The sequence below is a fragment of the Papilio machaon genome, chromosome 5 (genome assembly GCF_912999745.1).
Source record: "Papilio machaon chromosome 5, ilPapMach1.1, whole genome shotgun sequence".
NCBI classification, from domain to species: Eukaryota; Metazoa; Arthropoda; class Insecta; order Lepidoptera; family Papilionidae; genus Papilio; species Papilio machaon.
This window is the reverse complement of record NC_059990.1, coordinates 2,860,573-3,004,751: the sequence shown is the minus strand read 5'-3', so window position 1 is coordinate 3,004,751 and position 144,179 is coordinate 2,860,573. Positions and strand designations below refer to the sequence as shown.

The 144,179-nt window shown below is 33.2% G+C and overlaps 6 protein-coding genes across 10 annotated transcripts in view; 5 read left to right on the top strand and 1 right to left on the bottom strand.

Moving 5' to 3' along the window:
- LOC106707776 (sorting nexin-25) overlaps positions 1 to 12,778 on the bottom strand; it is a 15,319-nt gene extending 2,541 nt beyond the window's left edge. The window contains exons 1-16 of the mRNA XM_045677877.1: positions 12,333 to 12,778; positions 11,942 to 12,249; positions 11,540 to 11,712; positions 11,158 to 11,344; positions 10,628 to 10,874; positions 9,806 to 10,015; positions 8,497 to 8,671; positions 8,012 to 8,172; positions 7,381 to 7,554; positions 6,899 to 7,033; positions 6,602 to 6,742; positions 6,396 to 6,526; positions 4,599 to 4,747; positions 3,124 to 3,274; positions 2,781 to 2,914; positions 1,950 to 2,098 (exon numbers count right to left, since the gene is read on the bottom strand). Of these exons, the coding sequence (XP_045533833.1) occupies positions 1,950 to 2,098; positions 2,781 to 2,914; positions 3,124 to 3,274; positions 4,599 to 4,747; positions 6,396 to 6,526; positions 6,602 to 6,742; positions 6,899 to 7,033; positions 7,381 to 7,554; positions 8,012 to 8,172; positions 8,497 to 8,671; positions 9,806 to 10,015; positions 10,628 to 10,874; positions 11,158 to 11,344; positions 11,540 to 11,712; positions 11,942 to 12,249; positions 12,333 to 12,584 (2,877 nt within the window). The 5' untranslated portion in view covers positions 12,585 to 12,778. The remainder of the gene's footprint in view (positions 1 to 1,949; positions 2,099 to 2,780; positions 2,915 to 3,123; positions 3,275 to 4,598; positions 4,748 to 6,395; positions 6,527 to 6,601; positions 6,743 to 6,898; positions 7,034 to 7,380; positions 7,555 to 8,011; positions 8,173 to 8,496; positions 8,672 to 9,805; positions 10,016 to 10,627; positions 10,875 to 11,157; positions 11,345 to 11,539; positions 11,713 to 11,941; positions 12,250 to 12,332) is intronic.
- Positions 12,779 to 13,075: 297 nt separating this feature from the next.
- LOC106721324 (pyridine nucleotide-disulfide oxidoreductase domain-containing protein 1) lies at positions 13,076 to 14,693 on the top strand. The gene has a single exon (XM_014516246.2). It carries the CDS (start codon positions 13,205 to 13,207, stop codon positions 14,624 to 14,626), a length of 1,422 nt encoding a protein of 473 aa, XP_014371732.2. The 5' UTR covers positions 13,076 to 13,204; the 3' UTR covers positions 14,627 to 14,693.
- A 559-nt stretch (positions 14,694 to 15,252) lies between these two features.
- Positions 15,253 to 21,059, top strand: LOC106721170 (vesicle-associated membrane protein 7). The gene is made up of 4 exons (XM_045677959.1): positions 15,253 to 15,759; positions 15,846 to 16,074; positions 18,650 to 18,717; positions 19,813 to 21,059. Exons 1-4 carry the CDS (start codon positions 15,556 to 15,558, stop codon positions 19,969 to 19,971), a joined length of 660 nt encoding a protein of 219 aa, XP_045533915.1. The 5' UTR covers positions 15,253 to 15,555; the 3' UTR covers positions 19,972 to 21,059.
- A 1,858-nt stretch (positions 21,060 to 22,917) lies between these two features.
- LOC106721252 (proton channel OtopLc) lies at positions 22,918 to 60,965 on the top strand. Of its 2 annotated transcripts, none has more exons than XM_014516161.2 (9): positions 22,918 to 23,238; positions 44,701 to 44,955; positions 46,711 to 46,860; positions 52,619 to 52,736; positions 52,938 to 53,046; positions 54,850 to 55,023; positions 56,556 to 56,716; positions 56,988 to 57,150; positions 59,792 to 60,965. In XM_014516161.2, the coding sequence occupies exons 1-9, from the start codon at positions 23,021 to 23,023 to the stop codon at positions 60,796 to 60,798; spliced, it is 2,355 nt and encodes a 784-aa protein (XP_014371647.2). In that variant the 5' UTR covers positions 22,918 to 23,020; the 3' UTR covers positions 60,799 to 60,965. The 2 variants fall into 2 exon arrangements, with proteins under 2 accessions (XP_014371647.2, XP_014371655.2); XM_014516169.2 differs by lacking the exon at positions 22,918 to 23,238 and adding an exon at positions 37,290 to 37,435.
- An 8,638-nt stretch (positions 60,966 to 69,603) lies between these two features.
- On the top strand, positions 69,604 to 107,492 carry LOC106721669 (proton channel OtopLc). Of its 4 annotated transcripts, XM_045678185.1 has the most exons (16): positions 69,604 to 69,876; positions 94,373 to 94,573; positions 95,467 to 95,630; positions 100,669 to 100,853; positions 101,097 to 101,323; positions 101,609 to 101,692; positions 102,053 to 102,167; positions 102,272 to 102,432; positions 102,513 to 102,678; positions 102,755 to 102,925; positions 103,078 to 103,449; positions 103,676 to 103,889; positions 104,125 to 104,409; positions 104,962 to 105,196; positions 105,554 to 105,721; positions 105,863 to 107,492. In XM_045678185.1, exons 2-16 carry the CDS (start codon positions 94,400 to 94,402, stop codon positions 106,001 to 106,003), a joined length of 2,862 nt encoding a protein of 953 aa, XP_045534141.1. In that variant the 5' UTR covers positions 69,604 to 69,876; positions 94,373 to 94,399; the 3' UTR covers positions 106,004 to 107,492. The 4 variants fall into 4 exon arrangements, with proteins under 4 accessions (XP_045534141.1, XP_045534140.1, XP_045534138.1 ...); XM_045678184.1 differs by lacking the exons at positions 104,962 to 105,196; positions 105,554 to 105,721; positions 105,863 to 107,492 and having other exon boundaries at positions 94,373 to 94,555; positions 104,125 to 104,466; XM_045678182.1 differs by lacking the exons at positions 69,604 to 69,876; positions 104,962 to 105,196; positions 105,554 to 105,721; positions 105,863 to 107,492 and adding an exon at positions 77,661 to 77,839 and having other exon boundaries at positions 104,125 to 104,463.
- A 2,781-nt stretch (positions 107,493 to 110,273) lies between these two features.
- On the top strand, positions 110,274 to 112,071 carry LOC106721398. Its single transcript, XM_014516327.2, has 3 exons — positions 110,274 to 110,780; positions 110,958 to 111,159; positions 111,612 to 112,071. The coding sequence occupies exons 1-3, from the start codon at positions 110,453 to 110,455 to the stop codon at positions 111,955 to 111,957; spliced, it is 876 nt and encodes a 291-aa protein (XP_014371813.2). The 5' UTR covers positions 110,274 to 110,452; the 3' UTR covers positions 111,958 to 112,071.
- The last annotated feature ends 32,108 nt before the right edge of the window (positions 112,072 to 144,179 follow it).

Genomic DNA, 144,179 nt, shown 5'->3' with positions numbered 1-144,179 from the left:
TTTTACATTCATTTAAAATAAAATATTGTTGCAAATAAGTTGTAATATCACGACGGCAACTACAAACCGCGTCGCCTGACATGAACGTGAAAGTATACAAGTGCATAGAGGACATCTTCCTAGAAACGAGTATTTTCTAATTTTTTCTAGTTATAACCGGATCAAAGCAGTAAAAGGTGATTCCAGAGAAAACGTGTTTCTATGTCAATTCAATCTAATATCGAAATTAAATAAACAGAGCAGCGTCTAATTCTATGGTAGTCATTATATTATTTCACTAATTTAATTATCTCATGAAAATTGTGAGATAAAGTGAAGTGACATTGTGACCAAAGAACAGTGGGTCTAGCACGAATATTTGTGAAAATCGCCATCGTATCGTCATCGTCCTGCGTTAAGTACACGAAAAATCTTATACTAATTTTGACATAATTAACGACACCGATACGAAGAAGATTGTCACAAATATTCCTGCTAGGCCTACACCAATTGTTTAGATACATTAGATGTGAGATGAGATTATTGCATATATTCACAGGTGGGCACAGTTAATCGAAAAGTTAACTTCGTTAATCGTTAATTCGTTAATTAAAAAATTAACTTCGTTAATCGTTAAAGCGTTAGATTTTCGAAAATTTAACGCAAGTTAAAGTTAATCGTTAACAGTTAACCATACCAAAATTATACATACTAATTTCACACTTATTGTGGCGACACTTGTTTAAAATAGTAATTTGACTATACATTCTATAACAAATAAGTATTGGAGACAAGTATGAATGCATTATAGTATATTTCATTACGAGTGCGGAAAGCCTGTCATTGCAGAGTTCCGACAAATGTCTACCCGAGCCGAGGCGCAGCCGAAGGTGAGGGTTGACAGTTGGAAACTGTTGTAATGACAGTTCCGCACGTGTACTAAACAACTATTTAAATACAGTTGCGAAAAAATGAAGCAATTTAATAGAATAATAAAAACACAACAAACTCAACTAACTAAAATGTTTGAAAAATGGCGCCAACTGTAAAACAATACTAACAGAGATTATTTTTGTTTTCTTCACCCATTCTGGGTAGGCAAAGGGAACTATGCTCTAACGGCCAAGTCTTCAGTAGATTATTTTTATTGATATGAAATGAAAATGAAATTTAATGAGATGAAATAAAATGAAACCTAACCTAATTCATTGAATCAAATCATTAAATCCGATATTGTAACAAATTAGGAACTTCTTTTTAGAAATATTTGCATGAATCATAAAAACTTCAATGATTTTTTTTGTAAAAACTTCGTGGTTGGTTTTTTTCTTTTTAATAGACATTATTTTGACAGTTGGGAAAGTGAACGCACGAGTTTGGAAAAGCTAAAGAAAAAGCACGAGTAAAAAATTGTTTTGATACAGTTGCTCAAAAAGGGATTGGAGGGTATTGCAGGGACGAAGAGCGTTCGGAATGTGGGCTATTACATACTCTTGTTTTATATACTCGTAATGAAATATACTATTTCGAACCTTCTTTAGATTTTGTCCTGTTGGTCACGTCTTTCCCGGACGCTCTGATGCATCACACTTGCACGCAAACTTCACATATATCAATTATCAACTCGTTCGTTCACCATTCGAGTCGCCGACAGTCGCCCAACATAGTTGAACTTACGAGCGTGGCGTGGCACGTAATTTAAACAAAATGACAGCACGTCTCCAAGTTTCTAATTTAACGATTAACGGACTTTTTTTAACGGAAGTTGAATTTAACGGAAGTTAACAATAGCGTTAACACTTTTTGAAGTTAACTTAAAAGTTAATCCGTTAAGCAAAATGTTAACTTCGTTAATTAACGATTAACGGATTAACGAGTTAATGCCCAGCTCTGCATATATTTAATAATGTATGGCAATGTATAGGAGTGTAGGAATGTATAATAGTGTGTTGTAAGTATACAATACTTACATAGAAGAGTTGTTTGTTGTGCGTAGTGTTCTGCAGCGTGTGGAAGAGTTTGTGCGCGCCGCGTGCTGCAGTGTGCGCGCCCAGCAGCGAGCCCAGCGCGCTCGTCACACTCTCCGACAGCTGCTGCAGCGCCAGCGTGCGCGTGTGCTCTGATACAATACAAAGCTACATCGCACTCTTATAGCACTTTCCGCTAAAACGCTGAATCTTAATCATACGACAGAAACAAATACAAATATACTTTATTGTGCACTATCATGGAGTTACAATAAAAGAAAACTAAACGGCGATCTCTGCAAGACAACCTTTGGGTAGAAATTAAGTTAAGTAAACTAAATCGGTAGGGTGCACACGAACAGTGAAAAGAAATAAAAATAATAATAAAAATAGAATAAAATAATACAATATTTAAACAATTCTACTATACCTATATATACAAGGAATAAGAAAGACAAACCATAAGAAAAAAAAATGTGAGCCGTCATGGGACGCCTGGCAGATGTGAAACATCGTGTGTGTACAAGTAATTTGCATAAAATATTAAATATTATAAATAAATAAATAAATAAATAATAATAATAATAAATATTATTATATGTGTATACCTCAGTATAGCGTGGCGACGGGTCGCCACGCCAACTATTCGGTTTACAAGTGATCCTATAGATGTTTCACATCAAAAATACTCGATTAAGAAACGTTCCTTTTCTCAAATCTTTTCAAACAATTGTGATATTCATCTAGAAAGGTGAGTGGGTTAAAATGGAAAGAGAGATTGAAGGAGCGAGGGAGAATGAGAGATAGAGAGTAAGAAAAAAAATGAACAGTCACCCTTATCCCTGAGGTTTCTGTTGTTGGTGGTCTCGCTGAGCACGCCGCCCGGCCACCACGACTTGAGCACGACACCCGTGTAATAGTGCAGCATGTGCTCGCAGAACAACCAAGATATCGTCTCCTTTATTTGTCTATGAAAATCATACCTTAACTTTAAATTTTTGTTAATTATAAGACTTCAATGCCTCTTTTTTATGTTCTACTTGCTAAAAATATTATCCTTATTTTAACACGTTACAAAATACGTCTAGTTGTATGTGACTTCTTATATCCCAAAACAAATTTAAAATAGAAAATGTAATTTGATTTAATTCTTACGAAAGTATCGTAGAAGGGATACCTATTGATGGTCCTTCCGTAAGTGATCTGCACGAAGGTGACCAATGTCTTTCGCAGCCAGCGGAAGACGCCGCGCATATCGAACACCTCACTGAGCAACGCGTACAGCGGCTCCGCTATACTGTCCCGCTCCTCCGCCATACCAACCGCGCCTGATATATACAACCGTAAAGGTCATCGCTCACATACGTCGCACCAACTTGATACAGTTGACAGATCAGATATACAGATCGACCTTTAATTGACGTTTTCGACGATATTCTATTACACAAGATCGTGGAAACTATAGTTGTGTGCAATGGAAACGGGTAATAATACAAACAATATGTCTGACAATGTCCTTTATTGTCTATTTAATTAGACTGTCCTATTTATCGCTCTAAATTGTGAAATTGTCAACATTTTGTGGAAGCTGATTTACTTGCGCGATGAGCGAGATCGATTAATACAGAGAACTAATGTATAATTATCGTTAAATTCAATTTATTTGCAACAGGCGTTTCAAATTAATTAAAAGTAAATTTAGAACTAAGGAATTTTTCTAATTAGATACGCCAATCACATTCTATGTCTACCTCACTTCTCATTACTCGGTCAGTCGCAGTGTCACTATAAATATTACAGGCTAGTGCCAAAATATATTTACTTGAACCATCGCTGGTTTCGTGGGTGTATTTTATGACACCTTTAAACATACAAATGTCATCTCGTGTAAAAATAAAAAATGAATTTTATATCATGTCCCTATCATTACGGAGATAAGTTTCAACTGTCATAAAACTAGTATTAAATGATATTACTGTCTTTGTTACTTCTAAAAGAATGAAAAGGATAACAATATTTTATGAAAACAAGTTTCAACAATGGAAACTAACTGTTAGTAAAAAATATAAACTGTCACACTAGAGTCGTTCAATGGTCACTAACAAATCAAAGGGTACCTTTTAACTCATATTTAATATAAAAAATCGAAACTACGGGTTTATTAATCAATTAAATCACTAACACATTTGTGACACCAAAAGCTCTGTATAAAACTTTGACTTGGACAAAAAAGAGATAAAGTGTTTTAGATTTCAGAAACCCACAGTTAATAGGGTATTTCCCGTTCCCCTACCAATCGTTCCAACGGCAAACACCAAGTAAATCACCTTTATTGTCTATTTAGTATGAGAAATAACTAGGGTTGCCAGGTACCCAAACCTACCAGCCGGACAGACCAGTCAGTTTGGCCGGACATTTGGGTAGAAAGGTAGGACATCCTGAATTATTCAGGATTTTGTCTCAGTATTAATAGGTACACTCTCGTTTGGGAAATGTAAAAAGCCTAACAAAAGCCAGAAAATCGTTTATTTTGGCCGGACACGCAATCAAAAAGCCTAACTATGTCCGGCTTTATCCGGGCGCCTGGCAACGCTAGAAATAACTAAGGCATGGTTTAACTGACCAAGCAGTAATATACAAGATATAATTAACCTCTGGTGGTGTTATTGAGATGTCTGGCTGTGTCTGCGCCGTTGCCGTCCAGATAGAGGGACATCTCGTCATCATCTGCCGCCAGCCCGCAGCCCTCACCCCCGCGCTCACCCCCCGCACCACACACACCCCCAGACTCACTGCTCGTGCTAACATCAATAAAATAAAAAATAAAATAAGTTTTATTGATCCACAAAAATTTTTACAACTCAATAGGACTCTGCCTCCTGTGATAGGTGGGGACCTGTGTTACAGGAGGTATAGTCCGGTCGCGGAGCAGGAAGAATTTCGTACAATGACCTCTTTATCTACTGACAGAGGTTCCAAACGTTTTTGTATTAAGTGCGGTTTACATGAATTATTTGAAAGTGAAAGAAAATTTACCAACTTATAAAATATAGTTATTACTATATAAATCATTTATTTAGATTTAATAATACAAGTAAAAATAAAAATCTAGACAAGTATCTAATAATAAAAAATCAAAAAACAGAATCCGATTCCTCTGTTTCGGAGTAACTGTTACTTTGCTCTATTGTTCAATTTCGAGAAGTGAAGAATTCATTTGCATAATATTTTAAAACCAAAAATTAATTATCGGAAAGCCGGCAATAAAATAGATGAATGCCTGCACTTCCGTCTTTCAAATATTCGTTTCGATTTCATTTCGAACTAACCAATAATTAACCTTTTCGGTAATCCTTCTAACGGAGCCCATAAAATTTTTATTATGCAAACAAACAAACTAAAGGTTTAGAATCCCTGAGGACGGCGGCCTTTGTTTCTGTGCGAGCGAGACTCATTGTATTTACGCGGGAGCGACAGAGACAGGTAATGCGAGTTCAATGTACGAAATTCTTCCTGCTCCGCGACCGGACTATAGTGCCTTCTCTAAATCTATGTCTTAAATAGGTACTTATCTATACAATATGCTTGTATGTGTGCGCGAGCGCGCACGTGTGTGTATGTGTGTGTTTGTATTTGTGCTTGCGTCTATGTGTGTGTACGTGTATGTGTTTTTATTATTATTGTTTGTTTTATTTTTAAATTATTAGGAGATTTCCTCTTTGTTCATAGTTAAGTTTTAACAGCCATTGTGTCACATATTTCTTAAATTTCAATCAGTACTAACAAACTTTTACTTTTCTAAAGGGGGTTTTGCAAGTGGTAATAATAAAAATTTATTTTTAGAAATTATTGAAGCAGTTTAATCTTGAATTTTCACTGCCGAATCGCTCTGTACAAAAATATATTGTCATCTTTCTTGGTTTAAAGGTTAACGCGCATTAGTAAAGCTTCTAGTCCAATTGGCACTGTCGCGACTTACACTCGCCGTCGTTGATTTGTTAACAACAAAGGTTTTACTAATGCGCGATAATCTTAAGAGGGCAAACGAGTAGACGGCCATTTTATATAACAATATTTTTTGTATGGATGTTAAAGTAAGTAAAAATAATTGTGAGCGAGAATTTATTGCATTATATACTGATCATCCATAATTCTTAGTAATATTACAAATGTTAATGTTTAGATGGATGTATGGATGGATGTTTGTTAGAAGGTATCTCAAGAACGGATGTATGGATCTCGCTGAAATTTGGCAAAGATGTAGAACATAGTCTGGAAGAACACATAGACTACTAACAAAGTTTTATTTTTACAATTCTGCGCGGACGAATTCGCGGGCTACAACTAGTAACAATATAAAAGATATCACTGAATGTATTTTTCTAATAATTTATCATTTATCACAATATTTTATTGTAGCAAAAAATAATGTATCTTTATTGGACTTACCTTTTAAAAAATGTAGAAAATGAAAACTTATTTTTCTTTGGTAGATCTCCCTGTTTTAAATATTCTGAACTAGGATTAAGAAATGTATATAAAGCTTCGCTTTGGTTTAACCTTTCGTCTTCTAATACAAACTGAAACAAAGATTTTTATTAAATATACGAACCAATAAAAATAATCCAAAAACTGAAAAAATAAGTTACACTTACTTCTAGATACTTCTGTATCAATGTTTTCGCTTTTTCTAAAGATTGTCTGTCATTCTTTCCAAATAAAAACTTGAACGAATTTGACGGTAGTTCTAAATTTTTCAGCTCAGAACACATGGGCCTTAATTTTCTATGCAATTCCTAAAAGCAAAAAGAAGAAAACATAATACAAAGCAAACAAATCCTTCGATGTTAGTTACTAATGTATGCAGATTAAATGTGAGTCTAAACTTTCATTTAACCAATTATCATTGATACATTAAACAGATGTACTTCTAAATTCTTGTCACATCTTACTTGAAACTCATTAAGTGTCCGGAGCAGCACCCATCCGGTGGATATCTGCTCTGGACGCTCATCATCAGCCGTTGGTTCCTGCTCCGCCATGTGCACCACTATCACGAACTGAGGTGGCTTCGACTCGTCTATTACCTGCGTAAAACCGAAACCTAAAACTAGTATTTTTTAGGGGAGCAACGGATCGAATAATATTGATCCGAGGCCCATAGACATCACAGAAGAGGAACCGCAGATGCGTTGCCGGACTTTAAAGAAATTTTATGCTTTTTAGTTATTACTTCAGCGACTTGCCGCGTATATTCTTTTATAAAAGCTATTCAACACGAGGATAAATTTAGTTAACACTTTCAATGCCACCATCGCGACCTGCAAATTTACTTTGGTAGCACTAAACGTATATATTGATTGCATTGTTTTACCTAAGATATAAATAATAAAATTATTTAACAACCATCAGAAACCGATTAACTATAGTGTACCTCGGCGCTATGTACCGAAGCCCGCCACCTGCCGAGATGCTCCGCCCACGTGTCTGTTCTCGCGAGATGAGCCTCCAGACGCATCTGTTCTCCGGCCAGCCTCTCAACTTCGTTGGCCAACATCGCTAGTGCTGGAGACTCAGGCTTCAATGACGCCCGTAATGCTGCTAAAGCCTGTTATAAACATAGGTCACTGATCTATCGTTTGTCGGCATGTCTGTGTGTTTGTGCTCGCTTATCTCTGTAACGCCAAAACCAATTTAAATGCGATTTTCGTTTATGCATTTTGGTAAGTTTAATTTGACATTTAGTGATGTTCGTTTTAATCAGAGCATAAATAAAAATTATAGAAACATTCTAAACAATTTTGATTTCCAGCGTAACTTGACCTCAGATTTGTTTGATTAATCATCTAAAATTTTGGTCAGGTTGATCGCTTTCATCGATACCTAACTTTTAAATACACACCTGTAAAAGTAATAACACGCTAATTTTTATTTCGAACTTATTTGAAATGAACATTTATTTATTTTTTAACCATACATTTAAAACGGGAATAAGGATAGAAATATTGTTGTTACACAGACATTACGACAGTGAAAACTTACCTTTGTACTTGAACCATGATTACCTGTGTCTTATTATTGTGTCTCTCCTGCAGCTGGTCGAGCTTGCGGCGCGCGTACGTGGAGTGGTCCGCGAGATGCACAGTGCCGCCCGCGCTCTCCGCTGATGACGCAGACTCCGCGGACATCTGACGGTCCTCTACTGGTGATCTATCTGAACTTAAATCTAGAACATATTTAGTAATGAAATAATTATATGTTTGCTTAAGCCCGAGACAAATTATATCACTAATTTTATTAATATTATAAATGCGAATGTTTAGATGAAATTTGACATAGATATAGATAATATAGTCTAAACGAAGACATAGGTTACTAAGTTTTTTTTAATTTATAAACCGAAATCTCGCTCTTGTTTCCGATGGAAGTATCAACTCACATACTGTATATTTTCGGAGTATTTTTTTTGGTACAATATTGAAATTTAATTACGCGACGCCAAAACCAGTCTATTATGTTATGTTATTAATACGCATTAGTTATTCTTTACCTTTGTTAGCTTCTTCTTTGGCAAGTTCAACAACTAAAGCTTTGTACTGATCACTCAATAGGAATGAAGAATAATACTTTTCTTGAATCGTATCTACTACAGTTTCCTGCACCTCATAGAATACTTCTGGGCCTTTATCACCTAATAGGAAAGCCTCCATTCTTTTTCTTGTATCCTAAAAACAATAACTTTTTTATATCTATATATATAAAAGAAAGTCGTAGTAGTTCTATTTATAACTCAAGAACGGTCGAACTGATTTAGCTGAAAATTGATGGGGAGGTAGCTTAGAACTAGGAGACGGACATAGGAACTTTTTTATCTTGTGTGCATTTTTTTTATTCCGCGCGGACGGAGTCGCGGGTAAAAGCTAGTCTTTTATATTTAAAAGAAAGTCGTGTTACTATCAATATTTATAATTCAAGAATAACTGAACCAATTTGGCTGATAATTGGTGGGGAGATAGTTTAGACCCAGGAGACGTACATAGGATACTTTTTTTTATAAAATAACAAAAAATTAAAATACTTTATTTAAGGTTACACCCATATGATTTTTTTTTTCTTTTTTTCCGATTTTCATTTTTTTTGCGCGGACGGAGTCTCGGGCGAAAACTAGTTTCTTATAAAATATGATTAGACATTTTAGACAAACAATTTTATTTTTAATCTTTCGCTATATTATTAAGTATAGACGAGTATTTGTAATAGGAATGTGATGCAAAAACTGGCTGTATTTGCATTAAAAGAGGATTTATGAAATGTTATCCGCTGATATCTTAATATGGAAATATTATGGAGATTGTTTTGTAAAAACTTGTCAAGTTTTATAGCCGCGAAATTACAGTTGTTGAAATCAAAGTCAAGGTCAAGATCAAGACTATTTCAAAGTACAGTCAGATACATAAATATGTTTATATTTACAAAACTTTAGGCGTTCGGTTTGTTACACAATTATTGGTGATCACATATTCATGGTTAGAAGCATACGGACGAATATAGTTTTGGAACCAAAGAGATACAAGTTTATGAATACTTTGTAATATGATACATCTTTATGCAGCTGACTGTACAGTGGTGTGCGCATGCTCTATTTTACTTGCAGAAATAATGCATAATTCCTAATAAATAGCCGTAAAACTTGTTTAAATCAGTTACAAATCTATAACAATGTATATGTTTTGACCGAATATAAACATTGTAATGTATTTATCCCTTAATAAAGTACATAATGTTCAAAAGATTATCACTTCAAAGTTGGTATATCACTAGCAAAGGCTACTGTACCACGAAAACGTAAAAATTCTTACCTTATCAACTTTAATTTCCGCACTAGGTGACCTAATATATGTGTAAAATATCTCAGCTCCTAACTGATGCCAGCTGCTTCTCGGACTGTGACGTAACTCCTCAACCGCCGTCCAGAATCCAACCAAACCTTGCGAACACATCGTCTCTAAGAACATGGAGAGGTATCTACGGCCTGTCACACTCTCCAAAACCTTGTGTAATGGAATGGTCTGGAAGATGCAAACAAATTATGAATTTCAAACGTCTGCAATTTCATAATAGTATAAATGCGAATTTTTAGATGGATGGATATATGTTTGAAGGTATATGCAGAGCGGCTGCATGGATCTTCATGAAATTTGACATAGATGTAGAACATATTCTAGGAGAAAACATAAGCTACTAATTAAGTTTTTTTTAATTCCGCGCAGGTGTCGCGGGCAATAGCTAGTACACTAAATGCAAAGTGAAAGAAATCTTAAAAAAATATCTGAATAATCACATGATTCCAGTAGAATTTAGTATGCAGTTTTACATAATTACGATAAGTATGTTGATAAGTATGTTACATCGTTTAAAATCTAATTTTATTTTGGTTAGTATGTGACAGAATAATGTACTGTTTATAAGACTAAATAATGTAAAGATGTGATAAGTGAGTAATGACCTAATTTCATTATTTAAAACAACAATAATAACCCGCACTGGGCCAGCATGGTTGACTATGACTTAGTCAGAGACGTATAGCGAGCTGATAACCTATAAATGTAGGTAGATTACAGACTTCATTTGGGAGCAGTCATAACACAACCCAATCAACTTATTATTTTATTTTGACATACCTTACTATCTGATTCCACAGCAGGAAATGCGCCGTCCCAGCCAAGTTTTTTTAAAGCTTTTTCACATTCAACCTTAGCTATAGTCAGCTGGTTGATGTATCTCTTGAGTTTCTTAGCATCGGCCAGTTGTTGACGGCTGATGTTATGCTGTGTGCTACTCTTCTCAATTATATCCACATCAATACCTTTCGCCCTTTTCATGTTTTGTAATGTAGTAGCTTGCATTATTTGTGTGACAATATCATAACTGTAACGAAACGAAATAAATCACACAGATTTAATTTATTGATAATCACTTTATGATCATTTAGAACGCAAAAATTGCAGTGTTTTATGTACATTTATGTCTTTATTATGTTTGAAATTTATATAAATCTTAACTTAATTTTTCGATTTGTTTCTTGTTTTTTTAGCTATCCTTTTTATGTAGCAAAGAGGTACTTTTCCTTGCTTTAATTTCATACCACAAATCCAATAAATAGTGAAAGTACAGTATACATATACGTGTAAAGTACATAATGCTTACGTACCGTAACCGTTTCAGTGTGTCAACATTATTGCAATTGTTTATAAGTCTTATATAATCTTCAAATGTTTTTGCATACTCGTGTGTCCTCACATGCATAGCGTCTACTTCTTTTTGAGCCTCCAAATACTGAATTATCTTCTGATTTATATAATCTGGTTCTGTGACTAGATTAATAGCTGGTTGCAAAACTAAAATAAAAACAATTTAATCTGATATTTTAATAAATTAAAAAAAAAACCACTTGCACTCTTCAAAGAAAACTTAATGTGGAAGGCATTGGGGAAGGCCTATGTTCAGCAGTATACAAACACAGGCTGATATTGAGGAAAACATTTTCCTCACAGAGCTGAAATTCATCATTAAATATAAAATAATATACATACTTTTGCAAGCCAATATTTCTCTTAGAAGGTGGGATACTGGTGTTAAGGAGTAGCATCGAGGCATTAGGAACATTATGAGCAATTCACTAATCTGACGCAGGTAATGTAGTTCTGTCTCACAGGAAGTCAAGTGTGGTGCCAGGGCAAATACAGGAGGTTGGTTCAGTTCTAAACTGCAATTAATAATTACATAAATTAATTTTACAATCAGTGTTTCCAAATATTAACTATTATTGATACTAATATAAATATCCTTATGATATCCACTGGTCCTCTGTTCAATTTTGTTTATTAATTTTACAACAAAAGCTGTTTTAAATCTGGTGTTCTAGGATTTCAGTTTTGAAGATTTTACAGGTAAAATAAAATTATTTTTAGTATCAAGATTAATGCAATACTCACGCACAACTTCTAGCAATCCTTATTCTTTCAAAGTGCTGTGTTATTTTGGTTACCATATCATTAGCTAATAACTTCTCAGCATCTATTCTCAATAACCTTTCATAAAGTGTTTGCACGGCGCCCCACATATGCTCCTTGAATTTATCAATAACAGGCTCAGGCTTGTGTGATAACTCCTTCAGCCAACGAGCAACAAAGTCTCTTATCAAATAGTCTATTAAAAGTTGCAATTGACTATCAACAGTGCGTCCGAAAATAACAGCCAAGTGAGATTTTCTTCTTACATACACCCAGGAGTTTTGATCTTCCTGTATAAAAATCAATAAGTAGAGAACAGACACATACAGATATTTAAGAGATATTTAACAATTAAAAGGTATCAAGTACAAACCCTGATTGTCTCTTCCAAAAACCTTGATTCTTTTTCTGCTTTGTCCAATAATAACAGGGAAGCCTGATGAGGGGATGATAACGCAATATGGCCCCAAAATGTTAACATAAAGATACCAATTCCAATAAATACACTAAGTAACATCAAATATGTTATACTCCATAAAACAGGAAAATACCAAAATATTGAAATAGAAATAGGTACAGTGGAGAATAAAATCCATTTCAACATTGTTAAAATATGAAATTGCATGTATATTTTTGATAGCTATGATACTTATTTTGACGATTAACAGCTACATAAAATGTTATCGTCCATATTTTTTTACTTAAGATGTTTTTTATGTCTACAAAACACTAAGTTACATTGTTATTATAACTTTATTTTGTTATTTTATTTGGGCTGGAGTACATTTATAGTAGTTTAGCAGTACTGATGTTTCGTTTTAGTTTTACTGACTGACTGATTTCTGTCTGGTCTGAGTGTCACTGTGTCACATTGACGTTGACAATTTGAAAAATTCAATGCTGAATCTTTCAACTTGTCTTGAATTAAAAAGGATTTAGAAATGATCCAATTAGTGTTTTTAGTTACATAGATATGAAAACGACATTATTTTATTTTTGTACAAATAATAAAAAATACAATCACAAATTATTACCGGAAATCCAAGCTAACATTTTATTTACTTCCGATGTAATTTGACGTTGTCATTGTCACTCAATTTGTTAGTGTGAAGTTGTCAAAAACACGACACAACAATAGGTAACTTACTTTGTAAAAGTTGCGACTTGTTTACTAACTAATAACTACACTACATGCTAATGAAATATCCATCTTTCGATCTGTAGGTGTTTCATGTATTCTTGATTATGGCTAAATTAAAAGTTTCGTATTTAGTTGTTGGTGGCGGAATAGCCGGAGTGACATGTGTGGAAACTTTAGCTATCTTGCATCCCGAAGAGAGTCTTGCAATTATTACTGCCTCCTCGTTAGTTAAAAATGTAAGCAATGTTAGTTTCTATGCTAAAACTATTGTAAAGTTTGATGTTTCTGAAACAGAAGCTAGGTCATTACTAAGAATTCATCCCAACCTTAATATTATTTATGACTCACTAAAAACTTTAAACACACAAGATAAATTAGCAACTACAGATAGCGGTATCACCATTGAATACAAAGTAATCTGTATTTGTACTGGAGGTATACCTCGTTTAATATCAGACTCTAATAAATGTGATAGAATCATAGGGATAAGAGACACAGATTCTGTAAATGACTTTAAAGAAAAGCTTAAAAATGGACGAAGAATGGTAATAGTCGGAAATGGAGGCATTGCATCAGAAATAGTTCATGCTACAAAAGGAATACAGAAAGTATGGGTGATTAGAGATGATTATATTTCAAAAACCTTTATTGACCCTGGAGCTGCAGAATTTTTTCAAAACACAATGAAGACTAAATCATCTAAAGTGCCACAGGCACCATCGATACTAAGAAGACACATATTTACAGAGGATGATAAATTGATATCCATTAATAAGAATTTAAAGTCAGCAGCGCTAGGACCTGATTGGTACCGTAAACTTGAAACCCTTACTGGAGATAGTATAGAACAAGAACTGGAAATCATTTACAATGTTGAAGTTGATTCATTTCAGGAAGTAAACAATAAAGAATATCCATTAGAAGTAAAGCTTACTAATGGAAAGCTAATTCAATGTGACTTTGTTATATCTGCAACTGGGGTTGAACCAGCTGTTAATTTTTCTTGGGACCATGAACCAAAAAGAGGACAAGATGGTGGATTAGCAGTAAATGAATATCAGGAGACTTCTATTGCAGATGTGTTTGCTGCTGGTGATGTCGCTACAGCTGCCTGGGAATATGCTCCACATTGGTTTCAGTTAAGGCTTTGGACCCAGGCTAGACAGATGGCTGGAATGGCTGCTAAGGCTATGCATGCCAAGATGACTAATGAAAATGTTCTACAAGATTTTTGCTTTGAACTTTTCACCCATTGCACAACACTTTTTGGGTACAGAGTAATATTGTTAGGAAAATACAATGGTCAAGGCTTGGGAAATGATTATGAAATATTGCTCCGTACAACTCCTGACCTTGAGTATATAAAATTTGTCCTCAAAAATGGGAGGTTACAAGGTGCTATATTAATTGGAGAGACTGATTTAGAAGAAATGGTAGAAAATCTTATATTAGATCAAATAGACTTGACACCATTTGGTGATGATATATTGAATCCTGATATTGACATAGATGACTATTTTGATTAAATAATTTGTTAACAACGTTACTTTCCTCCAACTTGCATTCTGCAAAAAACAAATAATTGTGAAATTGCCAAAGATAATAAATAAACCTTTAGTAAAACATATGTTTTGTTGAAAATTATATTTATATATTAACTTGTTGTAAGTATTTAAAATTAAACTAGTTTGAAACTAATAACTATTAAGGTATTATTTTGAACCTTTCAACTCATTATAAGTATTAAAAATATATGATTTAAAAACTATATATTTATTTGTAATTTTCTTTTCCCCAGGGCTTAAGGTTAGTCTGTGATAAGTGTCAAAACAATCTTAAAGTGTATTCTCTTATATTACATTCTCATGAAATGTGCAGAATTAAGAAAATTGGTCATAATTTTTTTCTATGTCATGTTATAGCAGTGCAAATGCTCGGTGGGCACTGATGGAGGCATATAGATACCTGGGTTATGCATATTTTAATATGCTATATTAAGATTACATAAGTACCATATATACTTCTACGATGGATATTTATGAATTGAAGACAAAAGTTAAAGTGAACCTGGCTACTAAAACTTTGATTTTAATAACTACCAAATTTTTTTAAAGACATCCAACTAGCAACACTCACAAGTGACAAGTGTCCTCTTTTTGCGCTCATGCTCATGTCATATGAAATTATAATTTTGTGCTTCAGCAATCAGCAAGTGTTGAAATAACCAGCTTTTGTGTACATTAATAACGAATTTCAGTTTTACTAATTGTGATCGTGACCGTGACCAGTATAAATATCCTTCATAAATAAATTCTTGTAGTTTTAAAGCAGAATAAATACGCAAAAAGTTAAAATTATTTGTGATAATACATTACATAGTGACTAATAAATTGTTTTGTTTGTCTTTATACTCTCAATACCATAATATCGAAATTATTCGAAGTATATAAACAAAATGCCGATTCTATTTAGCGTTGTTGCCCGGGGCACAGTTGTCTTGGCTAAGTATGCAACTTGCGCTGGAAATTTTACAGAAGTCACTGAACAAATACTAACAAAGATTCCACCCCGCGATGACAAGCTTACCTACTCTCACGGAAATTACCTATTTCACTATATTGCCGAAAACAAACTGGTATACTTCTGCATTACTGACGATGTAAGTATTTTATTAATTGAAATTGAATTGTGCTTTTATTAATTGAAATCACCGAAAATAATTAAATATTGTTGGTAAACTTCTAGAAATTTCAACGTTCGAGAGCATTTCTCTTTCTAAATGAAATCAAGAGAAGATTTACGTCAGCATTTGGGGATACTGCACAGACAGCCATCCCCTATGCTATGAATGGAGAGTTTTCAAGAGTTCTGGCCACTGAGATGACACATTACAGCGAGTCAAAAGACTTGGACACTATATCCCGAGTGCACGGTGAACTTGATGAACTGAAAAACATCATGGTTAAAAATATTGGTAAGATTTTTTATGTAGTACATCCAAATTCATGTACAACTGTAAACATTGTCATTTATACAATGCATGTTACATATTACCATTCCAAAAAAAATCATTTATAAAGTATCATGATTTGGACATAATGGAAAGTTAACTTATTTTTTTTGGGTCAATGTTACCTACCAAAAATTCACTGATGACACTGAAGTTTTGTGTTAAAAAAACATGTAAATAAATGTTTTTTTAATAGCATTAATACACAGTGATATCTTAAGGATTATTTGATAGTGAAGTTAATGTTAACTAAATTTAGCTATTGTGTATACTATCAGTTAGTGACTTATGCTTGCAGATTGTTTTGATATACAGTGGGATCAAAGTTTCTCTGTTATCCAGTTCTTGCTTATTCAGGTTCAATTGTACTTCAATAATCTTGAGGATCAAATTGTCCCATTTCAAATGTTTATTTTGTAGCATAAACTGGCAAGACTAGTTTATGTTTCCTATTAATAATACAAATATTTTCATGATTCACCTTACCTGCTAAAAGCAAAGTTCAAAGAATAATAATTTTATTATATAAAGTTACTTGATAAATTCTCAATAGATTAAATCCAGAGTAGACAAAAGTGCTTTATATTGTATATCAGTGTATGTTTGTATTCATTTGCCTTTGTTCTGTTTGCAATACTTTTATTTGCATGTGTTTGTTATCAAACTCTTATCATTAAATTGTTTGGGTCATGTTGTGAGTAAACACTGCATTTGTATGTCAATAGCCACTATGATTAATGATTCACAGATTATGGTCAGCCTAGTTGTTCTTGTTTCCTTGTTTTTTTTTTGCTGATTTGATATGTAATGAAATCTTATATATAAGGTGTAATTATGATCACTTTGGAGTGGAGTATTTTTCATCAATCATTGTATAATTTATCCATTTATTTGTAACTAGCTTTTACCCGCGACTCCGTCCGCGCGGAATAAAAAAAAGAAAACAGGGTAAAAATTATCCTATGTCCGTTTCCTGGTTCTAAGCTACCTGCCCACCAATTTTCAGTCAAATCGATTCAGCCGTTCTTGAGTTATAAATAGTGTAACTAACACGACTTTCTTTTATATATGTAGATGTGCAAAAAAGATTAAATTTCTACTCTAAATAGTTGAATAGTCTGTAACATATTTTAATGTGCTACTATTATAATGTTTCTATGGAATTTAAGTTACTAAACTTGTTTTTACTTAATGATCTTATATTTATTAGAAGAGTGGCTGATTTGTGATGATATACGAAAAATGCAAATAAATGTTTAAATAATTAAAATTTGCATAAGAAAGATTATACATTTTACATAATAGCCTGCTAAGAGAAACTATGATTATAGTTAAGACCTTGAAGAAACATCCTCTGTTATACCTCATTATGATACATTCTCATGGCCGTTTAATCAATATGTATTATGATAATGTGGTATTAAGTGAAAAAATCGTATCTATAAACTTAATCGGATTAAAAAAAACAAGTTTGTCTTTTTTAAATAATTTTTTTTAATGTGAAAATATACTTATTACATAATATTGTTTCGAAGTAAAAAAATTGTTAATTCAACATAAATTCAATTTAGATTTTATCATTTTTTTTTCTGTTGTTTCATTAATTCTTGATTTTGTAATATTTTATTCATTAATTCTGTTGAATGATAATTACATTAGTATATTATGACTAGCTGTCGCCCGAGACTCCGTCCGCGCGCAGTTAAAAAAAACTTAATAGGGGTATGAAAAATAGATGTTGGGTGTTGGCCTATTCTCAGACCTACCTAATATGCTCACAAAATTTCATGCGAATCGGTCAAGCCTTTTAGGAGGAGTTTAACTACAAACACCGCGACACGAGAATTTTATATTTAAGAATATGGTATATATTTTAAAAATATAACAAACTTTTTTTAGTAACAGGTATTAGTTTTGGACTTGTTAGATTTTTATCAAAACATTATTACAATTTTTGTGACAAAGAATATCCCATACTTTTACCTTTTTTCTGTTGTTTCATATCAGTAGAATTTTTTTGATATATAATTTACACATGATAAGAAATTCAATACTCCTCAGGTTTTTGACTTACAATATTATTTGTTGTGTCTTTTTAAATTTCAATAGGTTGCAATATTCTTGTATGTTTGTTACAATATTTTGTACTAACTTAAATCTAATGAATTTTGGTTGTATATTAAAATTTTGGAAAGTGTAATGAGCGGATACTAGTTTTAATTTTAAAAATTAAAGTTCATATATTAGGTTCATATTTATAAAGACATACATCTGGATATTGTCAATCCTTTGGTATGACTTTAATTTATTTAAATTCAGTTATCTATGATTTTCCATTTTTTTACCGACTATTTTCATAATGTACTTTGTAATAGTCAGAGAATTACTCTCTTAGTACAAAGGTACATCATGAAGTTAATTTTGTTGTGAAATCTACCCATTAATACATTTATTATTTAAACTAAAAATAATTATTAAAAAATAAATTGAAAATTATGTATATGAGTACCTAACAGTATAAATGCCTTCTATGTTACAGACAACATGGCGATGCGTGGCGAAAAACTAGAATTACTGGTTAATAAAGCTGATAATCTGGCGACACATGTAAGTATTAAGCACACAAGTTGATATAATATATTTCTCCAAACGAATTAAATTAAAGAATATACATAAGTTTTTATATGAAACAAAAAAAATGACAAAAAACCTGCGGCACTAGATAGCACATGCCATTTGAAGCTAATAATATTTAATAATGCATATTCAAAGAGAGAATTGTATAAGAAATTATCTTTCGACATATTTACGTTAAGTCAAGGCTGAAGTAGTCGGGCGCCAATTTATTTAGAAGCTGTCACACGCGACTCTGTCCGCGCGGAATTAAAAAAAACTTAATAAGTAGCCTATGTGTTCTTCCAGACTATGTTCTACATCTGTGCCGAATTTCATCAAGACCTGTTGAGCCGTTCCGGAGATACCTTTAAACAAACATCCATCCATCAAAATTTTTGCAATTTATAATATTAGTACGATGGTTAAAGTTACCAGTTAAGTTTAAATTTATGAAAGAAATAGGAAACCGACAGTTTAAATTCTATCTACACCAATAGGTTTTGTGACCTGTTACTAGGAAAAGTATTTCCAGTTATTACATTAATGCAAATGTAACTAATAACATTTAAAAAAAAAAACCGATAATATAATGTTTTTTTCTTTGTGGTCTTCTTGTTTCGTAATGGATTCGTACGGATTTTGTATGACTTCCATGATCTTATTCATACCAATGACATTGAAGAGCATAACTTACCTATCTTAACGTAGAGTAAGGAAGCAAAAATATTATCCCTTTTATGTCACCATTCTTTAGAACAGGGATTTCCAAAGGGGTCGATATTGAACTTAAAGCATTGCTAATTCTCACTCTGTGTTCTTCTATTGACCGAAGTCAGAATGAATAATAATAATAATAACAATAATTGATCTTAAAAGTAGATAATTTGGCCATGGGGGTCTGTGGAAACGGTTCATTTTGGAAAAGGGGGTCACTTGTCCAAAATAGTTTGGGGATCCCTGCTTTATATCGTTATCAATATATCTGAGACTTATTTTTTTAAAACATTTTTACAAATTTTGAACCTTATTAACTCGGATAATATATTTGTTGATATGTTTAAGTAATTCGTAATCTCTACCTTTCAGTCGGTCTCATATCGTGCGTCAGCTAGGACCCTCCAGCGTTCCTTGTTCTGGAAGAATATCAAGATGTACGTGATATTGATTCTCATCGTTGCTTTAGCGATATATCTGATAGGAGCTATGGCTTGTGGTGGACTTGCGTGGAGGTCTTGTGTTGGTTAATTACATTTAATAATCATCATGTTATCATAAACGATAATTGTATAAATTATAGAAAGATGTATACCACGAAATATTGTGTTAGGCATTCAAGAAATATCCTATTGATTCAGGTGTAACAGTCGTACTCAGTTTCTAATTGGTCGTTAAAGAAGTGCTTTAGTTTAGTTTTAGAATGAAATCTACATTAAAGCACTATTTAAGTGACCATTAATAAACTCTGCGTGCGGCTGTTAGTGTATATTATTGAAACCCTTTGAAATGCTTTTTAAAATTTATATTGTATTTTATTCACTATTTGATATTAGCACTATGAGTTGTAGTTTACTCGATGCAATCTAGTTATAGAAAGTTACAAAATATAAAAAAGAATGCGACAAGTTTTTTTTTATTTTTGAAATTTGACGGTTATGAAATATTCCAGTTTACGCAATATATTATTATAACATGCAACAGATTGTGGTTTTAAAAAGTATTAAATGCATAGAAATATTTTTACTGACAATGTATGATTTTTTTTAGATTATATTTGTATGTATTAGTGTGGGCTTTGACTGCAATTACACTTGAAATGACATATATTTTTGTCTCTGTTCTTTAAAAGACAAAGTGAAGGATGACAACATGTGTCATTACAAGGGTTATTTCACGCCTTTACGTCTTTTGTGTGGTCATGGTATTTTACTGGTCGGGTTGGCCCATAGTCTACTACTGTTATTAGGTGTTCCCTATAAAATCGATGGGAAAAAAATCTAATTTTGCCGATTGATTGGATATCCGAAACATACATAATGATTTTCAATATTATTTCACTTGACCATCTTAAAGACGAGGATTTTAGCTTGTGATGAAGCAAATTAACGTGGGTTTTGTACAACTTGTTGTGACCTCTCATTTACACTGAAAAATCTGAGATGTATGATTTGTGTAGAATTTCTCCAGTGAATAATCACCTTTAGAAATTTTAATTGAACTTTGTAAATTCCAATTCTCGCATAACCTACAAAAATTAAGTAGTAAGAAATAAAAACAAAAGACATGAATTCGCGTATTTTAAAACTCTTTGAATGCCAAATATGTATTTGTCAATAATTACACATCTAATTTTTTTTTGTATTGTTGTAGTATTGCCATAATATGTATGTTATTAAAATTTAGGTAAAGCATTTGTTTTTCTTTCATTTTTTTAAATTTGTAATGTTGTCAATAATGTTTATCAAAATGTTTAATTTTTAAATCGTTCTTGAATAATTATATGTCTATAATATTTTATAATAATTATGATGAAGTGAGATTGTTGGCAATAAAATAATTTTTAATACTTTGACCAGAGCACTTTTTTTTTTCACATTTATACATATATCTTTGCTTTATTTTTATCTATATTTTTAAAAATTCAATTATATTAAGACTTTTAAAAGTATTGTGATATCATTATATATTATAAGTATAATAATAGTTTGTTTATTATATGAAAACTATGTTATTATAATGTGTAAGATTACAGATTGTTTTATTTCTTAATCCTTTTGCCTAAAACTCGGGAAAATTTTAGACACTAGAAAGAACAATGAGCGTTAGTAGGAAAAATAAGATGTTACTTGTAAATAATGAAAAGCTATGAAAATAGGTTCGAATTGATAGTTTACTAGCGTAATAAACATATTTAAATTATTCTTTCTACATAATCACTAATTGTATTAAAACTTTCCTAAAAGTATTCGGAAATTACATCAAACAGTATGGATAGCACTATACAAAATTGAACAATCAAAAAACAGCAAAAAACAAGTAAACAGAGACTATTGCTCAAGCTATATGTCGCATTCAACCTTCATATATACGATTGTATAGTGAGGATAGTCAGGACTCTGATTGTAACAAACTCAATGTTACTTTAGAGGTTTAAAAATAAGGATATCATATGGAAGTAAACTGTTATTGCTTCTTTTAAAAAGTCGTAAAGTGAACTAATGTAATGAGAAAGACATTACTAGAACTAGGAAGTGAATTTGTAGAGTAAAACCTTACAATGTCAATGCCACCCTATTCAAATATCGGTGGTCCAATACGGGGTATACGAGTGATTGATCCCGGGCCGGGAGGGTTGTTCCCCTCCCCCCGGTCTCCCGGCCTCCCGGAATACGGAGTGCTGGCACTCGCGCGCCAACCACCGCCGCGAGAGGGCGCCGCGTCGTGCTCGCGTCCCTCCGAACACGTGCTCTACGGTGCATACGTCGTTGTGTGAGTGACTCGCTCGTGTCTATAGTACTACGAAGCGGTACGCGTGTTGCATAGGAATCGCTCCGGATCGCCTAGTGCGTATTATTATGTTTGTTGCGGTACACTGCTGTTGTTCCCTTGGGATCGCCGGCGATTGATATCATGTTTGCGGATGTGGTTTACGCTAATCTAACTGCTAATCCTATTTAAATATACATAATTAAAAAATAGTAGAAAGTAAGCAGGAATTCATATTCAGTCAATACTGATATGTAATTTTTTTTAAAAGCTGATTGTAGTTGTACTTCATATGACACAAATTGTGACTATAGTAAGTCCGACCTCGAAGGACCAAAATAGTTGTCGGACTACTTTGACTATTGTTGCTAAGATAGGTTACGATTAATTCAGGCCTTACAGAGCGGTATTAACTTTGACTTGACCGTAACAGATAGACGAGCATCGTTTAACAAATTGATTCCTTTTATTGTGTATATTTGTCTTTGTATTCGTGAGCTCGATCCGTGGCTTAATGTAACAGGAAACGTTGTTGCTTTAGGAAACGTTACGAATCGTTTTCGGGGGTCATTGTTCTTTTTACATCGTTACGTTTTTAACTTTTTAAGACAAACGATTTCTTTAATTCCTTTAGATCTATGTACATTTTTGTTTTTAGATTGTACCTTCTTTAGTCGTTTTGTAACTTAAAAGGTGCAGTGGCCTCAAAATGGGTTAGCACCAAAAATAATGATGAAATAAACAAGAGAAATATAAAAGTGAGATAATGAAGTAGCATTTTCTTGTGCCGATACGTGTGAGTGCCAGAAAAATGGATGACAGTTCTCCTGACCTGTCGCTAAAGTTGCGACGGGGCTCGAGCGATTCGAGGGAGTCCTTTTACATGGACTTCGCGCAAGGGATCGACTCGGACATTGAAGAGGTGACGACGATCGAGCGGATAATTCCTGAGCACCCTTCCGGGCGGGATGGCGACGCGGATACCCTCGCGACACCTTCCGGACTTGACGACAAAGATCTCGCGCAATAGTAAGTACCTACTGTTTTATCTAATACATAGTACTTATATTAGATCTGCTTGGTACTAGGATTTGATTAGATAAAATCCATGACTTATGTTAATTAGCTATGTATTTTAACGTAGATAATTTACAGATTTCTTTATACTGGATATAAGGTACTATATCTGAGGTATTTTGCTACACATTATAAAATTATGACCGCCTTAAATGTTTCGGCGGAAGAGCACCGCTAGTACAGCAGTAAACATGACCTCACGTTGTTGTGATGTCATTCGAGTTAACCTCAAATAAATTTGTGTACGTTCTTTTTCCCACCAAACAAGGTTGTATAACTAAGACTGCCTAAATGCGTCCAGTGGCACCGGCGCCTGTGTTTACAAATAACAGTAGCAGTGTTGGTGTAGTTTCGTACTACATCAGACTCGGCTTGATCTCTTATAAATTGTTACTGCTACTAAAATTGGTACAAGTCGTTGAATCTCTAATTGTAACCATCAAAATGTTTCCTTTTACAACACCAGATAGTAAAGCAAGTATAATCAACTCTCATGTTTTTTTAAATATTAATTTTCACTTGAAATGGAGATCAGGATAATAGTAATCAGGTTTTAATTATTTATAACATTGTAATGTGTATTTTAAACTAGGGCTAGGTCGATTCATATATCAATATAATATTTCTTGTGGTTGTAACAATACGAATATATTACGATATTTCCGTATAGTCTACATCCATAGTATATGAATTAATTACAGACATTGATTTGATTAATAGGAAAAACTTAATCAACGTAGAGCTTAGATAAGTATACCAGACCATCTTACACGGCTCTATACAGCAATTAAACTATTTTGGTCACAGTTTTTCTGGATACATGTTAACTTCTTATGATTAAAACTTAAAAGATATTATAATATAAAATCACTTGAGTTATTTTTTCACATTTCTATTTAGCATAATATATTTGCGATTGATATTCATCTATCGCCATCAATGCTAATTAAATATTCCTCCCTAATTATTATGTTGGCAACAAAAATCATTTATTGGTCTAAAATTAAACCTCAGCAGCGCGATCGGATGCAGCGGGAAAATAATTGGCGCTCAATTAAATTAAGCAATCACAATCAAAATAACTTTTCAATTATTTCCATAATTTTATTGGATATTTCGAAATTGGCGTTTATTTATATTTATAACGGGAATTTTAACAATTAGTTTTAGTATTGACATATTTTCACGGTATAACTTAAGTACTTCTATCCACTATCCATAAATTAGTTCTATCTACAAACAAAAGAATGTATCTTTGGGTTGGTAGATAGAAGTACTTAAGTTAGTTTAACTGTAGTAGTTCATGTTAAGTGGTTATTGATGCCTAAAGTTTTGACGTTATCTTTTACGTAAAATAAATAAACTAGAATATTTTTGCTGACTCCTTAGGCCATATGGAGATTCATCACCAAGTGCTAATTTACATTCTAATGTGTTAACGTTATTTTATAAAAAAACGGTTGCAGTTTTATACGTTAGTATTTATTTATTTATATAATAAAACATCGTTGAAACGGGTTTATCTGACCGCTTGACATATGGTCTCAGTTATCTGACCCTAGGGTCTGTGGAGAAAGCCATCTAGATCCGATACGACCTGTCTGACGGGTATCAATGGCACACATTCAAGCAGCACTAACGCTGATCTCATTGTGTTCTATGGTTATATCGGGCGAGATAATTGTATCGGATTTGTTAACGTTTAAAGTATGCTAATACAAAATAAAATTGTGTTACTTTTATATACAAAAATATAAGCCGATTTTCAACATTATTTACTCAAGTGTCCTTTGTTATTTTGCGACCGCCAAATACATTTCTAACAGATTTTTTTTATATAAGTAGCATGATTATTATTTATTCTGTGGAGTGTTGACGGAACGTGATTCGGTTCTTAAAAATAAATGTTTATTTTTACGGCATCCTTTTTAGATTTTTTAAATAATATCTATGGTCTTTAATTTTTCAGTATGATTTCATACCAGATTTATGTTGAAAAAAATAAATAAATCTACTTTAGTACGGAAATTGAACATGATAATAATGTATTTATGTATCTGTGTCTATTCTATACCATCTTTTATATAAAGCGTCTTCGTATTCAGTGCACTTCATTCTTCAGGTGCGGTTTTTAGGATTAGAAAAAGGAAAATCCTTATTCTCATGACCTGGTTTTGTTCCTTCAAAATGCTGCAGATTGTAGGCATCGTAAAACAAAAGCGCTTCTCCCCGTCTAATTTCAAGTAGTTTTACTTCCTAAACTATGTACATATATTTTTTAAAACATCTGATGAAATAAGAATTTTTACAAATGAGTAACCGTGGGTTTCTGAGACCCAAATATCCGTTTAAAACATATTGCTATCTCTGTTTTGTCTAAGATAATGACGGGGATGACGATATGTTTTATAGATATATTTTGACCTCAAAAACCCACGGTTATATGTTTATTAAATGACGTTTTATGTCATTAGAAATTAATTAAACCGAGAAAAACCGCGCACATATTAACGATGATATTGATGATAAGCTGAATTCTTTATTGAGCAACTATAATTTAAGATATTTAATACTTCAAAAGATTTGGAATCTAACTTAACTGATTGTTAGATACACTTAACAAAATGTCAAAGTGCAATTTGCTAAGTTAGATTTAAGGGATAAAGTATTACCTTTTAGTAATCAAACATTTTGCTGCGAACTTTCAAAAACTCTTCACTGTAATGTAGCATCATTACATTTTAAAACCCTAGATAAGAATTATACTTCAAAGGATAATTCTATAAACGGTATGGATATTAGATTTGTACTTCATCCTCCCTTGTACTTTATATTATGTCTCTGACTATCTACATAAATAAAAGTGAGATGCATATTTTCTATAGTGTATAGTGTGTGTGTTTAGATGCATAGTTAAAATGTTAATTTCCTTTTTCAAATGACGAAGACCACCATTGAAGGCGTTAGCACTGTCGGCGTGAATAAGATTTACGGTTTTCTTTTAATGATTCTTTTAACGACCCTTCAATTCCAAAGAATTAATTCGTAGTTACTCACCAATAAGGCACAGATTTTATTACATTTAACTATTATTTATTGTTACTTCAATCGCTTCAGCTGACTCATTTTTGATCATACAAATTAACGTTATTTACGTTTACGTCAGAAAAGTCAATCAAAGTGATAACAACTAAGCTGCAAAAATAAATACTATACTCTACTCAAAATGTCTATTTGAATTAACGGCCACCTACGTACACATCTTCCAATCCAAAGCCTAAAAGTTTTCACCATAGACAAGCGGCACATTTTATTTGCTTAGGATTATGATGTACATTTTATTTACGAGTACTTAAATTAGCGTTAAGAAAAAATGTACCGTAAACTCTTGGATAATTTAAGTCTTTAGTTTTCCCAGTGATACACAAAACTGTAAAATTTTTGTTCAATATCGTCGTCCGAGGCATTTCGAAATCAGACCGACTTAGGGTGCTTCAAGTAAAAGAGGTACTCCTTCCTTAAAAGCCTGCACCCAGTCGCCGTCTTTCCTGCTGTTGAATTTTGGAAAGACTGCGTACGGTTTTGTAAAAAGACTATGTATATATTAGTAAAATTGAATCTTACTATTAATTGTATATTTAGCATAATGCCATTTTATAGATTAAAAAAAGTTTCACCTCTTTTCATCTAAATAAAATTACATCTTAGCTCTTGTAAATGTTCATGAGCATGTTGGTTTGATCTTCTTTATTCTAATTATACATGCATGCATATAAACGTACATATATGTTAATATTAGGGGATACGATCCTTTGGAACCTTTTACGACCCCCATAAATTACCACACGATGAAATGCAAAAAGAAAATTGTTTCACCATTTTGTGGTTATTTTAATTTTCACGTAAATTTTCTACTAAGCGCCGAGATCACCGCTTGTTTGGATTAATATAAGTTATGGCGAAAATTATGCTTATGAGATTTTGTTTACCTCTACCGTCAGGTTTTTAATTATTAATTAGAAAAATTTCTCAAACATAGTTTTTTTTCTCATAGTGATTAGTCGGTTAATTTCTTAAATTTTTTAGTGTTTTTATTTAAGTATAGCTAAAATATATTAAGGTATTATTACCAAGCCTAATATTATGCAAGTTAATATACCTTTGACTTCCACTACCCTTTAAACAGACACATATTTTTGCAAATAATTCTTGTTCCTGTCGTTTTATTAATCTAGAATTAGATTTGCACGAACAAGCATTAGTAACGCCAAGTTAACTTGTTGCGGATACAGTCGCAAACTATTTGCGGCTCGTTCACTTCCATTACCTGGCCAGACTAATGATTTACTTTGATCATAAATCATAACAGATGATGAATAGTTTAATAGAATAACTTTTTAAGGTGATTTTATAAATGCTCGAGTTGGTAAGACGTAAGTTGAATTAGGACTTAGTACAAGTACTACACTTTTGATTTAGTTCTCTATGGAGACGACGCGGATTCCCTTTAATTTCCGAAACGAGACAAAACATGGTTCATCTTAATCAAGGGTGTAATATCAATTTTCTTTATACATTTTTTGTTCTTTTTCTATGGATTCTAAGATTTTTAAATAAATAAATTACGTATTTATTTGGTTAAGAAGTACTAGAGAGTAATATGTTTCCAAGGAATTGTATATTTACTATACCGATTATGGTGCAAATTAGTGACAGGGCACAGAACGTGTAATTTTATGCTCCTGTTGCGCGGCCTAACGAGTCAACACTCGTATTACAAGCTCCGAGGAAGCTAATCAATCGGTTTATTGTTGACTCGACTCTCTAAGCTACTTTGTCAAACGTTTATAGTAAAATAAATAAATACATTAAATTAGCGCAGTAAATATTAACTTTCTTACATCTATATGCAGACTAAAATATTTAAGTATTAAGTCACTACTATTTCAAAAAAGTTCCTCAACTTGAAACTTTGCGACAATCCAATGGAAGATGCTTTCGGTTATTAGGATGCGAGCCACGACATCCCAATATTATGTACGTGTTTGATTTTGTACAATAGAACCGTAATTTTTAGAGTGTTCAAAATTTACGTAAACATTTGTTTTATTTGATGTAAACATTATGTATCTTAATCTTACAGTAGTGTTACACACTAATAAGATTAGACATTTGTACGCGACGGTATAAAAAATATGACATATTGGACGTTTAATAAATATATTATTTGATGTTAGTGGATGTTGGCATCAGTGTGGACAGGAGTGGGCGTACAAGCCAACACTTGACGCGACACGCCGCGCTAATTTCACGCCGGTCTGCGTCCAAGAGTAGATGAGAGCGACCTCTAAATTACACCGCAAGGAACGGACTAGTGCGTTTGACGAACGGCGAGCACATTGCTTAATTAAAAGGAAAATAAGTCTCGCGATGAAAATTTTCATATGCGTTTTAATGTTACGTATCATGCGATCCTGATTAGTCCAGCTCAAGGGACCAAAATGAAGTTATGAGAATTACATTTGATTTAACATGCGCAGTAAACAAAAAGTTAAAAAAATGTTTTTTTCTATAGGGTCGGACAAGCTAGACTAGCTAGACATAGCTATGGTATCATTAGTTATATAGGAAGCCGAACAAATTCCCCCATCGTACGTCGTTAGTATGTGTAATTCTTAAGACGTGTATCTTCGTAGCATCTTAAAGTGATCACAAACGCAAAGAAGACTTGTATTCATGTTTCATAGGGTCGTGATACTGAAAGCTTTATTTTGTTGAGTTTGATGTTTAACAATGAAATAGGTTTCTTTTTACACAAAGGTGGAATACACTTATGGATATTTATGAACTTTACTACGAATTATAATTGGATCGTTCGTAAAAATTGTTAAAGTGCAAATGGTATAGTTGTAATTTACCAACTATAAGTTTGGTTAGCAAGTTCTCGTGAATTCCTTTATCAATTTCTGCTCATTTTTCACAAAGATTTCTTCATGGAGTAAATTTATTACTGCAATTATTCATTGTATATCAGCAAAGACGTGCAATCAGTCACTGAACTAAACTAGAGATAACTTACTAGAAAATAACAAAAAGATATTTCTGCGAGAAATAAAAGCATAATTTATCAATTAAAAGATTATAAGTAAGAAAATGTATATACTGATTGACCACATCAAGGATAAACATAACCTCAAACGTATTTGTAATAAAAGGGAGTTATTTTACATACAAGCAATTTTATTATTACAAGTTGCGTCAGTAACAGATGCGCACATGTTAGAAAGGGTAATAGTGATATATCGCATCACATCTGAACCTTCGGGAGGGAGGGATGTTCTTCCTGTTTCGGTGTTTTATTTTACGGCAGCGGCTTGTGAATTTACGAACAAGATTTTATTTACGGGGATGTAGAACTGAATGCCGTTTTGTAATACTGATCTTCAACTGTACGTGTACTTTTACGCCGCGTTATTACTTCCGATTCACTTCTGTTGAGTATAAAAGTTTTTTTTTATTTTATACAAGGATATTATTGTATTTATTGCAATTGCTTTTACATATCGCCTCAATGTAATATTTATCATTGAGGCTAAGTTCCTTTGACGTTAAATCAAAAAACACATTTTTTGTGGATAATTCTGATCTGATTCTTATTTATCATAGGAATAGTCGTAGGAATACACTTGTTAATGCTTTTTGTTTACATAATATCAAAACAAAGGATATTTTTAATAATAAGTCTTGGAGACTTCCGCTAACCGTAAAATAATTCAATACAAGTAAAATAGATAGCAATAAAATATTTCAAAATTCGATTAGATTTGTAAATGAAATTTTGACTCAAACAATGGAAAATCACTAACCTATGAAAGGTTAGTGATTTCTGATCAATAGTCATTCAAATTCATAAGGAGCTTTTATGATGAAGGAACAAGGTCTAATTAATATTTTGTGATATTAAAGCTGTGTATACCACAATCATTACCGATATCTTCTGTTGAATGTATTTAAAAAAATCTGTACCTAATCGATGTCATTAACACTTTGTTACCTCATCATAAGTTAAAACAGTATCTGACGCGGCCGAACATCTTCCCCTAAACCTTGTCTGCTCCGTCCGCTAAGCAATATATTACTTAACAGGCCATCACGCCTCATAAATCAAACATTACGGTGTCAGGTTCCATAAAGTGGGGAAGTCGCCTATTTATAGAGTATGATTCGGCAGAACTCCGATAAGATCCTTTGTTACCTTCACGCTTTAAGATATTCCGATGATTTGGTGGGTTGGTTGTACTTTTCAATGCCCGTCGCCTGTTGGAGTTGGTAAAAGTTATTGACTTTCAATCATGTCATAACATTTTGTTATGATTCTTTGTACTTAACAAGCAGTCTTCATTGTTCTAAGTATTTTGCTTACATTATACTTCAAACTCTATTGAATAGTAGAGATAAAATGTAATGCTAATTCTTGAAATATTCATGCCCACAATATGGATCTGTATAAATAGCTGAAGTTTTGGTGCTTACCAAATTAGTTTTATAATCTGCATAGAGGCGGAAAATTTGCAAGACACGAGCATAATACTAATGTTTAGATTTTAAAATTCTAAACAGGCGTTGAATCCATTTGGCGGCTTAATATAAGGTACGATACGACGGCACAAAGCCGCGCCTCTCACTCAGTTTTGCTTATTAATATTTACGAGGACTGCCGCCAGGAAGACAGACAAAGTTTGTTTTATGCTAATAACCGATTCTAGTTCTCTCTTCTAATGCTAGCTTCACACAAGGGCAGAATATTGAGGCAGAGCAATAGACTGTGCAGTACTTTTTCCGGCGTGTGCTTTCAAATTTAGTAGCAATGTCCTATTCTTTGCTCTCGTGGGAAACTAGCATAAGTCTTGAATCTCAGCGCTTGGACTGTGCTATGCCGCCTTTGTTCACGGAGCTTTATAGCTTAAACTGCACGGAAGTGGTACACTTGAATGTAGTAGTGTGTTTTGAAATTTGTGATGTCATTGTTCAGATTATCTATGGTTGTCTCAAGCAATAGATTTATGTTGCCAAGTATTCTTATTGTTGCCATCGATAATCCAATGGCCTGCTTCTAAATCTTAAATCTTTATAGAAGTATGAATTCCTTTTACCGCAGAATTACACTGTTGAAAAACTGGACAAAAACATTGAGTAACCCTTTTTATTCTTTAAAAAAATACACGGTTTTTTTTACCAAACTATGTTCGATCATGTGTTATTGTGTTGGTTATAAAAGTGGGGTTAGACTATAGATAATTAAAAATCTTTTGATCCATGAGAAAAACCAAACTGATTTGATGCTACAAATAGCATACGTATTGTTATCGTAGACACTTTGTGAAATAAAGAATTGATTTAAATAAAAAAAACTAATTTCGTTTCTGCTTTTATTCGGTTAAAATATTTATAGTTTATATGGAATTTAATTGCAGTTATTTAAGTTTTATGTGAGTTTGGATAGTTACGTATAAAGCTCGCGAGTAACAGTGAATTCCCGCGTCCTGCCGGAAACGTTTGCCTCAAGCCCACCGCCATTGTTTTGATACAAAAATACTTTCACGACTTTCTATTTTCGGGTCACCATAACGGAGACATTTACTGTTTAAAAGTAATCAATACTTTCCTTATTGAGAGAAAAATTATATAAATTGATGTAGTGGATTTTTTATATTTTACGAATTTGCATATTTTTTTGAGTATTTAAGAAGCAGACAAAGCTAATGTATACATAGATCTGATGTTATATTTAATATCTCTACTTATCAATAACAGTAAGATGATCAATTTCTTAGAAGTAGTAAATACCAGACCGAAAACCGTGTGTTCCTTTTCCTCGAATACTGTGTGCGGGATTACACCAGTTCTATTTGTAAACAGTTCATCCGAAGAAGGCACGGTCTTAAGAAATAAGAGTACTTTCTTCGCTGTACTTTTTCCTTATACGAACACAAGCTGTCGCTCGCGACTACGTCCGCGCGGCATTAAGAAAACTAAATAAGTAGCCTCTTTGTTCTTCCAGATTGTGTTCTACATCTGTGCCAAATTTCAACATGATACGTTGAGCTGTTCCGGAGATACCTTCAAGCAAACATCCATTCATCTGTACATTCACATTTATAATATTAGTAAGATAGTATTTCCACTACCGAAACACCTATATATAAACACATGGCAATGGGTTAATATACATACTTATCGCCAGTAGAAACAGCTAGTTATGTTACCTCAGATTTGTTACAAATCCATCAGTTCATACAACTACGTTCAAATAAAGAAAAATAAAAGATACGTACGAATGTAATTACTATTCTCGACATTTTGTCGCCGAAATTACGAAGTGACAGTTGCCCACAGACAATTGCAATGCATTGCCTTTAATCTACAAAGGACGCACATACTCGTAGAGCGGAACTCACTTTAAAGCTGTTTTTTTTTAGTTCCATTGAATCAATTTCGACGCTTAAATCATTAAAATAGACTATAAATAAAAACAAAGCTCAACCAAATGTTTCGTAATTAAAAATAAATGAATTAAAAGTGTAAACATTCCGTAACTGTGTAAACATTGTCTTTATTCCTTATCCTAGTTTTCCACGTGGAATGAATCAATTTAGCCTGTTCTTTTATTTGTGAGCTCCTCGCTTATTGTTTCGCGTCACTCGTCTCGATCAAATAAAGCTTTTTTGTACTCTGAAAGATATATTAGTCCCGAAACGTCTGCCTTTGTTGAATCGTTATGATGTATTATCAAAGGTTCCACTCAATTATTTAATGTTGACGTGAAAAATTGCTAGACTGAGTTGTCAAGATTTTTTTTGTGTTTGAATATAAATATTTTCTAGTCTGTTTATTTTTGGAAAGAAACTCAAACTCGTATGAAATAAAGTTTTCACATTATTATTTTATGTATGTACTCAAATTTAACAATTTTAGTAGATATTTGGCTTTTCACTTTACAGTTTATTCCAGTCCAGTTCACCGTGGTTTATATTTTAGGGCTACTCTTACCTTAGGGTTAAGTACGGTCCTACGAGCATTAATTCATACATAATTCCTACGTATCATGCTCAAGTAAATTCATATCTAACTGTATAAAATATTATGGTTTTAACATAAGATTAAGAAACTTTTATACGTTGTAATAAAATATATAAATGAAAAAACGAGAAAACATAACTTCATATCTTACCATACGAAAGTAAAATGCGTGAGAAATATTTCGTTAATTAGTCGAAATCATTATTTTTTTAATTTTACAATCATATAAATTAGTACGCTACATTGTTTTTCTAATTGAATATTTTAATTAGATTAGATTTCAAACGCGGCGCTTTGACTTGTCGCTTTAGTTCGGTCATACGGGCTATTTGATAAAATCTCACAACGCCAATTGCCTTTCGTGTTTGATTAATTAACCACAGATGCTGAACTAACGCTGATCACGTGAGAAAATAGGGTAGAGAGCTTTGCGCGAGGGTGATAAAGATAGATATATTGGGTAACTATTTTCGGATGTTTCCTTACCCGTTAAAAATAACACATTATAAACTTCCTCGGCACTTGAGAAATATTTATTGTTCGTCGTGTTCATAATTTTAAACATCCAGTAAGTTTTGGTTACGCTCATACTTTAAGCAACTTGGCTGGAACACTCATGTGGTGTAAACTTTGCTATCTACTTCCATTAGGTTTTCGTAAACATTTTGTATACTATTTTAATAAGGTGTCTCACTTTGCAGTGTCTTTACTTCTAAGTAAATAGGTTACATACATAAGAATCGTCATATACTCACAATCATTTTATGATTACTTAAGCTTACACTAAGGGCCTTTCTTAGCGACCAGAACATGCGACACTACTGTCAATGTTAGATGCAACGATATTAAAGAGAAAACTATTTATATTATTCATGCAAATGGGAAACGGAAACGAAACAGACAAGAATAAAGTCTATACATTTTCATATTTCGTACAATGTAACATGAAAATATTTTTCATTTGGAATTCGTATTTTCACGACTAATAAAATAACTTAGCGATATCCGCCGGAGACTAATTGCATTTTGTGTCGGCGTTTTATCGTCGTTAATACGTTATTGCTTTTCGATTCTTATGAAGTTAGGAATTCGTTTAAGGAAAATGGTCCTTTTTAATGAACTTTGTTTTCAATTAAGCGACATTCTTTTGTTACGGGACGACGTTATTCATCCTTATCCCAGAACCAGATGTTGGCTAAAATTTAATATTTTAGGTTAATGATTTTTATACAATCATATCGTTTATTAAGTCCAGTACCAGCTTCCTTGGTTACTTTCCACGCTCACTGTTGGGACCAAATTATACTCGAGTAATTATTGTAGACATTCAAATCGGCTTTTTAATTACTAGTATATCTACTATTCTACTTATAAAACCAACCTACAATTATAATTGAACTTTATGTCAAGATTAGGCAGGTTTGTACTCTTTAATAAATTTCTAACACTGTTTATGAATTTCTTTTAATATAATTAGCCGTTGCTCGTAACAGATAGCGTAGTGAAGGGCGCTCGTAGGTACGCAGACCTTCGCTGTAGTGCTATTGTGTGAGGTCTGGAGATGTCTCCGTTCTCAGTCGCCTCTCCAGTGCCACGTGTCGTTAGCGCCCGGCCGCCGAGTGCTTTACATGTCACAAGGAAACGCCTCGTTATCTGCGTATTCAATGTTATTCTTTTCAAATTCAGTTAAATATATACAATTATAAACCTTGCAAAAGGTATTTTTCGACTTAAAACTGCCAGTGGTGGTAAAGAAATCCGTAGTCATTTCAAAGAGTAAAGAAGTTGGTTTTTTATAAAGTGGAGGATTTTGTTCATTGCAGATTTCTATTCTTCTGATCAGATGTGGCAGTAAGTGCGGAATGTAGTTACCATTAGGTGTAGACAAGGCTTTCTTTTTTTTTTATCACTCTTTTCACAAAAGTTGTACCTGCACCTCAGAAAAATAAGTAATATCTTCATAAACAAATAATATTTGGATTGATTCTAAGAAAGGAACTCTAAACAACAGACAAACTAGGTAATTGTCAAATATTAGTCAAATAGCTTTAACTCCATAATGTATCCGTTTATTGCAGCCGTGGTTAAATGAAACGGTTGCTGTGAAACTAACGTGCTTTACGAAATCAACCTTTATGCTCGTGAAGATTTGGTTTATTTCAGGTTATCTTTGTTGTGTTTATTATGAGACTGTTCGACTCGGACTTCGGGTCGTTTGGTCAGCAACTTGTAGTGATAAATAGATGTTAAATATTGTTATTGCTTGTGGGTGAATGTTATAACCGGTTATTATAAGTTATGAAGTTATTCAATAAACTGAAAGCTCGATATTTTTACGACGAACAACTTCTTCGGAAAATATCATACAATTTTTTGTTCACTAGCTCAAACAATTCTCACAGTACTATACATTGCAGTCTTTGGATCGCCGCAAACGGACAACTACATATAGGCGGCAGCGGTAGCTTTTAACATGCGACTCTTAGTATCAGTCCGTGTATGTCGGCACTTAGAAGAAATTTAGAGGATATTGCGCATTGTTTAGTATAACGATGTCTTGATACAATGATTGTCGCAGTCCCCGGTGCAAATCAGTACGGCCACGTGACCGTTTTGCCCCCGCTTTGGCCTGCCCCCGCCCCGGGTCCGGTCATAAATTTAAATTGACATTAATGGCCCCCTGCATAGGTGCGCGCATTTACCGGCACAAGGGAGACGAATATACATACCTATACGTATATGAATGGCGTATATAATAGTAATATAAATAGAGGCAACCATGAATATGTTTGTGACTAATCATTATAAAACAACCCTGTAGTGTAGCGGATAGAATGTCTGTACGGTTGGGTATTAGGTTCAATGATAAGTAGAGGTTACATTTATAAAAGTGGTGTCTTAAATGAGATCTTTGAATACTGGAGAATAATTCCTATGATTGTCTGATATTGTATTTGTCCTATATTTTTGTTTAAATACCGCGATATCCAAGTTTAGTACAAATATTATAGATGGGTCTACTAACCATGTGAGTTTTTGTATTGCAATGTTATAATGAATACGCACCCTTAAGTTGATTAAATTTCTTAACAGTAAATTATACTCCACTTTACTCTTTCGGATCTGTGCAACTGAGATTACAGCGCTGAAGAGCTACAGAGATGGATTAACTTACACGCTACAGCGCGGCCTGGAAAATGTTAATTAAAACAGTAGCAAGCTTTTATATGACTTCTACTTCAGAGTAATTATTATAAGCTTCATTTCTAAATATAGTGGATATAATTTGAATTTCATACGAAAAACTGGTAAATGTTTTTTATGATTTTCTTTATTAATAGGTTAAATGCATTAGCTTAAGTTGAAAATAATTAATACTAAATGGTCATTACGAACGTATAATTTAATAAATAAATCAGTTGCCATAAAATGATTCGTAAAAATATTACTTTTCAATTTAATTCAGTTTTTTTTTATTGTACAAAATGTTTTTTTGTCACATGGTTCAGTAGTATTGTAACATTTACTTTATCTGTGACTGCGAAATTGACAATTTCCTTCGCTGGCAATTTCCATTCGAGCCCCTCTGCCCGGGCGCAGGACTGTTCTTTTTGCGGATGCGTTTCGAGCGATTATATTTATTGAACGTCCCCTGCATGTATATAAGCTTTGTAATAGATATATTGAAAAGCATATGAAATCTTCCCATGTGATTCGAACCATACAACTGTTGTATGTGGCAGTATGAAGCTTCTTTCGGTGCTATTATTCTATCAATTTCGCTTCGAGAGGCAGCGTCCTGTCCCGCCCCCGTGCTTGCAATAATAGAGTGGTACGAAATTGCAGCAATATGTGTATCATTGAATTAGAGCGAGCAAAGCCGAGCTGGGTCTGAAGTTAACTCAGTGTCGCCGGCACGTTCGTTTCGCTGCCCGTTTTATTTGCCTTTCTAAATAGTTAATACCAAATGATGGTTAAATTTTATAACATAAATTAGTGAGATAAATATTGTACAAATGAAGATAACGGAGTCTTTAGTGAATGGAAATGAAACAGCTCCGGAGGAAAGGTATTTACAATTTTAATTTTCGGTTTAGTGTAAAGTTGATGAATTTTCGTAGAGTTTTAAGATGACGAGAAGCTTTTTATTATTATGTTTTTCCGGGATTTTTTTTAATAAGATTATTTTATTAGTATAACGTGTTTTTATAATACAACTTTTTAATTTGTACCTAAAATTTACTGTGTATTCTTAAAAATTTCTAACTATATACATAAAATCGATTAGCTACAATGTTATTAATGTAAAAATAAATTGTAAAATATTTACAGAAAGTTAAATATAATTATGATGCAAAATAGGTTAACGCAAGTTCCAGGTTACAGAAAGCTTAATTTGATCGTTATTCGATCTACCTCTATACGGTATTAAAAATATGAGGCTATTTTTATGAATTTTTATTATCAATTTAAGAGGCGTGCCTATTTTACTTAACATTGGAAATGTGTCAACAAAATTGGACGATGTTTTGTACATCGATGAAGTAACAACATTAAACGAAAATGTATTTTCTTATTTATGTTTGCGAAAGGGTTATGTTTGATTAGATTAACGAAGCGTTAATACGTGTTTGTTGACGCGTCTATCAATGTAAATTGACGTAAACAATAGGACGAGGCGTAGAGTATAGGTTGGCTGAGCAGAGACTAGCGTCGGTACCGTGCCCCTCGCCCTACTTCCTGTTGTGTTTGCTCCTTCGGCGTTATAAACATGAGGTCGTCCCAAATTCACCGCCGGGTCAACGACCGCTCAATGCCCGAGAACTTTGACAGGGGTTGATGGCGATTAATTTTAAAATGCAACAAAATGTTTATGACGCACGCGATATAAGGTACTTGTGAAGTGTCCAAACTTCTGGTGTTCAGACGCATTAATAATAAATAATGAAAATGCATTCATATCGTCTTTAATTTTCTACCAACTCGCAATTCTTACATTTATAGAGGAACCAAGTAGTCTGTGTTTTGAATGGATTAACCATGATTTTGCTAAATAGATACAAATCAATAATAATTATTAATTATTATTGATAATAATAATTATAATTATTATGTATTAAACTCAAATTAACAGTCAATAAAAAAAAAAAATCCATAACTTAAAGCATGGCTAAGCAAAATGCTACTCACAGTTAAGTTTTTAATAGTGATAGACACCAACAACAATGACATTTGTTGCACGAATGAGTCGACTCGCTCGGTGCATTACCACGACTACATAGAAGACAAGAAGTAGAAGCAATTCCGCGTTTCGTCTGATGAGTGTGTTGTCGGAGGCCTGAATTTAGTCCTCTTCCCCTTCCCACCTATTTCTTATAAAGGAAAGGATGAGAAGGATGGAGCACAGAAAGTGGATATTTCCCTTCTTATACGCCCCCTCCCCCATTATATACACTTATCCTTCCCGTATTTTCCTTGTACGAAAAGAGTGGAAAGGGGAAAGGAATAAAATTAGGCCTCCGTATAACGATGTCCTCGATCCTGCCTATCCCTTGTATTTATAATATTGCAGTGGAGACAATGGTGGGATCTTTTGAAAACGATAATGAACACTTAGTTGCGTCGCTAAGACAAACAAAGCTTTGGTACAAGCACAAAACTTCCAGATGAGGTTCTTATTATCTTTGTATTTCCTTTTTTTTAATACAGACAGCATTTTTTATTGTGTCAATTCAAAATAAAATACAACGATAAACTAACAATTTAATTGTATATTTAAATGTTAAGATTGATAAACAAAGACACAGAATTTGATGACCGTGCATAAGTATCAGTATTAAGTGTAGTTTGACCAAAAATGTATACATAGTTTAAAAAGTTATAATTTAACGTAAGAAATGCTAGTTTTTTTTGAATAACTTCAACATTTTTTATTGAAATTGTGTATTTTTTTTTTACTAAAATATCTTACTTTATTCTTGTCTGCTTTATTTTTAAATCATGACATGATAATTGTTTTTAAATATGCACTGCGTAATTCTACTGTCGGTCGGTAGTAAATGAGTTAAATGCTTCGGTCTCGCGATGAAAGCTTCATCGAATATTCATAAATTCGATCTGAACCAGGAAGTTTGGAGAGGAACGCGATTTGATCGATCCTATTTTAATGAATAACTTAAAACAATATTCGCGTATAGTTTTCGGTGTGCGAATGAAAAGTGGCTATAAATATGAAATTTAGTTTTATTATACTTCAGAGTACTGTAGTTAAATATATAGTTTTAAAAAACGAGATTAAAAATCAATTTTAATAAAATATTGTCACTATTAAATTTCTTTACTTCCTAATTGTTATCCATCTTTTCTTAAGCTCGTATAAGAATGTTACAGTAAACAATACGGCTTTAATAGCTTATGTTTGTCTTTGCCGTATTTCCGCCTTGTCTAGGTTGAGGGCGCGAGGGTATATTTACTTTCTGTTGTTTGGAAAAAATTACAGTTAAAATTTTCCCCCTTTCATTGGCACTCGAGGGCTGCGCTTTAAGCTACGTTTTGCTGAAAAATCGCTGAAGTACAAAAAACTACGTTCAGCGTAAAAGAAAGTCTGTAGTACAGACGTCCATTGATCACGGGGCGGCGCGGCGCCAGCGAAAGCGAATTCTACGTAACAGCTTAAGCCAAAAGGGCGTAAAGACTTCACACAGTTAGGCGAAACTCGAATTGAGTGCACACAAAATTGTACAGCATTTTATGGTTGAATGTTCATGTTGTATTTCTTTTATATTCTATTCGTGTAATTTCGCTGTTATAGCGATGTTTGTAATTATTTGTTACTACGAAATCTCAAAGATTAAATAGTTTATAGGGTTCTGTTTTTAACACCTTTGAGTTTGCAGGAAAGTCAATAATCATAGTTAAGGACTTTGTTTCAAATATAAGAAATCCCTTTAAATAATTTTATTTTTATTTTACTTTAATGTGTATTTTGCTTTTTATACAACAATTTACGATAGTGATGTACATGTATTGAAGGTGATGATAACATATTTGCCGTAACATAGAATTTTGTATCGTAGAACAAAAGCTCGCAGTTACAATTGTTTTTACCGCCGCGTCTGTGTCGTGTCGTTCCGTCGAGGCTCCAACTCAAGCATTTTCTGTGTTTTAATTGTGAGAGTAACTATTTGTAAAGCTTTGTAATGTTATTTGTCTTTTATTTATTTTTCATTGTCTCGTTTGTTATTTTTTGAATAATATCAACAGTTTTATTGACTGCTAATTAGTTTTACGTAAAGTTACATTAAGTATTAGCGTAATGATTTATGAGAGTACGATGTACTGTTATATTGTTATACAGTATACTGTATAATTTTGACTGGGAGAATTATTTTATAAATATTGTGTTTGTAGCATTACGAACAATACGGTTATTGAAATTAATTTATGCCTGATTGGGACGTAATTAAAAATGAATAATTAAATTTTTGATAGCAACATGCTTTATAAAATATTGGAACTGGTGATCGAGATAGGATTACAGGTAATACCTGCCTGGGTGCAGGTTTCGAGTCCTGGGTTGATTAAAATAAACGTTGCATGTAATCCGACGTAAACCGTTTACGCGGGAAACGGGAGCGGAAATCAAACGCCGCCATATTGGATGCGGAAATGGCGCGCTTGGCGACGGCGACCGTTATTCGATTTCGTCGCTCTTGAAAATAAATTATAGTATACATTTTTCAGGCTCTTGAGGAATTTGCTGTTGCCAGCAAACGTTAATTAACGCGGCGCTTATGAAATAATTTAACGTTGAAAGCTGTGTTGTTGCAGCTAAAATATTTTCTGATAATGACGTCTAGAACAATAGTAAAGTAAGTAGGAGAAGCTAATAAAATGGTAGACCACCACTGTTATTTAAAAAATAATACTAAATGTTATAGTGCAAGCAAAAAGCTCCAGTGAACATGATAAACAATTTTTTAACCTTTTAGGTTTATTCAGGCAAACATTGTCAGACGACCTAGAAATACTCCACCAAAGGTTCATCAAAATTTGTCTTGTGTTTTAAAAACGCTAAGAGAATAAATATACAAACATTTATTTTCATTTACATTAAAAATTGATGCATTTTGCGTAATAACTACAGTACCTACTTACGAATTGATAAAAATATCATCAGCTCACTATACGTCCCCACTGAGGGGCTTGGAGTCTACCTTAAGTTAGGGGTAACTAGGCCATAGGCAACTGTCTGACTGATGTCACACATATCTTTGAATTTCTTCTCAGATATGTGCAGGTTGAGTCACGATCCTTTTCCTTCATTGTAAGAACGTCCGAATAATAATATGGTGATACTCGTACTTAATTTGATATTGCAAAAACCTTATGGCGAACGCTATATGCAGTGTTTCAATTTTTCACCCACGACCCGGTTTACTGCAATTCTCGGTACGGCTAATTATAAAATACTAACGGGTTCAACGTTTCCTAGTTATTTTTAATTACACTTTAATGCCTTTTTTACGTTGCTATGCAGTGTTGGTATGGCGGTCAGGTCAAACTAGTGCATAATATCGTAAGTTACAAATTACAGTAAATAGGATAAGAGCAAAACAAACTGTGCCTCTTTCATTGTAACATAATTTTTCTTGCACTTAAATTGTCTATAAGTTAATAGCGAAATTATTATTATTAGATCTAGTTGAAATTCAATTCTAACATCACTATTTCGCTTCTTCTGTCCTGTATTGCACGTAGTCGGTCACAGCACTCTGATTTCTGCAACGACAAAATGTTTATCTGGTTGTTGCCTACTGATATAACTTTATTGGTAAAATAAATATACATTTGAGATATACGCATGTACAAAAGCTTAACAACTAATTGACAGAAACGTGTACACACAGGTAACAAGGAAATCAGAAGTACGATCACGTGCGCCTCGGGCTGTGCTTGTTACGTATTCCTGAATCGCTGCTATTATCGTGACGGTTTTTTGAAACAAAATCACTCTCGTACACCCCACCTGCTTTGTGTAAGATTGTATGACATGAAAACATGTGTACGGGGTACAGGTTTATGATAATGTAATGAATATCATATTATTATTGAATACATTTTTTTTAAATATGCCTATTTTCGATAATTGAATATTATTGTAGCTTAGTCAAATTTTTGAATTATTGTCGTAACATGGACGTAAAAGAGAAGGTCTTACTCACACATGACATATGTTTTCACTGTTTTTTTTATTCACTTTTGTTAAAAGCTTTAAAATAGCTTATTTGTAAAGTTACACAAAAAAGGCACAAATTAAGACACTAATAAGTCATTCAAAAAGTAGCAACCTAATTTTCTTTGGAGAATACCCAAAAAAAAAAAAGAACTTGCGGACAGACAGATTAACGAATCAGAAAAAAACTTTAAAATTCGTTTTTCGCTATAAACAATGCAAATACATCATGTTCGCGATATACGATTTTTTATATTGCATACAGACGCTCCAATTTTTTTAATTGTATAGATATAGTTGATGTAGTAAGTTATTGTTTTTTGTACTTATTACTAGTAAGTAACTCAAGTACAGCTAGTAAGCTGTCGCCCGCGACTCCGTCCACGCGGAATTAAAAAAAAACTTAATAAGTAGCCTAGGTGTTCTTCCGGACTATGCTCTACATCTGTGCTAAATTTCATTATGATCCGTTGAGCTGTTACGGATATACCATACATCCGTCCATCTAAACTTTCGCATTTATAATATTAGTAAGATAATTATTTATTTCTATTTTAAAGGTCAATATTCAGAAGTATATTTCCTTGGACTGATTGATGGAGGAGCACAAAAATTATAATAGAATTCTTAAGAGGAAGCAATCAATATCTCTCGAGTTCGCATCAACTTCGTATTAAGGGTTCTGTTGAAATTCTCCGTAGCGTAATGATGTGGATGAGGGATTTGAAAGGCGTATTCGATTTAGCGAACGTCAAAGCTTCGGCAGAAATTTATCTTGCTTGCATACAATTTAATTCCCTGAGATACTTGGAGGATTGATTGCCTTTAAAACTCTGTTTTTCTCTGCCTACGGAATAGATTCAATAATTGATTTTATAGACTTTATCTCTTCCTAAATATAACACGGGTAAACAGATACATAAATATTATTTTGTGATTTCGCGGTGATGTCAAAATTTAACTGCACTAGTATCTTGACACCTACTCATGCGTATTCTAATCTAAACTATAAGGGCTTTCTTATGGAATCAGTAGTAGTATTATAAATGCGAATGTTTCCATGTATGTATGGTTGTTCATTAGAAGGTATCTCCAGAACAGCTGCATGGATCTTGCTGAAATTTGGCATACATGTAGAACATAGTCTGGAAGTACACATAGGCTAATTAAGTTTTTTTTTTATATCCAAGGAAAAAAGGAACATTTTCTTAAAATGTAATATCTTACTTAACATGCAGTAAATACTTTTTACCTACATATTTATTTTCTAGAAATTATTTAAAAAACTGCGCCTCTGCTTGTAGAATTTAAATAGGCAAGGCTTATAAAGTTGATAAAAAATTTCAATTTCTCACTGTCGATCAATTTAGTACCATCGCATTCACAATAACAAAAGATTTCTGTTTTGTGTTCTTAAAATATTTTGTTATTGTGAAAGCAAATTGACTCTTCCCCATTTTGCAAAATTGCTACATATTTTATTTCAACCCTTTGTAAGAAGATACACCTTTTAATATGATATCAATAGCGGGTTTAGTGTAACATAACGTCGGCAGACGCGGTAATGGCCGCGGTCGTTACGCCAAATCGCAGGTCCTGTAGAACATTCCCTTCTACTGAAAATTATATTGTGTAAAGTTATTCTATTGTTTACTTTATTTTATACTCAGTTTTCACGGTAATAAGGGTCGGTAGAGGAACTTACCTTCTTTTTACTATGCTGGAGAATATGGCCAGTATGTTTTCTATCGATATAAGAAATGTGAGCAGAAAATATCTTATGGCTTTTGGAACGAAGTTCCTTATCGCGCGTTGTGAAAGGGGGCTAGACGGAAAAAATTCTTACGAAAAGTTGTCACGACACTTTTTGCTATAGACGAATGAGCGCTACTTCACCATGGCAACGACGTGACAATATATAACGAAAATTCATAGAAATAAAATGTACTTCTTGTGAAGACTTAAGTTTTTTATTCATAGAATAAACATTGGTTCCTTCACTAATTAATTGAAAGGAACTTCGTTCCATCCGGGTGTCCCTTGACACCTCTCAAGATTTTTTGTTTTATAACCTTACTTATTCTATATTTTCTTTCCAGTTGCTATTCTATACCGGCGAACAACATGTCTGGTGGCTCGCATGTTTCAAGAGGGACGTTTGGAGGGGCGGAGTCGGAAATATCTGGTGGTAGCGCACCCCCTTTACCCAGCCCGGCGTCGGCTGGTGCTGCGCTGGTTTCTCCGGAGACGCTCAGCCGGCACAGCAGTCCCCCTCCGCTCCCCGCGCACCCGTCGCACCAGCAACCAGCACCATCTTGCTCGTCGCATCGAGTTCATCTAGAGTCGCCGTTAAGGTAATATATATTTATAAATTTATTTTTAACAAAAGTTATATTCGACAGAAATGCTTTTTACATTTACTATAAACACTATTGTTAAATAGCTACAGTACAGCCAACTTAATCTTCTTTGTCTTGAAACGGTATAGGCATGGGATTAGTATAAGCTGGTATCCGATTCCTGAACTATCCAGACAATAATAACTTTAAAATTTAAGTCGTACACTTATACATTTATATTACCTGGCTGCAAACGTATTCAAAAAACAATTACTATTACCTGATTTAAAAAAATTAAAGTAAAAAAAAAACCTATAATCTCTAGAGCTATATATGCTGTTAATTCATTATTTACATACATTAAATAGTAATTTACACTTTACTACACTAAGGAGAAAGATAGAATTTTAAGTCTATTTTATGAAATACTAATAGACGCCCGCGACTGCGTCCGCGAGCGCGCGCGAACTCATAGACCTATGTGTTCTTCCAGACTACGTTCTACAACTGTGCCAAATTTCATAAAGATCCGTTGAGCCGTTGGGGAGATACCTTTAAACAAACATCCATCCATCCATCAAAACATTCACATTTATAATATTTGTATGGCATGCCTTTAGTAAATTCACACGAAAATCAATAGATTCGCTTAAACTTAATAAAATATAAGAGAAATATTTCAGCTTTAATTTAATTTGTAAGAAGAAAAAATAAGAAAATGAACATTCGTTCCAATTTTACTTCAACATAATTAACTTGTAAATAAATGAAAAAAACTCTATAAAACTCGTAATGAAAATGAAGTCAAGTACATCAAAGATGGCCGACGTTCTGGAGCACGATTGCGCTGTTGATTCGTAATTAAAGCCAATCATTGCGTTTGACTGCTTTTTAAAATTGGATATTTACTTTTTACATTTCCAGTGAATACAATGTGAAAAGTTTTTGTGGAAATCAGGGGCTAAGGGAGTGAGATTTAGGTGTTCTTCCGCTATTTGTATGAATGAATTTCGAGTTTATTCAAGCAAGTATTTAGATTCCTTAAGTCACTAATATAATAATTCCGAAAAGTTAAAATGTTGAGAATTAATTGAACATTTATACTTATGTACTTGTGTTGTAGATAATGTACCTATAATAAAATATTCAGCATTCATAAATATTTATTTATATCGAAAGTTCACTTGCGACGAATTACCAGTACGAATCTATACCACCTGCCGTCTAAGACTATTGAATTTATGTGCGCGAAGTAAAATAAAAATCGTATTTCGAAGCTTTAAATCTCAATTTGGTAAATTGGAAAAACATACAAGTGAAACGGGATGTACTTTCCTTTTCGGTAAGTGCTAACTGAAATGGAACGCTCCGTACGTGAGATTTATGTGTTCCCGCCTGTATCAATGTCGGATTTAAAGTGAAATTCCCGGAAGGAATAGTAGTCGTCTTTATTTTATAAGACAATTTATTTATCTAATTTAACATTATTTCTTTTATTACTTTATTAAGACAAGTTCATATAGTTACAATACGAGCTAAAACGCGCTTAAATCTATTTAGATAATCTCAAATTAAATTCCATAAAACTAAATATTAATATTTACGTGTGAGTTACAAAAGGCTTTGTAAAAAAATATTTTCTTTTCACTTTTAGAATATAATATTTTATTTCAACTACGAGATGTGTCTTGACATAATTTATCACCCGTAGATAAGCGCCCAGACACAATATAAATGGTCATTTACTTCAAGCATGTAACGTTTCCCCAGGTTGTCAAGTCAGCCGTCGATGTCTCTGGGCGGGTCGCTATCGCTGCAGCCGGTGCTGTTTGGGCCGGGCGCGCCACAGCCTCCCCTGCCTCCCGCACGTCACCCTTCAAGACCTTCCGCATCTATACAGAACATGCATATTATAAGCGCGTGCGTATTTAGAACTAAAGTTTGCAAATAGGTTAAATAATTAAGAATTAAACAAATTTAAATATTTTATGAAAAAGTTAAAGTAGTGTTCGATGCGGGTGTTTTTTTTATAATTCTTTTGATCTTTCGTCAACAAAGTTGTAATTTCACTGAGATTTTTAAAAGAGTCTTTGAACGTATATTTATTAATTTCTTTGGTAAAGTATAACGATGTACTTCTTAATTTTATTTCCTAATAATTCTTAAAGATTAATAACAAAAAACTTTAGAGAGTAATGCGTAGGAACTGTGTCAGAATTAATTTGCACTTGAACTATAAACGTGATCTTTTATCTTGTAGCATTAAATGAAACTGATAAATTATATGAACTCAAGAAATAACTGCTATATATTCGTATAACAATTTAAATTAGATTTGTAACTTTGCTTCCAATTAACCATTTATAACACTGAGGGGATAATATTATACATAAAACATAATGCAAATGACCCGTGTAGTGGCTCCACTCTCAGATACATTTGGCAGTTTGCCAGCCAAGGAGCAGACGTCATAAATACGCCAACGTTATTCCCTTGGCAATTTTCTTTATATTAACTTTACTACGAAAGAAGTGAAAAGGCGAAACTTATCCGAAAACATGAACATTTTTGTACATTACATTTTCTGAAGTGGCTACGGTAACGAACATATATTTGGAAGTAACCAATCAAATGTTGCTGTCATAAAAATTTATGTATAATAAAATTTCCATTAACGTATTGCTTGATATAAAATTACCAATAATAAAATTCACATATCTCCATATGATATCTTTCATATTTCGGTACCAAAAAATATGTTTTAGGACTGTAAAATAAGCGCTATAAAACATTAATGGTTTTTTAATTTAACCATTTAACTAAAATGAAAGCCACAAAAGTGATTCTTTTACATCACAGCATTCATTTTTTAAATATGAATTACATTCAATATTGAATTTGTCGGTAATAATAAACTTTTTTAGCCGCAGCGATATCGATGAAAGGTTTTGGTAATTGCATTACACTGCACCCCGTATCAATAGGCTCGGAAATTGGAGTGCTCACGGATATCGCGAGCCGTATCATTGGGTGGGTGGATGAAACTGTCAGAGTGAAAAATGCGACAGCTCAACGTACGGACGGAGGTGCGATAAATTTCAGAATGTTGAAGCTTAGGAGTCGCAAAGCGCCCCTCACAAACTTGCGGTAGGGACGCACGACCGACTTACATGTTTGCTTTTGCAGGCTTCGACCACGTTCTACTTTCTCAAGTTAGTCCTACTTTTAAATTATTCAGTATTTATCACAATCATGTAAAGGAAGAATAATAAATGAGTCCTGATTTTTAGTTATGCGATGACCTATTATACTGACTGACTTTGAGTTCTAGGATTACCATGTTGAATAATAAATACATTTTCAAATTTCAGAGAGACAAATACAATTGATCATTATATAAAAGGTTTGCGTTTAATAATATTTTTAACAAACCAGAAACCATTCCAGCTTTTTTTCAATGACTTTTCTAACTAACTTCTTTCACTCCAATATCAATTGAAGCTCACGAAAGGAATTGTACTCGTATTTTGCTGGTGAATACGAGCTTTTATGAAAAGCTCTTATGGTGACACAGTATAGACTATATCGTGTCAGTACTTAAATTAACAACACACACTCTTGGATGCCTGTAGTAAATGGTGAGAACAAAAACATTGCACCGACGTGATTCTTCACATCACCTCTGTGCAATAAAATACACTGCATAACAAAGAATTATGTGGGTATTCGCAAATTAATTGCAACAGAGCAGGCTAATAGAAAATGCTCCAGTTTTCCAGCGCTTGCATTTTTATACTCTACCACAATGGAGATCTCCATTTGTTATTTGGGTTAACTGAAGAGTGTAGGATTGTGAATTGTTTTGTTCGCTTGCCCCACCGCGGAGATTTCTGAATTGGACCTTCACAAAGGGTAGATACATCGGTACGAAGTTTCACAGATTACTGTCGTCTTGGCAGACATTTCGAGACAAAACCACGGCTCCAAGTACGATGTAGTCTGGAGAGAATTAATTTACGCCGAACGTGGATGTTCCTTAACTAAAATGTACCGTAATTTAAATGTCTTCATTTGGTACTGGGTGGATTTATTTTAGTGCTCTATACTACTTGGTTTATATTTAAGTTCCATGTGCTTTATATAGAGACTTTAACGTCATACTTTGTGAGATATTATATCAGAAATTGCGCTAGAATAAAAAATGTCCAATTGTTATACGTTAAAATAATTTGAAATGGAACTAGTTTTGTAATATTAGGTCCTTACATATGAAATTGGCGTTTTTCGTACTGGCCACTTTAATCACGAATTTCTCCTCTTTGGTAAGGAATTCCAAATTCAAATTTGTACAGCTATAGACTCATGTATTTGTGGTTCGATGACCGTCATTCATTTGTTTTTTTTTCTTCTGTTTTTTTCTGTTTGCGTCACTCATTTTACAAAATGGAAAACTTAAAATATCGCATTATTTACGAGTACGAGTTCCGCCGTGGCACTAGTGCTGCGGAAACGACTCGAAGGGTGAATGATGTGTATGGCGGTCGTGTTGCAAAAGAAAACACAGTTCGTTTTTGGTTCCAACGTTTTCGTTCTGGAAATTTCGATCTGCAGAACAAGCCCCGTGGACGGCCTGAGACTCAAGTTGATAATGAAGAGTTGAAGGCTATTGTGGAAGCGGATCCATCGCAAACCACGTCCGAGTTAGCTGCAGGCTGCGATGTTAGTGATAAAACTGTTTTAATTCACTTGAAGCAAATTGGGAAGATTAAAAAGCTTGAAAGGTGGGTACCTCATTGACTGAAGCAAACCGGCAAACGCGCGTCGACTGTTGCGTTACATTACTAAACCGGCACAATAATGAAGGTATTTTAAACCGAATCATTACCTGTGATGAAAAATGGGTTCTTTACGATAATCGGAAGCGCTCAGCGCAATGGTTGGATCCTGGCCAGCCAGCCAAATCTTGCCCCAAGCTAAAATTAACCCCAAAAAAGTTACTTGTAAGCGTTTGGTGGACTAGTGCCGGTATTGTTCATTACAGTTTTCTCAAATCTGGCCAGACTATTACGGCTGATGTCTATTGTCAGCAATTGCAAACCATGATGGAAAAGCTAGCGGCTAAACAACCTAGGCTGGTCAATCGCTCCACGCCACTGCTGCTTCACGACAACGCTAGACCACACACTGCGCAACAGACGGCTACTAAATTAGAAGAGCTTCAATTGGAAAGTCTAAGACATCCTTCGTACTCCCCGGACCTTGCTCCAACAGATTACCATTTTTTTCGAAATTTGGATAACTTCTTGCAAGGGAAAAAATTCAACTCCGATGGGGCAGTCCAAATCGCCTTCAAAGATTTTATTGATTCCCGTCCGACTGGTTTTTTTAGTAAAGGGATCAATGAACTACCTATGAGATGGCAAAAGTGCATAGAAAATAATGGTTCATACTTTGATTAATTAAATATATTATATTAAAAAATATTCGACTTTTTGTTCCTCCCATACAAAACGCCAATTTCATATGTAAGGACCTAATATATCAAATTGCTAACTAATAAACGACGAACATTTCGTTAGTTTAAAAGACAGGTCGATGTTAATGTTAAATGTTGCCCATGGCAGTGTTCAACTAAATGGTGACCGCAAATCCTTGAAATGCGGGCTGGACGGCAAAGTTTAGCAATTATTGTGTCCCCGCTTTTAGTTTCTATTAATTACTTTTAAGTAAGTTTCTAATTTTCGGCAGTGATTGCTTCATTTCGATTTAATTTCTGTGTTATTTATTTATATGTTAGGATTATCTCGCTGTTAATTTTATAAAAAAACTAGCTATCGCCCGTGACTTTTTTGCGCCGAAATAAAATAAATTCTAATAATAGATGTACCCTCTGTTACTCAGTGATATGTAGCTTTCTAATTGCAAAATATTTTTTAATACGTATTTAGTTTTTGAATTTATTTGTACATACATACAAAAATACAAATCTTGCTTCTTTATAATATTAAGTAATAATAACAAAAATATATTCAGTTATTATTTCTTAAATTAATTTGTCAAAGAACCTCGTTGACAAAAATAAACAAGTCGTACTTTGTATTCAGTGTAAAAACGAAGGTAAAACTTTACCGTAACAAAAGCTCGTTATTTGAATTCGTTTGTTTCAAGTGACGTCACAACGAACGATGTATAGGACAGTGGCATATTATCATTGTCGAAACCCCGGTCCCAACTTGAGTAGATATATAGAAGTATCCCCACAAAAGCTGCGGGGAGCCAATAACACGTCGTTGCTATAGCAACTCAGCGACTACGAGAAGGGGCCTTTTCCCCAGAGGGAGTGCTAAGAGCTTTTAGAAACCAGCCTATTGTGGAACGCTTTACGTTGAACATGTCCGAACTGCTTAGTGAAAGTAGTATGAATTTGGTAACGATAAAGGGATCTTTGTTTTTGGTCGTGTTATATTATTTGTCTTTGACGAAGTCAGCGTTATGATGTTCCGAATGGCTTGAGATCTGTCAGCTACGTACGATACTCAACTTGATCGATTTCAACGTTTGGAGTTTTGAAGTTGTAAAGTTAAAACCACATTATTCTATCATGGCAACGCATTACAATCCATTTAGTCCAAATATAGTGAAATCATGAGTGTAATAATTCTTTAACTAGAGTAAAAGCGATTACTTTTAAAGTGTTTTGAAGTTAATCAGAGTAGAAGAGGCTCGAGCACGTTTCCTCACCTACTCGCGAAAATAATTTCATGCAAAATGGAGAGACATCTCAGGACTAAGTAGGTAAATATCTCGTTTACGAAAGCATTTCGCGTAACGTCGTCGGTGAAAACTGAGTTTAGATAAACAAAGAAACAAAATATCACATTTAAAAACAAAACCAAAAATCCCCTTTTATGTTACCGTCATACCTCATATTTTTTAAATCCGTAATTTTCAAATGAATCTGAACTTATCAAATGTAGCATTGAAGTAAATTCTAGGAACAAGCAGTTAAAAAAAAAAATTGTAAAACTTTAAAGTTATAGTAAAAATGTATTTTCTGTCTGTTCCCTTCATTAAAATTACTCTTTTAAAGTGTATACAAAAATTTTGGAAAAAAAATTCGAAACTACTACGAGAAAAGCGTTTTATACGGATGCAAGGGTAATAAACAAAGGAAGAATGGAATCTCTGGGTGCATCTTGTCAACCGATGATGAAAAGGGAGCCGGGAAGTAAGGCGTGTAATTTTTACGTGCACTCCCGAGTGCAACAATATGCTTTTATCGCCATTCAAGCCTCTGTAAATAATTTTATACAATGGAAAATTTACTGTAAATGCTTTAATTGAGCGGTTAGCTGAAGCCAGTCAAGTTGTGACTCTTAAACTGAGGCAAATCGTCGGATTGCCTGAATCTGATATTTCTTCCACGTTTTTCCATCTTAAGAAGTTTGACGCGTTTTTTCTATTTTATATTTGTAAATGTAGCTCTATCAATATTTTTTTTAATTTATTAAAATATACATTCAAATATTCCATTCAATAATTAATCTAAATATTTGTTCAATTATCCTCTTACATTTTTACAAAACTTTGAACGAATTTTCGGAACAAAATTAACTCATTTAATATTTGAGGACAGCGCCATCTACTGTATAATTCAACGCAAACAATGTTTAACTAGGAGCGACGCGCTGGCGACGACTCTCTCGGCGTTGTATGGCAAGCTGCTGGTTGTGATGGGAGTGGCCTTTCCCATGGCTGAAGTCATCTCCACTTACATACCACCATCTTTCTACGAGGTGAGGCCGATTATTTCATAGTCATTCTTAGAAAATTATACAAAATCTAATATTATAAAATAGTGGAATAATACATACATGAAAATTTATTCAAATTAATTTTCTAAAAGCGAATATCAACGTTTATTAGATTTGATATTATTTTTGATGATATTTCTACAATCTTGTGTATGATGTAATCTTCTTTCTGTTGTTTACCAGGGTTTTTACCTGTACCTGTACATCGGTAGCATGGTATTTCTTCTCTACATGTACGCGGCGCTTGTACGAGACAGGTCGCGATCGGCCGCTGACTCCAAAGTCGTGACCAGTAAGTATTCTACGACGTTACCTTCTTTTGGCATCGGGGCTAATCATCAGAAGAAATCCTGCATTCTGAGAGGAAAACAGGATTATGTGAGTCCTCTTAAAAATCCCATCGGTGATCATTCTCAGACTTGAGAATGATTTGGGAAAGATTCTTATGCCTATACCTAACCTAAAATTATATTATAACCTGACATATGTTGTTATATAGAAGCTTTCTAGCTTTATTTGTAGTTGGACATGAAAGCTAATTAAAATGTCTTGGTTGAGTACCTAATTTGTCCGTTTTCTCTTTGGAAAAGACAACCCTTCATTTAAACGTCTTTAGATTTATTGATATGGTTCAATTAGTTTTTTTGTTAATTAAAAAAAAAGTAGAATGGATATTTGGTTTAAATAATTATTTCTACTAAATAGTAAGTTCTGATTGAATCATTGACTAATTATTTTATCAGAAGTTTTGTGGTCTGATAATTTATAATTTAATTGACTTGACATCTCAAAAGTATTTTATGGAAAGATAAAGTAATACAGGGTGTGTAAGTTTAATAAAACTAATGCTTTTATATAAAGCAAAAAAAGTTGCTTAATTGCAACTTACTGTTACTTGATAAGAAAAGAAATCAAATCTTTTACTTAATTAAATAAGGGTCAGGATGACATAATGAGGACTTATCACGAAGGTACAAGGCAAACTACTTAACCTTAGTACAGGTTAAGTAGTTTTCCTTCTTTTGATTAATAGATTAGAGTTAATGTTTCAAGTTCTTTGGTTTTCTTTTGAATATCTACTTTGAATCTGATTGCTCCTAATTTATTGATAGTTCGAAAACTTTATTTTAATCACAACTTAACAATTTCTTAAATATTTAAGTCAATGCAAAGTACTACATATAAATGAAGTAATTGCTATCAGTTCAAGTCCAATTATTTTTGTCGTTTGTTTGATTCTTTTGCCAATTTTTAAGAAAACCGTGTCTCATAATTAAGTTTGCAGCGCTATAAGTTCGCTAAAAGAACACGCTTTAAGAAACTTAAGAGCTTTTTACGAAAGTCCAAGTCAAAGTAATTAAAATCGTCTTTTAACTTTACTGAAATTGGGGAGTAAAATTGAGTTTGAATGGTGTTTTCTTATTAGAGAAGCCACAGTCAAAATTCATAAAAATATTATTTTGGTACTTTCTTCACCTTCTTATGAATACAAATTACAGTTAGAGTCTGAGAAACATATGTACATATATGTACGCAAAATATCAATATTTTCATGATTTCTATCGAACCTCTGGAGCCATAAATATAGTAGAGAGTGATTTTTCATATTCAACTCTCACACGTTTTGTTATTCAAATGAGGTGAAAAGCCCGTCGGCGGCAATCTGATTGATAAAGGGCGGGTTCAACTTGTGTTATATCGTAGGGCTTGTCGGGAGATAATTTTAGGTCTAGTGATTTATAATTAGTTTGACATTTCGTAAACATTGATCCGTGTCCTATTATTTACGGTCGGTAGACGCGAGGCCCAAGTTTTGTATTTACATACAAATCAGATTTGAAAATATTTCACCTTACAAAAAATACAATACATTTTTTATATAATGGGTGTATAAATAGGAAATCGCCTCATGATTTTTAATCATCTTGAGTACTAAGCTGACCTTAAAAGAGTTTTTTTTATTAAAATTGGTCAATGACATTTTTTTTTTCTATCCTCATTTATTATTGTCTATTGTCCCTTCATGGGACGAACTTGTCACACTATCCTGTCGCCTTTAAATGATCACCAAATTATGTCTTTACTTCAATGATAGAGTCAGATTCAAGTTCATCACCGTCGGAGTCTGAGTCGTGTTCATCGCGCACGGAGCGCAGCACAGCAACGGCAGTGCCACCACATCTGGCTGCCAAGCGATTGTCACTGGGGTTCGCACTCGCCGCCCGCACCCACCACTACGGCAGCTTTTACCTCAGGATGGGCGCAGTCGGTAAGTTTCTTCATAATCGCTTTGTTATTACATAAACAAAATTGAAATCAGCCAAAAGATATCCACTGTTGAAAGTTGGCTTCTAAACCTGATGTCATTATTAGACAGACTTTTTATCTTAATATGTAGACTTGTGCTAGAGATAATGATTAAATTGAATGACTATTTGGATATAAATGTATGATTCGGTGAGTGACTAGTATGAATAACAAATTCAGAATTGTGGCTAATACTTCTAAATTTTTGACTTGCATTCTTCTATTATTCCAGTATTCAAATTAATTCTTTAGAAAAGACATATCTACTGCTTTAAAATATTCCATTCCTATATCTATCATTGCTCATATCTCATTTATAATTTACGATGATAATTTTTCACTCTGAATTGCCTTTTACAGTACTTTATCATTGCATTTTCTTTGCGTCGTAAATTTTTCTCTTTGCGAGTCGAGGCCCAGAAGTCCCATTGTATCATTTATGCTGCGTCTTACAATGGGAAATGGAAGACATTGTGTTTCTTCCGCTATTTTTATGTTCTTTCACTAAAATTCTTTTGGGAATTCACGTAGAATTTAATATCAAAAAAATGTAACATTCGTTCTACTCACACATTAAGGCTCTAATCTCTAGAGGTTTGAGTTACTAGTTACATATATTTTGTTTGTGAAATTTCAACTATGTAATTACAGAAAAGAATTAACTTATTATGTTATGTTACTTTATTTATTGATTGCAGTTTCTCATCCCTTTGTTTTGTGTTAATTTTTCAGTATGTATTGTACCTAATTTTGATGATTTTTATAATATTTTCAACACTGGATAATAAAATTGTTCTTTAAAACTTAAAAATCAACTTTATTTTTTCAAAAAGAGAGTTTGAAAGTGATAATGAGATGCAAATATTAGACGCTTCATCTCAAAACTTTTAGAATACAGAAAAAAATGTTCTTTAAAAAAGCACGATCTGATTTTGTTTACCTGTACAGAATCAGAGGCCGTAATGATTTTCCGGCAAAGTTTAAGGCCCGGAACAGGCGGTCCCGGGTAATTCATTTAGGTAATAAACTGGGCCTAATAAGATTATCCCTTGGAGTTGTTTCGACTTTATACCACATTTTTGGTAATGATTATTTGTTGACGAAGTTAAGAGTTTTTGTTTTTTTCCTATTATTTACAAAAAAGAAAAATACCAAGGAGTTTCCTCTGACGAGAATAAGTGTCGATAAGGTGATGGATAGTTTTTAGACGTAGACATATAATACGAAATTCTACATTACTTATTGTCACAACTCAGTTGTTTACTTAAGCAATCCCAGGGATAATTTTCTCACTAAATCTACACTAAGTGGCTCACTCAGTGACCATATCTGGTAGTAAGAGTAAGAATAATCAGTAATACGAATTTCTTCATTTCACGCACTCCTTCTAAAGGTTGATGTCTGCGCCAATAATCATTAACAGATTTACAGAACAATATCAACCGCTGCTAGTTCTTACCATAAAAATATATCTCCTCGTATTTTTGTCTGTAGCTTTCGGCATTGGGTCTATGATTTACTCGGGGCTGGAGTTTGGTCAGTACTGGGAGCTGGAGCGCAACACCAACTGCCACAACGTGCTGCTGGCGCTCACTCCCGCCACCAGGATGGCTTTCATATTCATACAGATGTATTTCATCTTTCTAAATAACGAGGTAAGGGTTCTGTGTTAGAAAAACCAACCAATCTATTTATGCATTATTTATGGTATTTATGTTGTTAGGATGGTTTAATATAACATAATGTACGTATTGATATGTAAATTATAGGGGTACGCGTTGTACATGTAAGCATAGTGAGAGTGTCGAAAGGAAATCCGTAACCTTTTCCTACAAATCGAATTTGATCTAAAATTTAAAATTATATTTTCAGCAACGATATTGGTATTGGATACTATGTTTCAAAACAAATTAACATAATTTCCAGATGAAAGTATACAAGCACAAGATAGTGGCGCGCTTCGGGCTGATGCACATGGTGGGCACCAACCTCAGTGTGTGGCTCAATGTGCTCGTACAGGAGACCAAACATGAGATCCTGACTTTCTACGACCCTGAGAATAAGACCATAGGACTGTCGCATCGGCTTGGTGAGTTCATTAGTACAATTGATAAACTAACATGATTAAATATACAACCACGGGTTTATAGAGCGGACAGAACAATAGACACACAATAAAAATTGGCAAAACATTATGGTTGAAAAGACACGGATTAACAAATCATCTAGAAGTCATTGGACACTAGAATGCATTGGCTTTTTAATAGAAATAAACTTGTTTCTTATTTTTACAGTCAGCTCAACAGGTCGTTACGAGTAGGCCACCACAATTTGATTCTCTGCCAAGATTTTAACTGACTACGACGTTGTAAATTTGTTTTAGGGTCGTAGGTCGTGAGGCTACTGTGTAAAGGGGCCACAGTACATGGTATAAAATGTTTAGTATATAGTTATAGTATTAGCTATTTAGTTCAGCGACTCTTTCAGACTTTTAATAATAATAATAAAACCTTTTTAGATTAAAATTGGTAATTCTCTGAATAAAACACTCAAAAAGAATATTTAGGATTTTAGAGAAGCCTTTCAATTCTATATTGCGTAGAAGATTAATATAAAAGTTACGGAATGGATTCGCAGGAAATTTTAATTATAGCTTCAATGGTAAGGCAGTAAAATAGACGAGTTACAGAAATAAACTCTGTAAGTAAATGCGACCATCGGTCACATAATCGATAGCAACGTGACGTTTCAACTTGTCGCTACTTTGCGCGACAACTTACGATTTGTTAGTACACCAGTACAAGTTGAAACGCTGAAGCTTCGAGTGATAAGGAACAGCAAAATTTTATTGTGATTGATTATATTTCGAAAACTAGCTGACTTTATCTATTTTATACCAAACTAGCGGTCTCCCTCAACTCGGTCTGCGCCTAATTAAAAAAAAAACTTAATTAGTAGCCAATGTGTTCTTCCAGACTGTGTTCTAAATCGATACCAAATTTCATCGATATCCATGCAGCCGTTTTGGAGATACACTGTAACAAACATCCATCCATCGATCTTAAAATTCGCATCTATATATATAAAAGAAAGTCGTGTTAGTTACACTATTTATAACTCAAGAACGGCTGAATCGATTTGACTGAAAATTGGCGGGCAGGTAGCTTAGAACCAGGAAAAGGACATAGGATAATTTTTACCCCATTTTCTATTTTTTTATTCCGCGCGGACAGAGTCGCGGGTAAAAGCTAGTTTATAATATTAGTAAGATATGTTTATTATGAACACAAAACTGTGTACTTTGATTAAACAACATTTGAATCATTTCCAAAGTTTATCTCACATTAACTATTAACTATTAAATAGAGTCATACATGCTCTTTTAACACGTTTCATGCCACTATTTTTTTCATATGATTGTGGCATCGGACTCAGTGCCACCGAAGTCAATAGCTCTGAACGTGTTAATTTAAAACACATAGAAAGTCGTTGCTAAATTAATTGAATAGACATTCAGCAAACTACATTCATCAAAATAAAAACACGAATAAATGAGTTCATACATCATCCTATAAGCTCTCTCCGTTCCTGTCCTCTATGATGTGTCAATGAATGGAATAGCTCCTGCTTGCGATAATCTACTTGCGCTAATTATATAAAGTTACGTTCGTTGAATTTTCTCGATAATGCCCTTTGTGTTCGCTTAATTCAATTATTTGTGACTGCGTACCATAAATTGCGGGAACGGCGTAAAGCTTTCGCGGGCAAATGAATTTAATTAAAAGTTATTTGTACCTTAATGTGTTTGTTTGTTAAATGGCATTGGAAATAAAGATATTAGCAAAAATAAGTGCTTTTACTCAAATGGATGTATTATTTGCAATTTCTTTCTACAGAAATAATAAGCTTTGAAGGATAGCTTAAGCTAAGCTTGCTATAACATACACTTTTATTAAGTTATTATAGAATGTTCATGATCACTTTATCGAATTTAAATCTTTCTATTCGTTCTAAAGCTTATATTAAAATGAAGCTCACAAACAAAGCGCTTACACGTAACCTATATTTACTTGCTTTAAAGATACAAAGCCTTTTTATTCCTTTACACGTGAAAATAAACATTTTTTACAGGAAATTAAACGTGATATTGTAAAGCTAAAACAAACAGTACGAAGTGTACTTGCACCGCCTTTCTTTTACGCTTTACTTTTTTGTATTATTGCGTTAAAGCGGGATAACCTCATTTTTTATGCAGTGCCCTACAACGTAATTTGTTTCCGTGCGGTTCTTTGTTCCAATTTATTCCCTCTTGACCCTTTTTTTATTTAACTTTGCTACATTTTGCGGTATAATAAATCCATTTTTATTCCTGCGACGAACGAAAATGAATGTTGTATTGAAATTCCCAATGCGGCGTGAAGGAGTTTCGAAGTTACGTCGATTGCATTCCTATCTGTTGACCCCGGAAGGAATGTTGACCCAAATAGTTGGGAGAATTCTGCAGGATCCGAATCACGATAACCCTTGCGCACAGAACAGTACTTGTATTATGTTCGGTTATATTTATTATTTATGAGCTTAACGGTGCGGCTATGATAGAATATGGTTTTATAATTTACACGCTTGTATTTTGTATAGTGAAAAAAGACTTATGCAAGAACATCAATGCGTAGTAACTCGAATGGAGTTTTAATTTATGTAAATTTATGTTCGAACTATTTACGTTTCAGCGTTCCAGAAGGCATTTGCATCGTTGGCAACAGAAGTGCCGCCATCACACCCCGCAGCCGCACATCTCCGCGTGCCTCGAGGACTGAAAGGTCCACATCACATCTTTGAATGTCGTCGAACAAACATCATGGGCTCTTTGGTACAGGACGCATCACCATTCCTATTTCCTTGCACCATCGAATACTCTCTTATATGTGCGGCTATTTTATACGTCATGTGGAAAAACATTTCCAAATACCCTTCCAAAGATGTCGCAGCCGCTATTGCTAAAGCTAGACTACTCGAAGGTCTAGCTTATAAGAAATCTCCACATTTGTATAGCGTCGATTGCGCAAGAGCTCACAAAGGGTTGTTTTTTGGAATTCTAGTCTTGGTTCTAACGATAATTTCTCTTATACTCTTTTTCGTTCTGATATCGAGAAAGGAATATGCCACACTAGCTGTTGTTGAAGTAAATGTTTGTGAATTGGCTCTATATGCAATGACGACGTTGGCAAGTTTAGCCGGTATGGTGTGCGTTAGAAACCTGAAGTACGACGGTACTCGAAATCTAGAGTTGGACAACATTTTGTTGGTTGGTGCACAAACTGGGATGTTCATTTACGGAACATTTACTATAATTGGGGGACATTTTACGATAGAAAAGAATACAATACTGATATTAATAACAGCTCTATCATCCTTGGTGCAGACGACATGCCAGACGATGTTCATTTTAGACGCGAGTCGAAGATCGGCGAAAACACCGGAGCAGTTACGAAAGAAACCTGGGAGAGAAATAGTTACCTTTCTCTTGGTAACAAACTTAGCGATGTGGGCTATAAATACACTAGAAAAATCTAGAGCCGAGTCACACCCAGTTCAGTTGCATTTCTACGGTCTTTGGGCTTGGACGATAATAACGCACGTATCAATGCCGCTGGCGATCTTCTATAGATTCCATTCCACGGTTTGCTTATGCGAGATCTGGAAACGGGCTTACAAGATGAAGCCAGCTTACATGTAGCGAAAGGTGGTTAGGTTCTGAGTGAAATAAAACTAAAGCAAAGACTATGGTTCTCAGATTTAAATCAAAACTAGAGTAGCAATGTACAGAGATACATTGATTGAGCAGAACAGTACATTGATGTTAGATAAAGTGTCAGATATTTAAGTGTCATACGCCATAGTTTTCATCAACATTATTGATAATGAAAGATTAAAAACATTTATGGATCTTTAATCTAAAATCATTTACTCATAAAACATAAGCAAATTTACTTACAATGCTTTTGAAAAAATAATTTATTGAAATAATCAATTAATAATATCTACAAATGTTTTGTCATGTATTAATTCAATGTAGAGTAAAAGTTTAAAATATTGCAGTAAATTTTCTTAACGCTACGTTTTCAAACTCATTTGTATTAACGATTTAAGAACTAAAAGACGTCAACTTTTGTAGGAATAAAGCCATTAAACTTTAATATGACGCCAAAATTTTAAACCTTAGACTAAAATGAATTGGAATTTTCTAGAAGTTTTATTATGTGCACATCTTCCTTGTCCTTTGTGCACATCACCGCCATGTTATTTTAAAGTTGACTGCTGTAATGTTAAGTTATTGTATTTAGATATTTTAAAGAGTTATTTATTTGTAGCTTTATTGACGCTTTAATCTAGTAGCGGAACTCTGTTGTTTGTAATGTAACAGTATTTCATAATTAGACGGGTTGGTTTTTATAATTTTTAGCGCTTAGATGTGTTATTTTTCAATATTTGTAGTCTTTTAAATATTGTTGAGCAAGTAAGAATCTTATTTTAGTAGTCGTAAGGTCCTGTGTTCATTGTCATCTCGCTTAGAAGATAAGTCTAGTATGTACGTACGTAGTAAGGTACCCACATTCCATTTAAAGTGTCTAAGCAGCTGTAGAATTAGTTCACGCGTACAGATTCAAAATGAATGTCTTCCAATAGGTTACATTTTATTACCTTTAACCTCACATATTTTGCTAATTTTTATTTATTACTTTTTTATTAATGGTATACACGTCAACAATTTTAAATTACTTGCGATGTAAAAAATAATAAAAAAATGATAATATAATTATAATATACAATAATAAAAAATAATTCGGGTCTGCCTACCAGGTTTTCTTTAATGGTTTGGCTTAATTTTTACGTCCTGCCTGTCGCCAACTCTAATTGGGAGGAATAAATTAAAAAATAATTATAAACTAAACACATCAAAAAAGTTTGAAATCACTAGCAAAAGTTGACATATTTTTAAAATGTAGAAGTTGTGGTTATGAAATTAAAAGTGTCTCTTTTTATTTTCTTTAATGATATTCAATATGATATTTAACTTTATAAAGATACAATTTAAAATTTTGATAGTGATTGTAATTTTTTTTTGATGTGTGTACTTAAAAAACTTAATCGTAATAATACAATGAAATCTTGGATGAAACATAAGAATATAATCTTGTTAAGATATTTTTTACATCATGAGTAATTTTCAAATTTGACTAAACATAGCGGGAACAATATTATCGACCTAAACAAAATTTTTTGATGTTTTTTTTTGTATTAAATTGACATGTGAAGAAATTTATTATACGATAATAATATACTTTGTAAAATAGTCTGATTCAGATTTGATAAATTTTTGTAGCGATATTTTTGCAAAAAAATCTAGTGTCAGTATTTTGGATAAATTTTGTAAAATTGTAGAGATTTAGCGGAACCTTTAGCCGTAGTTAGATCAAAATGTAACACCAAAGTTTTTATATAGGTTTGTGAGCTTATGGAGTCCAAAAGGAGGTTAATTCGTAACACCAATTTTGATGCGATTAAGTCTAAGTGTAGCTGTGTCGTCCAAAATTGTTTTTTTATTTTGAAAAAAATAATTTCCTTGATATGACGTGGCAAAATATCCTAAACGGCTTAATGCTCACGTGATAAAGCTTAAAAATGTATTGAAAAATTTACAGCGACTTCAATGTATGAAATAAACTTGCATAATAATACTTATCTTAGATGCTATTTTACGGCATTTTAATGGCGACAAAATATTTACCACACTGTTTTATAGGATTTCAACTTTTTTAACATTTGTAAACGTTTTTTAAGTAATTCGTTGTAGTAAAGAATAACAAACTACAGATTACAGTATAAATAATTTCTCTGCAACTTATTGTTGCTTGTGTGTGAAAATTTTTAGCAAACTTTTTAATGTGTAAAATATTGCTCAAACGATATTTCAGTGATACATAATAAAAAAATAATTGCTTGTAAAACCGTTTTTAACATTTCATAACTATTTTACTCAATTTTTGTAAATAAATTTGTTATTTTTATAAAAGAAAATGTAGGTTAGATTTATTTACGGTCATTTTCATTAACAGTTAGTCTTCTTAAGTTTGTAACCAATGAGATCTGAAACATGCCCAATATGAACCAAATCGAACCCAATATTAAACGAATACAACCCAATATGAATTTGGCATAGATTTAGTTTATTCCAGAAATTTTATCTAGTTCAAAACCAAAGTCTAAATAGAAAGACTATACAAAAATCTAAAAAAAAAATTACTATATTTTTTTCTTCACTAATGAAAGTGGCCATAAATATTTTGATATTTTTGTCCTTATATACTAGAATGGACTACATAACAAAATGATTTGGTAATTTATACCTATCTATAGCTGTAGTGACATATTTTATTATACCTTACTATACAAGTAAGTCATATTTAATGTTCAATTTTTAAAATATAATAAGATAGATTACTTGAATGTAATATAAGGTAACTGTGTACTATTTACATTATAAAGAATGAAATAATTAACATTTTGTTGTATTAGACATCAAGATTATTTTGTTATTACGAGTATAGTTACTTGTTGAATTCGTTCTTAACACAATTTTAATTTTTACATTATCGTGTTCTATTACCCGTGAGAAACCCAACGATTAACTCGAATAACTATTGCGAGTTGCGACTAAAAAAATTATGAAAATCAAAATTATTGTGACACTTTAAAGCTCTTGAAATTTTTTAAATTATTCCTAAACATTTCCATGTATTTTTTATTATTGATATCGTTTATTATAAAGTCGGATTGTGCGCATACCAAATATTTGTTGAATGCTTCGTATTTTACGTATATTAGCATAATATTATTGAATATTTTAATTGTACCGGTTTTACATAAATAGTGATACTAGATTAATGTTTTTCGATTATATACTCGTATACTATTTATTTGTTTAGGCGAGATTGTGTATAGTTATAAGATCTTGAATGTTTAAATTTTCCAAGCATATAAACTTCTTGGAATTGATTTAGTTGTATTTATTTTACAAGATACCTAGATTATCATATACCATAAAAATATTACATGTACCATTAATTTTTATGCTTTTAACAGACTTTTAAAGTGATCGAAAATTATTGTGCAACTAATTTTGCTGTCTATTGCCGACCTATCATACAGCGACATCTAACAAAATTTTAAGGTACTTCGAAGTAATCATCCATAGACTACAATATTGTAGAGATGACAAGTGCCACAAGTAGATGTCGCTTCAAAATGAGTATTTTTATGGAAACTCTGCAATTCAGGTTTTTGCGGAAAATACATCTAAGAGTAATTATTATGTGGAAAATATAAAGAAAGTAAGGTGAAAAGAAAATAAAATTCAATTCTGAACGTAAAATTTTACTGTTTTATATTTTTATAATAGTTATTTTCACGCTCTAAAAATTATAGACCATATTACTTATAATGCATAAAAAAGTTGTTGATATTACATCATGTTCTATTTACTTGAATATGAAATGTGATGCTCTAAATTCAACGTACACGGTCATCTATATTGTGAATGCAGACTCCAGTTTTATTAGCCTTATTTAAGTTTGAATTGAATGTCGAAGATTTAGGGTTGGTCCTTTTTTGAAAAGTGTAACCTCATACATTATTTAAATTAAATTTACTTTTAAAATTCAGTTAACTCAGTTTATTATAAAGCTACAAAGTAACTGAAGAAAGGGCCATATGTTTTAGTGTTTAAAAATTTTCCTTCGAATGTAAAAAAAAATCTCGTATTAAAAAAAGGCAATAAAAACATTTCAAGTGTTGCTATGCTAAATATTTTTGGACAGTAAAAAATCTGTTTTGAAGATATCTAAGTTTTGACAACCTTTTTCAAATATATCACGGCATATTGATATAAAAGCGGAGCGTGATCTTATGAATACGTCCTACACTATTGCATTCGGTATTTATCTCCAATACGCCATGCGCCATGCGGGTCCTCACAATTGAAGTTTAATACGTTTTCTCGCGCGTCTCTCTACATAATGTCTCCAATATAGCATTGGTATTTGGGTTCACAGGTTTGATGACGTCTCTTTATTGATGACCTAAAATGTGTAACCGATCATAATATTAAAAATCATTTACTAGCTTCGCGTAATCTAGATCTTGATTTTTGCGTAATGCTCTTAATTTATTAATGACTGGTTGTCGTCCGCGACTCCGTCCGAGCGGACTTAAAAAAACTTTATTAGTAGTCTATGTATTCTTCGAGACTATCTTCTACATCCATGCCAAATTTCATCGAAATACATTGAGCTGTTCTGCAGATACTTTCAAAGAAACATCCATCCATCGAAACAGTCGCATTTATAATATTAGTAAGATATATTTTTCTAGAGAAAATATTACCGATGTATGTATTTTTGGATGGATGGATGTATTTTTTGGATTTCATTATACATAATCTAAAGCTTCTAATGTAAACAAAACAAATAATAACGATTTATTTTACTTTCTTTTAAATGTATATATAATCCTGCCTTATCTCGTTATTTGCCTTTATTATTGCTATAAATCTAGATCGAATCAATTGAACGGATTTATTGGACGTTTTAATCGAGGGAAAATATTTGAAATGTGATGTTAATTTGTGTCGATTCGCCATATAAGATGTGATCCCGGCAACTGGCCACTAGGCTGTGGCCATATAAGCAACGGACTCTCACCATTCTGGCCACCGTTTCGCGGAGATGTTCCAATGTAACACTTTTTAGTCTCCCGCTACGGATGACCACTTGTGCTTCCTGACCTGGATATGTCCACAATTACAGTACGATAGAGATTTCTAATGTGTTAATTGTGGTTTGTAATTTGTCACTACTTTATTGCATCGCTGTTTGCGGTTTCTTGGAGGTTAGTCATTATTGTGTCTTGCAATTCAGATAAAAGATAATATACCATCTATAAAAAAGTTGTGTGAAATACAAAATACAAATCAAATAATGAAAATTGTTCGTTCCTTTTTTCACGATACAAGTAAAAAAGACGGAGTGGTTTCAAACGAATGTACTTACATAGTTTTATGTACACTACAAATGCAGACGGTTAAAGGTTGCACCTCCCTTTTCATTTAAGCCTAGTTGGTAATTACTTAACAAAAAGCACAGCGCAAAGCTTAGGTTGATATTTGGGGTAGACGCTTACCCGCTCCCTTGTTTACCAGCCCTACGTGTAAATTATGAAAAGGGTGGGCCGTGGTGAAGTTTGCTTATGTATAAGAAATAGTTGTAGTAAGGCCATTATTAATAACTATTCAGTCGTAATATAAAGCTACAAATATCGCAAAGGCTGATTTCAAGTCATAATCCCTTCGTGCATATAAAATTTGATCAGCGATCATTTAAGTATATAAAGAGAAAGAAAAGTAAAAGTCTGTTCGTCGAATTAAAATGAGACTCAAGTTTAATATTGTATAATAAATTGGATGTTTTGGTATTGTTAGGAATGAACGGGGGAACAGTCAAGTACCGCTTGTTCTCTTTTCTTGAGTACAATGTTATTATACAACAATAATTACATTCAGGTCACGTATTCAGGTCATGTGAATTAAATTTATTCGTTTAATTATATGGAAAATATTTATTAAATTATTTTAGGTATGGATGTGGCTAATGACCTTGTGACGTTGATCAATTCTTTGTTCTTAAAAGTAACTGGTGCGTTTTACAAATTTCGGTCAGTATTCCACACTCATAGCTGTTATAAATAAGCGAATCCCTTACTATTGATTTATTATGTGGAATCTACACACACTAAAGATCTGCTTTAAACAACTGTGTGTATCCTAGATAATCGCTTAACAGAGGTGGATAGTAAAACACCCTTATAATATAAGGCACTTCCTAAACTAATATATATAATAAACAGGCTGTATTTTATATTTAAATTACTTTCCGTCAATCTATAACTATACGCATAAATTTAATACAAACACACATTTTATCAAGCTACCTGACCTCTCTCACAAGTTCCCCTCTCGTATTCCGATCAATATCTTTAAGGCCCGTAACAGTGGAAGTGCAGCGACAGCAATGTTATACATGAACAATGAAATTATGGAGAAGGCACAATTTCAGATATAGTAAAAATTAAAAGTATTGAAATGTTTTAAAAATTATTTTTAAATAGACTACACAATAACTCTGTAATCAGTGAGCAATCTAGGATATGTATGTTATCTTTTATTTGTTTTTCTATCTAGCAATTGTTTTTTAATCCAAGCTTCTTCTACAAAAGAGGCTTAATAACTCCATCATCACGTCGGTAGCTTCATAATCAAGAAATCTTATTACAGGGAATTAATATAAAGTGATCATAATTTGATATAAATTTGTGCATCACGTTACTGCATCTCGGTGCAATCGATACCCGCCGTGTTTGGGTACTGAGGGCACGGGAGGGTGCGCGGTGCCCTCGCAATCTCTACCCCTAATTCCGTCGTCAGCCATTACTACATATATACTTATTATCTCTAAACAAAAAGCGCGCTCTTGATCATAATACTCGAAAAAAAATTGAATTCGTTTCTAACATTTAATTTTATGTCTACTTAAAATAAGTCAATTGTAAACTTATAGTTTTTATATATCTACGCCAATATTAGGAAGTTAACTGGCATACTCAGAGTAAGAGGCAAAAAAAAAAATGTTTACAACCGATCTGTTATTCTGTCAGAGCAACGAATGATATCTTGTTTAGGTAACTCTACACTATGTTCTCGGATGTCCATTGACGTGTTGGATACGAGCTAACCGTTGAATCAGTTCTGACGATTCAATCACAAATTATTATTATCTGATTTACTTTAAAATGATATTGAAAAATCCATTCATTCTCAACTTATTAATAAATTTTGTAAATGCCTTAATAACCTCATTCTTTAGAGGTATAGAGCATTCGAAGAAGATTAACCTATTTATTACGTAGTTAATACCATTGTAGAAATTTCGTAACTTAAAGCAGTAGCACCCTAAGTAAGAAGTGAAGAGGATCAAATAGATAAGAGGTGAAAAATTGCGATCGAACTTCCAGATAACCCTTTGCATCTACAATGAGTAGCTAACAAAGTAACTCATTTAAGAAAATCTTATGTTAAATGTAGTTATATATTTTTGAACTAACTTATTGATCATATATAAGTTTAAAATACGAAAAAATAAAAATTAACTTAAAGGTCCATTAAACGTAGCAGCTGTGTTAAATTTCACATTAGTCGAAAAACCAGTTCAATTCTCAGTACCAAATAAAATGTTTATCGCAATAAAAATTGCGAAGCATGTCATCCGTGTGAAAGGGACCATTGCAGGTTGCTACGTCAACCATTTTTACTTCTTCGTTTCAAATATTTGCACGATTCTACGAAAAAAGTTTGTTTCCTGAGTAAAAGTCTACGTGAACGAAACGGGAGACATAAATAAATTTTCTCGGAAGATTTGTGTACCGGAGAGAGTCTTATTCGACTATATTTTAACAAGGTATTAAGTCGGAAGTAAAGAGGTTCACTTTGCGTTCTATGTCGAAATATCGATCGTGTGTCCTTGAGCTAAATAGAACTAAATTTTTGATAGAAGAAAGGCGAGCGTGTAATGAAGTTAATAAATGTACCTAATATCTACAATGCTTTAGATAAGAACACTCGGTTCTTGACAACACATCTGCAGTTCCTCTGGTGTTACGGATATGCTTGAACGTCAATCATCATCACATCATCAATAAAAAAATCATCACTTAACATTTGCTACAGTAATATATTATGCATAGTGATAAAACAAGAAAATGATAATGTTGACATGTTTGGTTCAGGTGTTTGGACAATGGAAATGTACGATTATTGTTACATTAAAGACTGTACAGTCACAATTACAAGTTCAAAACATTAAAATTCATTTTGCGCAATGATTGTTATCGAATTCGTTCTACGGAATATAATTACAAATCAACCTTGAACCGAACAATCGAATTTATATAGCTTATAAAACTTTATTATTTATATCTATTCGGAGGCTGTGAAGAGACGCTTTCTGTCTGCGAGACGCTGTATTAATACCGGTCACAAGTAGCGGTACTTCTATTAATGATAAACAATTGTAACCTACTAACGTATCGGCTAGCTATGGGTTGACGCGGTAACACTGGCTGGCGTTTTAAGTTCTAATTTTAAACTTGTTTTGTTTAAAAAAAATAATTTAATGGCTTTAGAAAAATCAAAGGAGTTTGTTCACTTTCAACAACAATCAAAACAATTAACTCTTTTTTCATAAGTATTTAAATCAGAAATTAAAAAAATAAAATATCCAGGAGCATCGAAATGGTTTGTTTTCAAACTTTCCCCACAGCCCACAGCGTGATTGCAGGCGACGTAAAATCAATGGAAAATGAAACAGAGGTATAGTTAGCTATAGAAAATTTTTAGTCGGGAGGGTTCGCGTGTCTGGCTTCGATGCACAATAGACCCTGGTTGGTGTCGCTGTGTACGCGGACGCGAGTTGGCGTCTGGCTTTAGCCTTGATCACGCGTTTGCGCCGCTTCGATACACGAACGCGAATTTATTTTTATTATTTTATTGACTGTTAGTTGCCAGTACACATTATCTGTTATTAGTGGCTTCTTGATAGAGATTGAGTAAATACTTTTTGTAGAGAGTGCCTTCTATTAAGCCGGTTGTGGTGTGGACACAATGGGACTTCTTCTATAGTGATTTTCGTCGCGAGAAAATGAAAACGTAAGCATTGTTTTGTTACCTTTGATGATTGTTTTTTTAACAACACACTGGCTGTCTGTATTCAGTTGTTTTAATACAATTGTTTTCAATGTAACTCAAGTACAGAATAGCGCACCTAATGACAACTAACGGTGCATAACATTTGCTGTAAATTGGTGTCATTAGAGAAAAAAAACAGATATTGTAACTAAATACTTACATTGTATTTATTTTTTTCTTATTATTACATTATAAATTATATAAATATGAGTTTATGTAATAGAATAGCTTATTATTTTATTTTGTTTATGAGTATATTGCTGATTGAGTCAAAGCGACATTTATTTAAATTAAATTATATATAATTTTATTTTTATTTTATTTGAGTAAACACATATTTAATTAGGTTTCATGCTGCATTCATATGTTACAATCGATTGCAAATAGTTGTAACATAGCCTTCTTTAAGTATGTCACAAAATTAGGACGATACGATATTTTTATGGCTTCTGCTGTCACCGTTTCTCGTAATTAATAATATTCAAAATAGTAGATGTTGAATATTTCTATCGCTGATAGAAAAAAAGCTCAGAAATTAATAAGAGTTTCTTATAACGCCGTTTAAATATAATATAAATAAATATAATCTCGTAATATAGTTAAATAATAGTTATTAACAATTACAAAACAAAATGACTTAATATTTGACATCTTTTACAAGAATCGAGGTGGGCAGTGATAGCAAGGGCAAGCGATACTTCGCCTTGAGCTTATTGAGTTACTAAAGTTGGTAGTCGTTACTACTGTTACACCCGCAACCAAATACTACATACATATATCCTACTAATATTATTAATGCGAAAGTTAAAATGGATGCATAGATGAATAGATGGATGTTTGTTAGAAGGTATCTCCAGAACAGCTCAACGCACATTCGCACGCAAATTTGGCACAGATGTAGAATATAGTTTGAAAGAATACGAGTACATAAGCTACTTATTAAGTTTTTATTTTTAATTCGGACGCGCGGACGGAATTGCGAGCGACAGGTAATTTATAATGATTTTAAAATAATTACATGTTCAAAAATGTTGCTAGTAAAGTAAAGGGATACCGAAGAATGTATGGATACATTATGCGGAAGAAGAATATGCCTAAGTAAGTGAATTCAGATATGACGGCTGATAGAGATGCATAGAGTAATTTGCCGACATTCGGTAGGGAATAAGACAGAATGACATTTTTTTTAATTAATAATCTGTAATAACCCATACAGTAACACAATTTAATGTAAGATCATGACAATGACAAGATTCTAGACACGTCTGTTTTATTTGTCGTTGTTTTTTTATAAATAAAAAACGCATTAGATAATCTTGCGCTGGCAGAGCTACGTCGTGTCTAAGATAAAACAAGTCGCGCTTGACACGAGGTCATACATTAACATGTCTGAGCATTTTGTGTTTGTAATGAGCGTAAAGTGCGAATAAATTATACAAGGCGGATCCTTTAAGTTTACATAGATAACAATGTAATTTGGTAATAGAGTACTTATAGTAAACCAACTTAATACTCAAGGTGAAATATAACAACCATTAATAAAAAAATGCCTAACGATTTAAATAAACGGATTTTGAGAATTACATCGCGCTTTTTTATTGTGGAATTAAGACTGGCTCATTTTTCGTTCGTTACTGTATCACTTAATGGACCCTTAACAAACTAAAGGACGGATTAAATAACCGTTAAGGACTCTGAGTATGGATGTTAATTACGTTTTTTAAATTAATGATAATATGTAGCATTATGACTGAGTTTTACAAATTCAGTTCCCACCATTTTATAACAATGAATTACTCAGCTATTATTTTAAAATGTTTGTACCTTTCGCATTAATTTAGTAACAATATTATGTTTATTTGCGAAAAAATACACCCATATTAATTCATACATTCAATTTAATATCACAGAAAAATGGGTGGTAATTTTCCGGTAGTCGTCGGGTACAAATCAAATAATTTATACATATTCTTCGGATTTTTTTGTTGTTGGTAACTATTGTATAAAAATGTCTGAATCATTTAACTTTTTGTCTGGATGTACGTGTGATCTTGCGTCATTCAGTTCAACAATGATGTTTACATGTTGATTTTGTCACGACCATTTCTTAATAACGTTTAGAAAACAATTCTCATCATCCCGTCTACTTTGTTCTATTTAATAACAATAATATTTATTTCCATTCAACACTGGTAAAGTGTAAAAACTTAATAATAGTTAAATCTTTAAATTGGAGACTCATTGCCGCATTTACAATCATATAATGATTAGTAGTTCCTTAATATATGATTTCTCTTATTAATTCTGCAATAAGAATCACTTAGCGACTGTAATACGACTGAGTATAGCAGCTACTACGTCTGGTTAAGAGCTATATATATCATTTTAGTCACTTGAAAAGACTGACGTTTAGAGCATAACCATAAAAAAACTTAGCGTTTAATATTAGACAATAACATTTTAGTTTAAACATATGTCAACCCTTTTATTGGACTGATTTTAGATATAACAGGAAACACGATAATATTGGAATATAATTATGAGTGGATTTCTAAAATATGATCTTGACAAAATAAATAACAAAGTAATTATATTGGAAGCAAATTGGATGATACATATTTAAGGGTAAAACATACTCTTTTATATCAGCTTTGACGTTTATAATCACGGGCGGTCAAAAGGTTAAAGTAAGTGTTTCACTAAACAGTGTCTAGTTGGAAAAATAAAAAAAATATGGCTACGAGCGTGAGTTATGGTGTTGTTGTTGTTGACTGTCTTTTCTAGAGTAATCTAGAATGAACTAAGTAATCTAACCATGCTTTTTCGACTTTGTATTGTGATATGTCTTTCTTTATTTTAAATTAATTTTATATATACCAATTAATCTTTATACCTATTTGATAATTATTCTAAACACCCCCATGAAATGCTAATTAAGGCGAGTGCTCAGAGATGGCCGGAGTGAGGAGCGCCCGCGGGTACGCTTTAACGAGGGGAGAATTGTTACAAATGCACGCATATACACTGTTCCAAATGAATTCCTAAACTTGTTAAACAAAAGGTAAACCTCATTGTTAACGCTAACATTTGTTAATTCCAAAATGCTTTCGGAAGACAATTTTTTATGGTTTCAGATATTTAGAATCTGCTATACCTGATCCACAATTTTCATAAAATTATGACATGTCCATTAAAATATAAAAAATTAGCCATCTTTTTAAACAGCTTTTGCGGCCGTCATTTATACACAGTTTAGTTCACTTTCGAAATGCGAAATCATCAATAATGGAGCAGCAAGCAATACGGGGTCTTAGAAAATAACAACTAAGAACCAAATAGATTTAAAAAGGAAAATATAAGCTAGTGTTAAGATTTACCGTATGAACAAAATTCTGAAATTTTCGTTTTAACCTATTATTAGTATGGTAAAAGAATCGATTTTTTAATATTATGCAGATTAAGAAACGTAGACGTAACAAAGACGAAGTACGACTAAGGTGGATATATTAAAAAAGGGGTTCTTCGTTCATGAACAATACAAAGTAACCATGCTCTACAATTTATGTTGTTCTTTGTTCATAAAAATGAAAGTACAACGATGCATTGTGATGTTCCGACCGTAAAATTTTTCTGTCTGGGCCCGCCGATAAAAAATTCGGAGATGCATTTTACTGCAAATTGAAAACGCATGTTTTATGAAACTTTTTTATTTTTACATTTAATTGGCTTTTGTTGCAGAAAAAACAAAAGATAGGCTTAAGCTGGAGGAACGTTTGGTTCACTCAATTATTTTTCTACTTAAGAGTGTCTGGAAATTCATATTCGGACTATTAGTTTTACCTCGAGAGTGACAGATGGCGTGATTCAATCGATTGATTGAGGCTTCGCTTATAGGTGGTTTGTTGGGGTGTTTGTTGATGATGCGTTCGTCGACCCCACGCGGCGGCAGGCTGTCTCTACCTTCTGTGCGGGCATGCGCTCAGACTCGAACTTGAATTAATGTTTGCTGCGAAAGCACTTGAGCACATACACGTAATGCGATAAAACACAAGGTAAACTAGACAGACTGCACTTAGTGCTTTATTTTTCTTTTTTCCCGTTTTCATAAAGAAGAAATAAAAGAAGTCTCTTGTTTCGTAGAATTTGGTAAAAGATTCGGTAGAAGTTTAAAGATATTTTTTATAAAAACTTAATAGTTTAATCTGTGACAATATTAGCGTCTTTGTTAAGAAACTATTAGTGAGCATTTTAGTAAAAGTAAAGAAGAATCTTTTTTTATTTTAAAGTACCTAACGTAATCAAACTACTAAACATTGTAACATAGATTCTTGCAAACAAAAAGCTAAAAAAAACTTAAGTGCGTATAAAGATTAACTAATATTTAAATTTATGAAGGAATTTATTTACATTATAAATTAGGTCATGATAAAAATGAGTATTTTTTACCTATTATTAGCGTCTTGAGTAAATTCCGTTGGTTGATGGTAAGGTAAGGGAGACGAACATAAATTATACCTACTGTTAAAGCGAGTGCTTGCGTTGAAAAGGTTTATAGCAGGCAGACATTGCACTAAAAGAATTTTAAGACAGTTACTCTCGACCGTGTAGCTTGTTCCGGCTTACTAGAAATCTGGCCTACACTGATTCTTATCAGTTGTATCAATTCATTATGTATGGTTCTAATAATAACTTTATATATTAAAATAGAACCATGTCTTACTATATTTGCAAGTATTATACTATTACTATATTGCTTAAAATTATGCAATTATTTACATTAAATCATACGTAATTCGTAATGTTTCGTGATATCAATTAATATAATTATGATTTTGGTAACATCGCGTGAAGTTATGAACCTTCACAGGCAATCTCCATTAAATGATTATCTAGAGCAATTAGGGATGTTATCGGTGACAGACGGACGTTTTACATTTTGATTGCACGTGCAGGGCAATGACCTCACTTCCGCCGGATATAGTTAGACTCCTGCTGTAGCAATAGTAATTAAACCATCGGAATATCGGAGCTACTGCGATTAATATTTCAGTGGTAGAATTGAAATGATTACCTACAATAATGGACTGGTTGATACTGACACTCCAAGCTGAGTGCAGTCGGTCCTGGGGATTTTTTATACTTGACTTCCAATGAAGTGGTTAGAGTCACAGATCTAACTATGAGTTTTTTATGATAAGGATGTTTACTCGTTTTATCTTGAAATTGTGTTTATGAACATTTAAATCAACGAGGCATGGAGTAAAAATCTTTAGAGCTGTCTATAGTAATTTTATTTAGTTATTTCATTCTTATCTACTTCTAAAAATAAACCGTCTCAGGCTCACACAGTGCACAGTTACAATAATGAGCCATAAAAGGGCAAAGCAAGAAATGAACTATTTTTATTGTAACGTCCATAAAATAGTTTCGAGTTGAATGCGTCAAGAACCCGTTAATATGACACTACGTGATTTATGTTCCGTTAGTAACAAGACTGAACAAAGTACGTCACTACAAGGCAAGTTATGCAGTTCAATGAATTTTTTTGTTTTTTTTCTTTCAAAGTAACATTTCGTAAACGTCTATTAGTAATGTAAACGAAATTACGAGGTTATCGGATTTAATATTTTATTTTTAGTAATACACAGCGTCACCATTTTGATATAAGCTACGATTATTTATATACGATCGGCTAATCGATTAATTATAAATATAAAACTGGGACATCGCTTATGACCTCTTTCTAGTCGATCGCATGACTACGTCGTTAGCAATGCGTAATAATAGCATGTAAATATGAAAATGATGTGACAGCTCTACAGAAAGCTCTATCATACTTGTCGATTATTAACCTCTAATGTATAAAGAATTTAAAGTCTACAATTAAATGCATGTTACAATGTGGAACACATTCATCTTGAACAATAAAAATACGTTATAATTTTTAACGATAACCTTTTGATTTTAAATATCTCGACCTGTATATAATGACCTTTATGATAAAAAGTACCAATAAAAATGAGTATATTTATGTTTAAAATTACAGGTTATGTTTATTTTAACACATAAAATTTCTAAAGTTGCATTTTAAGTGTATTCTACTTGTTTTGAGAGAAAGTATACATTTATTTAATATTGAAAACATGTAAACAACTAAAAGTCACGACTTGTTGACTATACCGCCGTAAATTTAAAACTTATATCGTTGCAAAATTACCAGTATGGATAATGATATATGTAAGCGAGAAATTGTCTTTGCTTGAACTATTATGGAATAAAACTCAAGGGCTTTTACTTGTGCAAGAGTGGCTTAAAAAGTGGAAGTGTCGAAATTGTGTTGGTCGTATTATAGTGCGCTACTTCTATCAAAACAAGCCGTCACGTAAACATCGTGCACGCGTCGAAGATAATGTTTGTTTGTTCATCTACCGACAGCGGTCAATGGGTTATATGTGGGGTAAAATGTTCCTAGAAAGCCGATGGTAACATGAACCTGTGATATTTATCTATCTTTGGAAATAGAAGTCGTGCTGGCAGCTAACTTTGAAGATGATCGTTTTCTATTTAAGTACTTCTATGAAAGTTTTTAGCCACTTTTATCCGATGTAGTTAAATAGTGCTCGAATGTAAACAAATGATAACCAAGGGTAAACCAACCAGTAAATTGTTAAATATGTATTTTACAGAATATATTATAATTATGTATAACTACAAGTTTATTAATGGTTTAATGGGAAAATCTAAAAACAGAACTTAGGAGTTATTTTTATACTTGACTCGAAATTATGCTGAAATAAATTTAGACGATGCCTGGCTTTATGTTGTAATAAATAGAATAACGGAAGACTACATGTAAACATTAAGTTGTACTTACAAATAAGACGAAAACAAATCAAAAATAAAAATAAACCTATAGTGTACTTCGTGACCGTAGTTGAAGGCACTGTCATCGTCATATCTTAGTGTGACAAAAGCACTTAGTATAGGAGCATGGGACAATTCGAACCCCACATATTTGCCGCCCCCATCTGTTTCCTTCATGCCATTCACGTATCGTGAGAATACAATGAGATATATTAGCTTATTGTGGATAAGAATTAGACATTTGATGGCATCGGAAAGATCCTATTATTTTTGATTAATGGTGATACAAATTCAACATTTCATGATATTCACATTAAAACTTATGTGTGTGTATGCGAGTTATAAATAAAATTATGTACGTGCTACGAACTTGGGTCAAAACTAATTTCAAATTACATAAATATACTTATAAAATGCAGCATTTATTATGTTAAAACCTGTCACTAGTAGTAGTCATGATAAATAGGTAATCTACTGTTCGCACTTGTAAGATCTTTTCAGAAATAATAATTTGAACTGTTATCTAACTGCATAATATATACGACAAGATCGTGGCTAAGAAGCTTAATTCCATTACAACGCTTTTGTCGATGTTTGTTTGAGATCTACTATCTTCTTTTGGTACCCCCGTTATCGTCTCTACTTTAAAAACATAAAAAATCTTGTTCGTTCGTTGTCGTTGAAAACTTTTATTATGATTTTCGATAAAATTATTATATTCCACACTATCCTAGCGTGTAGTTAAAAGGCGCCGTCTACGCGGAAGAGGCCGACGTCGGCCGAAAGTTTATGTTGTTTTATTTTCTGTCTCGCTCGCGCATTAAAAACATCGTCCGAAGCTCGCCGGCACGCTTTCGAGCTCGGCAACTCGGCACGAATGCGTGTGCTTTTTGTATTAATATCGACAATGTAACAGTTTGTTTGTGTACACAGAAGTAAATTGTTTATACGTAATTTATAGAATCTTTGGCCTCGTTATTTTGTGCAGCAAGTGAACTGAACCGGGTGCGGTGGATGTTTTGAAATTTGTTCCATAAGTTCGAATCTTTAAAGGAATCATGTGAGTGTTTTTAAATTGTGTTTTTTTTGGAACATTGAGGAAATATAATGAAAGACCTGCAACCAGTATTTATAGCAGTAACTTGGAAAATACGCCATATTAAGTTAATCTAATTCACAAAAACTTGCAAATTAAATTAAACAATTAACATTCGTTGTTGTAACAAACAGACCTAACCATAAAATGATAAAAAAATATAATTTATTAATTAAGGCAAGTGGGGCGGATCATTTTGTTTGTAAGGAAGTGCTAAAAGCTATTGCACTAATCTTCCGGTTATCGTTTTGGACGAGGAAGGTAAAAGAGCAATATGATACACATGCGACATTTCTATATTTAAATGATTTACGGTGGACGTAACTATTGAAAGGGAAATAATTTTACATCATATCATATAATGAGAACAGAATTCAGTTCAGTCGACACTGATACTTTCAGTCATAGTACTAATTTATCTTGCTTTATCTGTATTTATAGAATTTAAAATACTACATTTGAATTTCGTATTTCATAAATTTCTCCTCGGGGATAGTAAGAGAAACAAAAAGTTTATTGATTGTATATCATCAACATTTCATTTCTAATTCAAAGATTTTTTTTTCGTTGACAAACAATTGAACATATTCCTCCCACACTCAACTTCGCACGTCTCATAGAAAGCCTTATCACACATTTTGTATTTAGTTAAAAAAGCTACGCATTGCTCAGAATTACTTAACGTTGGTTTCTGATACCAAATCCCCGTAAAATATATTGTTATCTCTGTTTTGTTTTGTGTCTTTGTGAGGAATGGCTACATTTTGATATAAAGATTTTGGTCTCAAAAACCAACGATTAGTATTCATATTTATAAGTATTTACCACATCTATAGATCCATACATTTATATAAACTTCTCAAGAGCTTTATACATTTAGCAAATGACGATGAGTATCAAAATGGAACAAACACTTGAGTATAACAACGGTGAATCGACTAACTGCCACATTCAAAATCATTTCGTGCTTACTCAGAGTCCCTAAGTACAGATTTAGTATAAAACCTACACTTAGGTACTAATAAAGTGAGCACATCTCTGAGTGTGGCAATAGTTTCAATTAAAAAGCTACGACAGCTGTTTGAAGTTTATTGTATTAAGAATTGATAGTTGAAAACCATTTCTTTCCCATAAAAGCTGTCTCGTATGGTTACTGAAATAACGCCATTTATCAAAGTAAACCATAAAACTAAGATTAGACAGGCGTGAAGCTTAAACAAAGAAAACAATTAATATTCCGTGAGAACGAAACCTTGATCTTTTTTTTATTTTCTAATTAAGTTGCCTTGAAGCGAGAAAAAGAGGTCGCCACAGTCGCCGTTAATGAAGCTTCGTCGTTATACACCAATTGATCTCATTTTATAAATGTATCGCGTTACGTGTTAAATGTAATGTTTTGATAGAAACAAAAGACAATTTGTTATTGTGGGTTTAGACTGTAGTGAAACAAGTGTTAATACATAATGCAGTCTCTATTCTTTTCCAAGAGGATGAAAGAGAAGAAAAGATATGTTATGTATTTAATATACAAGTGTCACAGCATTGATGTTCTAGGGTTATAATTGATCAACACAATCATGAGGAGCAAAATGAGAACCATATATGTTTTTCTACATAAACAGTCGAGGACATTTATTTCCTACCCTACTTCGTTCCCCTCCTTCCTAATTAGTTCCAAAACTTGTAGCTATATAAAACACGTGCTTAATTATAGGTCTTATGTATCTGACATACATGTTTAATTTATATGCTACTTCTGTAATTGAAATTATCCATTAAAAATTATAAAACAAACTAATAGACACATTCCAGGTTACTGGGTCAAAGTAAAAGGGCGGAACTTTGTACTTTTTTCTTTTGTATTTGCTCAGGTATTCAATTGTTTTTATTTTAATTAAGAGCGACGCTTATTTCGGATCTCCATTCACACGTTGTTCTTGGCTAATTCTTCATAGTATTTTAGATAAAAGAACGAACATAAGATAGTTTTAATGATGTTTAGGACACGTTGAGCAAAGTTAATGTTTTTAATCGTGAGATTTATACAAATGGTACGGCAGTGGAAATTCATGGAAAGACAACCCATTCTTAACGGTGATATTAACTCAACAAGATAGAGTTATGTTTAATTGAACTTAATATAAAGGTACTGTTACATACATGTTAAGTTAATAATCAGATACAGTTACGTTGATTATTAACATGTAATGTATCATTTCTTACAGCTTTCATTTGAAACACACTCACTTGTGTTACTTAGTAAGTAGTTATCGCGTTGAGAAATGCAGTAGTAAAGTTATGTAAGTACCTTTATGTTTTACTGGTATAGTAATCCACATTGAATGAAAAAAACAAAGAAATCAAAGAAAAGAACAGATGAAAAGCTGTTACACTTTTCAAGGGTTCCTTTCTTAGATAGTGCTTATGTTATCTTGAATCAACCTGAAGATTTTGTTCAAGTATATGAAATGGGTAAAAACTGTCTTCTTTACTTGAGACGGACTACACCCAATACATAACAAATTACACAAGATGAAATGTTAAAAATTTAATACGTATTATATTATACATCTATGTTTAAGTCCTCAGTCACAAGTACTTATTGTAAGATGCTATAAGAGTATCAAAGGGGATATCAAAGAGGGGGCTTTGATGTCCAGGTGTTAGCTGCTTACACAATGAGAGCACTTCCTAGCAAGTCCGAGTACCTACGAGTACACGGGGCTCGTAAGTAAACGCATTAGTGTAATGGGGTCACGTCAGAATCATTACGCGGAAAGTCAATTGTTTGTGCGATCGACGTTACTGTCGCAGGCTAAGGCAATATGTTGACTGTTGCAGCGCAGTGGCAGGCATTTTATGCGTTCTTGAAATAGCTACCATTATGCTGGAGTATAATGGACGGTGTACACTTACTGTTTACATATTTGGCTGCGGGCTATTTGTGTCAAATGGAGGCTTTTTTACACGTGCTTACTTTTGAATTAAGATATAAAGCTTTCTGTTTTCCATTTAAGAGTATCTAAAATTATTATATCACGTGAAATTTTTAGGGGAAAAATATTTTCGCTTCATTACTTACTTTAAAATTGACAACACTTTCAGTAAAAATAATTTATCACCTACTAGCTTTTACCCGCGACTCCGTCCGCGCGGAATAAAAAATAGAAAACGGGGTAAAAATTATCCTATGTCCCTTTCCTGGTTCTAAGCTACCTGCCTACCAATTTTCAGTCAAATCGATTCAGCCGTACTTGAGATATAAATAGTGTAACTAACACGACTTTCTTTTATATATATAGACTAGCTTTTACCCGCGACTCCGTCCGCGCGGAATAAAAAAAAAAAAGAAACGGGGTAAAAATTATCCTATGTCCTATTCCTGGTTCTAAGGTACCTGCCCACCAATTTTCAGTCAAATCGATTCAGCCGTTCTTGAGTTATAAATGGTGTAACTAACACAACTTTCTTTTATATATATAGATTTCAAGCACCTGCACAAAAATACTTTCGGTTAAATCAGAATATATTTGCCGGTATTTAAACTCTCAACTATTAACGCAGATAACAATCGACCCTCGCTTACCTTCTCAAACTTTTAGCGGACGTGAAATTAAGGTACCGTACAATCTTTACAAGGCATTTGCCCCACCGCTGATGGCAAAACGGTGATTGTGTAAGACGTGGCGCTAAACTGTTTTTTTTTTGTGTTGAACACGACGGAGACCGCAGTTGTTTAGAGGCAAGGTAGCATAAGCCAGTGTTTGAGGCGCTGCAAGCGGCGCTCATCTCGCTTGAATAGGCCGGGCCGTTTGCGGAACAATGCAGGCTTGACGTGCGCACGCCGCGTCGTCGGGAAAGCGCGGGAGGGAAAACGCGCGAAGCCGGCAGTCTCGGGCCGCGAGCGCGAGCGGCCGCGCGCCGTACCGATTCACTGCCGCCCTGGCGACCGACGAGCGCCGCGCGCGCGGCGTCACCTTCTCTGAGCCCGCGGTCAACGGCAATACTACCCCCCTCGCTGAAATTCAGTGTCAAAAGGTTGGTGACACCAAACAAGTGTGATCAAAATTCAACCCTGATTCTAGTGTTTTAAAGGCTACTTTCGGTTCTTCTTACCATTTTACTACGAACGTCCCCAAATATCGTTGTAATCTAGTTGTACGATTGCATCGCAATTGCTTTGGCACCAAATGCTAATGGATTAGTGTAATTTGACTCTATTTAATGCGGTGCTTTTATAAGAATACAGTAACATGTCAAGCAGAGATCCGTTAGGAATATACTAAAAAGTAGAGCTGCATAATTTATGTATGTAAGTTACACAACAAAAGACTTCCATATGTGCCCTGTCGATCGAATAAACGGAAACCACGAGTCGGTAATAAAGACTAGCGTAAGGAGAAATTGTGACCCAAATATCGCTTCTTACACTGAAATTAGATTGTGGGATTGCGTTCACATGAAACCGTCTAACTAAATCAAGCCAAGGGATATGTCATGCCCCAGAATATAGCAGTTACAGTTCGAGGCGACGTGACATCACCGTTTCTGAAATAAAAAAAATGTGGATTACAGGGTTGAACACAATAATAGTAAATGTTATGTGAAAATAGATTGAAGGCAACTAGCGACCTAGTAATGTAGACACATGCAAACTGTTGCATTTCGATCGATCAAGAAAAAAGCTCTAGCGCTTTTCACAAGACAATAAGGTTTAATTTCCAAATGCAAAGCTACCATCTGTTGAATATCATAATCATTAATGACGAATTATTTCTTCATTAAATACTTTACTCTTACTAATATTATAAATGCGAATGTTTAGATGGATGGATGTTTCCGAAATAGTTCAATGGATCTTTATAAAGTTTGGCACAGATGTAGAACATAGTCTGGTAGAACACATAGACTACTTACTAAGTTTTTTTTTTATTCCGCGGGACGGAAAGTGAGGTTCGGCGAAAAATGGTGGTTCGGTGAAAAGGTTTTCGCAATTTAAAAAGTGTCCCTACCGCCAACCTCACCGCAACACCTACTCTTGCGTTATAATCGTTTGATGTTTCATTTTTATTTTTAAAAATATCTACTTTTATAACCTCACCTTTAAAGTTGGGTTCGTAGCACTTCGTATATTTTTTTGTGTCTGAACTTTTACGACGAAAAAACATATTTTAAAATCAAATAATTTGTTCATAGAGCCTGCATCTTATCGATTAATATTTGACCTATTAGTCAATTTAATTTCATTATTCATTCATAAAAATAATAATAATAATCACGGAACCCACAAAAAATGTCTTTAAACCGATACATTGTTCAATTATGAGTTAAGTAACATAACAAATCTTACTAATATTATAAATGCGAAAGTTTAGATGAATGGATGGATGGATGTTTGTTTGAAGATATCTCCCGAACGACTCCACGGATCTTTATGAACAGACGTAGAGAAGACGTCTGGAAGGACACATAGGCTACTTAAAATTCAAAATTCAAAAGTCGCGGGCGACAACTAGTTATACATAAATGGTCAATGATTACGATGATAAAATTTAATTATATCAACGGATGATGAAAAACCTTAGATGGACTCTCCCAAGACGGTTCATTGTTGTTTCTCTATAAGGCTTGTGATAAAGTTGTCTAGTCCAACGACGCGGTGGGCGATCTAGGTGCCATATTTATTGCATCCATCCACCAAGCCTTTACCGTCCGTGACTAACTCAACATCGGTATAAGATCTTATTATTTCATACCGTTGGAAATTTTAACATTTTTAGCGATAAATGTTTTTGATTTAAAAAAAAAATTGGCTAGGTTTTGCTGTTTCATTTCATGATAAAAACTATTACATAAAGAGTAGTTATGTCCAGTGACATTTAAAACTATTTGTGTCAAAATTATTTTCAAATTAGCCTTATGAGATGTTGTAATAAAATGCAATAATTATTGTAATGATATCAAATTAACATGAGTGCTTGTATGAAAGTCATTTTAATTGAATGTCGAACAGTAATTGTTACGTCAATTATAAAGTAATTATATTGAGGCTCTCTTCGGCACTCGGTCGGGGGCCATCTTGCTACATTAACAATTACTTCTTTCCATTGTTGTTGATGAAAACTCCAATAACAATCAGACTGACAAATTAAAACATATGTATATAGTTTATATAGATGTGCATTTTTACATTAATAATCGTAATTACACTGAATACAAAAAATACATGTTAACTGTTATCATGAACTTAAACTGCTAAAATGCCAATACAGTTGAGAACGTTTATTTCCAACCCATATCAGTGAAATGACATTTAACGGGCAATGCAAGTAGGTTGAAAACTTGTCATAGCAATATAAATACGTGTTTAATTATAGCTCTCATGGTGATCGTAAAAACGAACAAAAACGTAAAAAAAAACAAAAATGTTTTTTTTTTTTTTAATATAAAAGGGGACAAACGAGCAGCGGGAACACCAAGGTATTCATCGAAGCCCATGGACATCTGCAATAATTAATTAATTTTCACTCAACAGACAGCTATCTTGCATATTGATTACGATGTCTGAATTGGATCCCTGCTGATTTCTATCTGTACGTTTATATAAACTGATGAGATATCATTGACTGGTGCTGGTTAAATTATCTAATCTCATTTATATTATGAATGCGAAAGTTTAGATGTATGGATGGATGTATGTTAGAAGATATCTCCAATACGGCTGCATGGATTTGGATGACATTTGGTATAGATGTAGAACACTGTCTGGAAGAATACATAGGCTACTTAAAAAGTTGTTTTCTTAAATTCCACGCGGACGTAGTTGCAGGCAATGCGCGGGCTTTTCAGTAATATATCTCAATAACTATTTAGTTATTTACTTTATGTAGTTGTTTATTGTATAATGTTTAAATAAGTATGATTTCTTAAGGATATTTTTCGCAGGTACGGAAGTATGTATCTTCGTATCTCTCGTAGCCTAAGCGTCTGAACGGATTATTGAATAAGGTGTTGTGTTTCAGAGTGTTCTGCAGTCAGACATGTTTGTAAAGTTTTGTATAGTTAGGAAGTAGTTTATTTTTTTCAGTTTTAAACAATAACCTTCATTAGAATATACAAAGATTGCGAATTCTTAAGTTGAAAAGCGTTTAAACTTTCGCTTCTTTTATAAATTGTTTGCGAGTACAAATAAAGCGTACCTCGGAGCGTCTGCGGAGATGAGAAGCAACAGAAATTATAAAATCTTGCTCTGCGGGGCATTCCGGTCTATTCACAGCTTCATTATGACTAGCGAATCCTGACCCACATTTTAGAAAAATAAAATGATGGGTGTGTAAGGATTACTGCAAATAGGAATGCATCTCATAATTGTTGAATTTTTAAATGCTTTTTTTATGAAAATGAATAGAAATAAGGCATAAAGCAAGGCAGGGCGTAAATAATACATGTTAATAAATTAAAGCTATATTTTTTTCGTATAAATTCAAGTTTACTTCCAAATGAAAACCTTAGTATAGTAATTTTTTTAAATTGTGTAATACTGTTGCCAGCTTCTCCGTCTTCGCGGAATAAAAAAAAACTTAATTAGCAGGCTATATGTTTTTCCAGACTATGTTCCATAACGATTCTGTTATTGCGTATCTCTGTGCCAAATTTCATCTATCCTTTCATCCATCTATACATTCGCATTATTAGTAAGATATAATAAATAACTTTTCTTTCATTTAAATTCACACTAAAATATCATAAATATTATATTTAATAAATATAAGAATTGTAAAAATGCTGCGGAAGTATTTGCACTGTCCACTTATATCCCTTGGAAAATTTCGCTCATAGTTGTTATTTGAATCATAACTCACCTAAACATCTTTTCTATTATGATGAAAAGCAAAGTGTTTATATTAAACCTATGTTTTTTCTTTATATTTAAATTAATCATGTCTGTCCGGGTATGACATTAGCCAGTGATTAGCGAACAGAAAATTATCCCCCGACAAACAGGTCGCGACGCTCTAACGAGCTTATTTGCGTCCACAGACTCGAAGAGACTGCCTCTGAACGCCTTATCCTGCACTTTAATAATATATACTTCAATTATTTTTAGATATATAAAATAGAAAGGTGTTTTTTCAATTCATCTCTTTCTACTAATTAGTTGTACTATAGTTGTTCTGTCTTAATCGGGTATAGTTCTTTACTTAATCACAAAAGATGTTTTCAAGTTATGTCTTATTTTCCGTGTTAAAATTTTGTATACTTAGGTTTTATCTTCACGCCTTTTTATTTTGCTCTAATAAATAAACAAGATAAAAACAGACATAAAAATCTATGGTGGTTTTTTTTTTAAAAAGTTTAAAAATTCAATAGGAAAAGGGAGTACCTACTCATCATTTACAGCATGGGGGAATATATTTCAGATGATGCTTCCATGTAATGAAAATGATTGGCGTCAAGTCTTAAAGACCGTGTTAATCACACATAAAGACAATTATTACTTTAGCATCCCTTTGATGACTTGTTTAGAACAGAGGCCCAATCTTTCGAACTAACTATCATCTATCGCATAGTTATTTTAACTGGCAACAAAAAAGGAGAATGAACAAAAGATTTTTTTGTATCAAGAGTTTTATGTAAGAGTATTTTGGAAAAAGGACATTCATAAGGTAGCCCTAAGGTTGGTGTAAGGTTAAGAATTTAAATCCGTAATAATAAAATTAAAAGAAATTAATGAATGGTTTTATGTCGGATGTCATCTAAAAAAAACTTATGAACTTGAGAGCCATTAAACATGGCATAAATATGTAACACAAAATAAATTTTATGAACATATAAAGTCATAAAACAATTAACATTGAAATGACAACACTAGGAATGTTAATTTCCTGAATGCGGTGCGAAACGCATGTCTCCCGTCGAGGCGGGAATGAAAACAAACCTAGTTTGAGACCCGGTTCCGCTTTTGCCACGATCTATTTGCGTTGACGGTTCAACCGAATTCAAACTTTACTGCTTATAGCGTAACCTTTTATGTTTTAAACTTTAATCTCTTCAGAGTTCGAAATTGTTTATGGATCATTCGAGAGTTGTTTTAAATGGAACGAGCGAAATGGTTCCGCTTTGAAATTAGAGCAAAACATGTAACGTGATATTAGGTCCTTACATATGAAATTGGCGTTTTTCGTACTGGCTACTTTAATCACGAATTTCTCCTCTTTGGTAAGGAATTCCAAATTCAAATTTGTACAGCTATAGACTCATGTATTTGTGGTTCGATGACCGTCATTCATTTGTTTTTTTTCTTCTGTTTTTTTCTGTTTGCGTCACTCATTTTACAAAATGGAAAACTTAAAATATCGCATTATTTACGAGTACGAGTTCCGCCGTGGCACTAGTGCTGTGGAAACGACTCGAAGAGTGAATGATGTGTATGGCGGTCGTGTTGCAAAAGAAAACACAGTTCGTTTTTGGTTCCAACGTTTTCGTTCTGGAAATTTCGATCTGCAGAACAAGCCCCGTGGACGGCCTGAGACTCAAGTTGATAATGAAGAGTTGAAGGCTATTGTGGAAGCGGATCCATCGCAAACCACGTCCGAGTTAGCTGCAGGCTGCGATGTTAGTGATAAAACTGTTTTAATTCACTTGAAGCAAATTGGGAAGATTAAAAAGCTTGAAAGGTGGGTACCTCACGAATTGACTGAAGCAAACCGGCAAACGCGCGTCGACTGTTGCGTTACATTACTAAACCGGCACAATAATGAAGGTATTTTAAACCGAATAATTACCTGTGATGAAAAATGGGTTCTTTACGATAATCGGAAGCGCTCAGCGGAATGGTTGGATCCTGGCCAGCCAGCCAAATCCTGCCCCAAGTGAAATATAACCCCAAAAAAGTTACTTGTAAGCGTTTGGTGGACTAGTGCCGGTATTGTTCATTACAGTTTTCTCAAATCTGGCCAGACTATTACGGCTGATGTCTATTGTCAGCAATTGCAAACCATGATGGAAAAGCTAGCAGCTAAACAACCTAGGCTGGTCAATCGCTCCACGCCACTGCTGCTTCACGACAACGCTAGACCACACACTGCGCAACAGACGGCTACTAAATTAGAAGAGCTTCAATTGGAAAGTCTAAGACATCCTCCGTACTCCCCGGACCTTGCTCCAACAGATTACCATTTTTTTCGAAATTTAGTTAACTTCTTGCAAGGGAAAAAATTCAACTCCGATGGGGCAGTCCAAGTCGCCTTCAAAGATTTTATTGATTCCCGTCCGACTGGTTTTTTTAGTAAAGGGATCAATGAACTACCTATGAGATGGCAAAAGTGCATAGAAAATAATGGTTCATACTTTGATTAATTAAATATTAATATTAAAAAATATTCGACTTTTTGTTCCTCCCATACAAAACGCCAATTTCATATGTAAGGACCTAATATTTACAAGAAACGAGATAAGAGACCCGTGGGGACGGAGAATTAACGTAAATTAAACCATCAGCTCATCTGATTTTAATCTAAAAACAATTCCGTTTCTTAATCTTACAAAACTTACACATGAAAATAATATTTCAAAATTGTATTTTTTTTTCAAAAGATGTTTTGCCCAAGACACGACAGGTCCATGATTCGTTTAGATTACAATTTTCCGTTAGTTCATAATTTGGCTAGTGAGAGTATATCACCTGGCGAAGTTCAGCGGCTCTCTCTAAGTCAACAAATTTTAGGTGAATAGAAATATGAATACAATATTATGAAGAAACTGTTCAAGTCAAAGTCAATAAGAAAAAAGATTATCTTGTAAAGGTTTGCTGGAGAAGACGCAGAAGTGAGTATTATCTCCACTTAACATCCCACTCACCTATATTTTAAAAATCCTCCTTTGTAAGAATTATACATTCAGCTGTGACTTGAAGGAAACGGAACAGTAAAATCGCTTTATGCGGAAAATACAAGTGGATTTTATATAAAATTGCATATAGAAAATAAATTTCAATTGAACCAAGCTTAATTTGTGTAATGTTACAAATTCGCAATAGATCAAACAAAAGAAAAAAAATACTTAAGATAATCTGGAAATAAACAATGTCAGAGAAGTAAGGGTAATGTTAGTCAATACAATGGTTCAGTGGACTCCAAGGTTTTTCTATCTCCGTATTTATCTATCTGTCACTAACAAGACAACGAAATAAATTACGTAACCATAATAACTCCGATGTACAAAGCCACAAAATGTTATATATTTTTAATATTTGGATTGTTCCTCTTATAGACGGACAGCATGATGTTATCTTGACATTAAACAAAGTTATGTCGAGTTTGTGGCCACATTTATGTCGCAGTAGTAATTCTATACAGAGGAATGCCTGGTTTACATAAAGCCAACACAGTAGGACAGTAGCGCTAAAAATCAGCGCTGGCATACAACTGGCATAATGTAAACACGAACTGGCAGTAAGCCCATGCAGTTCATGTCACCACCGCTTATCCTTAGCACGTGTTATGTATTTTTTATCTTTGTTTTATTTAAGACACTTAATGGAAGGATGGCAATATATTGTGTACAGATATTCGATAGTGGAATCCAACGGTTATGAAATAGCTGTCTGCAAGTAAACTTGTTAATTATGAAAACTTAGAGACGACAAAAAAGAACGGATCATCACTGGCTGTTTAGGCACCACCATTTAATACTAATCATACGAAAAAAATGAAGTTGTTAAAAGAAGATCAACAGACATCCGCTTGCACTAATTCATAGGCATACTTTAATCAAATCTGTTTATAGAGTTGCCCGTTAATGTCCGATTTACTTCACCGTTGACCCATTTTCTTGATTGTATTTCATATTTTTCTCGACGTCAATTTGAAATTAGGCCTCCGGGTGAATCGTAAAACAGATTTAAACGTTTTACGTTTTATTATTTGAACAAGTATCGGTTTATTACGAACAAAATGTACAACAAATTACAAATACAGGTCGGATTATACTTTTCAATTTGGCACATTGTAATTACGTCATGACAATTTTAAAATTAGCTGATCTATAAAATATATTTAGTGACACATTTTTTTTCATGAAACAAGGTCTCAATCTTTCTTGTAATATAAAGAAGCCTACTTTTTTATGTATGGATATATAAATACCTTTATTTCTTACAGTAACTATATTTTAAATGTGAAATTTTTTAACAACATTAACAAAGTTTTGTAAAACTATAATATCGAAGTATTAAAGGAGAAAATAAAAAGTTTCACAAATGCAGTAAGCATTGTGCACTTTGCATTGAGATGCACTTTGGAAAGTTTCCTCGTTGGAAATTCATTGTTGTTGCTCCTTAGAATTCATGCATTTTAAAATGTTAAAGTTGTCTTCAAAATATTTATTTATTTTACAATCCACTTACTTCAAAAGAACTTAATATCTTTATATACCGTTTTAATTTTACCATGTAATGATCATCGAAGGTGTAATAATGATGTAAAAAATTAAATTATGTAGAAAGCTTATTTTTATAAAGCATACATATAAAATAAAACATAACTTTTACTTTGTAGACATCAACGTAGGAACCATTTAGGTAAACATATCCGAAGTGATTGATTGTATGCACATAACATATCGCCTTACAGGCTGGAATAAAAAAAAACGTTCAATTTTCACTTACAATGCAACAGTTGTATTATCATGCAGTTACAATTTGCAAAGAAAGCATTATGTATAACTACGTCACTACTATTAACTTACGTCATCGGCTGAGGAAATTTTTGAATACCGTTGCTCGCATATAGTATGAGACTACTATTCACACATTTGAATTGAGGACTAGCTGTTCATATCCGGTGTAACCTGAGTGTTAGTACAAGAATAATATAACTCAAACTTATGATTTGTTATAGTGAGAGTATTACCTATGCAGTGATTTTCAATCTTATGCGTATAACGATATTTAGTATTTTTTTTATTCAAAATTTCATTGTTTTAATGACATATTTTAGTTTTTATGTTATATTTAAATCAAGTGTAATTAGGTTTCATATAATTGGATTAAAATTTTTAACTAAACTATATACCAAACTAACATCACGTTAGTTGTTATACCATGTTTTATAAATTATCATTAAATCTTTATTTAAATAATGTATTCAACTAATAATATAGATATTTTGTGATGTACTAATTATTTTTTATTCAATATTATTTTTGTCAGAGGTAGAATAAAGTTATTTCGCAGTTCGATCGAGTCGGAAGTATGTCTTTCAAGGTCGAGTGTGGCTTGTGATTGATTAGGCATGAAACCTTCGCCTTTTTGGCCACTCAGCCTTGACGAAACAAAAGCCGAATCAAAATACATTACGTATCAAAATATTAAGCGAGATTTTAAGTAAATTCATTACGAAGTTAAAAGTATTCACAATCAATCGTTCAGTGGGCCTTGTACAATTATTTGTGACAATCGACATAGTATCGTTTTCGAACAAAATTATAATAAAACCAGCTGTCGCCCGCGACTCTGTCTGCGCGGCATTTTAAAAGAACCTAAATAAGTAACCTTTGTGTTCTTCCATACTATGTTCAACGTCGTGCCAAATTTCATCAAGATCCATTGAGCCGTTCCGGAGATACCTTAAACAAACATCCATCCATCCATCCATCCATCCATCTAAACATTCTACACAGTACTAATTTTGACATACCTAATTGACGATACGATGGCCACTGTTACAAATATTCGTGCTAAACCAAATGTATCAATTAATTTTGTTTATTTATGTACTAGCTGTGCCCGCGACTTCGTCCACGTGATATAATGTTGTCTGGTGGCATTTTTATGACTTAGGCTAATTATTACACTTAGGATTATAAAATATTACAACATTATTGATATCAAATTAACGGCCTAAAATTAAATTTCAAGGCTTTAACTGTAAAAATAGCGATAATTCAATAGAATTTCCACCATATATTTTATATTAACAACGTACGTAATTACTAACTTTCTATATAAAGTAAGCAAAAAATTCAATTAAAAGCTTCATTCAAAAGTCACATACAAAAACATAGCCTTCATATAAAATTATTAATTGAAGTAGCATCGAAATGGTTATCAGTGGCTTCTTTATTCTTCATGATTGGATTATGTTGCGAGTCAAAGTTTGAAATTTCATCGTTCAAGTTCCTAGGTCACAAGTTGGCAGTTTATGTTTGTTACATGTTGGTCACAGTCCACTGACCTCCTGACCTCAATTATGTCGAATCGATAGCAAACAATCGCTTTGTTAACTCAGAACTCGCAATAATGTATCATGTAAAATCGACAATAGCCTTTAAATAGATTAAGAAAAAGGAAATCACATCTTTTCCTTCTTCTTTATCATTTAACTGACTACTCCAGCATACATAATGCCATCCACATCACCGAGAACCGCACAGAGTTGAGAACCCCCCTTCGTGAGAGTCTCAGGAGGAGAGGTCGCGACCCTCAGGAGTGAGAGAACTACTCCTTAAAAATAATTAACGTATTCAATATTATAGTAATTGTTGAAGAAGTTAAGGAACTACTAACCTTAGCTAAGCCCGGTGATACTCCATCAATTATAATAAATGCAAATGTTGACATCATTTTTTAAACATACCTGGAATTGGAACTCTACATTACAACATATGAAAACGACGTCCCACACGAAAACTTATCTAACAAAACCTACTTATAAATCATTCATCTCATGCATACCGAGTGTATATAATAACTAGATTCAAAACCAATTACGTAGGCTTCGATGACTCACCACCCACGTTTAAGATGGGACCCAGTATTTTCCTCGGTACATAATGCATGCATTTCACTTGCTCTATAAAAGCGAAACATGACGTTTCACCAACACATCAACATTTTACTTTGGATTATTTATTGGTTAACATTTGTGTGCTTATATACATATAATAATTACTCAAAAAGTATTAGGCCTTTTTACACAGCAGCTTAGTAAGTGATCAAAATGAGTAAAATGAGAACATGATTGTTAGTTACGGCTACGATCATTATTCAATTAGTCACAGTTAAATGACTTGTTTTAGTGTAGGGTTTCACTCTAATTTTATTGGATAACAACCTTTTCCTCCAGATTTAAGTTACTGCTAATTGACTATCTTTGAAGCCAAATTGATGCAGGAAAAGACACAAGTCTTTTTACTTAACCGGGGTAGACAAGCTGCATAAACAGTAATTCATTTTTCTATTCTTGCATTTATAAATCTGGTATTTTCACAAAAGATATAGAGTTAATGCTATCATTATTACGTCTACATTTTATTGTAATAATAACCACTTAAAAGACGGAAACTTATACAAAAAAAAAAAAAAATTAAATATTCGTTTCAAAATCTTTACAAATGGTAGAGCAAATATTTGTTTTCAATTTGTTTCTCTTTCATTGGGAATTTTTTAATATCTGGATTTTACTGACGAAAGAATTTTATTGAGGGATAACCTAGTTTCATTTATTCACAGTTTTAGTAGAACGGTCATAAAAATAGTTTAGAAAATGCAACTGGCATTCATACTCTATGTAACGAAGTTTACAAGTTTTTAATTACAAGTTATGCATTAAAATGAATCATTTTAGTTAATAAATCGTAGTTACAAAGCGTGCAGTTTTTTATATTCATTATCTTATTGGTAAATTGAAACAATTGTTTTGCATCCAAACCCTACTCCTCATTTTCTTGTTCCTCAAGTAGTTCATACGTGCCCCTGAGGGTATTGGAGCCTACCCTAAGTCAGGGGTCATAAGGCCATAGTAGACTTCACACATATCTTAGAATTTCTTCACAGATATGAGCAGATTGCATCACGATGTTTTCCTTCACCGAAGAATATCTCATATAAGAATATCGCATTAAGAAATCCTTATCATAATACTGATAATTACTATAAAGAAAGAGGCGATATAAAAATTGGAATGAAGTAAAATTTAAGCTCCGTTAAATTTATTATCAGGTTAAAGAACTGGATAATGTATATAGTACTTAAAATAACTAGTAGGGCAATAAGTAGAGCGAATAAATTTAAAAGTTGACATTGAGAAATGTCGACTTTATTAACTCGTTGTTCCAGTTCCGTGGTCAATATGTTTATAAAAGTTTTAATGAGTTGTTGTCACGTGAAAGTTACCGCTTTTAGATCGATCGTTGTTAATAGACTTTTGCGACAGATATTTAAAAGTTAATTCGTCATGTATGTGAATTATGTACCTACTTATAGTAGCTTTTTTATTTCTCACTTTTTCTTTATTTCGATTTACAACAAAACAAATAAGTGGTCATGTTTGCCACTGTTAATAAAGTTTTTATTCAACTACTAAACAACAAGAAAAGAACAACTAGAAAAGTATAGGAGCTAGTGACCAATCGGTCCCTATTACCTTCAATGGCTTATATTTCGTAAAAAGTTTTTTTTTGAATTTGAAAGACAAAATTTTCTTCTTTGTTGCTCAGGTGCGTGTACGTGAATTCTACATCGCGATGCAGCGTTGCCCCTACATCCACGAGATGAAGGAGCGGCTGCTGGGCGCACCCCCCGAGACCCCTGACACGAGAGAGGCCAGAGAGGCGAGAGAAGTGAGAGGCGCAGGGGAAGGACCCGGAGACCGCGCCGTCGAACTAGTTCAAGACACCCAGGTCGGCACCATCGTCAAAGTAAGATGTCATCCTCACCACCATTACGTTTATTATATAGTCCTCAAATACGATATGTTTGCTCGACAGTTTAAACATGTATAACCTCCAGGCAAAACCTAGCGTTTGTATCATTGCACTGTTTAAATTTGTCATAAAAATCCGATCCTATAAGGTCTGCATATTGTTTATTTTAATAACATCGAGAGAAATTTACCATTTAAAATGGTATTCTATCCGTTAACAGAAATACAACTGTTTCTTTTATATTTATAACACTTGAAGAATGATTTAGTAATGGACAGGTAAAGCTTAATTGCACATTTATGAAAGAACAATCAAAGTTACGACACGTTGCAGTCTTAAGTACTTTAAATTACCCAACCACCCGTTTTCCCCACAAGGATAACATGTGTAAAGCATATCTCTACGATAAAAAAGAAAGTCAAATCATTACGTAACAGCATCTTCAATTATTCTTTAGTCCAATTAAGTAGTTGAGATTAAAAAAAAAATAATAAAAATACCGTTCATCATCTATTGTATTACGGCTTAGTAAGAACAATAAAATTATCTTTAATACACATATGGCAATTATAGTTTACGTTTATTTTTTCATCTCCCATTACATCATCTTATATTCTAAGACGGAAGCGAGGCATACTATACTTATTAAGTGATTAACGAGATACCAATTAATATAACAAGATATGCTAGGAGTTCAGAACAGCATAGCTAGTGACTCCTCTTGCAACAAAACATAGAAGTATAAAGGTCAAAGTAAAGATCAACAACTTCTTCGACCTGTCTTTTGATCTATGATTTCTATAGTTGCAATGGTCGTTAAACAGCTGTGCATCCTACTTTAAATAATAAAATGATGTAGACTTTACAATTTACATTGTTTGTTGTAGCTGAATTCCGACGGGTACGGGTCGCACACGTCGCCGGCGCGGGCACCGCTGGTGACGGACGAGTGCGAGGCGCCCTCAGATGAGACGGACGCGCTGTCTCCCACGGAAGCAGTACTACGGTACCGTGCTTGCTGTCAGCCGGACACCACGCCCAAAAATGCTAAGTGAGTATCCAAAAATGCCAAGTATGCAGATGGCTGATCGCACGTAGCTCTCAAGTGCCTCGCGACGTGTTCATTCGCGACGTATTTGCCATATATTTATGTACCCTAATGTGTGAAACATTATCTTGAAATCCAGTATTGAAGATAAACTACGGCATTTGCTGTTTCTGGAATTACACAGCTACATATTATTCCGTTTCAAATATTCCATTTCATTTCTGCGATAATAGCATGAGATGATGCGACCACGGTAAGATCATTATGTAAATTACTAAACATACTGGACCTCACATATAAAATTCTCTCTATGTATAATAAGTAGGTATATATAAGGTAATTGAGTTAATCGAACCTTTTTTAATATCATAGGTACATTATGATGTACGATCTCTAATGATTAATTTGAAAGCTTTGAATTGAGAGAAGGCAGTGGACGATGCATCTCATTAAGTATAATAACAATGCGACACAAAACAAACTTGTTTCTAGTCGCTTTGTGCTACGAATCGTAATGGTACTGCTTCTGACCGCATCACTCTCTGTCCATAGTATACAATGTTTCTAGATAAAGCATATTAATTGTTTACGTTATATTCTTACAGTCGTTTTCTATTCTTTTAACACCTGTAACAAAACACGTTATTTATACAATCTCATAAAAACACAGATAAATGATATATCTAGTGTATAATGTCTGCGGTTTTATTATAAAATAATTATACTCTTAAATATATCACGCTTAACCTATTAAATGGGTTACTTTGCCCTATTATTATGTTACGTATTAAAAAAGCCTCAATGGAAAGGTTAAAAATATACAAAGGAGAGGAAGCTGTAATCAAAGCGCCTCTACGTCGCATGGTTGGACAATCGATTAAATGGTACGCGTACCAATGAAGCACGTGCGATGTTGTCATAGATGAATAATAGAACTTACTACTTTGGGATAAAGTTTAAAATTGTTTGAATCATGTTAGGTTTATTTAAGCGCGGTCAGGAAAGCAATCGTGCGTTGTCGAACATGGACATGTAAACGGTCACTGCCTTGATTCCCGGATGTAAGGATTAAAGGATGGTATATTGAATTATTACTTGTTTTTATGTGTAAATTTAGTAACTAACAAGTTACAAAATCATATATCTTCAGTCAAATGGTCAGGAAAGATTAATTTGAATGGATAGTCGTTGCAATGAAAATGTTTAGCTTAGAATAAGTATTTTTTACTTGAATTTGGATTTAGCATAACATGCTATATGGTGTCACTACGAGTAAATTCTCTCTATTTTAGTGTTAATGCCTTTTTTTAACGATAAAACACATTTATAAAAAGGTGTATTTTATTTTACGAGTCGTTTAGCGCCATCTAGTTTCGCTCACACGAACTATAAAAACTTTTCAGAACAATGCGTGAAACATCGTGTTTGCTAGGCTCCTGTTCTAATTAAGTTCTATTGCTAATAAAAGAATATAAACAATCTAAGATAAAAATTATTGAGATTTGTAATTGAAAATATAACCGTGCAAAACGGATTCGGAAGCTCCCTTAAACTACGTGTAATTACCACTAACGGATAACTCAGTAATTTAAATATCTAAAATAATAAATATTTATAACATTATTTTTAATTAAAGCAATCGTCAATCGACAAGGGACAGAAATAAGATAATAAAAGATGTTATCATCGCCTATAATAGTCCTTTAATTATGCTTCTGTCATTTCTTGCGGTATGTTTATTTCTACTGGAATCACGGACATAAATAGATAGCAACATCTAGTGGTTAATACTAAGATATAGTTGTACCTAAGGTCGCATATTTCTGTGCACACTGTCGATAACTTAATATCTCTTAATTATATCTTATAACTTTCAATAAATCAACTATTTCTTTTTAATAAATAATTTGCTAATTTAAGAATTTAATTACACGGAAATAGTTGAATGACATTTTGAATAAACCTTCTATTCAAATACTTTTAATCAAAATTGAAGCCGTTCAACGTTTTGTCTTAGGTTTGCTTTTTTGTAAAATCCGCGTGCAATTGTAATGTATACTACCAAATATAAATCCCACAAATTCTGCTCATGCTGTTTTTATATAAGATTAGTAACTGACTGGAATTGAATAATTCACGGAGCAATGAACACCCAGCCTTATCCGTCTAGACAGCAACAGCGTGCGAGTCTCAGGCCCATTAATGGGTGCACTTAAAGTCAACCGACCAAAACGATATGCAAGTGCGTATTGTACGATACAAGGCCGATTATATTTATTATGTCATTGACGGGTTTAAACTCTAATTTAAATTGCTGAGACGCGACTGTCAGTGAGTCTCGCATACTTAGCGTTGGGAATGCATTCAATCGACCGACGTCTACATGTTAATTCGCTCGCTAAAGATTGCGATTACAACAGAGTTTCTAAAGTGATCTGTGTCTAAAGATTATAACTTTTTTTATTTTAGATTTGACACATTTGAATAAGCGGTAAAGCTGTAGTATTAAATGCTCTACTAATTTCATATATTAGGGTGAACTCGCAGGACGTAGGTGGCATTGAACGTTTTAAAAAAATATCAAAAAAGAAAAACAAGTACGAAACTTAAAAACAATAGAATTACTTCAATGCTACAGAGATAGGCATCTAAGTTGATACTTTTAATAGTCACTACTGACTGAAACATATATTTTACACAAGTAGACGTCTTTTTCTTCTCACAAAAGATTTTCTCAAATTGTTCATTGTATTTGCACAAAAGATTATATTCTTATGGTAGAAGCACTTTGAGAATAGCAGCTAAAACGGATTTTTGTTAAAGAAAAGTCTTCTGAATACCGTATGGTAAGAAAACAACGTAAGACTTGAACAATTATAAATATTACAACGAAAATTATATACTTAGTATCTATTGGCTTTCGGGTTTGGAATGTACCTAAACATAATCAAAACTCAATATCAGTAAAATGTTTATACGCAGTTATATTGGTTATGTTGAACATATCTGTCTACCTCAGTACGGTTACAAGATTTGAGAACTGGAGTGACTGATATAGATTTAAGTTATGAAATCATTTGTTTCCCAATATTTTTAGCAGTTGCGTGTTAATTTTGACACAGTAGGTACAGTAACTGCTACTAATTAAATTTGATCTTATTCGGAGTTCATTAGAACAAGATTCGTAAATAAGGTATTATTAGTGCGTTACAACATAATGTTCAGTATCTATACTTCCGTTAGGGAAGCAGGATAATTAAAGTATTTAAGAGGATTAAAAAAATTAAATATGTCAGTGACACTTTTTTTATAAAAAGTAGACAACAAACCATTTAATTAGCGTCGGATAGCATTCCACTACTACGCAATGACCCGTATAAAACACAAATGTAAACTCACAATGTCACGTGACGTAATACATATAGATCACAAAGATAGGTATCTAGTAAAAGCACGTATTACGTAGTACTTGCCTCTAAACACTTAGTTCGTTAACCTACAAAGTAAGGGGTCAGCAAAGTTCAAATTTAGAATAGAATGCATCTATATCTATGTATGTCCTTGATTATTTATTAATCTATGTATGTTATTAATCAAAGTAGCTCGTTATTAGTACTGGCATAAAGTGAGCAGTATTTTAAGGGCGTTTTTCGCTTCTTTTGGGAAGCAACGACCGGGTCAGTGGGTCGCGCGCGCAGCCTCCCAAGCTCGCGGAGAGACGCGTCTCTATCGACCCAACGCCAGCTCTCGATAGGGTTGCCTACGTAACATTTTTTGTATTATTTTATTTTAAAATCAATTGGAAATATATATCTACAAATTACATGCGGTTATATTCTTAGACAAGTATACTTTCACATAATTTTATGATGTTTAATTGAATGCAAAAATTATAATAACTTGACAAACTTGCGCTGCATGACAAACAATAATAAGCGCTATTTCGATCGGTATTTGAAAAACTCTTTAAAATATACCAGGGCACTCGACCCCATACGGGTGTCATGTATGACTTAATAACACTCATGCACTTCAGCATTACATACCACCCTTTCGTTGGCATCAAAGACGTAATTTCACCAAATGACATCCCCTCGTACCATTTACGAGTGCAATTTATATAAAATAGGGTGTTTTCGGGAGGGTCGGTGCCACCCCTGGCACCGTGCCTCTCCGCGCAGCATCCGCAACTGCGCAACTCTCCGCGCACTCGACTCGGAGGCTCGGTCTCGACGCCGCTCCTTCTTACTTCCGGACTCATTTTACCTTGAAAAAAATCCTTGGCGGTCCCGCCCTTACCTAAATCTTAAAGAGCTCGACCCCGCTATGCCCTCGTGAACTCCCTTTGACATTACCGTGTCGTGAGTGAAGTGCTAACGATGGGGAAGGAGAAACATCCCATGGAGACCGAGGTGAAGGTGGCCACCGTGGAGCTGGAGTCGGTGGATAACATGGCCACCCTGCCCGTCGGCCAGTACCGCCAGCAGGGCAGCGATATAGCGATCGCAGAAAAGCATAACACCACAAACAAAGAGATGGAGCTCAAGTGCGTCCAGCCAAAACCATCAAAGAAGTATGTCTTAGAAACATATTTAAAGACATTTGATTTTCCATAAATACCTGAAATTTCTTTAATTTTTTTACAGCATATTTTGCGGTAAAAAAATTAAAGAAATATCATTTTCTGTGCAAAGTGCGATTATTGTTACAATTTACTACCTAACTTCTGAAAGTAAATATTTTATGATATTTATTTTTCCGTATTTTTCTAATCTTTTTTTTCGACGTACCGAAAAACTTTTCTTTGTCATTGAAGACACCTACATAACTTACGTAAAGTATTTTTTATAAAATTATAGCGGACGGAACAGAGATTCAATATTACTGTGCGATTATTATCATTGGTTCATGCCCCAATTCGGTAATAAGCTGACAAAGAGGTCGACTCAAACGAAACCTATATAGGATTTTTATTGATTTTTTCCAACGGGTACTTGCACTGTTCTTTGTTATTAAAACGGTGATTTCTTGTTTTTTTCAGAACATCATTATTCATCATCTCAAGTTTCATTTACGCTAAACTACTGGTAGTGGTGTGCATCGCGTACGTGATCAGCGATGTCATCACCCACAACCTCCCGCTTTACTACTACGAGGGTTTCTTCACCTACTTGTATGGAATGAGCATCCTCTTCTTGCTCTATGTCTTCTGTTTCCTACTTCAGGGTACGTACATCATCATCATCATCTCCCTGGCCTTTTCCCACTTACGTGGGGTCGGCACAGAAGGTTTTATGAACCTTTAAGTTTTGGCTTAAGTTTTTATGGCCGGCCGCCTGCCTGTTGCCAACCCTACTTGGGAGGAATTTATTAAAATTATAATACTTCACGTTACGTACATATACCTTGTAATTCAAAACATTTTATAAAAGAAACGATTAAATAATGAGAACTGTTTTTTCGAAACAGAAAGTGCTTGCTGCAACGGTAGCCCGCCAAAACCGAAGCCACCACCAAAAGAAAAGAAACCCAAGAAAGAAAAGGAAAAGAAGACCAAAGATAAAGAAGGAAAGGATGGCAAGGATGGAAAAGATGGTAAAAAAGATGGAAAGAAAGATGGCAAATCTAAGGACAAAGACAAGGATAGCGGAAAGGATAAGGCGACTAAAGAAAGCAAGAAGCAAAGTCAATTCCAGGTTAGCAGTAATAATTATTTGTTTTACGATAGCATATCACCAGCACATCCATCTTTTTCGTTTAACCTTATGATCCATGTGTCGCGCCCTATCGTTTTTATGTTGTGTTAGATAACCACTGAAGATTTGATCTATCATAAAAGCAATTAAGTTTCCAAGTTTAGTGGTATTATGTTTAGCTTTTCACAAAATTCGTATAAGCGCTTGGTTAGGACGTGACTGGCCGCATGATCCCCTTTTCTGTTTACGCTGGCTATTTTTTTGTTTTCCATATCATTTGGGCAGGAGGTGTATCCCCGTAAGATGCGTGATAAAGTACGACAACAACAATTACAAATGCAAATGGCTCAGTTGTATGCGTCTGATCAGGTGAGGCATTATGAAATGACGCAGCCTGCTTAAACTATACCATACCATTACCGAGCTTTGGATGTGCTGTTTTATTTTATTTAGTGTCAGGTTATTGTGCTTGTATTGTGTCCGCTATCCCCTTTGCTTCTTCAACCTATGACCGAAGACTGCTTAAGTAGTTTGGAGATATTTCGTCCAATTTTAACCGAAAAGAATTTTTCCTTGACACCAAATATAAACTATTTTGCTACCACCATCGATTTAAATGACATATATTTTGTAAAGAAAGCCTTACTAATTACAGTCTTTTACGGTGCGAAATATATTATTTTCGAGTTCAAGTCTATTGATTCTTAAATTTTCTTTTTTTTTATTTAGCAACAAGATGTCGTGGAGTTGGAAGCCGGCCCTGTTGCAAGACCAATGCGCCGGCGAAAGACTTCGCAGAACGACCATAGCCACGGAAGCTTCTTCCTTAGAATTGGCGCAATTGGTAATACTTTCATTGTTAATTAATTTCCACATTGATGTAAAACAATTAAACATAAAGTAATTTTATAACAAAACAACTTTAAAATTACGTTTTTCACTTTACAGCATTTGGCCTAGGCACTATGATCTACAATGGCTTAGAATTCGGAACATTCTTCGAATTGCCTTTAGATTCACCTTGTTATCTCATTCTCAAAGGTGTAAACCCAGTATTGCAGATGGTCTTTACGTTTATGCAAATGTATTTCATTTTTATGAATTCGAGAGTAAGTTTTATTTCAAAACGTTTTTTTAAATAATATATGATGTCTATTGGTATTTTTATCACGTCGTTTGTTTATTCCAGTTGAACATCCATCGGTTCAAAGTAATTGCTCGATTCGGCCTTATGCACGTTGTCGCTACCAATATTTGTGTTTGGATTCGCACTCTGGTGCTGGAATCTCTGAAAGAGATTACCGATTACCATGTAAAGAATCCTCAGGGTGTCCCTGGCGAAGGCATACTTGGAAGTAAGAACATTTTGTAATACATGATTTTATTAATTTAATGTAATTATTCAATTTAATTATTTTTTTTGTTTTTCAGAAGTCATCCGGAAACATACCTTGAGACATTCTGGTAAAGTATTTGGCGCGGCAACCGCGGCTGCTACTAGTATGGCGGACACAGCGGTATCTATGGCAAAGAGCACAAGTGATCAGATACTGAATGTCGTTACGACTACCGTAGCTGCTCCTACTACCACTTCAACGGCGAGTATGTAATCTGTTGTACTTATATGTTTAAAACCTGCTATCCTTGTACTAACTCAATGTTAGATAAAAAAATAACGTCACCATAAGTATATGTATCTATTCCCATCTAAACACATGAATGTGTATTAAAAATGTTTTCGAAACATATTTCAGCAACTACTCCTTTACCATATTATAATGCCGGTAGTGGATTCATATCAAATTCCAAAATAATTGACACTATTAAAAACACGGTAGGGTACGGCAATGGTTTGCATCACGGTCGCGAATCGAAACACTCCTGGCTGAACGATAACCCATTCACGACCACATCAACCATCGCACCGATAACGACCGATAAAGTGACTCCGACTCAAACAGCCATGTTGGAAGTTTTCCAATGGCTTTATACTTCGACATTTAAACCCATAGTCAATAGCGTGACCACAATGGTGTCCTCGACGCCGGAAACATACATAACAGACAAAGATGAATGGGGAAATAGTATTCAAAAATATCGTGTCGATGAACCACCTCATGTGCCAGGTTTGTCGTTGGAGTTCAAACATCACATTTTGTTCGCCGCCGTTGCACAGTTACTTTGCGATTTTTATGTTATCAAGTAGTAGTTTGCACATGCGATATAATTCTGTCGATTGTCATTCATTATTTTATGCATGTGCCGTCCTTATTTTAGCTCTTAATTTTAGTTTTTTATTAATTTCTGGTTGTTTAAAGTTAATAATTTAAATTTGTATTTTGTATTTCTCAGCTAATTCAACGGAACTCTTCGAGTCTTTCGATATATTGAACCCGGCCGCCCTTATTGCCAACATCGATAATACGACTGTCTGTGGAAGGAATCCAATTATGGGTACCATCGTTACTGACTCCGCTCCATATCTTTACCCATTTATCATTGAGTATTCGCTTATCGGCGCAGCTGTCATTTACGTTATGTGGAAACATATCGGAAGATATCCAAGGTAATTATTATTAATGTGAAACTGTCATATTTCATACGTAGTGAAACTTCACTCTAGTAGCGATGCAACCAATAGCATTTCATTCGTAATACTAGGAAAATTGTAATAATTTAAACTAGATACTAATGTAGACACTACCTTCAACATATAGTCATTCACTAGAACTGTCAGTTGATCAGTATTAACAAGCGCGCCTGATTTCCGTGTGCATTACCAAATGCATATTTGGTTGCAGCGTGGCGAACGATGAAGATCTGGAAAGACGTCTGGAAGCTGTTCTCTCCCGCAGGGCGGCGGCGTTGGCGGCTGCGCAGCGCGGTAACCGCGTCGACTGCGCCGGGGCTTCCAAGGGCCTCTTCTGTGGATTGCTGCTTTTGGTCGCTTCACTTATCTGCTTGATCTTATTCTTCGTCTTGATCAGACATCACGAATTGAAGCGTCTGTCGATTTACTTGGCCGATGTCTCACACTGCGCTCTCATGGTCCTGTCGATTTTCGCGATTTTGATTGGCTTCATACGGTAAGTTATTAGTTACAAGGATTAAATATCTACACATTTGTGAAATCAAAATTCTTAAACAACAATTCGAAAAGAAAATAAATTGTCAGATTTTCACACATTTTTTTATAATTTCCAAGTTTTATTTCTACGATTTTTTTGTATTGCGAATACTGCACGAGCATTTTTTATTTTCCTTTTCACTTTGTTTTATCATTTTGTGATTTTTAATTTAGGTTATTTTGTTTTCCTTTCATTCCTTATCCTTCACCCTGCTCCAAATTTTAATAACTTTTTGCACATTTGTGCTTTACCTTTATATTTTTATGTACTATTCATCCACGTTTGCTCTTGAGTTATATTAAAATTTGTTAATTACTTAAACTGTCCCAAAATTCTCATTATTCTTGTCCTATTTCGTGGATGTTCATTTTATATAACGATTCCTTTGTTTGTGGATAATTTTGTTACTTGACTTCACAATGACTATTATTACATTACACGTTTCTTTTTCTCCATTCTTGTGTTCTGTTACCATTTTTTGGTTTTTCTTTGTATACCTTTAAAAATAAGTGGCCGTAAATTAAAATGGAGCGCCAATCCTTCCTGTACCGAGCCTCTTCGCAGGGTACAATCTTTGAAGTTCCGCTCAGAAGAACAATCAGATTTGAACGACATCTTACTCCGCGTATCTGCGTTTGGACTCTTCGTGTACGCCGTGTTTAGCGTCATCGCCGGTGGCATGGGCGCTTTCACTCACGAACCAAACTTGCTCGTCATGATTACTGGATGTTTAAGCGTGCTCCAGGTAAATGATAATTTTAAATAATCACTCACATAACCAAACTTTGATTTCTTGTCAATTGATGATATACCTCAAAATTACGCAGTTACTTTTTTATATTAAAAGGTGGCAATTGATCCTTGATCTATTCCTTAATTCGCCGGAATAGCGAGACAACCGCTGCCTATAGACATTCGCAATTGCAAACTGTTAAATTACGTTATTGAATACTAACATCTTTAAAGAAAATGTGCTTTCTTAAAACGGCAACAAAAAGCGAAGCACACAAGTCAAAACTCTCTCGATTAAGTAGTAGATAGCTATTCTAGATCTGTCTTTAATTTAATCAATTTTTATTCCTCTATATTGTTATAATTCCAGGTGGTTCTCCAGCTGTTGTTTATAGCTGATGTGTCCCGTCGCCGCGTACATCTTCCCGAGCAGGAGCGCAGCAAGCCTGCGCGCCAGGCTGTCACCTTCCTGCTCATCTGCAACGTCACCATGTGGCTCATCTACACCTTTGAGGCCCAGAAAGTTCTCGCTAACCCGGTAATAATAATATCTAGTAGCTTCTATTTCACAAAATCCTAGCAATCCAAAGAGATGAAAATTTAATACTTAGTTTTATGTCAGGGAAAAAATAACACAGTTTTAAAGTTACTTAACCCTTATATTTTATTCTCTCTACAGGTACAACTTGATTTCTACGGTTTCGTAGCCTGGTCACTGGTTCAACGGTTCACTCTGCCACTTTGCATCTTCCATCGTTTCCACTCCGCAGTCACTCTTGCTGAGATCTGGAAGACTAGCTACAAAGCCCGTCTCGAGTGAACGTATCCATAAGTGGATTCAAAATCCATTCTTCGACAATCAGAAACCCATTACTATTCAGGGTGAAAGATATCGATTTCGTCCTTGTCCGGGACAGCAATTTTAATAAGTAGAGCAAATTAATTTGTTGCTAGATTTGAATCGTCTTGCTCTTTCGTCTTAATATAGTTATAGGATCCGATTTAGTACATTGAGATGTTTCGGTAATCTAGAATCTCTCCTGGAGTTCATAACTCGTTGCCGCAAAAAAAGACCATCTACCACGCATGTCGATTTATTATGTTGGTTATTAGTGTCCTGAAAATATCATTTTTACTCTTACATACATTCCATGCTCGGTTACCGCTTCAACATTATTTACAAATTAATTTTCTTGGAAGACTGAATACGGAGACTTTTACCCAAAATCAATATCTTTCTCGAAATAAATATAAAAAAAAATATTATTTCTTTATACGTAAAAAGATTTGCTCATATCTTGAAATGTTTTTCTATAAGTATTTAAAGTTTTGGAAAATTACTTTTTTGAGAATGAGTGTTAATTAATTAAACGAAAACTTGTAATACAATTTAATCCCAGTTGTGAAGTGTTCCCTCCTCTGTTAGACATAATTTTTGTGCCATGATTTTAGGGTAAGACATAACACGAATTGACAATATTTTACATATTTTTTTCTTATTCTGACAATGGCGTGAAGCACTATTGGTTGATATTACATGAACAAAAACGATAATAAACATGCAGTGAATTTCTTTAACATAGAAACAACTTGATACGATTCAGACCAGATTTCAGGATGAATAGAGTATTTGATGTTTGTGAGTACTTTCAAATTAGTAGTGATTTCAATGTTAGAAAATTGCTGTTAAATTTTCAGAAGATTTATTAGCCAACATATTATTCGGGATAAGCAAGTAGAATTCTATTAAATGTTTAAAACTTATATTTACTTTTAAGAATTAGATAACATTTGAATAAATTATATCTATTTAAAAGTACTTAAACGTAGAGATATACACCGGTATGTGGCGCAGATTGCGGTAAACTGCTTCGGACAGATCGATTGGATATTTGAGTTTAGGACATTTTCAATTGCAAGGGGCCATAAAATAAAATGTTATTAATTCATCGCACACCACTAAAATCCGATTAGCTCATTCACAGATAATGTTAAAACGTCAAATTAGTTGTAGTAGTTATTAGATTTGTGTCGAATTAAAATAAAGTGTATTTATATTCTCGAGGTCATTACCTCTGGGTGACGCCGAGGTAAAATTTTGATATCTCTCTTGTTAAAATTACATTTCAAAAGTATCTTCGATCACTCTATTGCGTTGCATTAAATACTTCACTGCAAATATTTTCGTAACGATCTTTTGTGCAATCTATTTTTATAAGTCATCTAATTTTACATCAGAAGTATGTACCGAATATTATGGTATCTTAGTGGACGTTATATGCGTAATATCATTTCTATGTTATAAATTTTTGTACGATATAGTTCTTAATAGCAATTATTTTTAATATATTTATTATTTGGTAATTAAAATTAAGGTTTAAACGTAATTTATTGATTCAGAGAGTAAAGTGTGCTCACATTGTGAGGTTTTGAGTGATTGTAGTTGGAGTTTCTTGACTGGTTTGTCAATATATTTTAATGTTTAAATTAATTGGTATTTATTAGTAACGAACAGTGCCCGATCTTAGTTATTTATCAAAGATGACGGCATATAAAAGCTATACACATTTGGAAATAATTCTGTGAACTAAGTGTTGGCTTGTTTTATCACTGCCGTTAAAATAAATAACATGTTATTAATTAAGTCCTTTGATAAATCTTTACTATTTCTAACTTGTTCAATTTTGTAGGTGATATTTACTGTGTACCTAAATGTTTGGAACAAAATGTACCGATGATGTTTGTAACATTAGATGTAACATGTAATTAATCGATCGATGTTTAATAGATACCAAAAATTAAAATTTGGAAACTCTACTTTAAATTATAAAATGTAATTAATATAAATGTCTATTTAAATAAATCCAATAATACGAATTCTGTTTTTATTTACATTTTAATTACATCATGTTTTCAACACGAGAACTAGTTAAATTAAACTTATTTATTGTTACTTTTGCTGTGTAAAAAAAATTCAAAATATTTGAATAAAAAAGGTTAAAACAAATAATGTATCTATTTTGATCAACTTTGTAACTCTCGAGAGGCTAAACTCACCAATTTGGAGCGAGGTAAGTAAAAAGTTAATAATAAATGATAAATCGTTATTATTTTAATTTTATAAATATCTGTCGCATGGTTGTGAGCTCGAGATAGCTTATTATCTGCGCCAAGCATGTAGATATAACTCTACGCTTACGACGCAATAGGGCGTAGGTAAATGGTTCATACAATATCTTACTCCGATTCAATAAGTTGAGTAAAACCAAACTCACCATTAAAAATTGGAGTTGTTCTCATTGACTGGTGTGTTATATGGGATTCCCATAAAAATCAAACATCTCGCTCGTATTGCGGAAAAGTTACGGAACTAATTTCTTGTCATGGCAACAACAATTTCAATTCAAAAAATCGTTGCCAAGGCAGTGAAATTGTCGATTGTCGTTGATTTGCCAAATTTATTTATTACTATTGTTAATATTTTATTATTTTATTGTTATCGCGGTGTAATTTTTGAGTTCGTGGTAATTTAATATGTTCATTTACTGAAAAGGTGTTAATATCCGCGGAGTGAAAATATTATAAGAGTAATTAGTAATTAATATAGAATAAGCATAATGGTATACATCACTTGATTTTTAAATGACATTTAGTTTCTTAGACGTATAGATATAGACAGAGCTGGGCATTAACTCGTTAATCCGTTAATCGTTAATTAACGAAGTTAACATTTTGCTTAACGGATTAACTTTTAAGTTATCTTCAAAAAGTGTTAACGCTTATGTTAACTTCCGTTAAATTCAACTTCCGTTAATAAAAGTCCGTTAATCGTTAAATTAGAAACTTGGAGACGTGCTGTCATTTTGTTTAAATTACGTGCCACGCCACGCTCGTAAGTTCAACTATGATAGGCGACTGTCGGCGACTAGAATGGTGAACGAACGAGTTGATAATTGATATTATGTGAAGTTCGCATGCAACTGTGATGCATCAGAGCGTCCGGGAAAGACTTCTTTAGCTTTTTCAAACTCGTGTGTTCTCTTTCTCAACTGTCAAAATAATGTCTATTAAAAAGAAAAAAAAAAACAACCACGAAGTTTTTACAAAAAAAATCATTGAAGTTTTTATGATTCATGCAAATATGTCTAAAAAGAAGCTCCTAATTTGTTACAATATCAGATTCAATGATTTGATTCAATGAATTAGGTTAGGTTTCATTTTATTTCATCTCATTAAATTTCATTTTCATTTCATATCAATAAAAATAATCTACTGAAGACTTGTCCGTTTGGGCATAGTTCCCTTTGCCTACCCAGAATGGGCGAAGAAAACCAAAAAAAATCTCTGTTTGTATTCTTTTACAGTTGGCGCCATTTTTCAAACATTATAGTTAGTTGAGTTTATTGTGTTTTTATTATTCTATTAAAATTGCTTCATTTTTTCGCAACTGTATTAAAAATAGTTGTTTAGTACACGTGCGGAACTGTTATTCCAACTGTCAACCGTCACCTTCGGTTGCGCCTCGGCTCGGGTAGACATTTGTCGGAACTCTTTGCAATGACAGGCTTTCCGCACTCGTAATGAAATATACTATAATGCATTCATACTTGTCTCCAATACTAATTTGTTATAGAATGTATAGTCAAATTACTATTTTAAACAAGTGTCGCCACAATAAGTGTGAAATTAGTATGTATAATTTTGGTATGGTTAACTGTTAACGATTAACTTTAACTTGCGTTAAATTTTCGAGAATCTAACGCTTTAACGATTAACGAAGTTAATTTTTTAATTAACGAATTAACGATTAACGAAGTTAACTTTTCGATTAACTGTGCCCACCTGTCGATATAGAATGTTGCAATATCAATGGAGATTGTGGCGCCCTCATAACAGGGATGTCATATTTTTGGTCAGGCTTCGTCTAATTCTTAATCTGAGTCTACAATCATGAAAGAAGTTTTTTCCTCTATATACTCTTTGGTTGTGTATCTTTGAAACTGAAACGTCAACGTCAATAAAATTATTATAGATGAAGTCATTATTTCTAGTTCCACGAATAAGTTGTCTTAGCAATATAAGCCGAAAATAAAAATAGTGAAGTTGGTTAATCATTCGTGGACTTTTTTGTTATATTATTTACCTTCCTTTTCATAGATTTGTGAATTTTCAAATCGACAAGAAATAAAAGGGAACTTTCAATAAATGATGAAACTTTTGTTTATGTGAAGAAGTGTTAATTACTTTTTAGTTTACCTTATAAGCTAGTATGATTTTCCGGTGCGGTTTACTAATATGTTTTCTAACTTTTGCCACAACCTCCGAAGATTTTTATAGAGATGGTTGGTATGGGCGAGGCGGTTCAGAGTTAGATAGTATATATTCATTGTGGCCATCAGTGCATAATGCGGCGAGATTAATAAAACTTCGAAAAAGAGAAACGCAGGAGCAAATAGGTGCAAACGAAGGTGGAGGAAACGATATTAAGATTCCAAATCCAGAGACTAAACAAACACAGTCATTGGACACTGAAAACAAACAAATCAGTGTTAGTCATGATATCCCAAATAACACTGCAAATCAAGATTCTCCGAAAGGTATGTAATATACATAGGTGTTTCTAAAGTTGTTACATTTAATTTAAACTGATAAAACTTTCATGAAATATATCTAACAAACAATGTACAGAATTAAACTGACCACTTGACTACACATTGTTAAAGTTAATTTATTGAGAAATTAAAATATTTTCATTTAAATTTCTATATTTTCAGTTAATACTACACTGAATGAATTACAAAAAAATGATACAAAAGCATCACCAGTCTTACCAAAGGCAGTAAATACCACTGAAGTAAAACATAATGAAACAGCACCAAGTCAACTGGATATTAACAGTCCGGGAGTTTTAAAGAGGGGCCTAATTGTTTTCGGTGGATTTGCATTTTTAGCTGGTGCATACTTCATATGGCACAGGTAAACTTTTGTTAATATTATGACTGAATTTTTGGTACAGTAAAAGAGGATATAGTTAAAGTTGGAGTTAGTTAGTGGAAGTGACTCTTAATTAATATATACTAGCCTTTACCCGCGACTCCGTCCGCGCGGAATAAAAAAAAAACAAAAAAACGGGGTAAAAATTATCCTATGTCCTATTCCTGGATCTAAGCTACCTGCCTGATTTTCAGTCAAATCGATTCAGCCGTTCTTGAGTTATAAATGGTGTAACTAACACAACTTTCTTTTATATATATAGATTTTCTTTCTTATTTTTGATAGCATGTCCAAATTTATATTGTTCAAACTACTAATGTTCAACTAGTAGTTATATCATTTAACACATTCAGTGCTGACTATTTGCAATGGAACACACTTTGTTGAAGTTTTTTTTTCATTGATACTACTTCATACTGTGATAACATTTTCAGAAGGAGCGGCAAGAAAAATGATGTCAACAACTCGCATGGCACCAATGAAACAAATCAATTTAGATATGGTGTTCTCCAATCTGATGACAGAAGAGATAATATGGAACTTTCCAGAATACCATTAACAATGGAGTCAGATGATGATGATGATGAAGATTTGGAGATTTTCGACTTGAAGCAGAAACAGAAATCATTGTCTTATGTAAATCTGCAAACTCAAGAAGATGACATAGTCGCAAACACTATTGACTTTGATAAAGATAATAATCTCTTGTTAGACATAGAAGATAACACATCTGACACTCTTATAAACTGGTCGAATAATGCCAATAAATCTGTTATATAGTTTTATAATGTTTACTTAAATATGAAGAGTTCTGAAAACTTCAAAACGGTCACCTCGTCATAACGAAAAAATACAAAAACGCAAATTATAATAGAACAATTATTAACAAAGTTATAAGGAATATTATATCACTAAAATTATAAATGCGAATGTTTGGATGGATGGATGTATGTTTGAAGGTATCTCCGGAATGCCTTAACAGATTTTGATGTAATTTGGCATAGATGTAGAGCATAGTCTGGAAGAACACATAGGCTACTAAAGCTATGTTTTTTTTTAAATTCTGCATGGACGCAGTCGCGGGCGACAGCTAGTTACAATATAACAATTGAAATTGTTAATAATAATATGTATATTATAAAATAACATACCCTGTTCCACTTCTCGCCATTTTCTTATAAGAAATATGGGAAGGAGTACATATTTGGTGGAGCAGGGCATGGATAGAAATGGAATTATCCTAATTTATATTCCTCTCTTCTGTTTATTAAAGGTAACAGCACATTTACAACACTTTAGTTTATTGCTGATGTCTTTGGGCCGTGTTCACTTGGCTATTCTAGTCAACCAAGTGACCACTTGTTTGTCATCTTCGAGAATAAAAAATCGAGTTTCGATGGCTCAGGGGCACTTGACTTGTAATCTGCATGTCCTGGGTTTGGATCCTGTCACATACCAATGTATTTTTCGATTTTTATCTACATATGTACATTTACCCGAAGTTCTTATAGCAAAGGAAAACATTGCAACCTGCACATATCTATGAAAAGATTCAAAGATATATTGTTGGCTTTTACGAATAAGGGCCAATGTGCAAATTGACAACTTTACAGGAGAGGCTCTTAAAGTTTCAACCATATAGGAAAAGATGCCGCATAGGCCCTTTTACTTTAGCAAAAAAACATGTTTACATCTATAAATGTGTATTTGTACTGCATGTTTTCAAACTAGACTAAAACGTAGCTTTGAACATAGACAAGTAATCATCAATTTTTTACTTATACATAGGACCTATCAATATGTGAATTCAACCAAAACGCACTGGGCCAGTGTGACTATGGCCTACTTACTTCAAACTTAGGGTAGGCTCCGAATCCCTTAGTGGTGATGTATAGTGAGCCGATGAGTATTACAAATACTATAGAAACTGAATGTTTTGAAGGAGACAGTACTCTTCATATAAAAATTAATATTATTATAGATTTATAATTATTTGTACAAAACACAAACTGTTTAAATATATTTAGTTACATAAATAATTTCAAACTATGACATTACAATGAAAATGCAAACAACAGGAATTAAGTCGAAGTATATATTGGGATATATTTTGTGAAATGGTTTATTTTGAGTAAATAAAAAGAAAATAATTCAAAGATGCAATTATTCAGATGTTATTTAGTGCCATAAATATATTTGCAAAAACAACACTTCACTTCCATCCAGTAAGTAAAGAAAAGAAATTATTTTTGTAGCAATTTGATTTTTTCAAATTACATATATAACATTAAAACCTCATTTTAAATCATCTGAATTAAATATATTATGTTTAATTTTAAAATAGAAATATTTACGTAAAAATTCCCAAATCAAAAACATCTTAAAAATGGTTCCATCATGATTTTCGTCTAGCGTCTGCTAATTATCTTTGCTAATTGTTTGTTAATTACTATTATTAGTTTACGTATTTTCCTATTTGTAAAAGTTACGTAATATTCTACTTATTATTTTATGTGAATGGTCAACAAAATATACAATTTAGAATCTGTATGCATTTTAAAACTTTTTTTTTGGAATTGTAATGTTTACAAGCATGTTAAGAGAAATGCGAAAACAACGCCATCTAGATTAGAAATTGAATTTAGTGCATTACTCGTTTCTAATTAAATAAAAAAACGTAACGTTTTTATGTTTCAAAAAGATAATATTTGTCAACATCCACCTTACTTACCTCAATAAATTATACGGTTGTTAATGTACTTATTTATTTCTAAATATATCTTGGTACTTACATTGGACGTATTTTAATGTAAAACTGAATGTTAACTACACTTATTAATGAAACGGATACTCCAGAATGTAAAAAATTATATTTCATTCACTTGATGTATTTGTGTTGCTGATAACGGAAAAAAAAATTAGAATTGTCTGTCTATCCACACTGCACTGACGAAGCCGCGGGTAGCGACCGGTAGTCTGTACTAATATTTTAAGAGGAAAGATTTGATTGATTCCATTGAATAGGCTCCGAAACTACAGAGTTGATTTAAAAAATTCTTTCACGGTTGGGAAGCTACACTATCTGGGTGACAGGCTATATTTATTACTAGTTTTTTTTATTTTAATTCCGCAAGGACGAAGTCGCCGGGAACTTCTAGATTTACATAAAAACGCTAATGACGATTTTTCTCAAATTTATAAGTTGAGAGAAATAAAATTACAATTATTTAATTCAATGTGAAAAAAAATATTACGGAAAATTTTACATTCTAGAAAATATTTTATTATGAGATCAATAATTTCTACTACCGACTAATTGATAAGTTATGTTACTAAGTTTTCTGTCAATTTTAAACGTGTCTGATTGTATGAGTATAATCTTTGATAGTGAATTGTGTTTCTTATTGTAAAACAGATAGAGTTTAAATTTGATATTTGCGTTTGATTGCCAACAGTTTGGTTTTCTTTTGAATATTATTATATAGTCAGTATGCCGTTTGCTCTAATATCAAATTACCTTAATGACTATATACATACTTGAAAAAAATATAGACGCAGGTATTTGCTTCTTGCCTTTTAAGTAACGCATTAAACTGTGAGTTAATTTTATTACGACTGCTCGAACTTTTTATTGCGTATTTTCAAATTAATTTTGTTTAATAAGGTTTTTACATAACTAAAGCAACATTTTGGGACCAAATTATAAAAGTAAAGCGATTATTTAATACCTAACAACATGAAAATATCCGAAAAAAAATGTTGGGAATGTTCACGATTTATAATATTTTTTTTCTTCTATTGCACAATAAGACTTGTCTCGACATCCAATTAATTCTTTTTTTAAAATACACAACAATGACACCTAGTTACAAATTTTAAAACTATTTACTTGTAATAATGACTTTCTGCGTTTTTTTTTTCATATTTGTTTAACGGAATTTATTTTGATTTTTGTTACAGTAATGTTTTATTGGTAATATTGTAAAATAATAAATTTGATCAACTTCTTTGTAAGTAGAAATTTCATTCAAAATATTCGTAAATTATTATAAATTGCCTCTTGGTATATGGTAAAGTCAATTGTAGTGTCATAACCAGATTTTACTGGAATTTTATTACGTGACGTAACTAACGTGCGTTAATAACTTGTATGCTAGAATTTAAATGCAATAAACATAGCTTATGTACTTCAGTTTAAAATTTTCTAGCTCCGCATTAAATTCCAAGCTTTGGACTGTGATAGTAGACGTCAAAGAATTGTAACTGTACAAACTGTTTTCTAAATTATCCGTTATTATTGGCAAACATATAAATCTTACTATTATAGCATTTGCTCTTTATCTTAATGCTACGTATAATTTATTACTATTAGAACTTTAAGGTTGTTTCTAATTTAATAAAGATATGCTTTTTGTCGAGAGTTTTATTTTTAATTAATAATTTCTTAAGCTGCAAACTTCCTTTTATGTGGTGCAATACTCATCCTTGGGTTAACGGATTTCTACCGTTATAAAATCTCGATACAATTTTGAAATTCTCCATACAACGACCGATTATTTTATTTTATAGTAATGTTGGCTGAGGCCCCCGAATCTGTCCACATAAAAAAATCATTAGCCTATTCGCTATTCCAGGCTAAACTTAGCCCTATTCTGAATTCCACCCTGGTCCGTTTTGGAGTTCTGATAATAAACATCCATCCAGCCAAACTATCTTATTTATAATATTAGTAAGACATTCAATGGTAGGTAAAATTGTATTGTGTAAAAGCAGCATTTTATTTCAGTCTCGTACGTAACGCGCACGGCACGTACGCGTGTGCCCGTCTGAGATATTGAGATAAACGAACCGGCACATTGGATGCGCCGTACGCGCTGCCAGCGAAATCTTTCGCTCCACATGGATTTTGTACCTATTTACAAACTCGTGCGAGCAGATGAGGCAAAGTATGTATTCCCTGATTGAGGCAAAGGAATTGGTTTGGATGACAAAAAAAAAAATCGCTCCGAATTTAGATCATCTTAGACAAATTTAACACTTGCATTAGATTTCTTTTATGGTTTGAAAACACTTTTATGTTTTTTATTTATATAACTTCTTGTATTATTTGTTAAAAATAATTTTTGAATGTTCAAATGAGATTTTAGTAAACGTAGAATAACAAAAGGACGAAAATGACCAGATTAAACAAATTAGTCTATAAGATTAAAATTGTTAATCGGAAATTAGAAAAAGTACGCATATCACGTTTTGTGGCGCTATATTTTAACAGTATAAAAAGGAAATGTATCTCGCTTTTGCCAACATTACGTGATCGTATCGTTTATGTGATGATAAACATTACGTTTTATGAAGCGACGATGAGGGAACCGTTAAAAAATTAATAGATAACATCCCCGACGAGTACGCAAACACGATAAATATGAAAAGGGTGCGTGTGATGAAAACAAAACGCACGTGGCGTACCTGAGGGCATCGCAATGAATAGAAAGTAATGTACTATAAGATTTCAGAGTGACTGATAGACTTGGCAAGTAGGATTGAGATTTAGAACAGACATTATTTCAGTTCAGAAACCATTACTTTTAAAAGAAAACAAGAAAATCATCATTTTATAGCTCGATTTTAAAACACAGTTGTTTCTAAGTTTTTTGGTCCTATTTAATATTCAGTAAACTACTTTTGTTTAATGCAAATATTGGTCTGATGTTGATTATGCTTTATATTTTCGTGGCGTGTGGCGCAATTGATAAATGTAGATAGAAGGCACTTATTATAAGTGTTCGCGCGCAAACGCGTATCCATTTTCTGCATCGTCTGAAATAAATTTGATAGCTTATTTTTGAAACGCGTTAATTTACTGGAGCATCCTTTGTATAATCGAGTCTGTTATTGCGTTCTTTTTAGACAAACAATGCGGTATGGCTTGTTTTCTTCCTTATTGATTTAGCGTATCTTTTGCTTTTTTATGCGTTAACCTGACATGAGAGCAGTTTCCTCGTGGGGTATTTGCGCCATGCGGTGGAGCGCTGTGTGGGGGGAGGTCCGGTGCGGGCGGAAATGAAAAATAAACACGTGTCCGGACATTCCATGGCGCCGGCGAGAAGGGCAGGCTGGCGTAACATGCACTTACAATACACTCAGAGGTGACTGAAGTATTAATTTTATATAAGGCAATTTTATTTAAGGTAAATATATATAAAGCTTTACTTGCTTTATGTTAATTATATCTATTACTTTCTATTCAAATAACTATCTAAAACGAAAGCTATGAAACAGTTATTAATCTTTTTATAGGAATAAAGAATCAGGCAAACGATTCATAAAGGATTATTGGATCACATTAGCATGTAAAAGAAAATAATATTTGAAAAAAAAAAACCGTGGTACTCAGGGTCTTCAAGTGGTCACTTAGGGAGTTCTTAAGTATAGATTTAGTACGCCTGTTATAACTGTTAAATAATTGAGTATAGCGATAAGCCACCTCGGACGATATACTTTATCTGTAGATCCGTGGGAGTCACGAGTAGTTACAAAATAAATGTGACAGGAAAGGGAATAAGCTGTTTATTATCCCGTCGTTTAATGTATTTATACTGAAGTCTGTGTATTACAAACGTTATTCATTACATTGACAATTTTACGAGGAAAAATATGCATATCCTATCTGTGATATAGAGAGGACGACAGAAATAACAACTTGATTTCGCACTTCTAATTACGTATACATATTATAATAGTTGACATTGTTAAAATGTTAATACAAATTCGTCAATTTAAATTTGGAATTGAAAAATTAAGTTTGCACTTCGATAAAACATAACATTATATTTTATATCATTTTATATTTTATTGAAGACTTTGTATCATTAACAATAAAACATATAAAGAAGCCAATGTAACTGAAGAGATGTCTCTTTAGTAACATATTTTTGTTCTGATCTGCACGTACCAAGAGATGATCAACGCTCGGCATTGATCGGCACAACTAATCGAGCAGCCCTTATCAAAGCGGCTTGTATTCACGTCAAAGCCAATTAATTACAACGATTACTCGATTGATTAGGAACACGGCTTGTAACTGATATTAAATTAATTCACGTACACCGTCAGGTAAATCGAAGAGCGGCTTTGTACTTTGATGGCGGACGATTACTCTTGTCTTTGTATTAACATGTGACGTGTATAATGTATAAAACAATACTAATCTATTTCCGTCACAAAACCACAGTATCTTTAACTGTAAAAGTAACTATGAAATAAATAAGTTTAAGTTATATAATTAAGTTTCCAAAAACCATGACTTTGTCAAGTCTTGTTCTGCGGTCTGTAAAATTACCAAGTTGCACCCTAGATTTCTTGCTTGGGTTATTTTTAGGTATTTACGTAAGGACATCATGAATAAAGTGCTCGAGGAATTTTAGCTAGAGCACTAGCCGTTGGTTTGTGAGACCAAAATCGCTGTATAAAACATGTCGTCGTCTATGTCATTATTTTATACAAAACAGTGATAACAATATTTTTTAAACGGAGATGTCTCAGAAATCCACGGTAAGTCAACAGCAATAAACTCTCTGTTTCAGTATCGAAAAAATATCTTATACTGTTTTAAATTTACCGTTTCTTTGATGAAATATTTGTTTAAAAATCATTTATGTTAATTTTAATTAAAACTTTTTAGATTACAATAAAATTATGGCGTTTTACTGTTTAATGTCATCCTAAGCAAACGTTTGTACAAACTTTTGTTACAAACTGGTTAAATGGATTTGTGTTACTCCAGGTGCGCTCAAAATACAGGGAGCTCATATTCTCGCTAGACTGAAAAGTGGCGCGCGATGTTTGCCCAAGGTGAATGCTGTTCCGAACTCTTTTAGTTTGTGTTTCTAGTAAGTTTGATTGGAACTCTCTTTATTCTAGCAAATTGGTTAAAACTTTACCAATTGATGTTCTTTTACTTTTAGACGTCTAATGTTTGTCTTACTTGTATTCATATTGTTATTGTTCTTCGCGGTCGTAAACTTTTGGGCGGGAAGGTTTGAATAATACGTATTTTTAGTACTAAGTTCATCTTTTTTTGCTAGATAATATTATAAATGGACATTAATTTAAGTACATATGTTGCATGATTTATAAAACTTGAGTTCATGTTAAATATAAGATAGTGTTGACTTTAAATTATTTGAATAAATTAATCATACTCCAAAAATATACTAATATAACAAAATACAAATTTCACCCATTGTTTACACAAAATATTATAGAAAATATATTTATAACATTTCAATATTCATAAAAATACACAAACAAATACTTCGATTATTATTTTCAACACCTATTATATAATTTATTACAACATTACGACCAATGAACAACATGTACATACACCAGTTTGAACATACAGTGATTGAGCCCGGGTAAACACTCGAAGTAATTAAGACAGATCAACCCTTACAATGCCAATACAAGACAGACTTTAAGGTTTTTTGTTTTTGAATTAGGACTCTGTCCGTGTTCAACAGGATTAAACAGACCCGTCTCTTTAAATGGGAACGTAAATAATTTAAGCTATCTCTAATACTGGTTTGATTAAACGATTTTTTTACTTTTTTATCTAGTTTTAAATGTTATTGTAATTTTAAAATTTTTTGTAACATTGGAAATTAATAACCTATTAACTAACACTAGAAATGTGACATTCGGGGGTTAAATCAAATAGTAGATATTAGATGTTTTTTCACAATAATCTTTCAATGGTTTTACATCGATTCGATAGTTCGCGAGTCAGTATAATAATAGCATGTAGCGTAATATGTTATGCGTTAACGTAATATCACTATGTATGTTAATTAATTGATAAAATAAATAAATAATAAATAAAGCTATACATATTCATAAAATTTGAATGTCTCCAACATCAAGAAAAAAAATCACATTTCGTGCACTCGATGTAAAAAATTTGGTCCGTCTGTCTGTCTACAAGGCTGTGTTTGTTCCGGGTAATTTCCGTATCAGCTAGACCAATTTTGACAGGACTTTGACGGTAAGATAGCTGATGCTCGCGAGCATATTATAGGCTAGTTTTTATTTCTGTTCTGCGGTGACAAAGTCGCGGGCGAGGGCTAGTAAATATAATACATAAATTAATAGCAAACATATTATAATGGACAAAACGTACCTTATATTTATTTCTAATACATTAAGAGCAGTGTAATGGCATGTTCTAGAAAATATTAAATCTATTTCATAAAATTCTTGAGTGTATTTAAGAAATCCTCTTAGACGTCCTAGAATGTGGAGGTAAAAGATGAAATAATCTGAAGCGAACAAAATGATGGTAATATTACTCTAATGGAATCTTAATGAAAATATTTTAATGCGAATTTTTATAGTTTGTATTATATTTATTTAAAGAAAATCTAAAAATATATATTATATACATAATAAGTTGGTCTTTTGGCTAAAATATTGGAAAAAGACTAACCAAACAAGTATGAAAGTTTCGTTTGTAGTATTGTACTACAAAAATTATTATTACATTAATCAGCAGTGTTTACATATGAATACTGATTAGTCTACCTTCGATAGGAGTATTTTAAGGAGTGTATTCAAGTTTATTTCTTCTCATAACTTAATAAGTTTCACAGTATCAAAGGAAGCTAGTAAAACATATAAAAGTACACTAACTTTTTACACGGCCGCCGCTGCCGTAGCGTCTCGTCTGGTATTGCAGACATTTTAATTATCAGTCGATATACGAGAGAAGGAATAAATAAAAACGACTCACAATGAGAAAATAATAGCAGCAGACGGATTAGCATTGGATTCTTCAATATGCTCGGTTAACATGGAGAAGAACTCTTTGATATTTCTATTATGGGAATCTTATGCTTCAAGCAGCTTCGAACATGATGAAAGGTTAAATCAAGATACTGTCTTGCATATTTTTATTCCAATGCAATAGCAATATGTATCAGAAATGATCGAGTCATATGAATTTTGGTGCTTGGGGACATAAAATTATGATGTTCAGAGCTAACATTATAATGGGGTATTATGAATGCTTCTGCTTGCGAAGGTTGTGGTTATATTTGGGCGCAAAGTTCTAGAATGGTCGCCACGGACAGGTCGACGCAGCTTGGAAAGGCCTCCTGCAAGATTAATCGATGATCTGGTCAAGGTTGCGGGAGTATCTTGAATGCGGATAGCATAGGATTGAACTTTGGGGGAGGCCTATGCCCAGCAGTGGGCGTCTTATGGCTGAGAGCAAGAAAAAGAAGTGGTAAAATGTGACATACTCTACGTCATCTTTTTTTTTTACGAAAATTGCTAAAAATCGACTGCTTCCTTTCATGCTACTAAAACAACTTAATGTCCAGTAGTATATCTGTAAGTACTATATTTTACAGAAGCAAACGCCAAAGCAACAACTGGCAACAAGCATCGTTATCTCAGTAATGAAATCACGTAACAATGAAGTTTAAGAAAAAAAAAAGTTTCGCTTTGAGTTGGTTAAAGTGAGCGAGAGTTTCTTTCATACTTGTTAGCCTGTACATGAACAGCCAATCCCTTTAGAAAACGCTCGTCGGCTCGACGGGGAGGGATAACGAGATAGTGGTGGACAGAGAGCGCTGTATTAAAATTAACTTTTCCATTTTGCTGGCCTCTTAAATCCATCACATTAATCCTGAATACGGCCCCAGGAATTAGAACATCGCTTAACATCGACCTGAACCCATTGAACTTTTACAATTTAAACATCACCCATATATTTCCACACCTGCATGGCTAGCGCATATTTTGCGTGCCATCAGGACACGAATTTACTGCAGTTAGTCCAACTCACCGAAGAAACCCAAATAAAGTATTACTAATAGTACAACTAAAAATGTACATTTCTTACTACAATATGTAAGAAATTTAGCAATATTTTAAATCTGTGAAAAGATCGTCTGGAAACTTTGCAAACTTAATTTGCAAGAAACTGGGCTGTATAAGCTTTCATTTTTAACTTTTTAAAATGAAGCATGCCTTTCTTTCATTGAAAAATATTATGCTAAATTTAATGTAACATGATAATAAAATGTTGTTATATTTAACACATCAAAGAAAGAAAAATCAAAAGCAAAAGCAAAGAAAGCAGTTACAAAAATTTAAGTGAAAATTGAACTGTATTTTTTTTTGTTCAAATGAGAATACTATTCTAAAAAGTAAGACACGAAAGTAGCAGTATTATATTTGAAACCAAATTTCAAATTGATTTTCATGTAAAGCTGTGAAAGTGTTAAGATGTAAAAAACACAAGGTTAATATGACACGTATGATGAAAATAGCCACACGAACACGTTAACATAAAATGTCTCCAAGGACGACTAAAATACTTTCATTCAAGACACCCACGTCCAAGCCTTCCATAAAATTTGAGCTATAAAAGCCTACATTTTACGTTTTTCTTTTCAGCGCTCTCGTAAATATTTTGTCTTTGTGTTGAGGAATCTTTATGATCAAGATAACGTCAGGAAAATAAATTAGCACCACATTTAGATACGAAACAGGAAAGGTTGATGCTTAATGGACTTTTTCTTTGAATAGGCAATTTTTTTGTTTGTATAGCGCGAATCCTTAATTTACAGCAGAGTCCATTATGTACTTAAATGCACATAAATAACTTTAAGTAAAATTATACTTCTGTCAGCCTACAAACTAAAAGCCAAATTCAAATAGTTTTGGCCACCGATACCATGATCAGCAAGTGTGGAAATACTTCCAATCCACGACTGTCTTCTGTGTGGTAGTGTTATTTTACTGGTCGAGCCATTCGTGTAGCGACATGCTGCTGAGGGCTCCACTATAGTTTAATTACAACATTATTTATTTATATATCTATGTTTCTTAGTTCCAATAGTAGTGCTTACTGATAAACTTAGATAAGCCGATTATTCCCTTTCCACCTTTGCTATAATAATTAATATACTACCTTTGCGCTTATCACTTGAAACATGAAATTGTGCGTCTTGTCAGGGACAACTCACATACGGCACCCCTCAAGTTATAAAGCAGAACGTTTGCACATTATATTAAATCGCACCTATCTAGAAAACGATAACAAAGAGCTATTATACATAATTTTGACTATTAATATGCAACATGCGTGGTACGATTTGAAGCCTCTAGTCTTCGAAACAAACTAGTAATACTTGTAGGTATAGAATTTTCCTCGAAACATTGTTATTTGTAGAAAGACAAGAACAAAACGCTTCTATAAATGTAATAAAAATTTAAATTTTCCAGCAATTTTATATTCAAGTCACACAAGAGGTAAACGCGTTTGTTGCAACCGATTATTTACGGTGAAAAATTGAGTGACACGGGTTAGAAAGGATTCCGTGTGATATATCAATCCTTTAACTTTGTATTCATATTATGTTTTCTCTGGAGCATTGCAAAAAGGATAAAATTGCATATTTTTATGAAAGAAGGAATCAAAGAACTGGGTAGGCTCTAAACTTCTACGCCGAAATTTGGGATCAATTCCCAGAGTAATGCGTTTTTTTTAATTTAATGAAAGTGTATTTTCATATTTCTTTGTTTATAATATCAATGGGCAAATTAAACAATGTTATTCTGATTGCATTTATAGACGTTTTTACAATTATAAAGTTGATAAAATCGAAAGGAACAGAAGAAAAACATTTGTCTGATATAAAATAAAAACTTTAACGTTAATCGAAAGCAGTAAATGGAAGAATCCGTCTACCTATATAATAAGCGTAACGTACAAATAACAATAAAAACAGAAAATAATATCGGTCCTAAACTTTTATTAGAAGCTTATTGGTATTGGGAAATAGAGCTGAATAGTGGAAGGCTTTCTATTCATGTATATACTCCGGACCTCAGCGGACGAATACAATGCACAATTTTCACAGGCGACCGATAAGTTAGCGATTCAATTGTACGGAAGTAAGTGGTGACCGATCTAAAACGGTTCTAATTCAATCATAAAATAAACTTAAATGTCGATAGTTTACCTATAATGGTTAAATAAGGATAACCTATTGTTATGTTTACTGAGCTTGCAATAAAGGAATGTTTTGATTTTTATTTAGAAGAGCATCGCCATGTCCACAAACTAGATTTTATTGTTGAATAGCTGCCGCTCGTGACTCCTTCCGTGCGGAATAAGAAATCTTGATTAGTAGCCTATATGTTCTTTTAGTCGTTCATCTATGCCAAATTTCATCGAGATCCATTCGACCGTTCTGGAGATACCTTGTAAAAAACGTCCATTCATCCATCTATCTATACTTTCGCATCTATAATTTATGTAAGATTGTTTATAGATGTTATCTTAAATGTGAAATATTTAACTGAAAGACAGAGAAATAGATAAATTAATATTTATAGCACAAATGTATCTTACGAGATATTTTCATAAATTCATAAAATAAATAATGAGATATAAAGATATTCTACGAAGTTAAATTGCAACAAGATTCCGTTTTGAAACAGAAAACATTAATTACAGCATTATTTACAACCCGAGATAATGTCTCAACAATGGAACATTAAAAGAAAGTTATAAAGCCCGTTACGCTCGACATTAAACCGAGTAAGAAATAAAGACAGTCTAAGAGTGAGGATAGCCGGCAGATTGTCGCTGCTCATCTCAAACTTAAGCTATTATGATGGACAAAAATAGTTGGCCCGAGTTACCCAAACTTGGCAAGTAACGGTCCTCGTTATTGCTTTAGTTGGGGTAATATTTTTGTTGTGCCACAATGGGGACGTTCTTGTTATAACAAACTATTGTACTGATGACAGATTGCTCGTAGAATCTGTGTGTTATTGTGATTTAATATCTTGTAATTTCTTGCTTCAATGGACTATTAATTAGGGGATATAAGTGTGTTTTATAAGAATAACGTATTAAGGTATACGAAACAAAGACATATATTACTGTATTTTCTGCAACATACAGTTATAAATCATCCAAAAAGTGAAAAATGCTTATGAAAATTATTTTAATTATTGTGATAGTAAATTAATTAAATTCGTTAAAATTTAAAAGCTGAAATAAGGCTTACATTTCGCAATAGGAGGATTATAATTTGCGCTGACCAATGTCTGATATGAAATAATGGATTTCATAATTAGAAATCTTACAAAGCTTGTCAATTACAGCGCTGGGATGGCGTAGGTTAATTAAATCGATTTTTATTCATATTCCAAACAATAAAGTCTCTCGTCGTCTTACCTATCTAACAGAACAAAAAGGAAATGCAAAAAAATACATAATCTGGTTGCTTTTATTTAAAGTGGTTTAAAAATAACTTTTATAGAATTTAAATTTAAATTGATCAGATAAATTGATGATGCCATTGCGTCGACTGTTGGTTGTTTTACCATTATATACGAGTAGGTACGAGAATTGTGTGTCCGGGCTCGATGTAACAGCACCGCTGTTGTCCTTTTGTAATTTGACGTGACCCCTGAAGGGTTCGCTTGCATGCTAATTGAAACTCAAAATATTTATTGCTCCATTTGCTCCTATAAAATTTCCAGCGAACGCAATATGGAAGCAATTTATTTTTAAATCATCAGTACTTTCCCGTATCGAAATTTTATATGGAAATATTTTCGTTTGCGTTCATTAATGATACTTTCAAATCTTTATCATTATTCTTTAAATTAATGGCAATTTTAATTTGTTCAATTTCTTCATTTGTTTATTCTCTTTTCTTTGTTGAATATTTTTGTTTACAGGAGAAATTTTACAGTTTAATTCTTCGGTTATTGTTTTATTGTTCAAGCCATATTTTATTTTCATCGATATCAATGAAAAGAAAAATATCCTCGAATAAAAACAACTGTATTTAACTAAGACAGAGCTTTAAACAAAAAAGACAATAAAAATGAGTAAAGTTGCCAAAGCCATTTTTTCTCACAAAGTTTTTTGCAAAGACAAATTGCATGTTTTATCTTTGAGAAAGGAGAAAGCCGAGAGTCCCCGATGTGCCGGCCTGGTCATGGTATTGAAAGTGAGTTGTTGTAAAGAAAAACAAGGGTTGAGTTTGGATCGTCTCATTGGAGCCCAGATCACGCATTCACTTTGTTAAGAAAACACCGAGCGGCCTTTGATATACGGTAGAACGATTTTTTAATGCATATTTTGAACAGAATTATTGATAGGCTCGTCGATTCCCTTGTAATAGATTTATCTCTTTGACTTCTCAATGTGATAATAATTCAAATATCAAATGAATTTAAAAGAGTGGCTACCATAAGTTGACAAGGTACAGACATCGTAGAGCTGTTAACAAATGGTTAAAAAAATCATTTCGACATTTTTGATAAAAACTCGTTTTTAAAACACGATTATAAATGATATTTAGTATTAAACATAGACATTACTTTTCTTTTTTTGTAAAGACACGAGTGTCAAATTCGCTATACGATGGACTTTTTTTTACAACATTAAAAAAATTGTAAGTTAAACAACAAAGAGGCCTCGTTTTAAATGATAGAACCGAGCAAACTTACCTAAACAAGAAACCGTACAAATGTCTTCTAACGGCCAAAGTTACAAATTTACAATTCAAATAACGTACTTTCTGGTTTATGTTTCGGCGAAAGTTGAGGCCACGTAAAAAAGTTGAGTCATTTTTCAAATTGGCTAACAGAAGGCCCCTTTCCTGTGTGTACCTTGGAACGTTTCGATTTCCGAATTTCTTATCCTTCATTCATTAGCAAGTTCAATCAGAGGGCCACCGGCTGTGGTTATTTATTACCTCACATCGGCCCTAACAATTACTGAAGGAGGAAAAACTTTCTCTATTACCGGCCCTCGGGAAGGCTTTCATACTGAAATAAGAAATTGTACGCGTTGCCGTGTAGTGCGTAATGGATTCCGGGTTTCGATTTCGATTCCGTTTCGATTCGATATTGAATGGAATAAGTAATATTTATTTAATGATATCCATCTGTGATTTTTTTTACACAAGTCCCTTCAATACGAAACCGCTCAGCTTATAATCATTATAAGGATAATCCAAGACGGTTATTTCCAGAAATTATTTCAATTGTCTTAGATACAAAAGTAGTGTAATATTGTGTTCATATACATGAAATTCAGTACAATTAAAAACCACTTATGACATTTAAGTGCTAATTGTTTTTTTTAAACTAAGTAATTTTTTTATTATGTATTGAATAATTTATAGTTATCAAAACATAATACGACAAACAAAATAATTTCACGGATAGTACTGTTTTAGTTTAACTGAAACTTTTGGCTTTATTTTAGTTTGGCATCGAGCCATTGAAAAAAAATCAATGTCAACGTGACTTTCGCACTCCAGTTTATTTCGTTGGAGTAATCTTAAATTGCGTGGGGCGTTCGGCAGCCGCGGGGTGGTTTTATTAAATTTCAATGTATATAGTGTTCGGATTGCCGGGCACCTGCTGACAGGATTACCTTGTACGTGCCCCGTACTCACAGACGAACGTTAAATCCTCGACACGACGTTATTCCTGGTAATAGCGCTGCTGAATGAAATACGAAAAAAGAACATTTACCTTTTCTAGAAAACAAGTAACTTCCAAATGATTTTATATTTTGCAAATATTTCTTTAAGTAACCTTTTTTTTAAATAATTGAAATAATATTAGCCGCTAATTTTTTTTTAGATCTAAATACAATTTTTCTTTGAAATTACTCAACTTATCTATATATATAAAAGAAAGTTGTGTTAGTTACACCATTTATAACTCAAGAACGGCTGAATCGATTTGACTGAAAATTGGTGGGCAGGTAGCTTAGAACCAGGAATAGGACATAGGATAATTTTTACCCCGTTTTTTTTTTTTTTTTTTATTCCGCGCGGACGGAGTCGCGGGTAAAAGCTAGTCTATATATATAAAAGAAAGTCGTGTTAGTTACACTATTTATAACTCGAAATCGGTCGAACTGATTTAGCTGAAAATTGATGGGGAGGTAGCTTAGAACTAGGAGACGGACATAAAACTTTTTTTTATCTTGTGCGCATTTTTTTTATTCCGCGCGGACGGAGTCGCGGGTAAAAGCTAGTTATTAATAAAAGTTCTAAATGACTATGACACTGGAGAAGTACATAGTACACGTGATACACATTTTTTCGTATTATAGCGGTCAACTCGTTTAGGCTATGGAAGCATATAAATGCTTAAGGGGGAAAACTTTTCATCATCTGAGAGCTCACTATACGTCCTCACTGAGGGGCTCGGAGTCTATCCTAAGTCAGGGGTGACTAGGCCATAGTCAACTACACTGGCACAGTGTGGGTTGGTTGACTTCACACATAATATGAATTTCTTCGCAGATATGTGCAGGTTGCATGAAGATGTTTTCCGTTACCGTAAGAACGTAGAACAAACATACGTAAATTGAAAAACACATTAGTACATGGCGGAATTCGAACCCAGGACTTGCAGATTACAAGTCAAGTGCTTAACCCCTGAGCCATCGATGCTTTGATGAATTACCCTCCCCAATTAATCCGCAAAATTGGCAAAATAATATTTTTGTGATGTACGTCACTTTTAAATGTATTTGATGTAACAATATTTTTGCTTAAAAAACAATAGGTTTTCGTGGAATGTAGGTGGAATGTTCGAGGTGTGTGCCGGCGTTGCCCGTCGTTGAAGACCACCTGTGCGGGAACTGTTATTATCTCGTTAGGAGGCCCTTCCCGGTCCGCAATTTGTTGCGAAACAAACGGAATTTTAATACTCAGATAAAACTTACTTTAAAGTATAATCAATCTAAAAAGCAATTTCCTCACGATATTGTTATTTGTTTTATTATTTTATTGTGAAAACTACTTTATATTTGTTGAAAATTTGAAAGTCGTCTGACTTAAGTCTTAAATTATAAGTATTAAAACATGTTGTTTCGGTTTGGTGAAATTGAAAGAGAGGAATGGAATGACACTTGCATTGTGCAAGTGTTTCGAAAAAGCAAATCCTCAGTAATCTTATATACAAAGCTTAAGTATAATATGAAAACTTAAGAAAACAACTGGAATTGCGCAGTAGGATATTGTTAATTCTGTACAAGCTATTTGCAATAACATGATACAGCACGGAGCGTGTTCTCATGTACATTTTCTGAAATTAAATGTAAATAAGTATGTAGGAAACCCGCCATTTGCCGTCGAAATGGCTCCAAGAGACGTACCCGAGATATTTGTATTGCCTCGGTGCCTGTGGGACTGTTTAATTACCAGAAGTTTTCATTTCATATAATTTGCCTTCCGAGCTCCCGAATTGATTAGGGTCTACATGAGATTGTCCTTTTTGAACGGAATGACTTGTAATAAAAAGTAAAAGTGTTACATATGTGTACACTCATTTATTTACGTACATACATTATTATGTTATAGCTTTTTTACCATTGGTTTCCACTGCATAAACATTTGAACTTGTATGATAATAATGTACATATATTTGTACCAATGTAGCAGTGGCAACCAACGGTTATAATGATTTGTGAGGTAACAAAACATTACGTAATGTTTTTCTATTCCAAAATAAAGTAACAATGAATAATATTGTTAAAGTATTCTATTTTAATATTAAAATAATAGCATACAGGTTTCTTCTGTATACAATATTTCCAAGAAGCGGGTTTTCCTTCCATTAGTATCTATCTAAAGCAATTTCCAAGAAAATATTTCAACGACCCTTCCGCACAGAGATTCAGTGGCATCTAGATAAGTTGTTCAGTTAAAGTGGACGTACTGGACGGTACTAAGATAACGAACGAGATTTACACATTTACAGAGAAACGTTTTTCGCAAGGTCTTCGTTACACGTTTTATTTATAGGAAACACACGGTTTTCATTTAAATAACCTACTTATGTCTTAGTTGTTTTTATATGGTTTGAAATATATAAAATTGTATTCTATAATTTAGGAAAAGCATGAATTTCTGAACATTCTCACTTCCCCCACAATGGAACGAAGGAAGTCAGCAAACACAGGTAACATAGTCTTTATGGATTAATGTACGAAGTCGTTGTCAGTTTTGTAAAAAAAAGTTATTAGATTTAAAATGAAATCTTTTTAGTGCGTGCTTCCGATTTTATTGAGCCTAAACAGAACCTGATACCGTATTCGCGATAAATATTCAGCGTCACATCTTCTGTACGTACGTGCAGCGCTTGCGACATCTGTGGTAACGTAAGACAAGCGTGAAGCTGCCACACTTTGTATGTAGAACACAGCCGGCGATTTTTTGTGTTAGGTAATTTTATATGCTTCAGAAAAACATCGTGTGTTGTCGTATTCAGCGTCCAGACCTAAAAAAAGGTTGAGGTTACTATCATCTGATATGCGACTAAGCATAACGACTTTGTCACACAAAGAGACAATGACATAGTTAGTGCATAGATTTTGCAATGTCTTATTAGTATTTTTTCAATGTTTATTCCTCGTGGATAAGGTAGTAGAACGAATGACTTAAAACGTGTCTTCACAAGTCTGTAAAGATTGTGGGTAATTGACCGAGGGCCTGAAAAAGTACACAAGTAATACCTACTTAGTGTAACACTAACCATCAATAGCTATATTAGATGTTATACTAGACATCGCTAAGTATTACAGTGCAGTTTCAACTCAAATAAAATCGTGAGAGCTTTTTTCCCAAAGAAAATCTACGTCCAAACTAACGTGGAAACAAAATCTCGAATACACGCCTGAGAATAAACAACAGCTGAACTTAAAATAAAAATCCCTTAACTCCGTGTAAATGTTTTAGTGGAAAGGAGCATTACCTGTTTACCTCCTAATACGGCATGACGGTAGTGTGAAACCCGACGCAGACCCCTGTCCGGTCCACTTCTGACGTTTATGAGGGTGTAGGTACAGCGCTCGTTCGTAATTTGATATGTCTATAAAGTAAGCCCTCTAAATTTATTACCTTAAACATTGTATTGTTACTTTAATTTTATATTTTAGTTTCATAATTGTTTAGTTTATTGTACATACTATCTGTCGCCCCTGACTCCATCTGCGCTGTATTAAAAAAAATTTAATTGTTCTTCATATGGGTTCTTCCCAATTATGTTCTAGATCTATGCTAAATTCAGCGAGATCTGTTTAAAAATTCTGGAGATATGTATCTTCAAACAAACATCCATCCATTCACACATCTAAACGTGCGTATTTATAATATTAGTAAGATTTGGATTTTTATTTCAAACTAAAAAAATAAAGTAAACTTAAATGCAGTTTTTTTTTATGAAAAATATAAATCACTGAAACTGGAAATAATAACGAAAGCGTGGTTTTTATTCATCTCGCCAACGGAAACGTGTTAAAATACGTTCGAGTGACTCGCCAGTGAGCACCGAGTGCGGCCCGCATTGTTGGATGCGACGACTGAGAGCTTATTCGTGTTTATCACTAGCTGTGTATTTTCGATGAGCTCCTGACGTGCAATTTTAGCTGTTAAACTACATGTACATGCCGTGAAGTTGACAGAAAATCGTTAAAATTCGTTTAATACTTTATTGTTACATTCACGGCTTTAAGTTGTTTTTATTTCATGCTTGCTGAATCCGGCCATGCATTGCCGTATTCAAAATAATAGCAAGTCTAAATAAAACAAATTAAATATCACAGTGATTTCAATAAGGTTTAAGAATGACAACAGTTTTATTTTAATTTTTAAATCCCAAATATCTTAAAAGTTCTTTTCAGTAATTTAAGAAAGCGTTTAATCTTTTTATTTTTTAAATTTTTACGTAAGTATGTATATTATAAGTAATTTCAACTTAACATGTCATTGTATTCTAATAAAAATTATAAACCTGATAAGAAAATGATGGTTTAATGGTTCAAGGGTTTCACAATAAAGCGCATAAACCGCTTTGTTACGTTTTAGGTTTATTTACAACCGCCGCGAAAGCTTTCAATCTCGGAAATGTCTATTATATTACAACACAATGACCTTTAATGGATCGTATCTTTCTATTTGTTGAGATAATTTACTTCCTAAATATAGTCGAACATTTCATTGTTCATTTCTCTATTGTACTTTTGTTTAAATTTTTTATTTCAAGACAAAAATCTTTATAACCGAGATTTGCTTGTCTTCACCTGTATAAGATGAAATTCTATTAATCCAGAACTGTTTTCTTAAAAAAACCCTGAACGTGACCACTTATATTATTTAGATATTTTGTAAGTAATGTTAATTTCGTTGCTTTAAATTAAAAACCTCACAAATAGACACATCACTTATGGATCAAAATTAACTTTGTAATAAATGTTAAATCTGTGCTACACAGAAATGATAATAACGTTAATCTTTTATAATGTAAATTGTTAGTTTTTCTGTTAATTTAGGATTACTAGACTTTAAAATGTATTATAACTTCATAGTTGTAGAAAATAATGAGAAATAGAAATGCAAATGTTTTGAAAAACTTAAAAAATAATTTTAATCGTTGCTACGACTGTCTGAATCATTACACTATGTTAATGACGCAATTTATATTACGTTTGTTGTTTTAACGATAACGCTCAGGGAAGTCCTTAAGTCCGGTCTGTAATGGAGTCAAAGAGCTCGATAGACTGGCACCCCAGTGTTTGAGTTATGCGTGGTCACGTACGGTAAGGTTCGCAGGTTTGTTTCTGAAAATTTAATCAGCAGTCGCAATGGGACTAAATTGGTTCGGGTCGGAATATGTTGTGTAAAGGGTATATATTTAATTAAACTCGTTTTAAAATATTGTGTACAGTAAAATCTTTATTGAAATTTCCTATTTGTTTGGAAGAATACGAAGGAATACAAAATCAGTGTACAATTAATTAAAAATTGTAAAGCACTGATGAACATAAACTTTAATTGTGAATTATCAGTTAAATTATTAGAAGAGACAATTATCTGTGGCTCTGTATTACCATATGATTCGTAAAACCGTTTTTAAACTTCTTTGACGGAGCGATTTTCGATCGATAAATTCAAAGTTTTTCCAATAAACGGGTCGGAGCGGCGAGCGGCGAGTGGAGGCGAATCCGCCACTCGGTCTGGACAAAGTTGGACAGTAACTGGTGGTGTCTGCCGGTGGTCACGTCACAACTTTTAAACTTGCCAGCTAGCGAGAGACGAGACACTTTCTTATAACATTTATGCGATAATTGAAAATGCTTTTAGCGTATTAAAAGCATCTTGTATGAAAAATCTTGAAAAAATATGTTTTAATTTGGAACTTTTAACCATAACTAAGAAATAAATAATAACTATTATATGATGCAATATACATTATGCGATATAACATTATGTGGGTTTGAAAAACATCTGCAAGTTTAGAAACGGACCTGTCTTCATATAGCTGAACTTTTATCGGTTAATCAAGAAAAAAAAAACACATAAAAAGATTAAAATACATTTCTCTACATTTTTTTTTGGATATTTATAGATTGTACAATATTTTGTTTATATCTAAAGTATTATATGTGAAAAAAAAAGTTCGATTCATAAATATAATATTGATAAACGAAAAGAATTGGAAAGTCGTTGGTATTGGAAGGCGAACGTGCCTACATTTCAACGTTACAATGTTGTCAATCAGTCACCGCCAGTTCGCCCGTTTCCTTTTCCGCTTTTCTCCTTACTTTGCTGATTTGATTGAAAACTTCCCTCCACACACCTGAGCCCCGCGCAGACGTATAAACTCCTACCTATCTAGTTAACGCTTCAAGCCATTTTATTTTAGTCGTATTTACACTTCTTTTTACTGATTAAAAAACATTTTTATTTATTTATTAAATAACAATTTCTTTAAACCAAAAAATATAACTTGCAGTTTTTAATATGTTTTGATAAAAACTCAACGTAACTTTTACAGGCATTTATTTATTCAATAAGAAAACCAACAGCGTATTAATTACAAAAATGATATCCAGTACATATAAATTAAAGCAAGGCCAATAATAGGTTTTCCAGTAATTTTTTCTTAGAAATAACAAAGATATATCTTACAATCACATAATAGTCACACATACACAGTTTTAAACATAGACAATTGTACAAACAGGAGAGAAAAAATAAAAATAATTAAGTAATACATACACAAACATACGAGAACAATCAAGTAAATTTGTTTAAAATATAAGAAGGCATTATTATAGTAATTAGTAGTCACTTCCAAGTTGAAGTATACTCGTATGTATGGTTTAATATATAAGGATAAATTGGTTTAAAATTTATTTACCTTTGTGAGATGCAATGATTAATAACATATAATGGAAGTCAATTATAACAATCATTGCCACATGAACAAACACATTAAAATATGAACTGCAAATAAATATAGGTGATTCTGAACGCAATATTCAGATTTATATTCAAAATTACGCTCTTTACCACTGCCTATATTATTAATAATTCAATCTTGATAAATTATTAATTAAATTCACCGCAATCATTAATCGACAATCGAAAATTTTAATGGATACTTTATAAATTTAAAGCAACATTATTGTATCAAATTGAGAGCAAACATTTTTATATTTTGTTATTTTTATATTAAACTGTTTTGAATGGACTGAATGCTTTTGTAATATTATATTTTTTTTGAAGTAGAAAAAATAACAGCTACTTTTTTTTAGAGTATTTAGAAAACACATAATCAGTATAATGAAAATAATTTGTTTTTAAAATTTTCAAACTTTGGATTTCAAACTCAAATAATTAAAAGCCATTCCATTATGATGTAAACTTTTACAATATTTAATAACACATTTACCACTTTGGTATAAAAACTCGGTCGTCGCTGCCATTTTTTTACATGTTACGAAGTTAGGAACGATTTTAATTCGGAACCTTTTCGGGTATTAACGTAAATTCCGTGCTCAAGTTGTCACTTAAATTTGGCAACATATGGACAAAGTTAAATGAGAAACTGTAACATGGGCTTTATTTCAAGGGCATCATGCCAAAGTAGTACTTTGTTCAATTTTTTTTCTGATAACGTATTTTTTTATATGTCAATAACTTTTACTTTCAAATTCTATCTATATTTATAATGTTTTACATAATACACTGTATCGAATTGGCCACCCATCCTAAGGCCGGTGTTGCCTCAACAGGAATATCTCGAGTACAAGAAAGTTCTTGGTATTTTACTATTATTAACTCTTGCTTCTACAAAATCATTTACCAAATAATTATACATTTACAAAATCAACGACTTCAATTCCTTATAGGACTTCTTTCATTTTAAGTTACTCCAGTGAAATGTTCTTATGGAATCCATTAAGCGTGAAGTTTGCTAATAAAGCAAGACATACAAGGCAACAATAAACTTTACAAGGCAATAATGAAATCCGGTTATCATTATGCAACATTGTTGTCCCAATTCCACCAGTTGTTAGAACCTTGCCGGTTAACCTGAAACTTGGATTGTCACGGGACCAATTGAAGCGTTCCTACAGTAACCCGGTCGGGGTGGAATAAATGAATTTAAGGTAACAATTTTAACCCACATTTAACTTTTGCTGACACAACGAGCCCAAAAACCGAGGTGTTTTAGTCCAGTGTTGCGTCTTATTAAACGTAACGTTTTCTTTGTTTGAATTTCTGTTATCGTCGTTGTGACTTTTACTGTTAAATTTCAAGGCATATTATTATGTATATCTTACTATAAAACGTAATGTTTTTACATTATTAGCTAAATAAAGGACCAATACACTAAACAAAGATTTTACACATTTTGGTCACTTATAAAAATTACTTTTGATTAGGATGTAATTAATGAATTTTAAATTAATCGATGGGAGAATTTAATCTATGAGATTTTTTTGTATTTCTTTTTGTAAAATGTAGGTTAAGAGCTTGTGTGTTAACTCGTTTCACTCATTTGTGTAAGAACATAATAAAAGGCAGAGAGAGAGAGAGTGAAGTAACAAACGAATGTTCCGTTTAGTTTTATTACATAAAGTGCTTTCAGCTCCGGCGGGCAACAAACATAATCTTTTTACATCCGACGCATTTTGTAAACACTCGCAAGTTAAAATTCATTTATCTTTATTCCACCTTTAGGTTTTTTGTATACCGTTGGAATTTGGCGAAGATAATTTTATAATTTTTGCGGTTTGGATTCAGGATTTAAATTTCTTGCGCTCTATCATGAAAATCGTGTTGTAGTTAAAAATATTTTATTTTTCTATTATGAGTTATTATATTTATTTTGAATGATTCATTTGATTTATAATAAAAAAAGGTTAACGCGCATTCGTTCATTCTTCGTCCACCTGGCACCGCTAGGCGTCGCGATCGCGACGGCGCGTGCACTCGCCGCGCCGCCGCCTTGATGTTGCCGATTGAGTGCGATGTAAAGATCAGTATGGTACCAAAATGATACCTTATGCTCGCTTGCATCCCTTGCTTGCATGAAATCGAAAGGCAGGGTGGTGCCGCCAGGTGGCGAGAAGTGGACGAATGCGCGCTAATCTTAAGAGTACTAAAACATTTTGAAATATTCAAGTTATAACATAATTGCCGTTTACAGCAAATTGACTAAGTTAGGACATATTAATGTGTAAACTTGGTACACTGTAAATCAAAGTGGTCTTTAAGGTAATAAATATCAAAAGCGTCCAAGTTGAATGAAGTGAATCGAAATGTTGTATGAGGCCTATTGTCTAAAGTTTTTGCCACTCTAAAACTCTCTCGCTTACTCGACTTGACTATTAAACTTTAGACATTTCGACGGTGAACTTTTTAATAAATTCATCCAAACTCGACGACATTAGATGCAGCCCTCGAACAACAAAAGCGATGCCATTTGTGGACCGTACCTTAATCTATCAGAGTGACATGCAATCAAACATTACAATAAAACTTCTCTTCCGAAAATACTTGAAAATAATTTACCATTTAAATACAAGAAGGGAGGGCGAGTAGCGGAGACGGAATCTTTGACAAAGACTTTCTTTCGCCTCGAGGTAATAACCAAGGAGGTGTTCGTACAATTGCACGCTTCTAAAAAGGTTGGCATAACAGAATGAAACAACCAAATGCACCGACGAGGGTACTTTAAAGGAAGTAGAATTTGTTACTGAACGAGCGCTCTTTCGACTTTAATATTGAAACTTTTACAGCGAGTATTTTCAGACCTAGCAGATTTTCACTTGCAAACGCGAGATATTTTTTAAAATGATGCAAACAAATTGTTTTGAATTTAAAAAGTGTTAGAAATTTTTATATTGCCTTGCACAAAAATTGTTTAATGTGATTTTGAAATTGATTGACTTAATATAATGGAAAAAACTGTATCTTTTAAGAAAAAGATTAAAAAAACCAGAAGATAGAATTTTTACGGATGTATTTTTTTATTACTATAAATATGGGAGGTCTTGGGTGTTCAAGAAACAGATGGGCGGAGTTACAGTTCGGAACTCATAAAGATTATTGAAGACATAATTGCTATCGTTTTTATATTTTCCACTTTCAACCTTTATTTTTGAAAAATCTACTTGTGCATTTTACAAACAAGATTTGCTATGACCTAAATGTGGATTTTTTAGGTGAAAACACTAACAATTTTAACTTGTAAGAGAAAATTTATTTTAAAAATTCGTTTGATATTTTATTATTGGAGTAACTATCTTTAGAAGTTATTGAATGTAAGTTTTTCATCCGATAGTAAGCTTTGGTATAGAACAGCGTGGAACATAAACTTAATGATTTATACCAGGGGAGCCATAGTAGTAAGGCGCTTGGTGATAATCGACGGCGTATGCAGATTACCTTGATTGTTCTCAAAATTGCGTTCGCATCATACACGGAGAATAGCACCCTGTGATATAATTTCGCAGAACATTTTCATACTACACATATTAATAAACACATAACTTAATACCTATTTTATATTCAGTGTTTATTTACTACATAAGTATGAACAAACTTTTATATTTCGTCGGTAATGAATAAGTTGCACTGACAAAATAAAGAATTGACGTTAAGGTTCTTTACAAATAGTGAATTATTTCAGCGAATAAAACTGTTAATTATATTAACTAGAACGATTGTTGTTTATAAAGCTACTAGGGCCGCTTTTATTAAGGAAGGTACTATCTTCTACAGTAAAATTAGATTGCAAAAAAAAAATATTCGTTGGTATAACATTTGGCACTACAACCTAGCAACTTATTAAGTTAAAGTATTTAAAAACCATTGAAGAGAGAGAGACCTAATCAACAAGGATATTAATGAATGCTCAAGGTTGAATAAACCTCTGCCTACCTCTTTGTTAGCAGACTTGACAACTGGTATCTTAATTTTTTAAATAGAAAAAGTTTACTTAAATATTACACAACTAGTACGACGTTAAGTCTGTTATAAAGCAATTAATCCGTTGCCGGTGTTTATTAAAGTTGAAAAAAAAATAAGGCAACTTTTCAATTGGCGCGTCTGCGAGCACCGCCCGAGCCACGCCGCTATCCGGCTAGACTTGAACAATTTGTGCTCTAGTACACTTAAGTTTTTTTAGGAGATAACTTCCTGCTCCGTGCCATTGTTAGTGCACACTTTGTTCCGGAGCAGGAACACGGTACAAAATTAATAAAAAAATGTTCCCTATCTTTTGTATTAGACTGTCGAGCTATTTCCAATAAGAGATTGTATGTCCTCACATAATGTTGCAGTTAATTCTTTATACGAGAAAATTGTTAGTGCTTTTATTTTTTTGTATTGGGATGTGTTGCCAGTGTCGAAATAGCTATCCAAAACTAATTATTATACTAGCTGTTGCCTGCTACTTTGTCAGCGTAGAATAAAAAAAAAGCCCAAGTGACTCCCGCACTCATAAACATTCCTGTAAAATTCGCATTAAAGTCAGTCCAGCCATTTTGGAGATTAGCTGGGACAAACACTGATTGCGGACAGGCAGACAGACAAAAATATGCTTTTTATTTATAAGTAGTGCAAATACATCATGTTCATGAAATTTGACTTACAGGCACTAATACAAACACTCCAGTTTTATTAATTGTATAGATAGATAGATGATGAAATTGTAAATTCAAAATTTTTGTGTGTTATTTTGAATAAGTAACATCAGAAATGTTATATAGCATGATCCAAAAATAGAAAAAATCGTAAGTGTATAGTTTGATCTTTTCCTGCGATCATTTTTAATGTTGTATGTGTTTTCGTAGACGGAACATATTACACAGAGTCCCGAGGGAGAGTATCGAAATTAGACGCGACCGTGAGCTGAGACGAAATAGAAAAGCTGATCACAATGTACCGACATCGATTTCTTCTTTGTTTCCATAGCAACACTACTTAATATTTCAACAGCAATTACTCATAACAACTATTTTTATTTTAACGTCAACTTATATTGGGTGGTATAAAATGTATTGAAAATTATTTATATTCCTTTTTATCTTTTATGTTTCCTAAACTTTTAGTATCTTTTAGAAACTCCAAATATCTCTTTGAAAATTCTGTAGAAAGTTTTTTAGGAAAAAAAAAATTCAACTTTGAAATTCAACAAGCATTCCAAATTAAACATGAAATATATAGAAAAACTCTTGAAGAATCTCGACTCTTGTTTTTAAATGGACTCGTCCTACTTTTGGTTTTTCAGGTTTCATTGCGGAAACGTTGGTTCGACCGCCGTAGCACTTTAATTTGAAACAATGTGTCCGCCGGTATTGGGAGAGAAATGATGGAGGCGAAATCTAAACGTGAAAACCCTTCATGTATATTTTACTATACATTAAATCAAAACATAAATTGCAATTGTTGTTGCTACGTCGTAGGCTATCTACTACTACGGCGTAGATTATTTCCTCTTGGTCTGTAGCAACAGTGGGATAAAATACTTGTAACTAAGTATTAAACGAGGAACTCTAAATTACCTGACTACCTAGATTTTTTAATAAAGCAAGTAAATAATAAATTCTAAGATACTAAAAACAATATTGCACTTTTAAGAATACAAAGAGTTTTCGAAGGTAGTAATAAAACAATGAAATTTATTCAAGACCATTTTCTGAATAACCACCGTATAACGTCAACGTCGATCACATTATATTTCTTGGCTCACCCCATCATTCGTCTCTAGTGCATATTGAATCTGAAATAAACCATGTGAAGGGGAAAATGCTTGGCTACAATGGCGAGGATGACAGCCTCGCGGGCCCACAGAAGCCTCTCAGGTGCTACGCGGTACCTTTTTATTATTTACGTCGCATTTTCAACGAGTGTTTGCTCTGTGCTTTACTTTGATTTTGGAAAAGTGGCGAGATGTAAACGTGTGATCTGAATACGTGGGGACGATGTTACATTCCGTTTTTATGGTAAGTGCTTGCGTTGCGTTAGTGAGCCCTGTGTGTTCTGCTGAAATACGAATTGGTACTTTCTGGCTTTGTGTTTACGATAATTTAATGCTGTGTAGTTTTGTACGTGTAGTATATAATGCCCTTGTCAATGTAGACTATAATATATTTTTTTCCTGAAATACCAACCCGCACTGGGCCAGCGTGGTTGACTATGGCCTAGTCACCCCTAACTTGGGGTAGGCTCCGAGCCCCTCAGTGGGGACGTATAGTGAGCTGATGATGATGATGATATTAATATTTATTATTATAACGCATGCATTATTAATTGGTTCATATCCGATATCAATGTTCGATTTCTATGCATTTTATACCCTATATAAAACAGCTTATTATACTTCACTATATGCATGTAGTCATTTGTGCCATCGTGAAATAATAACCATTATGTTATTATGTATTTCGAGAGTTCAGCTAAACTAATTCATAAATAAATAGCAACGTAAGAGACGGTTGGAAATATTTCAGACATAAGTTAATCGGACTGCGGATTCACTGAACATGTATAATATAATGAATCTAATTAGGGAATGTGTGTTAATTCGTGCAGTTATTTATTGCGCGCGGGAGTTATAACTTTGCGTCGCAACACGGTGTTATATTCCGAATGAATAGGCTACGGTAAGAGAGCATTAACTCAACTCGCAAAGTACGGAACCGCGCTCCGACGCCCGCAATCATTGTCAAAGATTAATGAACGCAGCGACGCGCGACGAGTTTTGCCGCCATTAATTTTTAGCCACTTGCCGGTTTTAAGAAATACTCTCAATTCCCTCGAAATTAATTCCGAGTAATTAATAAGGTCTGGTTTGAGAGATTTATTCTTTTGCTTGATTTATTTTCGTTTCGCGATTTAAGAGTATTTGTCAACGTCAACTTTCCATTCATCAGCGAAGTAACTTTTTTAATTGAAAAATATATCTTTAAATACGAATTCATTGACTTAAAGTTGGAATTTTTTTTTCTTTTCGTACTATATATTATGCCGTACTTAAAGATTAAGTTAATCACAACATTTCTCAGAAAAATAAAATGTTATACGATAAGCCACAAGATTGCCACAGGTAGCCATAGATGATTAACTAAATTGCAAACAATATTTTTACTAGCTGCTCAGAACATGTGTCTTCGCTACTTCATCTATATGTATTAAAATCAAGTCTCCCCGGCACAACATCGGCAGCTGAACGCCCTCGCTCGCCTCGCCGTCCCACTCAGACCGCGCTGTTCATTTGTCACTGAAATTACAAAAAGCTTACGGCTCGCGACTGCGGTGCTGTCGTCGGAATAATCACTTTAATTTCGCCAACTCTTCAAGATACCATTTAGTTAATAACATCAGTTATTAAACGAGAGGTACTATAAATGTGCACTATATAAAATATTGGATGAAAGATCCATTTTTTTAATCTATTCTTTCGATCAGTTACGTTTAGAGTCATCTCTTTTGGCTTAGGATCCTGAAATAAATTTCAGTGCAGTGACTTTTACAGAAACAAAAGGGCCCAGTTACTTTTAGAGATTAATTCTCTAGATAAAATTTCACGCTCTGATTGTTGTAACTGCGTTCCGAAGTGGCCACTGTAAACTGATATCAGTAAAGATCCACAGAGTTTAGGTTATTGTAGAGATGAAATATTTTATTAAATCGTATTCAAAATAGCGGCAGATGACATATAAAATTCGAGAAAAAAAATCGAATAAATTAATAAAGAATTCGAGATAAAATAGTTATAGACGGTATTAAGCTTCCAATTTTTTAATTAAACCAGACGGTCGAATCATCAAAATTTATCAAAATTTTTACTAATCCAAAAACAGTTATTCTCTAAACGAATTAAAGTCCAACTAGTATCATAAAGGTCGTATCTAAGAATTCCTAAGTCTACGTTTTAATTTGGCTCAGCGGGTGGTACTGGAGAGGCTTTGGGTCCCGGTGGGCCGCGAAACTGTCTTTTTATGGCTTTCTTTCAAGGCTACAGCTCTTTAATGTCCGTTAAGGAACATTTTATCTTTCTTAGTTCCTCTTGTCAAAGGAAAAGGGTTCAGCACTCTGCGACAGACTTCGGATAACGAAAATAAGATAAACCGCGACCCGTCTTATCAAGTTTTCCGCTTACCTAATACATTTTCGTATTTGCTTTTAAATAAATAAATTTAACATCTATTTATAACTAGTTTATAGCTTCTTTTTTATATTACAACTAGCTGTAGCCCGAGAATTCATCATCACGGGATTAAAAACAACTAAATTAAAAAAATATAGCCTATAGCACTTGGGGATAGTGTAACATCCCTACAATAAAATGTTTTTTTGAAATCGGTTCAGTAGTTTCGGAGTCTATTTATTACAAACAAACAAACAATCATATCTTTTCTCTTTCTGTTAAGTCTATATAACGCGTAGTGATACATGAAAGAAAATGTTCTAATATGAATTAAAGAAATTGGTATAATAAATATGGGATTTTGCTTTCAAGGCCTTAATTTTTTTTTAAATTATTACACTTACATTATATTATGAAACAGTGATTTTAACAAAAATGATACGGTGCTGTCAACTTATTGTTTTTCCCAAAAATATTTAATTAAAGAAAACGACAGAAATAGTGCACTTTATTAAGATAAGGAAATACATATGGATGGGGTTTTGGCGCCAACGAGACGCCCCATTCTAGCGAAATTGATATCATCAAATTCATTACATAAAATTATTGCATTTGTGTTCGTTCATTGAATAATCAAAACAACATACTGAAGCATTCTTGGATGGGATATTATATTAATGATTTCAATATATTTGTAATGTACTCAAGTATCAATATCCACGTGACTAGAGTAGAATAGTTTAAACACGGTTTAAAATATTTAAGTGCCTTGTATTTCTGGCAATTGCAGTCCAGAGAAGAATGTTTACAAGACAAAATAAGTAACAATTCATGTTAAAAAATAATAAGATAATAATTTATTGTCTAAGAAATAATAAAAAAATCTACAAAATGTATATTTCTGTAGTTAAACAAATACAATATCAAATTATGTCCCACATAAATATTGTTCAGAGAAATATAATGTGCTTAAGTTTTTTTCATAATGTATTTTCAACTGGAAACAAAGGCAGACAGCAAAAGGGACTCATAATGAGAAAATAAAGATCGCAGTTGCTTTGTCAGCCTCGGGCAGGCAACTATACGATGCAAAGAGAAATGTTCACGGGAAAGTATTATCTCTTCTGAGTACGTAGAGGAAATGTTGTAGAGACTAGACGATCACGTCAGGTGTAATTGAAAGTCTAACGAGGAAAAGAGAAATAATGATGAAAATGTCTACTCTGTTTTTTTATCTTTAATCGTGATAAATATTGGTGATTCAACGATCGTTTTTTTAAAACATGAGATTTTGGTGATTCTAATTTTAAACAAGTTCTTTTTTGTTTGAATTTTTTTTAACAGTAGCAAGATACGTAGACTTGCTATTTATTTCGGCGCCGATAATATGCACGTGATACCGACTGCATTTGCAACTATTTAATAAAATATTTCACAGTCATTCGGCGCACTAATATCACTTGCCAAAATGAATTCCACTCGACGTAATTCTG

Bases quoted from the DNA above. Each gene is read 5' to 3' on its own strand.
- LOC106721252 (XM_014516161.2), top strand. From the start codon at position 23,021: ATGGATGACAGTTCTCCTGACCTGTCGCTAAAGTTGCGACGGGGCTCG. The intron at 46,861-52,618 runs GTGCGTATTTAG...ATGTTTAACTAG, and splicing joins AACATGCATATTATAAGCGC to GAGCGACGCGCTGGCGACGA. The intron at 56,717-56,987 runs GTAAGGGTTCTG...CATAATTTCCAG, and splicing joins TCATCTTTCTAAATAACGAG to ATGAAAGTATACAAGCACAA.
- LOC106721324 (XM_014516246.2), top strand. From the start codon at position 13,205: ATGGCTAAATTAAAAGTTTCGTATTTAGTTGTTGGTGGCGGAATAGCC.
- LOC106721398 (XM_014516327.2), top strand. From the start codon at position 110,453: ATGATTTTCCGGTGCGGTTTACTAATATGTTTTCTAACTTTTGCCACA. The intron at 110,781-110,957 runs GTATGTAATATA...CTATATTTTCAG, and splicing joins AAATCAAGATTCTCCGAAAG to TTAATACTACACTGAATGAA. The intron at 111,160-111,611 runs GTAAACTTTTGT...TAACATTTTCAG, and splicing joins GCATACTTCATATGGCACAG to AAGGAGCGGCAAGAAAAATG.
- LOC106721170 (XM_045677959.1), top strand. From the start codon at position 15,556: ATGCCGATTCTATTTAGCGTTGTTGCCCGGGGCACAGTTGTCTTGGCT. The intron at 16,075-18,649 runs GTAAGATTTTTT...TCTATGTTACAG, and splicing joins CATCATGGTTAAAAATATTG to ACAACATGGCGATGCGTGGC. The intron at 18,718-19,812 runs GTAAGTATTAAG...TCTACCTTTCAG, and splicing joins CTGATAATCTGGCGACACAT to TCGGTCTCATATCGTGCGTC.
- LOC106721669 (XM_045678185.1), top strand. From the start codon at position 94,400: ATGCAGCGTTGCCCCTACATCCACGAGATGAAGGAGCGGCTGCTGGGC. The intron at 102,926-103,077 runs GTATGTAATCTG...AACATATTTCAG, and splicing joins TACTACCACTTCAACGGCGA to CAACTACTCCTTTACCATAT. The intron at 105,197-105,553 runs GTAAATGATAAT...TTATAATTCCAG, and splicing joins GATGTTTAAGCGTGCTCCAG to GTGGTTCTCCAGCTGTTGTT.